Source organism: Cyrtonyx montezumae, unplaced genomic scaffold, assembly GCF_038088225.1.
Source record: "Cyrtonyx montezumae isolate F1298 unplaced genomic scaffold, pur_monq_1.0 scaffold_9, whole genome shotgun sequence".
Taxonomy (NCBI): domain Eukaryota; kingdom Metazoa; phylum Chordata; class Aves; order Galliformes; family Odontophoridae; genus Cyrtonyx; species Cyrtonyx montezumae.
This window is the reverse complement of record NW_027072100.1, coordinates 11,808,176-11,929,688: the sequence shown is the minus strand read 5'-3', so window position 1 is coordinate 11,929,688 and position 121,513 is coordinate 11,808,176. Positions and strand designations below refer to the sequence as shown.

The following is a 121,513-nucleotide window of genomic DNA, read 5'->3' as shown; positions in this document are numbered from 1 at the left end:
TTCTTCAGTCTCACTCAAACACTGCTATTTTGGGCACCTGCATGCCGGACGAGAGCTCCAGCCCTGCCAGCAATTCTGCACAGGCTTGAATGGAAAATAAATATACATATACATACATAGAGCCCTTCAGATGAGGGACTGCTGGCAGGAGTCAGGCTGCCCCAGCCCTGGGCACTGCCATCCTGTCCCACAAATGTGAAGGGGAGGTGTTGTAGCTCAACCCACCTCCATCCCTCATCCCTATGCCTGCTCTTCCCCCAGCCTCATCCTGCCCAGCCTGCCCAGCACCACCAGGATGAAGTACAGAAAGAAGTAATAAATCGAATCCAAATGTTTATACCATTGGCACTGTCTGGGGCATGTGCCTAATAAAGATGAAGAGTATTTTCTTGTAAGTGCCTGCTAAATTGCCAGAAATGGCTGCTGTGCAGAATGCAGAGAGAGGCTGGAGGGGATGGGGGTGCTGACCTGTTGGGACAGATGGACGGACAGACAGATGCTACGCGTCCTGGCTGCTGCGACAAGATGCCTGGGAAAAAAAAAAACAACATACCAACAAAGCGCAGCCTGAGCCATTGCAGCACAATGGCTGCAGCGAGGTGACCAGGCACTTACTCATTTCTTCAATGTCAGGCTGTGAACGGGGCCCCGGGGGCTGCGGGGCTGCCGGCCGATAAGGAGCAGCTCCCTAATCTCCAGCCCCAGCAGCCTGGCGGGCGAAGGTGATAACGCACATGCTCCCTGCATCCGGGGGTGCTGCGGGGTTTGTGGAGGTGCAGGGAGTGGATTGCAGCGTGCCCCCAGCCCAGCACCCTGCTGGCACCCCCACTGGGATGCTGCGTGGTCGGGGCACGGTGCACAGCTGTGGGTTGGGCACGGTCAGCCCAGCTTCTGATGGGGGTACAAAGCCAACGTCGCAGTGCTGGGTTAGCACTGCCAAAATAACTCGAACCAGTGGAATGGCAAAAACCAACTGTGGAGCTCACATGCCCGAGAAGAGGAGTTTCCCAGCAGTGCGAGGGGCACGGGGACCTGCAGACCTCCCTGGAGATCCACAGGAGCTGGGGATGCCCACCTGCTACTGGGACCGATCCCAGCACTGGGAGCACTGAGTGCTGCCAGCTCTGCACCGCCTCTCCCCAGCTCCTGGGACAGCTCCACAGCCCCCGCGTGCCAAACTGCAACACACGATAAGCTCTGCTCCAAAGCACATTTTTGTCAGAGGGCAGCAAGATAATATCTTAAAATAGCCCTGCGTGACATTTGACGGGGGCTGTGCCCTTTCCACAGGCCGCCTTCCCCAGCTCCGGGCAGGAGCATCCCGTGGGAAGACTCTGCTCCTGCAAAATGAAGCAGCCACGCGTTACTGCGGAGGCAGAGCTCTCTGCGTTGGGCACGGTGCTCTCCCCGTGGCACTGCAAGACAAAGCCCTGCCTCCACGCCCCGCCGTCCACGCAGTCCCCGTGCCAGCAGTCCCGCTCTGCCCGCGCTGCCTTGGCTCGGCCTGAATGGCGTTTGGCCAAAGCCCCGGCAAGGAAACAAAGCGGAGAGCCCCAGCAGAGCACGGGGGAGCTGGGGGAGGGCCCCGCTCCACGCACGGCCTGTCTCCAGCACCGAAAAACAACACTGCCTAAAAGTTTAATCTTCCCCACCGCTGCCGTCGCCTCCTTATCCCTCTCCCTCTGCTCCCAGCGCTGCTCGGGGAGGCCGGGTCGTGTTTGCCGGGGTGCGCTGGCAGCTGTGTGACACCATCGTGAAGAACGAGGGGATGATGCCAGCATCCTGCCTTGGGCAGGCCAGCTCCAGTGCTCGCTGTGCTGCAGGCACACGGCCTTAACCCCCGCGGTGCCACACATGGGCCCTGAGCAGCACCCACAAGAAACTGCTTTAAAGGAATTTATCTCCCCGCAGTGGATTTCAGGCACATGCTCCAAATCTCTCCTGATTTGCTTATGCTTCTGTGCTGCTGCTAGCATGTCATATTTAAAGGCAGAGTTTATGTTTCTGTCTAACCTTTCGTAATGGAAGGTTAGAAATGTCTTCAAAGAAAACAAACACTGCCGTGCCCACGCTAATTTTCTAAGTTTTTAAAAGGCCCATGAGAGCAGAGCGGCTGCTTCTCGCAGTTCTGAATTTCTGTGGACACTCCGCAGCACTGGCATTGCACTTAGGAAACAAAGCAGATCACATACACGGGAAAATGTGGCCCACATACTGCTGCACTGCAAACCCAGCTCCTCTCACAGAGGCCGAACTGCAGCCACCCTGCAGTACCCGGTGTTTGAGCGATGCTGGGAGTCCAGCTGAATGCTGCAAGGAGCTGTTGGGCTCCTATCCAGGGCACAGACACCTCACGTCCTCCCAGCCCCTTCTGTTGTGCTAGTATTACCCCCTAAATCCAGCCCTGTCTGCGAGTGCATCCCTGCAGCTGAGCGTGTGTCCCATGGGTGCCATGCGTGGCCTGAGAGCAGCCAGCAGCCACTTAAGCAACAGCACAGAGCTGTACGTGAACACAGCACTGTCTCAGCAGCCGTGAAACGTGCACCTGCTCCCACACTGTGCCATGGCAGGACAGCCTTGGCCTCTAAGACACACGTGAGTGGTTCCTTGAACTTCTGGGTTGTGTTTCATGCATCCAAGCCAGCCAACACAATCAGCCAGCTAAGCCAGCCACACACCAAACCAGCCCTAAAGCCAGCCATCCTACATGGCTCATGGCTCGGCCGCCTGGTGCTCTCCCTGCCGCAGGTGAGGTCGCCCAGGGACAGCCCTGTCCCCCTGTGGCATGCCTGCCCTTAGCACACTGGTGGAGATAAGGCTGGAGGATGCTTCATTTGTGCTGTCATCGAGACAAAATGAAGCCTGTCTGCCTCCAATGCATTTTTTTGTCTTAATTGTTCAATTTCCCCGTGCCTGTGTACGCCTGGCCATGCTGCTCTTGCCAGGAGAGCAGAACACTGATCATCCTCAGATGGTTCATGCAGAGGTTTCTGTTTTGTTTTGTTTTAACAAGGATCCAAGATGATAGGGGGAGGGAAAGAACTTTTGTCCTCTGCTTAAAATAATTCAAGAGCTTTCCACTGTCTATGCCAGGCCAGGCTGAGGCAGATATTTGCATAACAAACAAGCTTCTCCTCGCTCTTCAGCCTAAAGTGGCTCCTGAGGCTCCTGGGGACCGGGCTCCATCTCCACCTCCATTTCCACTTCTTCCCACTGCTGTCCCACAGCTCCATGCTGAAGGAAGCTCATGGTCTGTGCAAAGGGACCGAGTGCTTTCATGGAGAGAGCTGGAGAAAGTGGGTGGAAACAAATGCTACCAGAGCCTGAGCACCTCACCAGTGGTATCCCAACACTGCATTCTAAGGAAGAAAGGTGGGAGAGAACTATTTATTTGGAAATGAGTCTCTATAGAGATTTGATCCTTTTTTTTTTTTTTTTTTAATTGCATGACATTACGGCTACACAATTAAAAACAAGAATCCATAATCAGGCAGACACCCTCCTCCCTGCACAGACCTCTGGGCCTCTCAGCATCTTTGCAGCCCTCCTTTGGTCGCTCCCTCGTGGCTTTATGTCCTCACACTGCAGCTCCTGAACCCGCTCCGTGCCCGGGGTGCGGGGCAGCGAGCAGAGCAGAGCGGGACGACCCTCAGGCAGCTGCCAGTGCTGGGTCTGCAGCACCACGGCTTATGGACAGATGCTTTGGCACCAACACTCCAAACCCTCGGTACCAACCACCCCGATGGCACACACAGAGCCCCCAAGGCCTCGCTCTGGGCACAGCTTGGCTGCAGCAGCACAGAGTGAGGCATGGGGTCAGCACACAGCTCATGCTGCAGCTGCAGGCGAGTCACGGCTGGCTGCCCTGCAGCACTTCTTCATCCTCGTGGTGTGCCCCCAGCAGGGCAGGTCACAGGGAGCATTTGCTTCAGGGCAGAATGAGGATCTTCTTGGCCGTTTTCAAGGAGGTTTTGAGGCTAAATGGCCCTGCATGGCATGATCTACCCGGGGTTGTTCCTGTTGCTCACAGGCCGGTCCTGGTGTTGCCGTGCTCTGCTGAAGCTTTGTGCCTCCCCTGCCCTTTTCAGCACCCTTAGGACCTGGTGCCCATCAGCAATCTCACGTGGAGCAGCCGAGTCACACAGACAGACAAAACATTGGAAAAAATATGGATTCGTACAGCAGTGCCAGGGGAGATGCACATGGCATCCCCACACAGTTTTCGTCCCACAGGGCCTGGGGAGGGCTGGCCTGGAGCCCATGCCACCCCCTGCTCTCCATTGCTTCACTCCAGCCCCCAGCAGGACTGGGGGGGTTTGTTTTCAAGTCAGCCCCTGATGCTGTACAACTGCAGCTGGGCCAGGAGGCTCTGCCCTGGGATGGTGCTGCCCTGGGCCTTGGGTTTGATCTGATTCCTCCCACCTGCAGCTCGCTGCCTTGTCTGCTTCCTCCTCCTGCCCAGTGCCAGCTGGTCACAAGCCCTGCTGCATCACGGAGCCTGCTGCAATGGCACAGGCACTGGTGAGACCTTAAACTGGTCACCAGTTTGAAAAGGAAAAAAAAAACAAACCAACAACAAACAAAAAAACTGCGACAAAAGACCAACAAATAGTTGACTCAGTTCCCAGGCAAATAAAAAAGAACAGTTTGGGATCGTCACCAGTGTCCCTTTGTTTACAGAATGCAGCAACAGAATAGACAAGGAAAGAAAAACCCCTCCTGATAGCGACAGCTCAGCATGGGTGAAGCAGGCTGGGACATGCCCAAGGAAAGGAGGGTCAGGCGTGGTGCAGATCTGCTGGTGACGGGAAATAAATGTGCCCAAAAGCACTTAAAAGAAAATAAAAAGGACCAGACCTGATTGCAGCAGTTAGAAGTGATATATTCTTGGCATGGAAACAAAAAGCAAATTCATAGCAGGTTTGGAGCTGATCTTACTGGCTTACATGGGATTTTATACTTAGGTAATTCCATTGTTGGCTGGCGATACCTGATTTATGCCTGAATAAGGTCCTGATCCTGCAAACATTTACTTATGTATTTTAGTTTTACCTTTGCCCCAGACGCCCTATTAATTTCACTGCAGCAAGGATAGTGCTTGTTTGCAAAGCTGGCGCCTTTGCAAGAAGAAAATCTATGCCATAACGCCTGAAATGAGGAGGAAATTTCACAGTGAGAAGTGAACTCTCCCAGACCAGAGCCATCCCGTGGCCTCAGGGAGTGATGTCTGCAGGCACACGCAGCCCCTCCAGCCCAGGAGCCTCAGCAGGCAGCAGGGAGCTCTGTCAGCAGGAGCCTGCAGCTGCTCTCGGCTCTGGCAGCCTCAGCAACAAGTGGAGAATCAGGCAGCAGTGTGGCACCACGTTCAGTGTGACACCACCACTTCCCCTGGGCAGACCATCAAAATGAGCTTCTAAACAGAGCCCAAACCATATCTATTTGTTGTTTCACTTCAAGAAAGCAACATTTATCTTTAAAACCACTGGGTTTGCTCTATACCCATCCTGTTAGGCAAAGGAGCGTGCTAGAAGTCATCCACTAAATGTAATCCCTTAACAAGAGAACAACCAAATCTGCTTCGAGGGGACCACGAGAATAAAAACCTGACAGGGGAAGAGGAAATGCTGCGAAGATGTGGACGCATGGACAGAAGACAGCTCCACCAGCCCAGCGAGATGCCCCCGGCAGAGCCATTGCTCACGTGCCCATCACATGGGAACTCTGCCACTAAAACCAGCCAAAAGAGAGGAAAAAAAGGGCTGTGTATCTTGGAGCAGCTGCTTTCCTCACTGCTGCTGCCAAACCTTCCTGAGAGCAAGGCTACTCCACAGCACAGGGCAGAATGCATTTGCTCACAGTGGAGCTGCAGGGCCCTGCGGGCAGCCCAGCTGTGCACAGCCAGAGCTGGGCCCAGGGGCACTGGAGGCTGTGGGAGGGCCCGGAGCAAAACTCCTCGGTGCAGAATCCTGCTGCTCTCCTTTGGCCGAGATGCAACCGTTCTCAGCCCAAACCCAGCACTAGCTGCACAGCACAGCTTGGAAGCTGCATGTGTGATGTAGGGCACTTTGGCTCCATGTGAACGCTTCCTCCCTGGCACATCTGTCAAAAAAAAAAAAAAAAAAGACAGAAGCAGTGAGACTCAAGCTGCTACACTTTGATTTCAGCATCTCTACGAGCTAGTGACTTGCTGCCTGCAGGCTGGAGCTGCTGCTCCAGAGCCGGAGCACAGCACGTGTGGGTCCAGAGCTGGGTTCAGCCCAGGGGGACGCAGCCTGCAGCAAATCCAGGCAGTGCTGGGCCAGGGGCACAGCCACAGCACTGCTGCAGCACCCCGGCCCTGTGTGCCCTGCATGGCTGCAGGCTGCTCCCACAAGCTCTGCTACACTTCCAGAGCAACTCCTCTGAATTTGGCTCAGCTTACAATGCAGCAGCCTGGAGAAGTGAATATTGCCTCTCTACAGAGATGTAATTATATATAAAATTAGAAGGAGGAAATCTTAGTTAAAATTTCATACTTCTGGAAGACAGCCGGTTCGTTAGCATCACTTTAATGAGGCACTAACCTCACTGTAATGCTTTTATTAATGCTAGTCGCTTATTGAGTGCCAACAGCTTGGCTCCTCTCCGACAGGCCTGCTGGCCTGCAGAGTGAATGGTTTAGGGGTCCTTTGATGCAAAATGTGAGCGTGTTTCCACCACAGCCACAGGACAAACGACAGTTGGTGAGATGAGACACAGCAAACCCCACCAGATGGTGCCCAGAGCGGACGATGCAGTGAGAGAGTGAGACTGGGGCAGAACAAACGAAGGAAGAAGAGGTGATGCTGTCCCACCAACACCATTCCTATTGGCTGCAGTGGGGTCAGGATGGGGACGGGCCAGTGAGCAATGACAGTACATCAAAAATGCTTCTCAGAAAGGGTCTTCTTTGTCCCAAGCAGTCTCCAAGTACCCAGGTTCCTGCTTCTGGCCCTGCCCAGGAGTGGAGCCCACTGCTCGCAGGCAGTGCCAGGTGATCCAGGCACACCTTTCAGGCACAGACACAGACAGAAGGACAAAGATTACCCCAGCAACTGCCAGGGCAACAACCCCACACCTCCTGGGAGCTGAGGTGGCATATGCCATATGTTTCTCCTCCTGTTCCTCGAAACTCTCTGAATAGAGGGATTAGAAATTATCCATTGCAGCCTGAAACAACGGAGCCAAGGCACCAGTGTGGGTTGATATTCCAGCACAGAGCTTACCATGGCAGCAGAAAGCAGCTGGGTGCTGCGTGCACACCAAAAAGTGGGGCACGGGTTGGCTCTGCTTTCCCACCACCTTCCAGGAGAGGTAACAGGAGAGCCCTCAGCAAAGGATTCAGCTCCGTAGATATCATACTGAAACAGAGCACTCCAAGTCAACAACAAAAAGAGGGAAAAAGGATTATGCAGAGCAAGGGGGAGGGCTGCCTGGGCACAGCAGTGGGACGGGGCCAGCTGGATGAGAAACAGGGCAGAGGGTGGAAAAGCAGGGGGAACCCCCCCGTCCTCCACTGCATTCTACCAAAACTGCAGAACAACAGCAGCAAACCATGCAGTCACTGATCTGGAAAATTCTTGACATTTTTTTCTCCACCTAATCTGACAAAGATTCAAAGCCAAACATGGGCATTTCATGGGGTGCCGATGTGCTTCTTTCCCTGTGAAAGCTTCTCTGGGTTTCTGTGGAAACCAACCTGGTTCCTGAGAAGAAAAAAAAAATCACAGAAGAAAACAGAAAGAGGATATTTTCAAGTGAAAGTAGTGAGATGCAGCGATTTTCAAAGTGATGCTGTAGGTAACTAGGACGGGGGTAACACGAAGTTGTCTTGCCAAGTACATTTTTGCCAAAATGTGGGAGTTTTTTGGTAAAATGAAGAGCCTGCTCAGGCCCGGGTGTGGCTGCTGTGCAGGGCTGCTGTGCAGGCCAGCATGCAAACACAGCTCGCTTACTGCAGTGGTTTTAGCAGCAAAAAACTCCAATCTTGATATTTTAAATGGGATTTTATTCAGGGCATGGAGCACAAGCACATTGCCCTGGTCAGAAACAGGAAGACTTGTTAAGAGCTCGGTGCAGCTGTAAACAAGATGCACATTGTCAGGGTTCATCACCCCGGCGGGGGTGATTTCTTTCAAGTTTAATCAAGGTAGAGGGGGAAGTTTGGGAAGCACCACATCCGTGGCACACGTCCCTGCTTTGTCACATCGCTCCAAACACCCGATAAAAGCTCCCTTTGAAGGGGAGCCAAGTTCCTCCTTGCTCTACTGCAGTGCTATTGTGTTGGGTGTGCTGAGCCGGGTTCCCAGTTGTGCAAAGGGTTCGTAAGAGGCAGAGGAAGAGTGAGAGTGCATCGAGAGCGCTGTGGCTCAAAGGGGACAAGAGATAGAGCTGCAATTAATTATTGGGCTTTACTTCTTGTTTGTTTTTTTTTATTATTCTGGCAGTGGGACAAGCAGTGCTGCGTTGGCAGAATCAAAAGCACATCTCTGAGTTATGAGTGGGGTTGCCTTCTGTATACAGTCGGTTCCATATCGTTAGATATTCAAAAACCACACGCCGTGTCCCCAAACGCACAAGACTGGTAAGCAAATCTTGAGATTAAAAAAGCTAACAGTAACCAAGGGCCGTCTTTTGTCTCTTAGCTGAGCTGTTAGGCTGCCAACCTGGTTTCAATAGGGACTTGGGTAAAGGAAAATAAAAAAAGGGAAGGTGAGGCTTTCCCATGGTTTGCCAGGAGTTTGGTTTCCCAGAAAAGTGAATCTGTAATTCATCTGTAATGTAATGAGATCTTTTCCCTCTGATGAAGCCTAAGTTTATATTCAGGAAACTAATTAGAAAAAAAAAAAAGCCGGCATCTAAAAGCATATCAGCCTGCCAGAGGGTACTTGGGATGTGTGTATGCCCAAGCATGCTCTTTGCTTCACAGCTAAGGGACTGTGGCCTTGGTTTCCTTGGCAGCATTGACTCTGCAGTGGGTAGTAGTGGTGTGAAATAAAGATGCTGGTGATACGGAGTGCCTGCATCCTCCTGGGGCAGCTCGGGCACCTATGGCCCGGCTCCTTTTCCCCTGCTGGGTGTAGAGCTGTGGTAGGGATGGCCCTGAAGTTTCTCTTGAAAGCCTGTGACCCTTCCTCTGACTTGGGCTTATCGAGCATGAACTCAATCCCAATACATCAGCCTGCTCTTGGGAAGGAGCTCACCCGGCTGCTCCTTCTGTGAGGAGCTGGGGGCAAGCAGAGTGCTTTGGCATGGCATTAGCATGGGCTAATTAATGGCAGTCACAGCCCGGTGCTCCTGCCAGCAGCCGCACCCCGGAGCAGCGTGGCTGAGCCGTGCTGCCTTTGTCCAGCTCCCCGCAGGTGTTTGCTCTCAGCACAGCTCTGCTTCTTGGACAAGGTGACCACAACGGCTGAGCGTCGTTGCTATTTGTTCTCAGCCCTGGCTTGGCTTTGTTGCCATGACCAGGTGAGTAAGCAGGCGGTTGGTACTCCCACTTATTTGCTACTGGAAGGGGACTTCAAATATTTGCTTTCAGAAATATTTGCAGCAGTTCTTCTACGATTAACAGCATCAGCCAAAGTGCTCAGAAGGGGTGGGGGTGTGCTCCTGCAGCTTCACTCTCTCCCGATTTTTGCTGTGATGACCCAGAAACTCTTGGACTTGGTTGCTTTGTTTCTGAGTGCATCTGATGGGCAGCACATTAAAATATCAGCGGGACTTCTCATTGGCATCACCATTTTAGACCTTCCATTTCCTATTCCATACCAGACAGCTTTTCAGCTCTCAGGGAACAGCTTTCAGTAGAACTTGTACAAAAGCAGAAAGTCTCATTGACTCACCTTAGGCTGATAGCAGCACAGCAGAACAGAATCTAGCCCGTGCATTTCATGAGCTACAGAACTGCCTGAGGTTATGCACTAATTACTGATGTTCTGGTCGCTGTCGTGCTGACACCATACAACCAACCAACCTGATAAAGTGCTCCTTAATTCTGACAGGAGCTGCAGCTGAACACCCATACACAGCATGGATGCTGTGCTTGGGATCAGTTCAGGGAAGGGTTTCCTTTTACACAGCAAAGGCTGAGTTGAGACCTTCCCTGTGCGAGCCCCACAGCCTGCTGCATCACTGTCAGTGATTGCTGTCAGCCTGCTGTGACCTACTGTAGGGGACCTGCTTTAGCAGGGGGTTGGACTAGATGATCTCCAGAGGTCTCTTCCAACCCCTACAGTTCTGTCACTCTGTGATCACCAGAGGTCTCCAAAGGTGGTCTGAATCCCAGATGATTTTTCACCCCTCAGGTCACACGGGCTTCGTGGTTGTATTTTGAGAGCAGACTAAGAACTTTGGGGACAAACTCCATTGCTGAGATGTGCTCTGAGAGCTTCTCTTCGTTGCCAGGCTTTCCTCCAGGCACAAATCATTGCTCACTGCTGCAAAAAGGATCCACACACACAGCAACTCATCATGAGCTCTGCAAAAAGGGAAAAGAGACCCAAAGCAAGGGGTGCTTGGCACTGGGAGAGAGCTGCTGCAGAAATAACACTGCCTGCAGGGTGAGACACTGTGCAGGAGCATCAGGACAGCAGAGGAGGGGGCAATCCAAGCAGGAAACCCAAAGGTGGGCTCTGCTCGGGGGGTTTGGGCAGGATCAGTGTCTTCTCCAACTCTCACTTCATCGTCACCTCTCCCGGCTGACCAACCCAGTGTTATTGATCCATAATGTGGTCAGATCCACATACAGCACAGCTTGTGGGTTGTTGCTAAGTCTCTTTCATTCTCCATCCTGCCTGGGCAGAGAGCATGCTTTGGGCTCTATGTACGCTTTATGTTTCTCTCTTTTTGTTCTTTATTTTGTTCTTCTTCTTCTTTTTTTTTTTAATTTCCATCTCTTGTAAAGACTTTGCTATGTCAAAATCTGTCAAACAACTCCTCGTGCCATGTTTTTACAAGAATCCTACTTGCTGAACGGTGCCAAACACCCTTTTAAACAATACTCAGTGAAGTATTGCGTTGCTGTGCTCTGCTCTTGCATGCCATATTTAGACAAAAGTTAGGGAATTCCCTGGCCTAAACGAGGGCTTGAATGAACCCATTCTTTTCCCACCTCAACTAAAAATGTACGTGTTCACACCAGGCAGGCCTTCTTCTCAGCTTTATTATTCATTGATTCCGTGCTTTATCTGCCTAGAAATCAGAAAGGGGAAAAACAAAACCAACAACAGAGAAGGAAACAAATGAAGTGGATGTGTCTGCAGACACACGCTCGGTCCTTCTGGGTGCGTTCCCACCGAGACCAAACCTGGGGCAGCAGCAACACAAACACCACACCCCACACTGACCCCCAACCCAACCACACTCAGATCACAGCCTAAAAAGGCTTCTATTGCTTGGGCCCGGTGCAAACCAGCAACAAGGATACGGCCTAACACTGATAAAGGTTTTCGTGGGGGTTTTGGCAGTGCACCAGGACCCTGTTAACCACCCGAATTTTCTGGACAAGGGCTCCCAGCACGTGGGGCATGGCGTGTGCTGCCCCGTGAGCAGCAGCCCGTTGAGCTCTGCGGTCACCGCACACAATGCCCTGCACGTCTGACCATTCAGGCTGGCAAAAACCAGAGTGCAAGGGCTCCTACTGACGCTGCAAAAGTCAATGGGGCTGCAGATCTTTCTGGAGCTGCTATTGAAGCTCCACATTCCAGAGCGCTATGCTCATCGCTTTTAGCCAGCCCTCCAACATCACTGCAGTCAGTAATGTTTAAACTCTTTGCCATACTTTTGTCCACAGTGCGTGGGCCCCCCCAGATTTTATGACATGTGGCTCTCCCACTTGCTGCCAAGTCCTGTGGGATGTCAGCCCACAGGGCCCAAGCAGATGCTTTCCACGCATGAAATCTGTTGGAAAAGCGTCAGATAAAGGCCTGTCTTCCCATCTCCTCTGTTCCATAAAGCACAAAAATTGTCCATTATTCTGCCCTGAGAACCTGCTTAGAGGGAAACCTGAACCCTGAAACGGAGCACTGACCACCACAGTGTATGCAGCCTGAAACACGAGATGAAATACTCTGAGAACGAAAGCTTGATGTGTTTTGGTTACAAACATATATATTATATATAAAATTATACATTATATATAAACATTATAACATTATATATAAAATCCATTACAGTCATCTCAGTTGTATCTGAGCTGCTGATAGTGATGGTGGGGACCTTCCTGCAGGCAGGATGCAGACAGGAACCACCTTTAAGTGCTGTCATTTAATTCCTTCAGTGTGGCTTGAGACAACATAATAACTGAGACGTCACTCATGCCTTGAGCAGCCTGGTGCTCCTGGTGTTATTGCCACTATGGGAAGCACTCTGGGGACAGCAACAGAGGAAAGGAATGATACGGACAGAGCCATAGCACTACAAAATGCACCCTTAGGATCAGATGCTCACAAGCACTCAGTTCCCATTTAGGAACCGAAATGAAGCTGGCAGGATTTCAGAAGTGCTCAGCATCTATCAGCTCCTACTGAGAACATGCTGAGCTCTTCTTAAAATTGTTGGAGAAAAACAATTCAAAGATAAGAGCCAGCTTGTGGTTTACAATTAACATCATTGTATGGGTCTTCCCAGCAGTTTGGAAGGAGCAAGAATAGCTGTTTTCACAGGAGATATACTGTATGAATTCATGTCTGAAAGCACGCAGGCAGGTCTGTAAGCAGTCACACCACCGACTGCCTCCTGTGAGAGCTGCACATCCTAAGGAGAAATTTCCACTTTGTGTTAGAGTGATGCCTTGTATAGCACTTGGCACCTTTTGTTCTTGGTAAGCTCTGTTCCACGAATGCACAGGTGCCTTCTGGCAACAGTGACAGAGGCAGTGGTCTCATGCAGACCAAACAGGCCCTCAGATCTCCCCAGTGCAGGAATTCCCTACACGAGAGTGCTGATCCTCAGTCAGAGCTACTGGGTAACACCCAGTTCTGGGACAATGCATTTTGTTCTCTTGCAGTTAAGGAAAAGTTTTGTTTATTCTCAATAATGGGTCAAAATCACATTCGTTGAAGACAGGGACAGATGGATTCCTGAGGAATTGTGCTCCTTTTGAAGATGGATAAAACACTGCACAGCCAAGCATCACAAACCTTGCAAACTCAGGCCACCGATGTATCACAGCTCATTTTTTACAGCTGCAGTGGAAATGCTGTCCCGACCTGGAGCAATGATGGAGCACAGGTGGGAAGGCAAGGCCAAGCTGCAGCTCAGCTGCACGCAATGCACCTGAGTGACCAGAAGGGCTGGAGCCAGGATCCACCCCTTCCCAGCCCTCATTTAAGGGTTGGCAGTGGAGGTGAGGGTATTGCTCTCTGGAGGACCCTGCAAACCTAGCATCTTGTAAAGGTAAGCAGTTTTCCTTCCTTTGTTTTTGTGTTCGTGGCTGCTGTGTTTGGGGTTGTTCTCGTTTGCTGCAGCCTAGGCTTGTGCCATTTCACTGTTGCTGCTGTGCTTTCCATTACATTGCAGTGTTACAACAGATAATTAATTTTGTAGGCAAAAATTTTCCCAATGGGCACTGACCCTAGAGGGGAATGCTCTATTCCCAGGAAGAAGGTTGCATTCTCTGCCTCTTCAGAACAGATTACAGTAATAGGTTGCAGGAATGAGAAAACAATTGCTTGCCTTGCTTTGGCTGAGGAGTGATGCTGTCCTTTCTCTCCCGGATTTCCTCTTTATAGGACAGGACAGTCTGAGAGGACTGATTCAGACAAGAAGTGGAGAGACATCTATTCCAGTGAGCAATGCTGCTTGATTCAAGCCCTGTCCCTCAGGGAGCAGAGAAGACACTGAGCTGTGCCATCATTGCCACAGCACTGAGGGTCGAATACTCACGCTCTCACAGCTGAGCTGAGCAAACCCAGGCAAGAGATGACAAAGAGAGAGCAAACTAAGGCTTGGGGCAGGAAAGGGGAAGGGTGCCTGGTGTGGCTCTTGGGGCAGAGGGCTGTGGGTGCTCCTGCCCTGGGGAGCTGGTGGCTCTTGAATTACACACTTGGAGTTTGGATGAGGCCTTTCAGTCCTCCTCACGGTTCCTTTTATTCCCTGTTAGGTTTACACAACCTCTCAACTTCTTGTGTATATTTAGTCCAAAGAAAACCACCATTAAAATGCCAAGGAGGCTTTCAAGGCAATTGTTTTATTATATTAAACCAACTTCAATTCTAAACTCTGCTTCTGTGGAATCACTCGCTGGATGGGACACTTCAAACCTAAGCTGCCAACCAAGCACAGCTGTCACTGAAAAAAAGATCTCTGCTTTCACGGGTCAACCAGAGCAGGAAGGAAACTTAACAAGAGAGTGCCTGACCTCAGGGATCTGCCCACAGCCCCTTCTGCATCAGGCACTGTCCCGAAGACAGCCGTCCCTCACTGCAAAGGGCACCTTCCCCATCCTGGTGCTGTGATCCGAGTGCTGCTGCAGCTCTGCAGTGTGCAGTGCTCTGGCACACACTCACTCTGCTCCTGCAGATGCTTCAGAGGAGGATCTGTCTGAGCACCACAGCCCCTGTGTCACCCAGTGAAACCTAAGAGCTGTGTCCATTTTTAGCACATGGCTGCTCGCCTGCAGATATGTTGCATTATCTGACCAACACGTAAGGGAACAAAATGCAGCTCCCCCTGCCACTTATTTACCTTCTGTTTAAACTGTGCCTCTGCAGCATTGCTCTGCTCCATCCTGTGCACTCATTTACTCAGCACCTCTTGCAGGGCTGGCTGCTCTATATTTAAAGGCATGCTGCTGGCTTTTATCTTCAGCTGCCTTTTTTTTTTTTTGTATTTTTTAGCTCTTATACTCTCTAAACTTATTTAAAACATGTTGGCAGATAAAAGTAGTGAGGGTAGATATAGCAAATGCAACACAGTTGGCATGGGTAATTGAGAATTAAGGCAAGAGATAACTGCAGAGATTAAAAATGAACCTTTAAGCTCAACAGCAGTGGTCCTTGAGCTCAGCAGGTGAGCTGTGAACACTGCATGCCACCGGGTGTTGTGTGTACTTATACATCTCCACAAAACTCCTTCAAACTCTGGGCATCATTAGAGTGTGAGTCTGCTTTTCCTGGTGGCTTTTTTTTTTTTAATACAAATTTGGTGACTCTCTTTGCCAGGTTCATTTCTGTCCTGTTTTATCAAATTTTCAGTCACAGTACTTCGGTTGTATTTTGGTTTCTGTCCGTTTCACACTATCCATAACCTCTGTCTTTCTCTATGGATCACATCTGTACATGTTTGAGGACGCAGGCTCATGGTGGCTGTGCATGTTATGGCTTCCTCCAGTGCATCTGTATTTTGGGGAGTGCTCCCTCAGAGCGAGCAGGAGGAGTTGGGGTTTCATTTGCCTGATGCTCAGGTGCCAGGCTGTGCCCTGCAGAGCTGCACTGTGCTCCTGCAGCCGTGTCTGGTACACTGTGCACGTCCTGGGCTGAGCTCAGCTCCATTTCACATTCAGGACATCTCGGGGCTGGTTGGATCCAGGGCTCGCTGAAGCTCCCATCAGATGCTGATGGGCCTTTTTGTGTCAGGAAAGCGACAACAGCAAGAGTGCCTGGAAGCATCTCAAAGCCCGAGTGAAACGAGGGACTTTTGAGTGGCACTGAACAAAAGGAGCAGTGATTTAATCTCCACAGATGGGGAGGGGGAAGCAGCGTCGGGAAAAGCAGGAGGTTGAGATTAGCAAGGCAATAAAATGAAAATGGGCAAGAGGTGGAGCAAACTGTGCTGAGATAAGGCGAGGTGGATTTCAGCGGTGGCAGATGGAGGGGAAGCTGGCTGCCAAAGAGAGAACAAAAGAAAAGCCAAGGTAATAAATCCATAAAAATCTCAATCAACAACTTGAAATACCATTTCCAAACTGTTTTCTCCGGGGAGCTGTGATGTGCAGAGCCACGTGTTCCCCCTGGCTGCACTGAGGACCTCCAGCCAGGTGAGCAGGGCCTGAGCTCCTGCAGGCACCATGATCCTCATGGCACAGCACAGAGCACTCATTGAACACCAAACAGTGAAAGAAATCATTTCTCCCCTGGCTGACCATTTGACTCAGCCCGAGTCAGCAGCATGAAGGCAGTGTTTCCTCGAGCCCTGTTGCAGGGCACTGCACTGGGTATCTCAGTTCTGGGTGGTAAGACAGCTGTTAGCAAGAGACTCAGTAATGAGTAAAACTGGCAGTAGGTGATTGATAACAAGCATGTATCTGGCCACTGTTTTGGAATCATTAAAGCCACAGAGGTTTTAGAGGATAACCTCTAGAATATCTTCAGCTGTGTCATCTTGGAAAGGCCATGCTGTGACTTTGCAAACCCGAGCATACCCCACATCAGTCAGTTTCCACTGCTGCAGGTGGAGCTATGCCCACTGGTGATGTGTCTGTCCCAATTCTCCCTGCCTCTGTTTCATCTGTTGAATGAAAAATCTTTTTTTTTGGCACTATATTCCAGGAGAATGGAAAATGCCTGGGTACTGCAAGAACAAAAAGGGAAACAAACAGATGAAGGTAAAAGCACATGGTTGGCAATTTCTCACGAGAACGTAGGCATGGTTTCTGCTGCTGAGCTGGGTTCACTGAGCCCCACTTCCACACTGTCCCCTCCTTATCCCCACATGGATCCTTCTTCTTCCCTCTGCCCCCTCAGCCTACATAATATCTCTCTACTCCCCCCCAAAAAACACAATTGTACCATAAAGGGGTATAGGTCCTTGTAAAAAAGCTCTTTTTATTTATGTTTTAAAAACTTCTATTAGCTTTCCCTCTTGTTTGCTACAGGTAGGGATAAAAGGTGCTCGTGGACTTCATAGACCAGAAATGAAATCTCACAGCGTGCACGAGTGAAAGACCCAACGTAAAGGAAAGGGGGAAAAAAAAACCACGAGCCCTTCCCCAGCCCAGGGCCAGGAGAGCTTTGGGTGGGCAGCAGGGAGCCAGGGCTCTTTGTCCAGGAGCTTTCTTGGAAACCCACTTAACTCCTCACCGTTGGCGTGTCATTGGGAATAAGAAGCATTTCTACAGTGCTGAGATGACTGCGAGATCAGGGGCAGTCTGTCTGCGTTTTAAAAGAACATTTTTTTTCCCTTAGGGAAGCACTGCAGTCAGCCAGAAGTTCTTGGACAGACAGTGGGAGTTCAATGCATGAAATCCAACACTCCATGTCATATACCAGCGGGCAGGCAGAGGGTCCCAGGATCCAAAGCACAAATGCAGTATATATTCCCCTCTCCCCCCCAAAAAAACCCTCCCAAGCCTGCTTCTGGAAAACATGGAACAGAGACAGAATGAGAGGGGAGAACAAAGTTAGCCAAGTGGACACAAGCAGTGGGAGTTTACTCCCAACATCAGTGCCCATGGGTTGGCTCTGCTACAGCACTGAGCAGCAGAGCACAGCAGTGGCAGCCGGGGTGCGGGTCCTTGCCTGACCCCGCTGCCTTTCACATGCTGTTCTCCCTCCTCCGGGCTGAGCCAGCTCATCCCGCCCGAAACTCCGACTGAAAACATCATCTAAAAACAGCTCCTCTCGCTGGCGCCCAGAGGGGAGGAGCAGAACCCAGCGGGCACAAGTGGAGCTTCAATAAATAGCAGGACTGGGAGAGGATGGGAAGGATCTCACTCTGAGAGCACACGAGTGGAGGATGAAGGATGTGCAACCTGCACGTCTCAGCTCCCTCCCCATCCAGACTGGGAGCTGGTAACAACTGCTACAAGAGCTAACGTGGTTTTCTTATTAACAATTAAACAAGCTTTCCCGTGCTTTGCAAAGCAATAATTCATTTTTCTTAGAAGCTTTATATGTCATATAGACACAGAGGGAGAGTTGCACAGAATTAAGAAATAGCACAGGACATTTTAAAACGCTGCGATCGCTCTCTGGAGGAGCTCAGCTGTTCTCTGCTCGGATGCAAATAAGGCACATATTTCCACTCTAGGTATTTTTGGTCAGAATGAAAAGATAAATAGATAGTGCACTCCCACTGTCATGCTGCCAGCCTGCTCTAGCTAGCTTTGGTCAAGAAAACTTTGCACAGAACACTAGCACATTTCGAGCCTGGACTGTAATTCTCCTGGCAAGAATTTGTTGCCATTCAAACCTATCTGCAGCCTGGGAACTGAGAAGTGAGGGCTGAAACCAAGGCTGTCAGACCCATTTCACTTAATGGTTATGAAATGGGTAAGAACAGAGAGCCCAGAGTCACACGGAAACATGAGCACAGCGGTGACATGGCTTTTCATGCACAGCGTCAGCACTAAAAACAGTGATAGATGGTTTGGGAAGTTATAAACAGCGAGCTCATGATTCTATTCTGAGTTGGTCCTACGATCAAAAGTAAAAATAAATAAATAACAAAAAATAACAAAATCAAAACAGGAGCAACAAAAATCCATCGGAAAATAAGAGCCCAAAGCAATGGGTGGCACTGCTCGGGGTACGCCGTGCTGGCTGCAGGATGGGAGCTGAGTGACAGCAGCACAGCTGTGGGGTCTCCTGTCCCAGCAGATGCTGCTCTGTCACAGCTCCAGCACTGAAGTGCTTCCCTTCTTCCTATTCTTCGCTATCATGATTTTTTTTTAAGCTAAACAGCCCCTGCTGGGTTACTCACTCTGTGTGTCCCTGTTTAGCCTCCCCTGTCCAAAGGCTGGACAGATATTCAGAATGGCTCTTCCTAATCTTCAGCATGTCAAACTCTGATAGCTGATCTTAAGTCTACCTCCAGATGTCTCCCAAGCAAGGCATGGGGCTGCTCCTCCCCCAGCTGTCCCTGCGGGATGGGCCTGGGGCATCCTGTCCAGCTGGAGGGAGCACTGCAGCAGTGCAGCCCCAGCCTCCAGCCCTCCTCCACCCAACAGAGGTGCACAGCCACTGCTAATCACTAAGAAGCATTGACCAGCAAATCTGAGACTGAAAGTCCAGCAAGGAGTGGGTGGATGGCAAACCATTTAGGAGCCAAAACATTTTCATGAGATAATTTCCGGTGGAAAAAGATGGAGGAAATCCCCCTGTATCTTCAGAGCACAATATAAATCCTTATCATTGAGTGTTTTGATGCAGTTTGAACCTTTGACTGAAGTGCCACAATTCAAAAGACATCCGCTAACTGATGATTCTGCAGAGCCAGAAGTGCATCATATACATTCAAATCAGCTCAAAATAAAAAAAGCACAGGCACATCTGGTTTTGTGAATCAGATCAGAACGAAACCCATCCACTGTTGCTGCTGATGCGGGTTTTGCCAGCAGTGCAGATGGAGGTGAGAAAAAGGCAGAGCAGATCAGATCTGTGCTGGCCAGGGCGAGCACGACGCCCAGCATCACCTGCCTGCATCAGCACACTGAGCTACTCACACAAGATCAGACTGAGCCCTGAGTCCAGAGATGCTCCTTCAGCCCTGGGTATGTTGAGCACATGGGTCACACGAGAGCTGGAGCAGAGGAAGCCCTGGCTGTGTAAGTAAGGAGGATTTCTGCCAAGAGGAGCAGAGATGGTTTCTGTAGCTGGTCCTTGGAGAATGCTTCCTCTGACCAAAAAGAAAAAAAAAAATTAAATGTAAAAAATCCATCCCTTGCAAGCTTGTGAAAGCATGGCTATGTGCCACAGGCACTCGAATGGGCTTTCAAAGTCCGTGGCCAACATCCCCCACCTTTATGCAAATGAAAGAGACCGACTGCAAGAAGTCCTCGCTCCCTCTCCTTCTTTAAATTTAATTTGACTCTGTTTCTCTCAAGCAAAGCCATCAGATTGCCCAAGCAGCAGCCGTGCAAACTGCAGAACTGATCCCCAGAAGTTCTGCTCAGCTTTCCCCAGTCCCCCTTTCCCTGTCAGTAGAGATGCTGCCAGGACTGCTGCTGCAGAGCACCGCGACGCTGTGAGCAAACAGCGACAAACGCAGCCTCCCTCCTGCCGTGCACTCCACAGGGGAGATCTTTCTGCTCAGAAAATCACACCTCCCTCTCACAGGGCTGTTCCACCAACACCTCAGTGAATGCTGGGAACTCCCCATAGCCAACCTTGCCTGAGAGCAGCTGCTGGTTTCCAGGACCCATACTATCTGGAGCCCCTTTGCAGCCAGGCTGGCTCTGCTCCAGCAGCTGGAATGAGCTTCCGGAGCCATCCCATCTCTTATCACCCACTGCACCGATAATCAGCCTGAAACAAGCTCGACCTTCTGATTGATTTGAACTTTGGCCAACAGGAAAACACTTGTAGCAGCAGCACGGCCAGGCACCCAGCTGCCTGCTTTGTGCAACGGGGCAATGGTTTTAAATCAAGGCATGTTCCCCACTGTGAGCACAGAGGAAGAATCGAAACTCACCAGATGTTGTCATCAGGCTCAGCTGCAGGTCAGGCTTCCAGCTCCTGCCTTGGACTCGTGAAGCAGAACACAGCATAATCCAAACCCTTGAGAGAAAAAAAAAACACTTGTCACCTTCCTGCCCTCTGTTGTCCCCATGTGCCCTCCCAAAGCCATCCCCCCCCCACCCCCCGAGGACAGCTCCTGAGAAGGGTCACTGCCAAACTTGAACACTTCATTACTAACGATAACCAACAAAACCTTGGGACTATGGGAACATTTCCACAGCACTGAAAATAGAATTGGAAGGGAAAAGATTTTGTTGAAACAAATAAACACACTCCTCAAGCTGCCACAGGCCAGGATCTGCAACTTCATGCCATGTTACACATTCAGAAGGCAAAAAAAGCACCGCACCAAAACAGCAGAAAAGGGATAACAAATAGCAAGCGGGAAGATGCAAAAACCGAACACGCAGGAAAAACCACGCTGGAGTGGATCCAGATCTCCCCAGCATTATAAAGCTATTCCATGTTAACATGAAGGGGATGTTATTCAGTTTATTCTCCTCTTTGCTCAGCCTCACAGAGGTGCACCCACACGGGCCCTGCTCAGGACCAGGGTGCTGCAGAAGGGCCGGGAGCTGCTTGCGGAGCTCGCCCTGCTCGGACGTGGCCACGGCTGCCGTCTCTCCCCAGGACGGTGCGACGGATCAGTGGGGACGTGCACTCCCTCCTGGGGGTCTGCAGGTCCGTCCCTGGGCTCGGGGATGGAGGCAGCCCGGTGCCGCTCTGCTGCTCCCTGCGGGCTGCTCGCAGAACTGCCGCGACCATGGGGCGAGCCCCAGGAGCCTTGCTCATCCCGGGTTAGCTGATGCTGTCTTTTTAGAAGCGATCCACGGAGCCCCAGAGGCCTGCAGCCCCCATACAACACCCTTTCTTTGTTTCCATTAAAGTGGTGTTTCGTGCCTTCAGCAGAGATGTACCCCCACCAGAGGGGCGATGCTGCAGCACGGAGCTCTGCACGAGGAGCGCAGCACTCAGTGCTGACTCTTCACGTGCAAAGGAAAGGAAGGAAGGTCAGGGAGCAAGAGCTCTGCCCTCCACGTGTGGATGTTTGATGGGCTCTGAAAACCCCACCTGCAGGGCCCCCAACACCTGCCAGCAGAGAGAGAAGAGCACCTCTTGGTTTTTAAATGTAAGAACATAGCATTCTGTCATTTGGATCAAATCTCCATGTCCATTCAGGTTTGGAAAGTTAAATATAGCCAGCACCTTATAAAATATTAAGGAAGTGAGCGTTGCTCTGGGGCCCATGGATCGCTGTACACGTGTTCGATGCTTATAAGCACAGCTGTGGTGAGGAGTTGAGCTCAGCCTCTAGCTGTGGGGCACAAGGGCTGGTGGGTGATCCACCGCTGCTGGCTTTACCAGATCATAAACCCGAAACCTGCCATCTGGGCAGGGTCAGAACCCAGGTCACAGCACAAGGCTTACAAGCACCATTTGATGTTAATCCACAGCTCACATGTCAGCTGGAAGAGTTAACGTTACAAGCACAGCGTCTGGAACAGACCTTAGGAAGTGCCATTATTTTACCTGGTAGGCTTCTCCAGTTCATGTCTTTGTGAGGATGGTTGGGGCTGCAGCAGTGAGCTCAGTCCATTCCCCAGTGCTGAGCATCTGGCTCACACTGGGCACGGAGCTCCTCACACATCCAGCCCTCCTCACTGCTCTCAGCCACTGATTATCTCAGATCATCAGTGTTTTGGATGACCGAATAAACAGGATTATCCTCTCCCGGTGCCTGTTAAGTCAAGACTGTATGGTGATCCTATTAGTGGATCGCAATAGCGTGGGGATATCCAAGCAGGAGATTATCTTTTACTTGTTCTGTGAAGCTGAAAACAGTACTGGGAAACTTTTAATCTCCATGAAGGGGACAGGAGAGCTCACAGAAAGAAAACTGAATTCATGACTATCCTCTCATTCAGCTGCCTAGCTCAAAAAAAAAAAGCATCACGATCAACAAAGTCATACCCCTCCTCCATTGGTACAGTGATGGATTTGGGATGCCAATGAAAAACATCTTACACGTGTAGCCTCTTTCATCCGAACTGATCCCAGCGAGCCTTACAAGTGCTGCACGCCGATGGCACGTGGGATTAACAGCACTTACAGGAGCAGTTCTGCGCTCACGCTGAGGTTACGGAGCACAGCAGGGGCACTTGCTCTGAGTCAGAGTCAGACCAGGCTGGAAGGTGGCCAGGCTGCAGAGCTCGGCCCTCGTGCTGTGCTGGGAGGGGTTGGGTCTGCACCTCGTGCACAACAAGGAGCAGCAGGGCACAGAACATCACCCCGGTGATTCACTGTTATTTATTTTCTCAAGCACTCGAGGTTAAAAAATACTGCAAGAAACTTCAGAGGAGGAAATACCCATATCTCAATTAAAATCTTAAATAAGCGATCTGGGTTTTAACGCAGATTATCAGGGAAGCAAGCCAGCCAGCTCCCAACACTTGTTAATAAAGGCATGCAGAAATATAAATTCCTTCAAAAGAAGCTTTGAAGAGCATAATTAAGCATGAAAGTTACCATATATTAAATTATACATCTAGTAAAAAAAAAAAAAGAGTCATTAGCCCAGCAAATGGGCTGTTAATGATCTCAGGTTTGCCTCAGGCTGCAAGCTAACCAACCTGCCATGAAGCAGTGGCTGCACTGCTGAGCCTGGCAGCCTGCTGCTACAGACCTCCCCACCAACTCACCAAACCTACTGAAAATCACACCAAATCTGGGCCATAGAAACAACCAGAGTTTGGGGCAGGCGAAATGCCAGCTCTAAGGAGCTGGGAGTTTCTCCACATACCTGACCTGGGTATGCATCCAGCTGCACTGCCCCACTCCCATTGGGTCTCGTGGCCCTCTGCTCTCAGCCAGAGGGTTCCCAACCCCACGAGGTTCCCTCCTGGGCTGCCACCACCCCACGATCCTCACAGCAGAGCCTTGGCTGAAGCCTGCCTGCCTTCAGCACTGAGCTGGCCACCCACCCAGCAAGGGGAGATGTGGGGCACAGTGGCAGGGCATGATGGGGTGGGTTGGGTTCACGGAGGGATGCTCAGCAGACACCCCGAGGACTCAGCTGCTGCTCCCCTCCTCTCTCTGGGTAATTTCTCCTCTTCCTGTGGTGCAACCCAAAAGTGCAGCAACCCATTTCCTCACCAGACCCTGAGCTCTGCTGCTTGCCCCTGGAGAGCTGCTCATGGTCTGAGCTGACAAAACAGAATTTCTGCCCCTGAGCAGAAACGATGTAAACATGGCACTCTGTGGGATGGCCTCGCAGCAAAGTGAGAGCTCTGTTTGATTTAAGGAAGCTCTTCCATCGGTCTTTTGTAACAAGCAGTTCTGGTTAGTTCTGACTTTAAAAACAAAGAAGCATTTCCCTCCTTTACAGTTCACATGATCAAAGGCCCAAGATTTACATTTCCACATAACAACAAGAAATCAGATCGTGCCAGCAGACAATGGCACAGTCCCCCAGTCCCACCAGAACAAGGCCCACGTGCCAGCTGGGGTGGAAGCTTCTGTGGAAACAATGCTTCCCAATACTACCAAGATTTGAAGTTCTCTTTCCTTTCCACCCTCCCCATGGCAGCACTCAAGGCACAACCTCCCATGGCCTTTTGAGCCCCATCAAAAAAAAAAGCATCTACGCAATCCTATGTCAGATAAGTCACATGTATGGTGCCCGGACCTTCATCCAAACGCTGTTGTTTCTCATGGTTATTCCTACAAAAAGGACATGGCTCTATTTTGGCAGCAGTTGCACAGACTTCAGGGTAAATATAGCTGTCGTTGACTTTCCCTGAGCCTCAGATACTTCTGAAAATACACTTTTTGGCACCCACTGAGGAACATGCTGAACATCTCCTTTAGTTACGTGCCCCCAAATAAAAGGAACCCATGAAGTTCTTACCAGCAGCCTTAAGAACTCAATCCGATATCATATTTAACTCACCTTACAAACATTCAGGCGCAGCCCATCTCTCACTCCACTCACAGCAGTCAGAATACTTTCAGCATAACCAGTGGTGCCATCACAGAGTACAACTGGAAAATAAGATAAATATAAGAACTGGATGATTCCTTTTGAACAGACTCCCCTGTATGGGTCTGTGTGTACACCAGAGAATATTCCAAGGGCACCTGAGCTCCCACCATGCTGACCACAACCTCAGCTCACACAGCTCTGCCCTACGGTCTCAGGTCTTTGTATTTAAAATTCGTGTTCCAAATTTGTTTTGTTTGTATTACATTAAAACCCTTTCCCACTAAAGCAAGTAGATTTTCCAATGAGCCCCAGCACTTAACCCTGCAGCAATTTACTATTTCTAGATTAGTTTCACATTTTTTTCCTGGAGAAAAAAAAAATTATATGCATGAATTTATGATGCTGCTGTAGACAGCACAGGAGTCATCCTGGGACAGAAAACAATCCAAGCAACAATACTGGGCTCAAACTTTCCCAGAAGTCCAGCAGCCCACTCCTGCTAAGGCTGCATAGTTCTGTGCCCCCATGCATGGCTGTCAGAGCTGTCCATCAGAGCTGGGTGCTCTGTTACAGACAGCCTATATTCTACTCCCTCTGGTTCTCTGCTGTTCCAGGGATAATCTCCTGAAGGGGCCAACCCCAACATGTTTTGTTTCATGTCCTACCAGGCTGGCATAGCCTTGATGAGGCCTTCACTGCTCACAAGTGGCCACAACAGATCAGCACTGCTTCTTGCTGAAAGCATCCCGGTCTTCCTAGAGTGTCCCACGGGGGTTTTATCACTGCAGCTGACCACAAGATGAAAATCATTTTTCATAAAATGCCTTCTGATTAGGAATAATAATAATAATATTTCCCAAAAGAGCATTTTGGAGGAAACAAGGGATTTGCACCCTGTTAGCAACATGCTTGGGAGGCATCATTCATCCCATGCTCTTCCTCCGTGTGGGAGAAGTTGAGACAAACCTTCTGGAGGGGTGGGCGCTCCATCCCCTGCACAGCCCACCCTGCCTGGGCAGGGCAGGCAAAACCAGAGCCTTCCCATCAGCAGTTCTCCACTTTCCCAGTAGGACAGCTTCACTCAGATCCAATCCCAAAGGAAATCCCTCACCAGCCCCAGCTGAGATGCACCACACAGAAGCATGGTCCTCAACATGTGCCTGTGGTTTCATTCAGAAACATGAAGGATAAAGTAAACTCTTTCTTCATACCGTGTTTCATTTCAGAGCTAAAAAGCCCTCTGAGAATGGACTGCAGCTGCCCAGAGCTGTGCTGGGGGGGACTGTAGGACTTCAACACACTGTGCTGTACCCCAGAACCACTGCCTGGGATCAAACTGCTAAATGGCATTCATTTTTGTTGTCGCTGCTTTGCAAAGATGTGCAGACATTCACCATGGTTGCTGCCGGGCAGATCCAGAAGGGCACTTGGGAGGGGAGGGTGGCTGCCCTGCACCGGGAGCAGCTACTGCAACGAAAAGTGAAAGAATAGCTCCTTAATTATCTGATCAAGTTTTCCACGCTAAATCTAATTGAGACAGCAAGGAGGGGTCTGCATTTAAAGACAGACAAGGCATTTGCATCTGTTTTGCTGATTATAGTAGTTGCACATTTTACTTTAAACACCAGTGGGCTGCAACTGCTATTCAAATGATATGGAAATTGGTACTTTATACTGAAATCTCCCTTAAGCAACAAAGGAAAGGATTAGCACATGGCTCCAGTTCTCCTTTTCTCTTCTTCTTTTCATTTTACTCAAGCACTGTGGCAGTGGAAATCTCTGATGGCTCATAAACACCACCTGTATCTTCTAATTTGTATTACACCAAGCTGCAGAATATTTGAATCCTTTTGTGTAACCACTACAACACAATTTTTAATTAAAATAACAATCTATATCCTTAATGCTGAAATAATTTCATTTTTCACTGGGCCTATCTGTCACAAAAGTGCAGGTACACAATGACAGGTGACAGTGACCAGCTGGCTGCCTGCACAGAGCCTGCCTCACCTGCACCAGCACAAGGAGTGCTCCTCGTGGGGTCAGTGCCACCCAGGACTCAACCCCCACCCTCAGCCCCCTCCTATGCAGTCCCACAGACGGCAACTTCTGGAGAGATTTCATGGGAGCTTTTCATGAACTCACCCTCTCAGCACCGTAATCCAGAACCTGCTGAGGAAAACAAAGTATTTTAATGCAGCCCCGTGCAGAACCATTGATAGAATTAAACTGTACAAGAATTTGCATGGCTCACAGCGTGTCTGTGTCAAAACTTTGGTGCTCCAGGGAGCCGAGTCGGGGGAGATGGTCGGGTCCTCTCCAAGTCAGGCAGCCTGCTGTGCTGGGAATTGAAACACTGAAGCACCGAACACAACCACTGGGTTCTCACATTCCGTTCCAGAGAGACACCTTCAGATCTTCGTAGAAGAACTGAGACAGATTAAAGAAAGCAACTCCTTTCCCTCAATAAAAGGTTTTAGTATGTGACCCACAAAATAGAGCAGTGCCAGTCCAGAACCACGCACTTCACGCAGGGACCCAAATTCTGCTCGTACCCACAAACCTCTGCATCCCCACTGCCTTCACCAGATTGCTTTAACCACAGAAATAAAAGGGCAACATAACTTGAGAACATTTGCACTGCGTTCATCATCCCAAAGCCAGCACAACAGGGCAGGCTCTGATCACTGTGTTTGCACTTCTGGCTTTGTCAGCCACACATGAATATTAATGCACATTTCCACGATGCGTCCCTGGTTTGCATAGGGCACAGGTTGTCAGCAGCTGAAAGCCATTAGCATCTGACAGCTGCTGAAAGAGCTTGTTTGGAACAAATAGGTGTCCTGTCCTGCAGAGCAGGCAGGTGATCAGGGCATGGTTAGGGGCTGTGGCTCTGGCAGCTGGCAGGACAAGGAAGGCCCTCCCTGTGCTGCTCAGCTCGGCCTGGAGCAGGGAGATTTAATTATCACCACCACATAATGGCTGGCTTGTAGGAGGCTGAGACCTGACAGAAACAGATAGTGGGCAAACAGAGAGCAGATCGCAGCCCATGGAATAATTACAATCCAAATAAGAGCCCCAGAGCTGAGAGCAGCAGATGCTGCTGTCTGTCAGCATCTCCCCATAAAATCCCTGTTTGAATGGTACTTGAGGAAAAGGTAGCAGAACGTTATTTGCAGAGCTACGGGGTGCTGGTGGGGGATGCTCAGGGATAGGTGCTCATAGGGAAATCCTAGAGACCTCTTGGGAGCAGAGGTGAGGACAGCCAGCGATGGGGACTGAGAGGGCACAGGAGGGAGGGACATCTCCCCTCCCACTGCAGCTAGAGCACAGATGAGCTGAAGAACTATTGTCCTCTGTGGTAGGGAGAGAGATGAGCCCTGTGCAGCAGGCAGACAGGGCTGGGGGGTTCCCACCTCAGCCACAGGGAGGTGGACAAATCCCACAGAATCCTGCTGGGAAAGGCTGCATGTACAAAGTGCACCCACGGGTGCCAAGTGCTCCACGATATCCACCCAAGAAACCGTGCTTTCTCAAAACCAGAATAAAAGCATTTGGTGGGCAGAGACAAAAATCAAGGGGCCAAACAGAAGAGGCACATCACAAGGGAGCCCTTCTGAGGCACTGGAAACACGTGGCTTTGTCCCACACCACGAACACGGCAATCCCACTCAGCACTGTTCACATGTCACTCACAGCCCCTGGCATGCAGCTGCATCCAGGGAGAGGCCCGTGAGCACACGGGGCTGGGCCTTGATCTCATGTTCTGCATCAGTGGTTGCAATTGTAAGCACAGTCATGGTACAAACAACTGGCTACGAACAGTCTTCGCTTTGCTGGCATTCTTGATAACAGTGAGCATGGAAATGCCCCCACTTCTCCACAAGTATACGCACCATACAGCTCTAATTGACAAACCTTGAAGCTAACAAGAGCAGCAAACATTTGTGCTCAAAACCACTGGTGAGGAAGGAACCTCCATATCCCAGTCCCAGGGCTCACTAAGCATTTGCTGCCGCCTGCTTGCACTGAGTCTTTAAAACTCGGATTGTTTAAAATATACACAATTAATATTAACAAAGACCTGTAGTTCTCAGGGTGAGCTGCTGGAACAAGCGCTGCCTTCTGTCTGATGTGCAGTGACCTTTGGAAATATTTTTAGGCACTGTCCTATAAGCAATGCTTCTTGCACAGATCGCTTCTGCCCAGATATAACCCAGCAGTCACCATGAGAGCAGTGTGGGATGGATTTGTGTTCTCTAAAACTGAGGGGGAAAAGGCAATTACGGAATTTTGGAAGAGGATTTATAAGCTGCACAACTTTCTCACTTGTTTAATCCCAACACACACTGTGTGCCCTTGGTAAGGACACTGACAGTGCACTGAAGTGTTTTATGGTTCTCCTGTTTTGGAGTAAAGGGCAGAAAATAAGTAATAGCTCCTTGTAAGAAACAGTGGTTAGACCTAAATACAACCCAATACGTATTCAATTAATAGCTTCAGTATCTTTCTCCTTACTGGAAAGCACGTTTCATCAGGAACGACTTCGCCGACCACAGGATGCCTCAATGCGTGACAGGCTCATAGTCACACCTCAATGGAAACTCCAGGAAATGACAAGAGGGATTAGGAAACATTTGATGAAACCGTGTGTTTTTTTTTACCACCTTCCCTCCCTGCAGACAAAGCAAGTGGCAGCAGTTCCCCGGTGCCACGCTCCATCACACTGCAGCAAACAGAGAGCCAGCAGGAGGCTTCCCAATGGGTCACACCAAACCCGTGTCAGAATGAGAAGGGTAAGATGTTTTAACATACAGATAAAGGCACTCAGAGACCTACCAGCATCTGTCTTGGTCGTGGGGATCCAGTGATAGAGTGCAGCAGCTCTGCCTGACCTGCTCCTCCCCAGAGCTCCATGGTGTGAGCAATGGTCGACCCTGACGCCCCGTAGGGTGTGAAGGAGCAGAGCAGTCAGTCTCAAGGTATTGCTTCTGAACAGATCCTAGCAACATTACCCCTTTTCAAGTAAAAATGTCAATATTCAGTTGGATAAGTGCTTGTTCTTCCTTTCCTCATTGACTGGCTGAGCCATGCTGGCACATTCAGTCCAAGCTGTGCCACTGTGACATGCTTCCTAACATCTGGTGTTGGGAAGGATGGGCAACAAGCTGGAAAGTCCAACTGAGAGCAAGCTCAAGAGAAAAAAAATCCAAAAACACAAGTCCCCCATTAAATCAGATTGAAAGGTATGAACTGTGCCATGCTTTCTGCTTAAAACTTTGAGATAAAATTCCTCCAGTGTAATAGTGCCACCAGCAGATAATAGTCAGAACTGGTTTTAATCTCAAAAATGGCTGAGAATACAAATTTATCAGCGTGGGCTATTCAAGCTTCCAAAAATGTACCCTTTTATTTCTGAAAATAGTGTTTGGCTGGAACACGGAAGCCAAAAATCCATCCCACTGTTCAAAATATGACCTATCAACTCAGACTGATACTTTCCTGCACAACTCCCTTTCATGATTCTCACATCTTGGAAGGATGCATGTTCCACACTGTGCCCACACCTCTCACTGTCTGCCCACCTCACAGTGGTGTAACAGGAGAGAAACAAGTACAACCAAGTAACAGAGCAGCAAGTTCTTCGGGCTTCAGCAAACAAGAACCTGCTTGAATGCGATAGCAGTGGGCGCAGAAATAAGAAAAAGAAGTTGCTTTCTTTTTTTCTTTTACCTTCTAAAAACACCCACAAGACCCTCACATACACAGGGACCTCCAGAGAGCAATGCCCCCCCCTCCACTGCCAACCCTTACACGAGGGCTGGGAAGGAGTGGATCCTGGCTCCAGCCCTTCTGGTCACTCAGGTGCATTGCATGCAGCTGAGCTCCCTGGCTCAGCCCTACCATCCCCCAGGTGCTCCATCACTTCAGGACGCGATGTTGTATCTCCAACACAGACACAGAACAGAGCTCTGAGAGCCGTGATGGTTCTCGTGGCAAACCCTCATCCTCAAGGCCCCATCCCTGCTGTGTGCCTCTATGGTTTCTGCCAGGGGCAGTGGGAGCAGTGCTGGCTGCCTGGCACAGCGTGCCAAGAGGAGCGATGCTGAGGGGCTGCTTGCTGTCATTCCCTGCAATTAAAGACTATTTATTTTTAAAGCTTGCATTGCCAACCGCCCCATCTGACTGTCACACTTGCTGAATTTTATCTTTGGAACATTGTAATTTGTTGAAGATCACATCCAACTGGTTATTTGACTGTCTGGGTTTAAATACTGCCTTTGTAGCTAATCCCAGGGCTCTCCATCATGAAAACATTTTTATGAGTAAATACTGAATTTTATTCTTACATTGGAAAATAATCTCCTACGCTCTTTGGGTCAGTATTATCTCAGCTCAGACGAGGTCAGATACCAGCAAAAAAGTAAAAACCTTCACACAGCAAAAGCCCAAAGGCGTGAACACATCTTCCTGCACATTTTAGAACATTATACCCCCTTTCTTCCATTGATGACATCAATGGGAGTTGCACTGAGCAGCTCTGTCTGCCCCCAGCTCTGGCAAAGGGTCTGCTTTGTACTAGGTGGTGAGGAGCTCGCTGGACAAAATCCAAACAAACCAATCACTGTGAGAAAAACTCAATTCCTCAAATCGTTGGGAACGGTGTGTATTCACTGAGCCTCGCTGCTTCATGCTGTTTGTAACGCTGCTGTCTGCGCAGCGGGGTTTGACACCAAGGGGTGTTCTGCTTAAGGCACAACCACCTGCCTGTGTGAGGATGGGACAACCTCCTCGGCACCTCTGACAGGAGAAAACACGACTGACCTCAGCAAATTTGAGAGGGCTTTCTCCATTCGTATCTCACGAAGGAGTTCTATTGGTTTAAGGCAAAGGATGGAGCTCTCTGCCAAGTATTTATATACAAATAGAATCGCAGTCTCTGGCTTTGTGATGGGAGCTGCATCCTCAGGGTACAATTACACCAATTATCTGGATGGATCTTCTCATCAGTAACCTTTGACTCATCTCCTATGAACTGTCAGTCTTTATCATCAAACAGGGAAAGCAGTGTATTGTTTCTATTCACTCATCTGCCTCTGAGAAAGAGAAAACCCCACGATGAGGACAGCCTGCCTGCCCGTATCCGTGACCCCCTGCAGCTCACCCACATCTGCCAGGCGTGCAGCAGGGCCGGCAGCAGCTCGCTCCTGCACTGTGCTGCTGTCACACGAAGGCTGCAGACACCCTCTGAAACTTCAGCATTTCTCACAGGGATTTCAAGGCAAGCAGAAAACATCTTCTCGCATGCAAAGTACAGATGACCGCCCAGTTCTAAAAGGTGCAGAGTGCCTCATCCTCTGTGGGGCACGTCGGTCACCCGTTACTGCTGGAATGTGGACCCAGCAGGAGGAGAGCGGTGGCCCAGCTCCCGTCTAACTGCAATGCATTGCACCGAGCGGAAAGGGTCTGCTACTGACTGTGCAAAGAGGGAGCAGTCTCACATTAACACCACTGCCACACTGCTGGTAGCGAAGCAGAGCTCCTGAAGGAGCATTGCTGGAGGGCACGGCCTGGGGGATGCAGCCCATTTTAAATGGAGCAATTTTAATTCTAAGGGGGGGATGGCTTAATTCTCTAAGCATGCGGTTCCCAGGCTTAGTCACCTTTAGCTGCTACATACTCTCAAATACGGTGGTAACGAAAGCAAACAGCAGTGTCCCTCCTTTGCATACACCCCATTAGCTGTGAGTGCTGCTCTGCGAGCAGGACAGGGATACAACTCATATCAGACCAAAACTGGGAAAAAAACAATGCTAGAAATAAATTAAATCACAGTGGTGAGCTACCACAGGAGAAAGAAGCAAAACTCTTCATCACCAAGTGCCAATTCAAAATGAAAACGGAATGAAAACTGTCAGAAGATTATTTATGGCCTCATAACACTCACACACCTCCACAGAGCTCACACAGCCCAGTAACACCAGGCACAACCCAACTGGTTTGGCGACCGACTTCAAACAAGAGCTGGGCTGCCTAAAGCCCAACAGCACCAACGACGTTAGCCTGGAGGCATACTGTACAAATGTAAAACGCTTTCAAATGTACATTTGGTTTCTCAAGCAAAACAACAACAAAAAAAAGGATATTAAACAGCGCATGTGGACGTCACTGGAAGAGCACGCACCATTTAATGTCTCTGGAAGTGATTTACTGCACCAGCTTAATGTCATTAGGTCTTTGCTCATTTGCTCACTGCTTTCTAATGTAACTTAATCGCTCCATGCCACCACACCCCTCAGTTTCTATTCCTAGCTGAGTGAGATTACTTAAACAAGCAATAAGCAGCAGCATACCACCAGTGCAGCAGCAAACCATCAGTGGGTTTCGTTGCTTCTAAAAGCAAAAGAACTAAATCAGAGATTAATTTTCTTCTCTGTTTCAAATTCCTCCTCCATGCCATGGAGACAGCCATAGCTGCCAGGTTTTCACAGCAACAGCTACAGAGAATTGAGCTGGGGGAGCAGGGAGGAAAAGGAGGTGTGCTTACAGCTGTGGGCAGGCAGCTCTTGCTGCAGCTGTAGCAGCAGAGCAGTTTTGCTTCCACCAGCACTGCCCAGTCAGGGGAAGGAGCTGGGCACACCACCATGAGGATCATTTCAGCTTTGAGCTCTCAGGTCCCACGGCTGTCACTGGACTCTGCTTCTTTGACAGCACAAGACAGCGTGCACAGAGAATGGGAGAGCAAGCAAACGGCATCAGAGAAACTGCAGCTGTGCAGGTTTTCTAATTGCAGTATAGGTGTGAGATTGTTAAATGCAACAAATTAATTTTAACTAACAAAAGAAGTAATCACTGTGAAGGCCTGCAGCAGATGTCAGCGTGTTCTGCTAACCCAGAGGCTCCGGAATCAGTCAGATTTAAAAGGTGTTACTTTGGATTCGAAGGAGAGGGTATCAGCAATTTAATATGACTGTTAGTTTCTTGGAACAGGAGACAATTCAAAAGGAAACCTCACTGTTCTCTTCTCTTAGCAGCATGCTGCCTAGGCAGCAAGCAAAGATCACGGCGTGGTGAAATCCCACATTGAAGAGTGCTGAGGTGCCCTCAGCTGTGCACTGTGCCTACACCACGGCGTCAGAGCTTAACCCGAGGCAAAGCAGAAGCAGTGAGGAGCGGAGCAGCTCACCCTGCTCTGAAGGGCCAACCCCGCCATGGTCTGTGCACACACCTCATACCCCGTCCTCCTTCATGGCAGGGCAGCTGTGACTGGTAGTGACAATTAGAGCTTCATCAGCTAAGAAAAAACAGCTAAGAAGAGCTCTTGGTTTAGCCTTGAGCTGTGTAAGATGTTAGGCAAGACACTCGATTTCAAACTAAGGCAAAAGTCGATGAGTAAATTAATAAAACTTATAAACGAATCTGAGCATCTTTGCCATGCATCTTTTGCTGGCGCGCTGCAGGGGGAGATGTGAAGCGGTGCTGCCATCTGCAGGAAGCACCGCTGATCGCCTCCATCCCTCACAGCACCGACCACGGCAGCACAGCTCCGTTTCAGTCCCACTCAATAACAGCAGCTATCAAAGTTCCTCAGCAGACCCCAGGGTTGTTTTAAAGCAGTTCTTCCAAGTTTCAGCAGACAATCTGTTTGAGCAGACACCTAAAGAGTCGTTTTTCAACTTCATTAAGATCTTTTATTTGTTCACGTCCATTCCACCTTGCACAGTCTGATGCTCAGGCACAAGCACAGGGAAGCACTGAGCTTGGTTATTAACAAACCAAGCAAGCAATGGACTCAGAACACTGACCAAGTACCTTACACAAACTTCAAAGATGAATTTTAACACAGAAATCAGTTGCTCAGAATTTATAACAACAATGAGAACTTTTATGAAAACAGACAAAACAGTAATTAATAAACCTTATTAAATGCTGAAATAACCACTGTAATGCAAGGAGGACAGAACTAATGAGTAATTTTGATACAGGAAACAAACTGCCTTCTAGTGATTGCCAGAAACATCTGATACAGGAAAATACAGACTGAAGTTCACACAGCTCTCAGTTGTATGGAGTTACTAAAGAATACATTTTTCAGATCAGTGTGTGAATCTGGAATTCTGTATGTAAATCTGGAAGAGAAATGACATTCAAGTTGAAAGAAACCTATCTTTCATAACTTACTTCAAAATCAGCTCGCTTTCTTCATTCTGTTGTGTGAATGTAATAAAAGAAGCAAAGCTTCCCTACAATTTTCAGATGTCTCCAATTTTACTCAGGTTACAAAGTACAAGCTGCAAAAAGAACAAAAACAAGAGCAGGAGAAATTCAGCAGCTTTCCACAATGCCTGCCCAGGCCCCATAGCCAGGCAGTTACCTCAGACCGGTCAGCTACAAACTGTGCTGAGCCTTTGTGCTACCAGTCCATCTCAGCCAACTCACACACTGGTTCTGTCTTCTGCTTTCAAAGCTGTTGCCTCTATTCCTCCTAAAACAGGAACACTCTCACTGGTGCAATGTTCACTCTTCGCAGTAGAGACATCTGGGAACAATTCCAGGTCAGTTTTGCAGAAAAATAAGTATTGTGGTGATTAACCAGAGAGACCAGCAAATATTGCTATAGATTTCACTATGAGGCAATTTAGTGTAGTGGAGAAAATACCTTCAACATATAACTTTGTATCTTAACTTTCAATTTATTTAGAGAATGAAACTATTTTACATTGAATATTACACGATGAGCCAGGTAAGTAAGTAGTGCTCATTATGTTTTTAGAGGAGAACTAAGCATTAAGTGGAAATCTAATTTGCATGTTATAATATAATCAAACTGAAAATGTGTGTTCCAGCAAATCACTGATGGCACCAGCCACGAGTCACTGCTAATGAGAGCTCAGCTCTTATAATAACAGCCACTAATGAAGCCACACAGAGGATCCCACTGGCCCTGCATACTGTGCTGGAAGCAAACAGCAATGTATGCTCCCAAATGTCAACTATTTAGAAAGAAATCTGGGACTAGCACAGACATCCTAAAAGTTGTGCGTGTCAAATAACAGACTGAATGTCTGCATGAGCAATATCTAATGAGACATTATCTTAGCTGTAGAAATTGAAGCTTCCAGATGAAAGGATCTGAAAGATACCAAAAATATATTGTTTGCATGTACCAAAACATTAATAAACAGCTAAATCTAATTATTGCAAAAGCATACACACTGCAGCTGTAAACTTCTCTCTAACCATACCATTACAGCCTTACCAGTGAAAACAGAAATGTCAATGCTAATGTAAACTCAGCTGCTGATATACATTCATTAGATTCTGAAAGGCTTCCGCATTCCTTACTCTGTGTCAAGTTTTATCTCCATGTCATTGGCCACAAATCAGTGTAGGTATAACCTGCTATATCAAAATGCCTCATTTGAGGATACCTAGAACTTAAATGTAATCCTGTAATTGTCTCTTACTCCATAAAAAACACATGGATAATCACAGAAAGAAAACTACTATGGCTTTCAAACAGAGACTGCTAAGCAGAGAGGTAAAAAAATAACAGGATGCTCAGATCAGGCAGAAAACCATTTTTCTTGGCCCTGGAAGTGACCTCAAAAACCTCTGACCAACTCTCACCCTGAAACAGTGCAGGGATTCAGCATTACATCATATACATGGGAAAGTCAGAATGCATGAGGATAGCAGGATCCTGCCCATGGCCTTGCATAACTGAATACTGAATATTATGCTTTGCTTAACTCAACAGAAATGCACAAATAAAATAAGGAAACATCTCTGGATCAAATTTTGACTGTAAGGAAGGATTGCTGGAATATTACCATATATGTGATAACATGCTAAGGTTTAAGAGTACTGAAGTTAACTCTGTACCTTTTAAGAGCTGCAAAGAAGAGAAATGATTGTGCCAGGAATATGCTAGCAGACAGAAAAAGTGTTATTATTATTACTATGGAGATCTCTCTGACTGAGCTCAACCAGTGACTTAGCCTGGTCTTCCCAGATCTGAACTGATCTGCTTCCTAGGAACCTTACTCTAATGAGAAAAGATGAGGAAGCAGAAGAAAGAGAAGATATTAACTACAGACCATACTTTGTTCTATATCAAAGGAATAAATGCTCAGTGTTACTCAGCGTAGGTAGCTCTTTAGCACTAAGTAACTACAAGTGCCCTTCTGACTGTACACATGGGCAGAGCCAAGAGCTCTGTAAATGGACCTGGTCACCTCTGCAGCATGAGGGAAGGACGGCTCTAGCTGTTTAAACCACTAGTTTTTATTGTTGGATCATTATCTGATCCAAGTATGAGAGAAGAACAATTTCTTCATTAAGATGTGTATTGAGGTCAACATGCAATTTGAGTTTTGAAACTGAAAATGTTCCAATCTGGTCTCTATAAAGTAGTGCATTATCAAAAATGGGCTTGTAAGGAAACTCACTATGGCTCAACACAGTAATAACTGTTTCATTCACCTTTATAAAGGCAGAAGGAATTTGTAAAAGGGAAAAGAAAAAACACATTTATAAGCACTGCCGAGCAGAGGGTTTAGGAAGATATCTGCAGGAGTTGGCAACAGCAGTCCCAGAACAGGTACCTGAGCAGTGACCCAGTGCAGAAGACCAGAACTTCTGCTCCACATTTCAAGACTATTCTAAAGCATTCCTCCATTATTAGCACTTAAATTAGCTTCAGTGTGTAACAGTAATTAAGCAGCAGGGAAGATTCACCACCTTAGCCTTTTATTCTTTATTCTAATTTACATAAATAAATTCCAACTTATTCACTGATTACCTTCTTGCTTAGCATGCTTTAGATTCTCACTTTTTTTCCTTCTATCCTTGCTTCTTTTTCTGTGTGTAGCACATTTTCCCCTCACCAATCCACAGTTTTCAGGATGCTTGTGCACATTAACCTGTTAGCATAATGAAGCATAAATACATGAATCAGATATTGATGTATGTAAGCACTTTAACACTTCTGTTGAAAGGTTTTGCTGCAGCATGAGCAAGTGAAAGATTCAAGGCCACACTGGATGGACCTTTCTGCAACTCAATATACCAGGTCTGTATCCCTGATGATCTTTAGATTCTCTTCCAAGCTGAACCATTCTATTATGTAAGAGCTTTTTTTAATCATACTGTCGAGCACTTTTATGTCAATGTATTGGTATTCAATTTCACTGTACAAACCCAGGACAACAACAGCAAAAACAAAAAACGTGTTCACGCTACAGGCCTTGTGAATGGGCAGAAAGATTTTTTCAGATGACTGAGAAAGGAAGCAGAGGGAAAGTTATGGAATGAGGGCAGAATGAAGATATTTTTATGTGAGAATTTACTCTATCAAATAGTGCTATTGGGTTTTTTTTTTTGTTTGCTTTTTTAATCTCCTGTAGTTTCCATGGAAATAAGTGGCAGACATTACTTTTGGAGCAACCTACATATTTCTCCATCCTATCAGTTCAGCAAAAGATGCACACAATGCAATCAATGCTTTCATTCTGTATTTTACAGTGGTACAAAAAGTATTTGACAGAGACACATACAGACCAGTATACCTGTGGATCTTTAGTTTTAGTGCACAAACTAGCTGGACTAGAGATCTCCCTTCCCTCTTTTTTCCTCCCCATAAGTTAGAGAAAATATTTTTAAGTTTCTAAAGTGTTGACTGTGCTGCAACATAAATATGCTGCATGTCTACAGTATTGGTGTGCTGTACACTTAAACAACAGCAAAGTTAAGCAGTAGAGCAACCAGTGAGAAGTAGAATATACTGTCAAAATCTAATCTTTCCTTAGGACTGAAAAGCAACGTAATCCTGACAGTGTTTGTGTAGCATGCCTATGTTGTTCAGACTGATTTTATCCAGTGGCACTGCTGACAAACCACACAAAGCACAAACACTTGATTTTGTTCTCATGTCACTGAGATGGATCATTCTTACTTGTGAACAGTTCAAAAGCTGTAACAAGACAGCCTCACTTTCCTGCATTCCTGTTTTATTCATTTATGAACCATTTATCTTGCAAGTAAAATATAACTACTCCATATTAGTTAGACAAATCTTGTATAACAAATCTTATTCAAGTAAGTATACCCAAAGCAAACCCTACTTTGCCAAGTCAACTGCTTAACATGCAATATTTTTTCAGTGAGTTTAAATACCTGTTCGTATGCATAACTGCACTGATCACATTTAAGTCTTTTTTCATCTCTCTGAGACTTCTTGTGCTGAGTAAGAGCATGATGGCTGTGAAAAGCAGCTTCACAGGGACTGCCCTGAATCGCCTCTGCCGTGTGTGAATGCAGATTTTGCAAGTGGACACCTGAACATTTAACATTAAAGTAATTATTGTAATGATAAATTTTGGATCTTCACAAGTTTGAAGAAGGGTTAGGGCTGTGCATAGCCCTGAGCACCTGTGGTAGAGGAAAATGCAAAAAACAGATACTAAAGGCATCCTTGTATGCCTAAATATTTTTAATGCAGCCATTTCATAACTTCAAAAACTCTAAAACTGAAGCTAGATCTTCTTGGTATTGGTCAACTGTATCACTTAAAATACAGGAAACATGCTTTGTTTCTTAAGAAAGATTTCTCAGTAAAGCTCTTACCTGTACAAGAGTATTTTCTTCCTAGAATAGAATTGAATTTACACATGAAATAAAGCCATAGTGACTTTACAGGGATTTGAATCAAGCAGTCTTCCAAACAAGAGCAGTTTAAAAATGAAGTACATTAAATCCTCAGAGAATCCCAAGAGCTTGTATCTCAAGAACTATGTATGATAATCTTGGCTGTTATTTTCAGTATCAATCTGTATACTGACACTGTTTGATATTGATGACAATGGGGAAAAAAAATAAATCAATTTTCTGCATATAGAGTAAAAATGAATTATGCAATCCTCTATTTTTTATGTTCTGGGAGAAGATCCCAACCAGGGAACAGATATATTTCAGTTTATTGTATCACCTTCAATGTTACGTGATTGTTATACAGCCTGAAAATAATATTAGATATTGATATAAACAAACTCAGAATTCTACATGTACCCTGGAAGGGAAAAAAAGCTAAATATTTGATGCTTTGTATTTTAAACAATTTAAGGCATCAACCACAAGATGTCACCCCATCTCCTTGCAGGGACTTCCCTGTAAATCAGCAACGATCACATTTTCCATAGAATATTCCATAACGATGTAAAGTCACATAACATATTTGATGTGATTATAAGCAGCAATAATTAGAAACATTTCAGCCCATAATATCTCTATACTCCATTTTCCCCTGCTTTAAACTCACCCAAATCTCTTTTCTGTGCCACACATGTGCTACAGTGTGGGCACTGGTATTTTGGCACTTTTTCTGCATGCTTCTGTAGCCTATGTGCCTTCATGTCATCATCCTGAGCAAATTTGGTGTGGCAAACGTCACATTCATGTGGTTTTTCACCTGCAAAAATGTGAATGGAATTAGGAAGTCTTAGGAATTCTGCTAATTTGATACAGGTGCTAAATTCACACAGATCTGAACACCTATTTTTTAACAGTAACAGCCCCATTACCTGGTAATGCACAGAAGGCCACCAAGTTTATACAGCTGATTACTACACAAACTCTTAGTTTCCTGAATCTGCAAATCAAACTGATAAAGCATAAGACCATCAATTACAAGTTACTAATCAGGAATTATCTTTTATCTTCTATTCCATCTTGTAGATGGATATTCCATTTTGTGAACAAAAACGCAGTGGTACAATTGAGTGCTCAAGGTGAGAAAGTGAATGGCTGTGACACCATGATAAAAGTGATTCAATAATGGGGAAATATGGGTTTTTTCCCTTGACTTTCTCCCCCAGAAAGCCACATCAGTACTGAATGTCATCAAAAACCACACCAGCTCTGGCAATGAGCACAGCCTAAGAGCAGATAGAAACATCTAGCGTTGAGGTTTTGAGCCAAATCCAGTCTGTCCCTAAGGACCGTAGGATAAATAATCCCCAAGGATGGTACTCAAAAATAGCATGAAAGATGGTATATTTCTGTAGGTCTATATAGATGGCACACAAATAGTAAGCAAAAAGAAGGTAGCTCACCTTTAGGAAGATAAAGGCTCGCTGTGGACTCCACTTGGGAGGGATCTCCAAGAAGAGATCTTTCCCTGGTGGTGGTCAGCCCTTAAATGGGGTTTGGGAGAGGAAGAGCCAGGCTCCACCCCTTCCAATCACACAGGTATATCACCTCCACCTGTGCCCCCATGGCTGACTCACTTGTGCCCACCTCAGGTGACCAATCAGTGGTTCAGGCCGTGATTTGGCAGTTCCCATACAAGGACTGAGCCCCTGCCATGACTGAGTAACACTAGGCTCACTTTTAGACATTTCTGGCCAATTCCTTTAAAAAGAAGTTAGTCTGTTTGCACCAGACTACTCTGAAACGTAAACCAAAGTGTAAGTGGGCATATTTAGGAGATGTGAAACACACTCCCATTTGTACTAAAATGTTAATGAGGCGTACATTACATTGTGCTTGAGCTAAGTTGAAACCTGAATTATGAGACAGATACTAATTACATTCTCAGACAGCACGTACATTACAGAGTCATGATTTGTGTGCATCTCAGTAACTGTTAAAACAATATTTTTATTTACTGGTCAACCTGAGAGCACAACATTGTGGAAAAAGCAAAATGTTTTTCACATATAAGGTAGCTACACTTCTTACAGTTTTCCATATTTTCACTGTATAGATAGAGTGTCAACACCCAGATCCAAAACATCTACAGAGAACATGCGTTTCAGGCACGTTTTTACTCAAAATCATAAATGAAAACTTGTTGTGACTTACAATCTGAAATGAGGACACAAGAAAACCCAGGAATTTTGGAGGCCTACGACACAGGCATAGATCATTACACCGAGGAATCCTACCTGAATGAGTTGTCATGTGTCTTTTCAGTTTATATGCATCTTTGCTGGCATAACTGCAAAGGTAACAGGCATAAGGACGCTCTCCTGTATGCGAGCGGACGTGCCGCTTCAGTTTACTTGCCTAGTATAAAAATAAGAACATTTCTGCAGTAACATTTACATTTCTAGAAGCACAAACAAAATATGAGCAAATTTACAAAATACATCTACTGCAACTTTAAATATTGCATCAGTCACAGACTTAGTGCTGCCTGATCTGGCTTAAGGTGATGTTCTGTACTCCTTCCCCAGATGATCTTGTTTCCAAGTTTAGTACCAACATAAATAAGAGGAGAAACCTTGAAATGAGAATATAAAAAGTAGAATTTTAAAGTCAGCTAAAAAGAACACCAATCACCTTTGTGCTATTCAGCACAGCAAATTTAAAAAGCCCAAACTCATTAGCCAAAGCCTTTATTCATCTTCAAGTTCATATAAAGAACAGTCATTGCATAAGTTTAATGCGTTCTATTTTTTAATACTGTTCTTGTGATCTGTTCTACATAAATAACAGGTATGCAAGATAAAATTAGGAGTTACCTTCTGTTCAATTCTTCCATACGTAATGAGTTCACTTCTAGAGCCACTCAAATCTACAAAACTATCGACTTAAATAGAATTAAGCATGATTGTTTCCCCACTTTTGCAATTTGTGGTCCTGTTTCATAGGTCAAAGTATTACAGCAACATCAACTTTGGCCATTTAACCAGTGTGGAGTACATCCATCCATTTGCATTGCAGGCTAAGCACTACTACAGTAGCTTGACATCTGCAACTTAGTATCTGAAACCCTACCAACCCTCCCCAAAGGATTCAGCAGTGCTCTACTTACTTCTACACTAGAGTATTTACACATTGAACACTTGAAAGGTCTTTCAAAAGTATGTTTGTAACGTCTGTGCCGTGCTAGCTCACCACTGGTCACAAATGCCATATCACAGTCATTGCATTTATAGGGTCTGGTCCCTGTAGGAATATGCCATTTCTTAGAACCTTATTTAACAGCCATATGATTTGTCTGCATTAAATCAACATGCACCATTTTTATCACAACGTTCTTGTGATTCTGAATTTTTTAAAATAGACAATAAACTTCCCCCATATATTGATTATAAACACATGGTCTATCAATCTGCTTCACACTGTGAAATAGTCACCAAGAAAACATCAGACAGGTTTGTATCACGCACACAAAAATCTGACAAAACCAAAGCACATTTTCAGCTGATAACAATTTTTAGAATGGGAAAAGGTAACTGAGTACATTCACAGAATTACAAATGACAGATCACATCCTGTCACTGTGGAACTCAAATCAAAAACTTCTGAGGACAGAATGATCACACCTCTAAGACACTCACTCGCCTGTTGATTAAACATTGCAGGCAATATGTAACATGGAATATCTGCAGGCATGAGATACCTGTGTGTGCATTCACGTGGTTATGCAGGACAGCAGCTTTCTGAAAAGCCTTAAGGCAGATGTGACACACATGACGTTTTTCTTCAGAGTGGATTTTCCTGTGGCGGTTCAGACTTGATATTTTGAGTGAGGTGTACGTACACAAATCACAGCTGAAGACTGCTTTTTCTCCTGTGAGAACAAAGATACATTTAGATCATGAGATACAAAAGAATGACTTCACTCTTCAAAAATAGTACTGAATTCAATACAGTGCCTCTAGATTAGGGAAAACTACCTCACATTTATATATAAAAGTGCTTCAAAATACAATCATTTCTGCCTGACAGCTTGCATTTCAGTAATGTAACTATTTAAGACTTAAGCAATTCACCCCAAAATAGTGCCATGTATTAGTGATAAAGTTCAGAACCTAATTCCAGGAGACCTACCTCCTAGTTTAACTCCCACCTCCACGATAGGATGAAAGTTCCGCATTGCTAAGGTGTGGTTCATCAAAGCACTTCTAAACTATGCAACACGTTTCTTGTTGTCAACTGTATGATCGCTAGTAACAAATTTAAAGGTTTGGATATGGCAGGCTAAGCTACCCTCAGCTTTCACTAAAGTATATGCAAAATGTGTTATGAGGCAGAAGCCTCTACAAAATTATTAGTTGACTTTAAGGAAAGAAAGATCAACTCCTTGAAGAAGACAGAATGAAATTAGGCTTTTTGGATTATATAACATTTCCAAGTTCTTATCACAGCAGTACAAATTTCTGTGAGAGTAACAAGTTAAGAGGAAACATGCTGCACTTACAGTTTTGAAAAGGATTCAAAACTGCAAATGGCAAATAGATCATATGAGAAGAGCCTTTCCAGAACAGTTGTCTCAGCTCCCAAGTGCACTCTGAAATGATTTTCACGCTGAGACCAAAATGCATTTTGTACAGTGCTTCATACCACAGAGCGTGCAGCTAACAATTCAGTAACACAGACAAAACCACTTCATTGTCATTTATTCATCATGGATTCATCACACAGAACAGAACTTCCTTTGCGTTGTTAAACCTGCTTAAGTGTGCTCCCTTTAAACACAGCAGGGACACTTCTGATTGGTACAACATCCATATTTCAAACAAGCTCCACCAATATACCTTAATATCCAGATCCTATGATGGACACATTCACAGATTCTTCAATTCCATGATGTCATCCAACTATCAGAGTACAGACATACAGACACTAAGGAAACAGCCACTTTACATGCCCTTTAAGCTAGTCCTTAAGCTCTACAATACACTTCTACGTTCCTGAAATATCAAGACAGCTATATTCTGTTACTCTTATTTAGGTTTTGGGAGATAATCTTGCTGACAGACACTGGTATTTGCCTACCACTCTCAATCTGCAAGTTGAAACTGTTCTAAGCTCATCCATAAACCCCTGAGTATATGCATCTTGAAGCTGAAAGGACCAAGAAAGATTCAATAAATTATTAGGCTTATTCAAGACCATTTACACTCAATCTTAAGTCTGACACCTTTCTGGAGGTTTCAAAAACCACATCACGTACAAAGACCATTAATTTCTAAACTCCACACAGAATGGATCTCCTGAGCACAATACATATGACATCAACTCATATTTCATTGCTTAAGGCAAATGAGTATTCTCCCTCCTTTCAATTTCCCACAGAATATTAGCTTTAACTTAACCTAAGCAATTAACAGCATGAATATTTCATACAAAATTTCCACCTTGCTTCAGAATCTAACATAAAATATGTTATCTAAAAATTAACTACAGATGTTATGCAGTCAACTTTTTACCTTTCTTCTGTTGCGATGCACTCAGAGATTTTAAATACTTGGGATTTCTTCTAACTGATTGTACTGATGGAGATGCATGTTTGTGCTCTTCACCATGTGAGTCTGCCAAATCACCACTGGCTTTACAGCTCAGACCCTCTGCTTCCTTTCCTCCTTCCTCTTCAGACTGGGACAGTTGCTGGACCTTATTTTCAAATTCAGTGACATCATTATCTCTGGTAACCTACTTAAATAAGAAGTTTTTTTAAACTGCCTAAATCAAAAGTAGTTGCTAATGGCAAAACCACTGAACTTTGAACAAGAATCAATCCATTGAGGCATTTTCATCCTAAATACAATGGGCAAAGCATCAGTAAAATTTCACCACAGTGCTTTTGATGAATTGGATTGAAAGTTAGTCTGAGCTGTAGCAGCTCAGAGCTACTGATCTAGAAAGTCTACGCTTTTCCTTTGCTTTTTTCAATACAGCATGAAATTACAGAGAGCCATACAAAGGATTAGCGATTTCAGTCCAGCAAATCTCCACACTTAGGAGAAATGATTCTAAAGTCAGAACAGCGTAAGGTGAGAGTACAAGCTAACAACTATCACATTGCCACCTTCACCGTACCTCAATCAGCAGCATGTCCTGTGCTTCCTCCATCCACTTGTTCTCTGGACCCGCTGCCCTCCCTTCTTGCAGAATGCTGACCTGCACCAAGCCCATGTCATACAGCTCGCAGGTGTTGCCGTGCACACCCTGCCCATGCTGCACCACCACAGCCACTGTGGCCGGGACCACCAGCGTCAGCTCCTCCTGCGAGCAGGGAGTTGTGTGACAGATGCCCTCAGTGACATCTTCCTCTGCCCTGAAACACACTGTCTGTAGCGTCAGCAAGTGTTTTTCATCGTCTTCAGGAGACAGGGACCACTCCGTGGGGTCACTCATCCCCGTCATTGCCTCACTGACACCACTCCTTCTCTGGGATGATCCCATCCTCGTCTCCCTCTTCTGGTACACAGAAGCACCCTTGATTCAGGTGAAAGGCTCCAGCAGACCTAAGGCCACATCCACCAGTGAACAAACCTGTTTAGAAAGCAAGCTTTAAAACAAGAGCAAGCCACAGCCTCTCAGGCCAAGCTGCCCAGCCTTGTTCCTCAGCCCTGTGCCCACTTCCTCTCCCCATCTCCTCAGACCACCATCTTCCACGAGCCCTCTCTTTCCCCTCACACTCCTCTGTCATGGCCCTGACCCAAGCAGCCTCACCCCCCTATCCACACACTGCCCTCAGAGCCGGGCCTGTCCCTGAGGGAAGGGCACACCCAGGGCCCATGGCAGCGCCTCAGTCCCAACTGCGGGCCCTTAACCTTCTGTCCCCGCTCAGCTGCAGACCTCACGGCGGAGCTCAGTTGGTTTCCCCACTTTGAAAGTGTTTGAAGTGATTCCCACGCTTCAGCCTGGTGCCAGCTCCCCGAGTGCTGCTGAAGAGCTGGCTGACGGCGGCACTGCAGCATCTCTTACCTTCAGAGCTCAAGTATGTTGCGAAACTGACTGAAGAACATTCACAGAAGCAGTAGAGTGGTATATAAATATCATTATATTATACTTCAGGTTATTCAAGGAGAACAAGTTGTGGATTAAGTGTTCTCCAATGGTAGTGTAAAAACGTTTTTGAGGTAAACTTGTGAGATTTGAGCAACTAACGTTTAATCTTGTGTACCTTTCCAGACTAGCAATTTCCAACACTCAAACTTCTCCATTCATACTGCATTAGAAACCAGTGCAGAGGACGGCAGTGGATCCTTCCCTCTAAGTGGTAGGTACAGCATAGCACACTGCCGTGCCTCTATAGCCCAGCATGAGCCAGACCCCACTCAGCACTTCACTGAATTTAAAAAATATCCCTCGCCAATTTATGGTTTTCCTCACCTGTGTAAGTGACCCCTTGAAAGTGGCATTCGTGAAATATCCTTAGTTCAAAGTAGCAGCAATGCTGGTGGTTTGTTTAGCTGCACAGTTCCATGAGATAAGGGGGTGTTTTGTCCAACACCAATAATATACTGTGTTCTTCCGAATACAGTAAGCACTATGGGTGCCCAGGAGCCACATGAGCCCTTTTCCAAAGAATTTGGCAGGGGCTTCTTTATTTCCATGTTTTGAGTACCTAAGATAGCACGTGCTATCCAGCTCTGGATTTCTACAGAAGGTGCAGCCATGAGAATTACCTCAGTGGTAAGGCTGTAACAGTGGTAACAGCTGTAAGGATGACAAAATGAAGTCTTTATGAAATGAGCCTGATATTAATTAGGTCACTGACCTTATTGGACCTTATCCTCAGAAGCAGCAGATTCCTGCAATTGTCAAAAATGTCCTTGAGACAGCTACTCTTATCCATAAATCTGAAGATCAAGAACAATACACAATTTTTACACTTAACTGCAAATTAGTCATAACTATTATGTTACGAGGATTCAACACAAATCCAAAGAAATTATTTAAGGAAGAGTAGGTATTCCATCAATTTAGGGCTAATATTTCAGTGCAGATACCACATTATTCATAATCTACAGAATCTGTATGTACGCAGCTGACATTATAAAAGCTCCATTATGATGTAGCATAGAACATACGTACTTCAAAGTCTTCAGCTTCATTCTCTTCCCATGTTTCAGAAAATCATTTCAGATAGATGCAGAGGCCATGGAACTGGCCTTTCTAGTGTATATTTTACACCTCCATCTTCCTATCATAGGTCCTGAACCCTATAAAACGATAAATTTAAATGCATTTGGAATTAGGCCCAGAATAGATAACTAGTCAGGCAGCAATGGCATTTACATATTTCTGACCTGTCCACAAAACTCGGGGATGTTATTGTACACTGAAAAGAAAAAAAAAACAACAGACCAAAGCAAAAAAGCCTAACAGCTAAGCCCCAGTTTAACCTTACATGTTTATAATCATTCAATTTTATGTCTTTTCTTCTTGTAGTTAAAGACTCCATTCTCCTCTGGAACATGACTTCTGTTACCCTACTAGGAAACTCAGTCTTTGTTGTGACTTATTTTGACAGTTTTAATATCATTTTCCACCTGGCAACTGAAAAGTTTTCCATTTTCACTTTCCTCCGATGTCTCACTTTTGTTTCCAAGTGTATGTTGTATTCACACTGCACCTGTCACAGCGGAATCTATGTCCCTTAACATTGGTCTACAAACATATACGCTTTTACTTTTGCTCTTACACCAGGGACAACTGCCGCCTTCATCGCCTGTTTTGTAGTGTGATCCTGCTGCTCTGAATGATGATAGCAGTAAATAACTCTCACACTATCACCTGTTTCAGAGAAAGCCAATAGAATTTTAAGTACTCCTCATTCATGTGGCTCTTTTAAAATGTTGGTTTGTTATCGAGTTGTACTCACTACGTGGTGATATATTTTCACTTCATTTTCTGGTGCTGTTGTCAGCTTGTTCTTTTGGCGTTCCACTTTCACACTGATGAAGGGGGACTACCAAAAACCTGAATTAAAAAAGAAGAAAGTCACGTCAGCTAATGAGTGAGATAGATAAAATAATACATTATATACATTTTCAGATCCTGTTCCAGGCACAGAAACTAGCGGATTCAGAATAAATGCAATGCTTCAGCACTGGCCTAGAAGATTCTCATGAGAAATTATACATTCTGAATTTAAGAAAAGATACTGATCTCTTGGAAAGAAAACGATTATTAAAACATTTTAGCTTTTTCCTTTTTTTTTCAGACATCTGGCTCTGAGATGGAAGTTGCAGCTGTTTTCAGCAGGCATTTTTCAGCATTCAGATCTGACTTGAATTTCTTGTCAAACAGCACAGAACTACTGTCCTCATCATCATTTAAAATCCGGTCAGACCCCGGCCCAGAGGCTTACCTGCATACTTGTATATACAACAGCATCCCTACTTGTATATACAGTCCTACTTGTTACTGTACGTATTCACCAAAGCAAATGAAAGATGGGAGCACAGCAAAGCAAAGACAAAGAGAAGTCGTTCTGGGGTGTATCGGTTACCTAGTGTCTGGTGAGGTATAAATTACCACTTCTCTTTCTCAGTGCAAAGAGGAGGGTGAGAAGAGATACAGCTCTTTCTTAGAGGCAAAATGATGCTTGGACTGTGCCATTCATGCACAAGCCTCTTGATATGCACTGGGCCTAAGGCACAGAGAAAGTCTTGTGTTACTCTCTCCAGGGCTTCTCTTGGCCTTGAGAAGACAAATACCCTCTTTAAATATGGGTGGTTCTAATAAAAGCACCAAAACAACTTCTGTTAAGTTAAAGGTCTTAATACTTTTATGTCTTGCCTCTGCTTTTCAAATCCTGCTCCATACAGTTAACAATTATAATTATATAGCGTGACAAAAATACAGGGCATAAGAGCATGTAGATGTGGGATACATACAAGGGGAAGCATTTAGCATAAGCTTGTTGGAGTTGAAAGTACCAGGGGTGATTGCTCAGGCACAAGTCACAGGAGTGGTCTAAAAATATTAACCATAATTGCAATTTATGTCTTAACAGTTTAATCTAACGCCGTTGTATATTTAGAAACAATGGCTTGCTGCTTCTGGCAGACAGCAGATCTATGTGCGTGGGTTTGTTTGGAAGAAGTGTGTTTACTTCAGGAGCTTTTTCTTCCATTTCAGAGGACACGAACGTAGTTACAGTTAACTACACCCCAGTGACTCCCAGTGTTTTCACAGAATACACTTTAATCGAAGAAATAGCAAAGAAAGTTTTAAAGACAACTCCCCTTAGTTAGTAAGTAAAGCTTTTCGCTGCTGTTTGTGCAAAGGTCAAAGTAGTTAAGTTTAAAAGGCAGAAAGTTTTCCTCTTGTTTTGACTAAACTGGAGGAAACGTGCTAGGGCTGTGCAGAATTTGATTGCCAAACACGAAGTGAAGACACACAGTGAGAAAAGGTAGTAAAGGTTTAACCCAACTGATGTAAGAAACAAAATTCAAGGATGCCCATGTTTCCTTGCCTTTATCACACCGTTAATCTTTAATCAGGAAAACAGTTCTGAGAACAGCACTTTGTGGACAAATAAACAGGCATCAACGTTAACAGGATCAGCAGAGAACAAGACTATTAAATCATTGTCCTAATAAATCAATAAGTGAGATGTACAACCCAAAGGAGTTCAAATTCTGCTTCCACGTGGATATGCAGCAAGTGCACGTTAAACCTTGCAAAATCAGCAGAAAGGAGCAGGACTGTGGGTTCAGAAGAGCAGTGGCTTCCTGTGCAAGTTTTTTCCAGCTCAGATCACAAATCTGCGCAGGTACTGACATTTCTGAGGACCCTGAATTGAGCTCTTCAATTTAAAAATACAAAGAAACTGAGAATAGGCTGCAGAACTTAAGGACAAAATAAGTGCGACTGCAGTGCAAATTCCTGATCTGTGCAAGGATAACCTGTGGATCACTTGCTTTTACTTTACTTGCAGAATGTGTGTTGGTTGCTGGTCAATTGCACATATTAAAGCTCACGTACAAGAGGTTCTTCTTTAAGGAAAGATTATTCATATGCCAGTGAACCATCCCAAATTAGCAACCTTGAAGACAGGCATAGATGGTCTCTAAACACAATTGTGTACAGCAGTCAGAATTCTGTTTTCCTAGGAGGATGAGAAAAAAGTGTGATCTCCAGTGCTCTGTTGCATCCGTGACCTCTTTACTGAGTGTTGTTTATAGCAGTAGTCATGCCTGTGGCTCATGCCTGGTGGGAGCCACTTACACTGGCCAAAGCAGCATGTTTTTATATAAAAAAATCCTGTTGTGGTCTACCCAGCTTGCCCTCTTCCTGTTAGAAATGAGCTAGGTGTATAGGTACACTATGTAGGGTTTCACCTGACCTATTAACACATACACCAGGGTTTACCACTCAGCACAGGATCTTTTACACAGGCAATTGTTTTTTGTAATGTTGATTTTCCTGCAGCAGTCATGTTCAAGAACCCAAAGGTATGTAGTGCTTGACATAGGCACATCTGCCTTCTGACCTTTAGTTGTAGCCTGGCTTTTATTTCTGCACAATCAGCTTCTCTCTCCTGTTGTTGCCACTTCCAGTGTTACAAAGTGCTTGAAATATTCCTTAAAGCCATTTTCCTGATAAAAATACAGAACAAATCTTACCTGAAACAGAAGTTTAGCCCGAGTTAGTGCTTTTGTGCTTTGTACAGGTTCTAGTAATGTTTTTCACTTCAAATAAGGACATACTATTTGCATTACAGCAATCTGAAGAGTAGCCAGCAGAGACTGTCTGTGGCGCAGAACATAAATATGATAAAAAATATGATCTTGTCTTTTCTAGGTTTTAAACCCCTCAGATCAGGAACTATCAACCAAACCAGGAAGAATGCACAAGAAGAGAGAAGCTGGCACTAGCAAGTCCCAGCCCCTTCCCATGGAGAAGATAAAGGTCAGATTGCACATATTGAGGAATAAAAATGGCAAATGAGACCAAAGGTAAATGAGGGTCTTTCAGTGAGAAAAAGCCTGTTGCCAGTCAGATAAACAGAGGAGCACTGAAACAAGTGACAATGCAGTGCTGCTAGCAAGCAAAGGAACATGGAGAGGTACTGAGCAGCATGCAAAAGGGAGGAGCATCAGGAACCAGGATCAGCTCACCCCAGAAAATATAAACCAACTTACATTTTACAGGGTGCTGCTATTTCATCCCATAAATGAAGTGTCTCTTAAAGGGCACAGTCAGTAGCACCCCAGTAATCAGCAGGAAGACAGAAAACTGCGCTTGAACAAGAGGCTGAAACATTGCCTGCTGCTTTGAGGCTGTGGGTTTGGTACAAAGGTTTGTCATTTACCCTTCCACAGGTAGGAAGCAGGGAGCCCTTGACAGCTGCAAACTCATAGCACTGCAGTAAACAGGTTTCGCTCCAGCAAGGGTTACCATTTTTATTTGCAAAGCTAAATACTGGTGCCATCTGGGCTTTGTGTGACAGAGCAGAGCAGATGCTGCATAGGTGAAGGGAAACACACAACCTTATGCTGACTGTTTTCCACTCTGTTTAGTACAGTTTGTCCCCATCTCTCCTGGCTGTAGTCCTGCTGTGCATCCAGCCAAAAAATGCATTAACCATGCAAAAAATCAGACACGCTTTTATCAGCCTTGTGCTGGCTAAGGTAAATTCAGTCAAAGTCTTGGCGGGTCCAAACACTCCATATGCCTATTAGATCTCCTACAGAGCGCTCACTCTTGTGCCATACCTGGCTACTGGGCAGATACCAGTGGACAGAGCTATGCACAGTGTGGTTAAGACTACATGGCTCAATGCCATCTCCAGAACTAATGGGATGGTGAGAGAGAGGGGTAAATGGCAGACAGCATGCTGCTCAGAACCAGCAAGTGAGGAAACACCATTCATAGGGAACCCTTGCCTTGTTCTGCTTGTGGGGTGCTGTCTTGTGTGTCACAAAGGGAATTAAATCCTCAGAGTCATTTACAAGCAACATGCAGCCAAGCCACAGCATCTCCTCAGTCAGGACTCCAGTCTTTATTCTTTACAAGAGAAAATAGAAAAGAGAAACTCAGCACTACTGACTACAACAATATTTGAGAGGCTATCAGAGTGAACTTTAAGTAAAAAAAAAAAAAAAGGAGTAAATAATTTCTTTGCTGAAGCAGAAGAATAAAAAGCAAGAAACCAATCTGTCTGTAGTATAATGTTAGTCTTGAAGTGTACCCTGGCACAGCAAGGAGTTTCCTTAAAATACAGCTTAGAAATGGGAAGTGGAGCTGAAATTATGCATCAAAGATTCATTACTTCCATCAGAGAGCATAAGCATGCAGTAATGCATGTGTCCTGAGATTTACTTCCATTTGTTTTGAGAAAGTTTGGCATGCCTATTGTCGAGATGAAAAAGCTGGACATGCTAATGAAAGTTCACTAACCTGGGAGGAAATCTCCATGTTTATCATTCCTGTGCCATCAGAACATGTCACCTAACTTGGAATACGGGTAAAAAAGGTACACCACATTAGTGAGCCACAGACCTTGTGCCCTACGAGCTGCCCGTATCATGGCAGGCACCACTGAAAGTTGAAGAGGGAAATATGGAAGGGAAGCACTGTGCTCCCCACGTGCTACTACGCCGTCCCAAGTTTGCAGAGCACAAGAGGAGAGGAGCACAAAGCACGAGGAGCCTCCAAATCTCATGCAACTGCGTCAGAGCTGAAGAACTGCCTATAGCAAAAGTGGCTGTGAGGTGGAAATGTCACATCGAGCTGCCATGGGTCCGGAGTAAACACCTGGGCTCTAGCACAGACTCTTTTGCAACTGCGGGTAATTTGCACAGGTCAGGATTTGTTGTCCAAAAGTGAGCGAGTAGTCCCTGGTCTCTGCAGGCTGTACAGGTACAAGGGCTGCCCCTGGAGCACAGCTTGTGCTGCTGTCACTAGAACAGCCACTGCAGCATGCTCAGTGGCAGCTGGGTGTGGCTCTGCAGTAAAACCAACAATCAGAATCAGTGCTCTTCAGTCAGCAGACTAACTGGGAGAATCTATTAAAAAAGCCATCACCCTTCAGCAGAGCAACAAGAGACATAAAAACTCTTCTGCAGTGACAATATGTGGGATGATTAGTATGGGAAGGGGTAGAATTTCTCAGTATTATTATATGCCATTAACTTTCAAATCTCATTGAGAGTGCTTTGATACACTTCTGTTTGTAGCAATGAAGCCTGAAACTTTATGATGCCATCTCTGAGCATCCAAGAACCTTCACATTTACTGAATTGAGTTCCAGTGAGTTGGCAAGACTGGAAGTGCTCAAAGCCATTATTTTGAACAGCCTGAATGATGTCCATCAAAGCAAACATCCTGAAAGCACTCCTTTTGAGGCACTTGTTGAACACGATCATCTCAAAACGTCAGATTCCATCTCATTTACATAATTTGACAGCTTCCAAGAAGACACCTTGATGAGCATCACATTCAAGTGTCAAGATGTGCAGAGAAAAAGTGCCAAACAAAAGTTAAATCCGAGCAAGTCGTATCAGCTATTAGGTATTATAACACAGTCACAATCAGAGAAGATTCTTCACTTAAATGGAAAATAAAGTGTGCACCCCCGAGTCCAGCTCCCATGTTTCTTACCAGCAACATTCCCCCACTCACCAAACCCAGAAGGCAGGCACACGTACAGCACACGGCAGCATGTGTTGGTGTTGGGTGAACACCCCAAGACCACCGCAACCGAGCTCCTGGAGATGCCACTTCTGATTTCTCATGGCAGCCACTGGAAGTTAGGAGCCTTCAGTATCTTCAGATTACAACTTTGATGCCATATGTTGCGCATCTGAATCTCTAAATGCAAAGATCCTTTAAAAAATCTTGGCCTTGATTTGCATACGCTTCAGTTCTGTCATTACACCGCAGAACAAAATACTCTGCGTGCTTTATATAGGGGCTTGAGGCTTACTGTGTGTTTGTGGTATGCTTTGAGATCCTCTGATAGGAGGTGTTACCTAAATACGAGTAATTCAATGCGTAAGTGTCTAGAATTCCCAGTGGACATCTGCACTCGAGCCCTGCTGCCATCACAAACGGAAAACATTTGGAATCCTTAATGTGATTTTTAATGGACATATGTTCATAACACAGTGCCACCAATTTGGCATATTTAGTGTCTTCTCTAGAGAAGCCCACAGTTTGTATAGCAAGATTGTGGGAGGTTAGGATTGCAGTGTGAGAAAATTTGCACAACACCTGCCTGCCTATAATTTAATTGGCAGAATCTAATGCTCTGGGTTTGGAGATTTTTTTCTCTGCTCCAAACTGCAGAGGCACGAGGACTAATCCTTCACTGCTACAGTGTCAGCTTGAAGCTTTTATTCAGACTTCAGTTGTGCTGCAGTATGATCATTTCCCGGTCCTGTCTTTTTTCCCCCCTCCAATCTGAAGCATTGCTGTTTTACTCTCCGTTGATTATTTCTATGTATAACGACTCTTATGGGACCACCAGCAAAGTCTGTGATTATTGCTGCTGGAAAAAAAAATCTTCTCAGTTTTTCAGAAGGATGTGCCACGTTTTATTTCACTGAAGTACTTAATGACGTATTTTAACATGAAAACACTTGGGCAAAATATTTCTGCTCACAAACACCACTGGCATTATTATATTGGCTCTGATTGTACCTTAGCTTACAGCAGAGCCCCTTCTGAAGCAATCTCCAGCACCTCTTATCCTAACAGACTTTTGTTTTCCTTTTCAGGAATGCTTGGCCTTGCTGTGCAGCAAGGGCAGCCCCTCTTACTTCACTATTTTTTTTCCCCTTTGCATTTACAACACACAATAAAAGGCTTTGCAGGAGAGATAGAGGATATGGTCCCAGGGGAAGCACTCCCATGGCCGCTGAGCACCGTGCTCGTGATGTTCAGCCCCGCTGTGCCTGCAGCTCAGAGTGCAGCTCGGGGCTGCTCAGGCAGACCTGGTTCTTTGGGGCTTGCAGCTCTGCTGTCTGTGTCAGTGAGAACCTGGGGGGAAACACCTCACTGAACGCACGAATCTTGGATCCCTAAATTCACTGTTCTGTGAGCTATTATTGACAACAATAGAACTGATATAAAAAATGCCACAGTTTAGCATTGCTGGGACTCAGTGGAAGCAGAGTGCAATGAAATGGCAGTGGGGTTGTTTCTACATTTACCTTTCACTGAAATATGTCAGTCCTCACACAATGACACGAACATCAGCCTCTCTTGTGGGCATGATGGTTTAAAATGGAGCTGCAGATGGCAAGGAGCTGGCAGACAGGCAGAGCCAGGAGCAGTTAGAGGAGACCTGGCAGGGGCTGAGCTCACCCCCTCATCTCCAGAGTAACGGGCATAGTAATGGCCATTGGCATCATTCACTGCCACAACGGCTAAGGATTTGTACACATGTATTTATACCTAAATGTTGTGTAGCGCACTTCACCCTGACGTTGGTTTTGTGCCTTATCATTAGGTACTAATTTAAGCACAGGCTAACATCTTATTACACCCAAAGGACACCCAATAAAATAACAAATAAGTATTCTGGGGGGGGATAATTGCTGAGGCAGTGGGTGACCTGCCTCTTCTGCGAGTTGTAGAGACAGATAAAAACTCCTCAGCTTGCATTAATCTAAAGTGAGCCACAACCAAAAAGTCTCCAGCGCTGTAGGTAGCTGAGCATTTAGATTTACACCGTGTGCTTTTTCAGAATCACACAGATAAAAAAAAGACCTCCAGGCAGGCACATAACACAGTTCTTCAGGCCCATCAGAGCTCAGCACAGAACTTTATCCACAGGGCAGGCAAAGCAAACACACCTTGGCCGAGCTCCCTCTTCCCGGGCAGTGCAGTGCCAGCTGCTGGGTTGCGCCAGCTCCTTGTTCCAGGTTGTACCCAACCTTTTCCACACACCGAGACGCTGTGACGCTTTTGGTTTCAAAGCTAATCTGCATCAAAGTTTGGTTAAACTGCATCCAAGTTTTGTAACTGCTCCAAACCCAGGGACTCAGAACCACCGCTCTCAGCATTCATTAATCGGACCTGTTCAATGATTACCTCGCCAGGGCTGTTGACAACTCCGCACGATGACAATGTGTCAGTGGCAGTGCTCCAAAACACAACCAGTGGTGATGTAAAGGACAAGCCTCCCTCACCTCACCCAGTGGGATGGACACCACAGACAATACTTAAGGAAGGAGAACACCACCTCAGAAACCAACGAGCGCTCCAAAGCAAGCGAGACACCATCAGCCGAAAGGGAGGAAATCCTCACTGACTTCCATCCAACTCAACAGTAAGTACAATGTTTTCTTATGCATTTTTTCCAGTGTGAGATTAGCAGTGATTAAGATTCTTCGTGTTGATTTTTAGGCAGAACTATAAAATTAAGCCTACTACAAATTCTGGTCTTGCATTCGGCATCATTAATGGCAGAATATCATAGTATGCTAACAGACATGATATATTTGATTTTAGATTGTGACCAGGATTTCAAAGCCCTCAACAAGACTCAGTGCAGGCTGTAGTAATGCCCCCAGAGCTGAAAGCTGAGGTCAACGTCATGCCCAAGGTTATCCAGGGGGACTTGGAGAGCCTGCCTCCACAAGTGAGGGAGTTCATTGAAAGCAATGCCAAGCTGTGCCAGCCCGAGAGCATTCATATCTGTGATGGCTCAGAAGAAGAAAACAAAAAAATTCTGGACATCATGGTGGAGCAAGGCATGATCAAGAAGCTGAGCAAGTATGAGAACTGGTGAGTAGCAGAAAAGGGGGGAAAGGAGCATCTCAGAAAAGCAGTGTGTGTTTTCCGTTGTGTTTACATTTTAAACTGTTCATAACTCTTCAATGTTTGTTTTCCATGAACACTTTGGCACTGTAGTTTACGTAGTTAAAGTGCTTGAGGACAGCAAACTTTTCCTGTAAAAACTAACAAAACATAGGAACATCAATGGTGTATTGTCTCTATTTATTAGTTACTTAAATCAGGGAACTGAAATCATGTCATGAGACTTATGTAACTAATCATTAGGAATGGCTGAATGTTATTTAGCAAATACGTCTTTTGAAGAATTCTGCTATTTTAGTCAATTAGTTTATTCATCAAATACTTTTTTTGTGGCATTCAAATAGATCTGTGGGAGTTCAAATCGTATTCAGTAGAGGCATTATTCACATCATGCCGACGAGCTCTGACTGTAATGTATTCAGCAAATACTTTTTTCGAATATTTCACCGTCTCTCCCAACTAACCCAACATGAAAGGAGAATATTAACAACAAGTATATGCTAAGGAATCATGTGCCAACCAAGAAACCTTCGTGGAAGAAGTCTGCAAAGACTTTTGAATAACTAAGTGGAGGAATTTGGCAATCTGTTTGCAGACTATTTGGGAGAGAAAAGGGCAAGATTCACCAGATAAATTATTCATTGTTAATTATATGCTTAGCTGTAGTGATGATGGTTATGACAGCCCAGCTAGAACATTTTTATACTCGTGGAAAATTTCTATGCACAGAGGTGAAAATGTAAAACAATCCTTGCTATCGTAAATAAATGGCAAAAATTTTTAGAGGGGAAAAAAAGAATTCTGTTTAGTGAACTCCTTCACTGGTTATGACACAATTATAGTCAGTATTTCTTTTGTGATGCCTCCACCTTAAGAGGACACTGCCAATCCACAAGGCTGGATTCTCATCCTGCAGGCATTTTGACCAGCACGTAGTGTACTTGCTTGGCATCCACTCTGCTTGAGGCACCACTTTGTGGATCCCACACATAACAACTGTATACTGATGAGAAGGAGAACTAAACAAGATTCTTAACTTCCCTCTCAAAGTCAGCAACAGAAAATAAAGCCAAGATAAGAGGCAAAGGAATATTAACATGTAACCAGAATTTCCCAGGCCATATAATTTGTTATTCATACTGCAAAGCCTTGAAGCAATTTGTATGAGAGAATGCATCTAAGTTTTGATATTTGTCTCAGTTATACTGGCTCTGTCACTTTAGCTTCAGTCTTATAAAACACTTTATAAGTGTTTTATAAGACTGAAGCTTTTTTATAAACCTTTTTTGCTAAAGAGTTCCTAGCAGAAGGGTGAAAAAAGTGGGTGAAAAGTGTTGTATCGATCTTTTTTTTCCTGATAATTAATATTGATTTTCCTGATTTACATTGAAATGCAGCTGGTTGGCTCTCACTAACCCAAGAGATGTAGCAAGAATTGAGAGCAAAACTGTCATTATCACTCAGGAACAGAGAGATACCATTCCAATCCCTAAAAGTGGAACTAGCCAGCTGGGTCACTGGATGTCTGAAGAGGATTTTGAGAAAGCTTTCAATACCAGGTTCCCAGGCTGCATGCAAGGTGGGTGAGAAAGGAAGGATGACACTGTCTTTTTAGGATTACTGAAAGACTAATAATTATTAATCTGATACTTAATAAAAGAAATGTTAGCTGAAGGCTTAGGTGCTGACCCCAAGGGCAGTCCTCAGCCTCTCTCCAGGAGAGAATTCATTTTCTTCATGAAGAGGAGCACAGTATGGTAGGAAAATTCAGGTGCTTTCTTCAAGTCCCGCAGCACCTCAGCAGCCGATATAAAGTGAGGTGAGAAAAGAGAGGATCCCCAACCCCAGCATTCACTTCAGTTGCAGCAGTTTACACCATCAGAGAAGCCTGCACTCACCTCTCTTACTGGCTAGACATTTTGTCTGAATAGCTGCTTTCAGCATTTAAGATAAAACTTCTTGCTATGTGATCTGACTAACATAAAGTTAGATGTTTAAACATCAGAGACACCCACAAGACAAACAGCTTTTAGAGGAGTGAGAAACAACCTCCACATCAATAACAGCTTATTTCAAAAGTTCCCTGGCTTGCTCTTTGTCACGTAGCATCCTTGCTCCTGTCTCCATTCTACAGGACGCACGATGTACGTCATCCCCTTCAGCATGGGGCCCATCGGATCTCCTTTGTCCAAGATTGGGATTGAGCTGACAGATTCTCCATATGTGGTGGCTAGCATGAGGATCATGACACGGATGGGAACAGCTGTTCTGAAAGCCCTGAGTGATGGAGAGTTTGTGAAATGCCTTCACTCAGTTGGATGTCCTCTACCACTAAAAGGTAGGGAAGATTTAAACGTGTTGTCCCTGGAAGTACTTGGGCATGTTTTAGAGCTGGCTGCATATTTTCAGCACATAGCAAATGCTCATCATTGAAGACTGGGGTGGTTTGTGTAATAGCACCAGGTTCAAAAGTCAATTAAAGGAATCAAAGCTCAATGGGAGTTTCATGGAAAGGAGATTATTATCCCGAGTATTTACTAGGGGGTTTCCTTTGAAGCATCTGGTATGGGTTGCTGTCGATGTCTCGATGCTGATGAAGCATCACAGTCTGATCCAGAATGGAAATTACTGCATTCATGAGCACAACATTCTGTTCTGCAGAACCATTAATCAACAACTGGCCATGCAACCCAGAGTTAACACTGATTGCTCATCTCCCGGATCGCAGAGAGATCATTTCGTTTGGCAGTGGATACGGAGGGAACTCCTTACTGGGGAAAAAATGCTTTGCTCTCAGAATTGCCAGCAGAATTGCCAAGGAAGAGGGCTGGCTAGCAGAGCACATGCTGGTAAGAGCTGTTGAGTCGTGATCTGTGTTTGAGCAACCATCAAACCTGAAGTTAGATCAACGTAAAAACAATCACATCTTGGGATCAAGAAAGTGACAGACTCATGTGAATAGTCCTATCATCTTACGTATGCAAGTTTAAGTACCAAACATTTTGAAGCAATACCTATAAAATAGAGAACCACAAAGGATTAGCCACTTCAGATGGTGGTTACTTGTAGATCCATGCATACAGATCCATGCACTTGAGCAAAGCCTAAGTGTAATCACTAAGATTTCTGCAATGCTGTCATTTAAATATTCTACTACCATAAAATACCCCGATAAAAAGAATTTCAAAGTGCTTGATTGAAAGGAGAAATGTCAGCATACTGTGAGAAGTACAGAAGTGTCACACCTAAAGTGTGCTCACCCCATACCCATTTTACAGTAAAAAAAATATTGCCAGTTTTTCTTCTGTCTCAGCTGAGAAACACAGCTATATACAGTTTGCATATTTCTAATTGGGAAAATATATGATTCAAACATCTTTTCATATGTGACATTTCTAAAAATATGAGGTCTGCTTTCACATCATCTAAGGGCAAGAAGAGTGGATTCTTTGATGAATTAAATACTGCCTGTGTTATTTGCCAGCTACATAACATGCTGCTTCTTCTGTAGGAAGAATTTTGCATAATCAAATGTTTTACCATTAGCACTTGCAGGAAGACAATCTTGAAAATGAAAAATGCAAGAAGAACGAACCATATTTAACAATTGCTTTTGATTTTCAACAGATCCTGGGAATTACAAACCCAGAAGGTGAGAAGAAGTATTTTGCTGCAGCATTCCCGAGTGCATGCGGAAAAACTAACTTGGCCATGATGAACCCAAGCCTGCCAGGATGGAAGATTGAATGTGTGGGTGATGATATTGCCTGGATGAAATTTGATGAACAAGGTATGGAACTGAAATTAGTCCGGTGTGCTTTTGGAGTCAGCAAGACTTGCTAAAAGTTCTGGAGAGAATTAAAACACTTGCATTTACTTCTATTTTTTCATTTAACTTTCAGGCAACTTGAGGGCAATCAATCCAGAAAATGGCTTCTTTGGTGTTGCCCCTGGAACCTCAGTCAAAACAAACCCCAATGCTATTAAAACCATATTCAAGAACACCATCTTTACCAATGTAGCTGAAACCAGTGACGGGGGTGTCTACTGGGAAGGCATCGATGAGCCATTACCACCAGGAGTAACTCTGACTTCATGGAAGAATAAGGATTGGACCCCAGATAATGGTAACCTGGCCCTATGCCACATTTTGTCTTATCTTTCTCTACCAAATTCAAGTTCCATCTGTCACTGTGACCCTCTCATCATATTCTGTACAGGGGAACCTTGTGCTCATCCCAACTCACGGTTCTGCACTCCAGCCAGCCAGTGCCCCATCATGGACCCTGCGTGGGAATCACCCGAGGGTGTGCCCATTGAGGGGATAATATTTGGAGGCCGCAGACCTGCAGGTAAGAGAAGTAGAAGCCACACAGCAAGTCTGAAGTGCTCACCACAGAAGGGATGAAACAGAGCTGAGCACAGACACAAATTTTGCTATCGCAGTAGCAGAAGCAAGGAGATAACCACGTTAGTTTAACTTCTCCATGTTAGCCTTTCACACACACGAGTAAATTGTTAGATGTTAACTCAAAACAGTTACTGAAAAGAGAGGACTGGAGTGTGGAAAGAGATCAGGACACAGTACCTTGGGTAGAAGAGGCATAGCAAATTATTTATCTCAAATCACTTAGTCTAACTAGTTCAGGTAGGAAATGATTAGAAATTTAAACTGGTTGTAGACAGTTTACAGGCAAGGAAGTTAAATAAACTGTCTGTTAAAGACCACCTAAAGCTGAAAAACAAACAGAAGTTATGCTAGGCCTGAATGTAACATCACGATCACAACCATGGGACCAGAATCCATTTCCAGTAAAATCTGCTGTGAATTCAGATATCTCCCAGCTGATGTGTTCAGAAATCAGTAACTAGTTTTGAAAACATTCATATACATTGCTCTAAGAAGGCAGAGAATTACCCAAGTTAAAAATCAACAAGAAAAATTAGGATAAATTACATAGTAACTGGCATACAGCAATATCTCAGCAAAACCTGTCATAAAAATGTTTCTGGACTGCTAATTACTGAAGTGACTTTGTTCTTTACAGGTGTGCCTCTTGTATATGAGGCCTTTAACTGGCAGCACGGAGTATTTATAGGAGCAGTTATGAGATCTGAAGCAACAGCAGCTGCTGAGCACAAAGGTAAATCAAAATCTAGTCTGTCTATCTGTACTACAAGCAATCTCTGGAGAGCCTGCTCTGTCCCCCCCTCTGCTCTTTCACATTTAAATCCTGGCAGCTAATTTTGCAACCTGTGCATTTTTACATCAGAAAATATTTATACTGGAATTAACAGCCAGATTCTCCTTAAAAGACAAATTATGCAAAATAATCCCCTAGGTGGCAAGCATACAGAACAGAGTGCAATCATGGTGTTGCCAGAAGAGCTGATATGGAGTTCGCGTTACAGTCTGGGATAACGAAACTTAAATGTTCTGTTCTGCTAGTGCTCAGCAAAAATAAATGAGTAATGAAGGCCAGCTCTCAAGGACCTTAAACTGTCTGACCTGAGATTTAAGAAATTTACTTCCCAGCGATTGCAAAGATTAATTTAATTTGTACTTCAAGGCTCATGTTTGCACTGTTTCTCAAAGTTCTGTGGTTCACATGCAGAGCAGTGCCAGAGGGTCCTGGGTATTAAATATTGGGAGGAACTGAAACTTTGTGCTTCAGAATAAACGTTCTCCATTTGTGTTTTGAACAGGAAAAATTATTATGCACGATCCGTTTGCCATGAGACCTTTCTTTGGCTACAATTTTGGCAAATACTTAGCACACTGGCTTAGCATGGCACACCGCCCAGCAGCAAAACTACCAAGGATCTTTCATGTTAATTGGTTCCGGAAAGACAGCCAAGGGAAATTCCTGTGGCCTGGCTACGGAGAGAATTCCCGTGTGCTGGAGTGGATGTTCAACAGAATTCAAGGAAAAGCCTCTGCCAAGTCAACTGCCATAGGTTACATCCCTGCTGACACTGCTTTGAACTTGAAGGGTTTAGAAGACATCAACTTAACTGAACTGTTTAATATCTCCAAAGAGTTCTGGGAAAAGGAGGTGGAAGAAATCAAACAGTACTTCGAAGGGCAAGTTAGTGCTGACCTTCCCTACGAAATAGAAAGAGAAATGCTTGCCTTGGAGATGAGAATAAAACAGTTGTAGCTGATCAGAAACACAATCTACACATCCTGTAACAGGACAGAAGAATTTTAGCAAAGCACAGCAGCACACTGATGAGCCAGGGTTACAGTGAAAAGTAGGTCTCAGTTTATGGTTAGACTACAGATAAGGGCACCCTAGAATAACTCCAGACCTAGTGATTTATGACTACATCAGTTGTGCACTGTTGAGCAGCTGTGGGAATCTGTGAGCACGCTATCTTCAAAACTGTCACCTGTCACTCACATGCACAGTTCTGCACATTCCTGTGATGTACACTGCTTGCTGACAGCTCTGTAGATGCAATCCAACCTGCAAGGTGTAGCACATCACAACTGCACGCAAACCACGAGAGCCACAGATTAATTTTGTTCTTCAAATTTCAGCAGCATCACTTACAGGAGAGAATGAAAAATAGATGTTGTATATATGTATTATCTAAGCATGTTTCATGACTTAAATATTTTGTAGAAAAATAATGTTGTAACTTTTATCAGAGTGAAAGATGACTTTGTATTACTAACGCATATTTAAGATATTGCTATTATATACGGCTCACGTTCCTGTGATTTCCAGATGTTTTACATGGCTTATTCTTTAAACTATTGAAATAAAAGTTTATATAAAACGTGACCTAACTGCCAGTATTCTGTTTATAAAACTACGTGCCAAGAAATTGGGCCTCCTGACAATACCACGGCTCAGAGACAAGTTCACAAGTCAGATGTTGACTAGCACTGATCTGCTACTCTTAAGCAAAATAATTTAAACCACTGCTTTCCTTGCAGCCTTTGTTCAAGCCAAAGGAATGACACAAATTATGACAGCAGCTGAGAGCAGCCATCCAGCTAGATGTGTGCTCTCCATAACTGGGCATTATTAGCTGCTTCAGACCTCTGTAAAGTAAACTGCCCTCTAGGAAAGTCCCGTATTAGGATGCTGCTCATTTGCTGAGCTCCTCGGGTTTGCCTCTGTTCCACAGCACCTTGGCTTCTGCAAAAAGAACTCGCAGAACTGCTGAAGCAAAGACAGCCTGCGAAAAGCTTTCCAGATTAGGTGAGGTGTCTGAAGCCTTAAAGCTCGGGCTGAAAGGGCTCCAGATCAGTTTCCTTGCAGATCAAGACTCTAAAACCACCCCACGTTCTCCCACTTTAAGATATCCTTTACGTGCTTCTCACATCCCTGGCAGGTAACGTGCTTTTTCACTTTGAATGCTTGATCTCCCAAAATACATAGCAAATATTTGCTTAGCAAAAAGAAAATCATTTACATTGTGTAATAAGCCTTTTTATAGACCCTGCTTCCTCCCAGAACAAACAGTATCAGAGCTGGTCAACAGATGCCCTTCCAAGTTTGCTAGGAGAGGTCACACAGCCCAAAAAGCCACTGACTGCCTCCTGACTTCAACCATAGGAGTTAACTCAAACATTACCAACTCTGAATCGAGTAATACAGTATAAGTCGATAGCTAGGTCACACAAAACATAGACAACAGAAAGCTGTGAGGGAAGCAGAGGAGTGCTGTGATTGTCGGCCTGTCTGCTGCTCAGTAACACATCTTCATGGGTGTAAGGCTCCTGAATGCCACCTTTAACCTCTATGCTCCTGAATGGGCTCCAGGTTCAAATCAGTCACTCAGTCAAGGTGGAAGACTCAACGCAGCTAACAGTCACTCCTCTGTGACACAAGGCGTGCCATCATATGTATAAAACAGAGCCGTTCAGAATTCTGTCGTTGGTTGAATGGGTCCATTCTCAAACTGCTTTGGCTGTATGGGAGCTGCCATTTGGGTAAGACTGAGGGAGGAGATCTCAGAAAATCCATTGTGGTAATGTCAGAGAGAATGTCCTCAAACATTGCTCAGAGTGATGAGCATGTAAACCATTCCTGCAGCTACAGAAAACGGGGAATATCTGCTGTCCTCTTAAGGTTGAGAACAAGAAAATAACTTCTTATGTGAATCATTCAACAGCTCCTTTGTATGTAAATGTATCTGTAACCTATCAGCATCTATGGGGAGTACAATTTACATCTTGAATGATCACAGTGTTTAGTATTGGCAGAGAAAATGTTTAAAAAAGAGAAGGCGGAGGTTTAAAATTTAGAAACTCAGTCAACCGAGCCAGATTGTGATCTCAGCTTCTCTCCCTCCAACAAATACTATGCTCCGTAAAAACAAAATGAATTGGAATGAAATGCTTTTAAATTGAAATTTGGAATTTCCCCTGATTTTCTAAAGAAAGAGGGGAAGGCAACAAATGCAATAAACTTCAACAAATTAGTAGAGAAATATAAAACTTCCCCTATTAAATGAGATTCAGAGAAAGGAAACACAGAAAGACTAACACATGAAGAGTACAGAGCCATAACATTTGCAACAGCTGTGTTATGAAATGCACTTGGTATTCTGGGAAGCAAGAAACAAAATACTTTGTTAGAACACTTGTGGATGTACCAGTGGCTGACGAGAAGAGACACAAAGTCAGAATCACACTCTAACCACGAATACTTCTGGGGACATGGGCTGATACCTTACTTCTGTCATGATTTCCCAAAAGCAGATGGCACAGTGATGGACACGCCGTGCCCACAGAGGCCCTGCTCAGTGCTACCAAGTTCGTGCAGCCCCTTTAACTCCCAGGTCTTAGTGCCAAGTACTCACATTAGCACAGACAGATGTGCACAGCTCAGACCCAGGCCTTGGTCCAACCTCTGCACAGGTTGAGAAGTCCCTGAGTCCGGTGCCTTGCTTTGGACTCCTTTCGAAGCATTTACAAGGTCAGATTTTCAACTGCATTTTTGTCTCATTCCTTCAAAACCCTTTCTCAGGTTCCAATCCCTCTCATAATTAGTCCGAGTACATAATATATCAACACACCTCTGGCCTGTCAACATGAATGAACGCTACACCAAATAGAGAAGTAAAACTGGGAGGCAGCTTCCAGCTTGCTGCAGAGCTCTTCCTCAGAAAAAAGCAAAATCCCACTTCAAATCTCACAACTCTGTGCTGAGAGGGCTATTTTCAGGGAAGGAAGTAAAATTCAGAGAAAAGGCATTCATGCTGTAGGAAATACTGTTTTCCAAAAACCTTGGCTACCATAGTAACATGATTTATTCCATACTTGTGGCAGCATAGTCAATTAGCTCCCTCACTGAAGACACTTATTGTGACAACAGACATACCTGGCTGCAAGACTACTAAAAAGCTGCTCACGAATGGCAAAGCAGTGCACCCTAAATTCCAAGTTAGTGATCATTATTGGCGATCATGGAGGACATTCCTGGCAGTGCTTTAACCTCAGCAGTACAAAAGGGCACATTCATCAAACCAGTGCTGGCACACCTCAGTCAGCAAGACTCCAGAACGCATCCCACCACATCTGCGAATCTCCACGTGGAACAGCTAGGTGTGAAAAAAGGAGCGGGAGAAAATGAATTGCTATCGTACATCTTCTTGCTTTCTGAGGCCATCACAGATCTAAGTTTCACCTGAAGAGCTCTAATAGAGAAGGATACACCAATATGCAAAATGTAGGCTATTCTGATCATTGCAAACACGATTTCTTTGTTGTATAAGGACGTGCAGAATTGCCCCGTGCTGCCCCTGCACACACAGAAGGCTTTCCCTGCCCTTTGCCACCGCCAGTGGCACTGAGGCACTGCCTCTGCTCCTCATCACTGCCCTCCCCACCCTTGCCATGCCTTTACTCCAGTGTAAATGTGAGCAGCCAGATCACTGACATTACTTGACTACAGCTCTTGTTCAGTCAATAAGCTGCTAGCAGGACTGTTCCAAACACACACCCCAGAAATGCTTTTTGTATCTTCCTTGGAAATGTCAGATACTGACCACTGAGGGAAAAAAAAGAGAAGAAAACATCTGTTATAATCCTCCCAAAGGAACGTATAAAAGCTTTAGAGTCATTTTTGCACAGCCCAGCATTCATCTAAAATAACCTTTTGTAAAGCTGCAGTTTGTTGCTGATAGTTTAAGTACCAGTGGTTGTTCTTGTTCGTACAAAGCACCACAATGGCACTTCCCAAGTGGAGGTGCCCAAGGAAGGGCCTTTCCCAAAAATTAGATCCTAATAAACAACCTTGCTCCAGGCCAAACGAAGCTCACCTTCTACGAGGTGGACAGGACAGCCATCAGCCCCCACTAATGCTGCCAAAGCACTGTGATTCTGTACTTTTGCACCCAGAGCAGCCCAGCTCTCCCAGGAATGATTCCTACTGGCACAAGGGTGGGAAGACCTAAGCAAACCTTCCAGAGGTGACAGTACAGTGCCCTGACTCTGGTAGAGAATCTGACTCGTGGACTCTGACATACGTTAGTGCCTACTTTCCTTCTCCTACAGACCATTCAAGTATGATCTCATTAAAGCAAGCATGCCTGAACCATCCTTCCATCTCAGGCTGGATTACCTCAGTACTAAATAACAAGTTTGTGAAGGGCCATGGTGCCAGAGAAGGAGGAGGGCAGAGCCTCCAATGACCAGAAATCGGGGTTTGGTTTTGGACATTTGTTCTGTTTTGTCCTTGGAGCTGTAGAGCCTACCAACAGTTACTTGAAGCTCCAGGAGTAGCCAAAGGGAAAAAAAAAATGCTATAAATTTAAGTAGGATAGCAGCTTGGAAATAGAGGGGGAAGATGTTTGATAACTATGAGTCTTAGAGTACAAAAACAGTATCCCTCCGACACTGGTAAGTAGAAGCAGGCCTCAGACTTCATGGAGTTTTCTTGGACTTTATAGCAGCAAGACAGAAAGCTGGCCCCGTTTCATCATAGCTATCTGCACTCAGGCACCCCTCCACCCCTGAAGGAGATTAGTAGTGATAATGCATCTGGTACCTGCCCCAGCAATAACAGATCTATGTGGAGAAGATTACAAGAAATTGTTTGGACTCCTGCCCAGTCCTAGAAGTCCTACCAACCATTTCCACAAGTCCTGTCGGTTTTTATGGCTTGTCTCTCAAGCAGGCTGCTGAAACCTACATGAAGGAGAGACTTTAAAAAGATTTTTGCAGACATTTATTTCTGGCCAAATTATGATTGCTTGGAGGAAAAAAGAAGCCACCATACAAATCTTGTTAGAGACTTCAGCAGGAACTCACAAACCCATGCAGAACTGAGATAAGCTAAAAAAAGCAAGAGCATCCAGGAAGGGAAGACAGACCAGCCAGCCAAATGCAGCTCTAATTCCAACCCGTGACAGACCCCTGGGGCAGCTCCAAAGCCACTTAGCACAGGCGTGGAGCGGGGCCAGGAGGAGATGCTGGCACCAAAAGAGCAGCTCTAGCAAGTCTAGCGCACAGCTCTGCGAGGGGACAGGCTGAGATGGGCTCAGACCCCAGCACTGCACAGCCCCCACCTGCACAGTGCTCTGAGTGATGGCTCTGGGGTCAGCGTGGGCCTCACGCTCCCTGCACAGAAGGGCACGCACTGCGTGTGAGCCTAGGAAACCAGAGCAACAGCACATCTGTTAACGACACAAAAACATGCTGGCAGCGCTCAGCACCGCTTGGCAGGGAAACCTGTATCAACTGTCTGCAGGCCAAGGTCTAAAGGGCAATCTGCCTCTGGAGATGGCTGCAGCTCTGAGGTGCAGCGTCCTGAAACTGAGCGGGTGCCCCCACAGCACACGGCCCCAGGGATGCTGCTCTGTGCCCCAGGAGGAGAGCACATGGAGCATCCCATGGAGCTCTCTCCCATATTGCAGTAACCTTAGGAAGCAGAAGCTGGAAGCTCCTTCTCTTCCTGATGCTGGGAAACAGGTCCCCACCTCCTGGTCCAGGCAACGCGCTGCAGGTGCTGGGGATGCAGAGGGAGGCCGGGGAGGACAGCTGCTCCCCCGACATTTATGGTGGTAATGACTCATTCCAAACCTCAAATGTCACTGCTAGGCAGAAGGAGAGCCGTGAATCTTCAGAAAACTTCCCCAAGCCATAATTTTCAGGCAGAGAATGAACATACATTGGAAGAAACACTCCAGCCATTGAGTGCCTCAGCAAAGCAGTTAATGAAGGCAGAGTCTCACGGCCAATGCAGCCCACTCTGTCTCAGGGCTGCTGAGCCCTTCTCCTGTTCCTCTTTCTCTCTGTTGCTCTGCTTATTGTTTGCTTCATTGTTAATCCCACCTAATTTAAGAATAGGAAATTGATTTCTTATGTATCCATTACAAACCAAATCATTTCTTTATTACAGCAAGGATCGTATTTCATAAGCAAGTCATGGAAAATTAAAACCATGCCTGTTGCTTTGATGAAATAAAGGAGAGAAACGCTGGAGGGAAGGCACTGACAGCTGGGGGCTGTCATGCAACCAGCAGTGCAGGTTAACTCTTTGCAGTACCCACTGCTCCTGCAGCTGCATTTTCCTCCCACAAACCCCCAGCAGTAGTGCTAAGCGCTCTATTACTGCTAAAACTCCAAAGTCCCTAACAGAGGGAGAGCAGGCCCTCAGAACAAAGCAGGGCAACGGTTTTAGTGCTGCAGATGATTTTGCTAACAGGTTTGAAGCGTGCCCGTGTGCCCAAGCAGAAGTTTCCCACTGACGTTAGGTGTCTGACAGTGCTGCTGCAATGCACACAACGCAGGAGCACACTCACCAGCATCGCAGCACACGTCGTTCCAGCAGGCAGAGGGAGAACCACCTTTGCCTGGGGTCAGACCTCACACGGGTTATGTCAGGACAGCAGGGCAGACCCACAGCTCGTTAGCAGCGCACTGTGACTTGGCACAGATGGGGAATTAAAACAAAATCCGTTGTATGCATCACCAGGGATTTATGGACTGCTCTATGAACCTCCCTGTGAAGAGGACAGGACATTGGTGCTCTGAGAAGTAATCCAGATAAGCACTGGGGCTAGTGGAGCATTGCAACATCCAACCCAAAGTTCATCAGCTCTGTCATTACCGTGCTGATCCCCAGGAGCTGCAGCCAAAGAAACAAAGCCTCTAATTTCCCTATCAGAAAGGAAAAGATCAGTGATGTACCGTTGCGCAGTACATTTTCAGTAGCGCATTATATAGAGATGTGGCTGTATCAGTGCTCTGTGCCTGAGGACAAGGGATGAGCAGAGCTGTGAGAAAAACCACACGAGAGAAGGGGGGCAGCTGGGATCGTCCTGGAGCAGCAGCCCATCTCTGGGAGCACACCCTTCTGATTTTCCTTCACTTTGGAATAAAACCTCCATTTTGAAGCAAGCAAGCAACCAAGATTCTGACCCACAGGCTGCATCCTTACTGAACTGCTTCACAGCTCAGGGCTTTGCTGATCTTCCTGGAAGCTAAGGCTGGTGAGACTGTCATACCAAAGCAATCCTTACACCAACAGAGAGGGCTGGAAACATTTCCACCTCACCCAGCCCTTCCCTTCCCTGGGAGGAGGCCAGGGCAGCACTTGTGTCCTAACAGCAGGCAGCTGCACTTGCCGGTTTGTTACAAAGAGCTTCCGAAGCAGCCAGCCAAAAAAGTCCTTTTAAAACTCTTTATGGTCCTTTTGTGCCGATGGTTCTCAGAACTGGAAAACAAACTTCATACGCCGCTGGGAGTGGAGGAAACAGGAGCCTTATAGGAACACCCCACGCTCACCCTTCCGCCCCCTACCAAAGGTTTATCTCCAACCACAACCCCAAGAGAAGCACGCTTAGTGCTGCCTGCTTGTCTCCTGGCTGCTGTTACATGGAATGAGCTCATAAAGACACCAAGAAACAGTCTGTGCCATTACTGCCAGCTGCTGCCACGCAGCTCCAAGACCAGCAGGAACGGCCCCTGGAAGATTCTGCTGTGCAAAAGCGTTTCAGTTCTCTGTTACAGGATGGGTGCCCTGCTGCTTCCCAGCCCGTCCCATCACCTCTTCCTCCAGCTTTGCCACAAGCTGGCTCTTCCCTATGGTTCCTATCAGCACGCTAAATGATTATCAAATACATTTTACAAATCATCTTCCAGAAGTTTCTTCTTTGGAAAATATCCTCCAGGAGTTTTGGCAAATATTTATTTCCATGATGTATTTGATAAAATAGTCCCCCCCAAAAATACCAGAAACACATATTTACACTCACCCAACAGAGCAGCCTCACCCCACTAATATCTTAATGGAGCCACTGAATGTTTTCATTAGCTGTGTTTGACACTGTGACAGCAACAATAACTGCCAGACAGAAATTGAGACAAGACACAGTAATTAGGTCAACCTTCAGGATAGAGATGTCATCACACGACATAAATGTACATTCTTTCCCACTGTCAAAGCTCCATAAGCTGTCTTTTTGCCATGGGCTGTCTGAGCAGGATAAAGATGTGGAAGCAACAAGGGTCATTTTTCCTTTCGCTATCCTTCACAGTTATCCTGTGTTTAATTGATCTGGATTAATTATTTAAGGTAAATTCAGCTTCCCTGACCTAATGGCAACATGTAAACTGATTAAGTTTACAAAGCCAGCAAAATGATCTGTGCAGTGAGACCAGCTCCCAGCACGTGTTATTGAGGCCAAGGGATCCCATGTCACTGCCAAGGACACAGCAGTGAGCACTGAGGTGTGCAGGGGTCCCTCTGGGAAGGGCTGAGCTGCCCCCTCCTCTCACACCTCTGGAAGGGGGTGGGGGCTTTCAAGGAGATTCCACTTCGTTTTGGTGCTGAACCTGGAAGTGGAAAAGCAGTGCCCTATTTGGACTGGTAAGCAACGCAGTAGAATTGATCCCTGGAGCAATGAACGTGCATCAGAAGGAAAATATCTGTTTGGGTATCTGCAGCATCCTCCAACTCTTCTGGCCAATTGCTAGGGCAGGTACACAAATAAATGGGAAGAAAACACTCCTCAGTGTGCTGGCTGCAGGGAAGCAATAGATAAGGCAGATAAGGCAGCAAGTGAAACTCCCCTGGTTGCAAACACAGCCTGGGTAAAGGCTGCTCAGCAACAACAGAGCACCTGGGTGCTCTAACCCCAAACCCTTTGAGGAGCGAGAATTCCCATGCCATGCTGCTGCCAGAGGCTCTCAAACCATCTCCCCACTCTTTACATAGAGATTCATGGATCCTTCATGAGGACGTATCACAAAAACTGGTGGAGGCTTCCTGCCCAACTGCTAGACTTTCACATCCCAGCGATTCCTTCCCTGTACTTATTGCTGTTCTGTTTTCTACTTCTGGGACCTAAGCAAGTCATCAAGCTTGGATTAAAGATGCCACAGAAGAATTCAAGCATAGACACAGCCAAACTTTGGTTTCCTATGAAACAAAACAAAAGGCTGCAATGAAGTAAGCACCTCAGCAGCTCTACAGCCACATACATGTGTTGCCAGAGGAGATGAAGGGAGATAAGACCACATCACCACTTCGTAAGAAGCATCCAAATCCAAACTGATTTTTCAGCAGTGTCTTTCCCCCACTCCAACTCAAGCAGAAATAGTGGGTAAGCTTAATTTAAAAAGATGTCTTAAGAAAGGACAGAAAAATTCCCTGGCAGGCCAGCAGGAAAGCATTTCCTTCCTGGGCTTTGTCCCAAGCTGTTAGACACTGACAGCTCTCTGTCCATGCACAGGGGCTGCAGCCCTCAGGTCTGATCCAGTGAGAGCTCAGCAAACTCTGCATTTGGTTTGAGCCAAATGTATGTGTATCTTAGGAGAACAATCAGTGCTGTGACCCACAGAGCTGCCACACAGCCTCACAGGAGCTACCCCCAGGGATGCAGAGGTGAGGGGAGCAGGTCTAAATGGCCACCAAAGCTCTCTTCCAACTCACACGATTCTGTGAGCAGGGTGCAGCTCTCACACCCCCTCAAACTCAAAGGAAATCAGTGCAATGGGAAGCAGCTACGAGGTGGACCACAAAGACATGACCAGTAGGTGTAGGGGAGAGGCAACTCTACAATAACATTCATTTACATCTGTGTTAAAGATCACCAGAACTTACAAAGCCTGAGACCTCTGTTCTCCCGAAGGGATGGGGTCACTGTGCAGCTCCCTCGCCCCTGCTTGGGGCAAACACTGAGGAATGCAGCTCCAGCTCAGCACTGCTGTAACCTGTTTGCTCTGAGCACAGCCAGCCCCGTTGGCTGGACTTTGGCCTGAGAACATTTTACTGCATCTATTAACCCTGCGTCCATCAGAGCAAACATTTCATTTTCAGGGTTTGCAGGGGTAACAGGGCCGAGTGAGGAAGGCTGCAGCTCCATCGTGCTGTGAGCCCCACCCCAACACTGCAGACACTGTTGTTCTCCCAGGCAGAAGCACTGTCTGGAAAAACTGCTGCAGGGAAATCCAGCACTAATGGGGGCCCAGGATGCTGCAGGGGATGGCCCACAAGCTGGAGCCCTTCACTGCCATCAACGTTAAGTCCTGGTGACCTAAAGCAACCTCACAGCGGTGCCTTACATCTGGACAGCACTGCCAAGGGTTTAGGGGAACAAACATCACATGTGGTAGCAAGGTGAGGCTGGTGGGACTGTGCTGTGGCCAGGGACACACCTGTGGCTCATTCACACCTGAGACAAAGCATCCAGCCCCGCTGGGCTCTATGGCAGCAGCTTAGCACAAGTTTGGCTTGTCGATGTTATGCCATTTTCACGTGAAGAAGTCCCATAAGAACTAAGGAACATCACCTGCCTCTCCCTGCTCACCTCCCACCCTAAAAGCACAAAGCAGCCACAGGTTTCTGAGTGCTAAAAGTGAAGCAAATCCAGATATCCTGCACTGCCACGCTCACAGCTGTCCCAGTAGGTCTGCTGAAGGGCTGTTAGCTGCATGCACTTGAGATTACCAAATTCTCTTACCTGTCATAAGCACCATGAGGTCTTCCAGTACAGCAGCTGTTGCAATGCTGAAGGATCAGGGTCCCCCACACCCAACCAGTGGGGGCACTGGGGAGCTGCCTGGGCAGCTCTTACAAAGCCCACACATGTACTCATTGAGCACAACACCTCTTCTACTCCTAAAAACATCTTTCCCACCCACAGGGCAGAGCCCAGCACTCACCACTTATACCTTCTCTGGGGGGACAACATACCGTGCCCAGGAGGAGTTCCCCCCCCCAGGTGCAGCTCAGCACCGCTAATGGAGCTGCCCCTGCCCCCTCCCACCTGCCCCGGCGGTAAAGGGTGGAGAAAGGGGGGATGTCCCAGCACTGGCAGTGCAGGGAGGGGGGAGTGCCCTTCCCTCGGGGTCCGTCTGCGGGACCCGCCAACAGCACATCCTTCTCACGCCGGGACCGCTCCGAGCCGGGGTCTGCCCATTGTTTTCCGTTTCATCCCTCTCGTTTGGGACGAATGGCACAAAAGGAGCCCTCCTTCTCTCCACTCCCCCCCGTCTGGGAGGTCTGTGTTATTATTAAGACACTTGAGATTGCGGTTGTCTGAAAGCTGAAGAATGACAGCAGAGCACCAGATGCTGCACTCTGATGAATTACGGGGGCATTATGCAGAGGCAGCTGTGCCATAGAAACGTCGGGGTTTTACGTGGTGCCATGATTTTCCATGTGGCATCGTATGGTTTCAGCATCTGGGCGTCACCGTCAGTGCCTCCCGTATATTTTGCTGAGCACCGTCATTATGATAATGAAGAAATTGCAGCAGACGTTAATTGCAGTTCCCGCTGGCTATTGCACAGAGCGGGCTGTGGGGCCCCTCAGCTGGTGGGGGGCTCTCACTCCCCTCGTGGCTTTCTCAGCAGTGGAGCAGTGTGGCTGTGAAATGTGTGTCCCTCCTCGGTCTCCCTGTCCCTTCCTCTGTCCCCCCTTCCCCAGGTGGGCCCTTACTCTATTGGCAGGACAATGTACCTTCAGTTTCCCCGTTAGTTCTGAGTTTGGAAACAGCCAAATTATGGTACTCCTTGGACTTAAGTACCAGAGCTTGCTATGGGGTGGGGCCTCCAGGCCGTGTCCCCATGCCCCCAGCAAGGGCTGTACGGGGAGCAGGCGATCAGCCATCCCCTCCCCCCCAAGGGGGTCCGGGAGCTGCCCCCAGGCTGAGGGTGAGGAGCAGCCTGACGTCCCCAGGACTGCTCACACTGCCCGGGGTGCCTGCCCTGAGCACACTGCAGGTGGCACTGGCAGCACATGGGCGGTGAGTGCCGGGGGAGGGGGGGGGAAAGCACAGAGGGCTGTGCTGCAGAGCAGCATGCCACCGGCACAGAGGGCCGCCAGGCTTTAAAGCTGTAAGAGATGGACGGGGATGCAGGAGCAGCTGGGGTGCAGCTATCCTCATGCCCTGCAGTGCTCAGCATCCACCAGGGCACGGCTCTGCGGGCTGACCCCAGGCACTGCAGCACGGCCGACGGAGCAACGAGAGCGGTGCCCAAAGCTCGAGCTGCCTGGGGGACACAGAGATTTTCCTGGAGAAGTAGGGGGAAGAAAGGGAGAGGGAGGCTGCCCATCGCAGGGCATCGCTGCCTGGCACCTGTGTCCCGGGGCAGGCAGCCAAGAGCTGGGAGCAGGCGCGGTGCCACGCAGCAGATGGGCACGGAGCAGGCAGCCCTGAGCCCCGGGAGGGGACGGCTGCTGAGGGCAGATTTCCCAGCTGAGAATGTCCAAACAGCTGCCAGTCTGGAGTGTGTACACCTATAATTAAGGGGGTATGTGATTTCTAATCCAGCTCAAACGGAGCAGGATTAATTGGCAAACCTAAAAATAGCACCCGTGACCATGTATGGCAAGCTTTTGTGTGGGGTTTAAATTAGGAAAGCGGGCTCTGTTCAGAGTAAGCTGGGAGAGGTGGAGGCATCGCTGTGTGCTGGGACAGCCTGCAAGTGACAGGAGGAACCTATGACACATCCGTGATCCCACGGCCCCAGGAGCACGTGGGGCAGCGCCCATACCCTGGGAACTTCTGCTTATGGGGCAGCAGGTGCTCCCCCCAAAAGCCCCTCCCTGCATGCCCATCCCACAGACAGCTCAGGGCCCCTGCCCCACGCAGACCCCAGCAGCAGAGCAAACCCTGCTGACTGTGCTCCGCCACCGCTGCCTTCCTCGAGCGCCCCGCAGCCAGACTGCGAGGTTAAATTGCTTTTAATTTTTGTTTAATTATCTGCAGTGGCACAAATAACTAACAGTATCGATCCGAACTTGGCACACAAAGGCAGGTTTCAAACGGCAAAGCGTATTATGGGATCGAATTATTAAGTGTAGCTAATGAGCAAAATAACGATGTGGTGCCAAGCTGTAAGAGGTTGGACTTTAAAGTTGTCACAGTTCATAAGCAAGAAAGATTCAATCACATTCTTAATCAAATATTTATATGATACTGTGCCCTAATCAAAATAACAATTCATTTGGAGAGGAATACATTGCCTGCTTCCTGCTCTTGTGTTGCAGTGTTGCTGCAGTGGGCTCGTGGAGCTCAGGTTCCCCTGCAAGTTAATGGGACCCACTTATTGCATGGTGGGACCCATTTATTGCATGGTGGGACCCATTTATTTTGTGGTGGGACCCATTTATTGCGTGGTGGGGGCCCATGCAGTGCTGGAAGTCCATCAGAGCACTGTGACAGTGTCAGAGCTGTACCCACCCCTGCGGGCCCTTGGCACACACTGCCAGTTGGTTCTTTTCCTCCCCTGGGCTCAGGTCCCTGCTGTCTGTGTGTGCAGTTTTTCTGCCTCTTTCACACTTCATCAGAAAGCTGGAATTCTTTATGCACCAAGTTTGCTGTTCCTGTTGGAGATGAAAAGCTTTCAGCGAACCACCTCTGATTGGAATAACTTCTGCTGCCTTTGCTTTGGCCAGATGTTTCCTAATTACTTATCTGTCAAATCCTTTTTTAAACATACATTCCTCTAGATGAGAAATAGCACACTGTTCTTGTTCAGTGTCTTTGCCTGAGTGATATAAGCCAGGCCAAGTTCCACCAAGGCCACATCTCACTCTTGAACGTGCAACTCAACAGCAAAAGCTTGATCCTTTTCCTATTCAGCACTGCCCTTCTAGACCAGCCTTAGCAGGACATGGCACAGTAAGCTGGGATCTAGAACTGCTTTGAAGGATACGTCTGAGCCGTGCAGCTTTCTCCTGGGCTGAAGGTTTCATGCAGTAACTTGTGGACCTCTGCTGTAACTCACCTCAATAAAGCCTTTGTCAACAGATGGACTTCCTGAACCGGTGCTCTGCAGGGCTGGGGCTCATCATTCTCCCATCCAAAACCAGCACTCCCCACCCACCCCAGTGTCACCTCTCCCTCTGCAAAAGAAAGGGAACACCACCAGCACAGAAGAAAAGCTACAGCCATTCCCCACAGGTTCTGCAATCCGAGCACTGCTGCAGACAGTAGACCAATACACCAGAAGGGATTGAATCAACCAAAAATAAATTCGTAGAGCATTTTTTATTTTTTTCAATAGCTGTAGCTGTCTTCGAGGCCGAGCAGCACTCTTTGATGAAAGCAGTGAGGCTGGGCTGGTGAAGCTGTGTGAGTTTAAAGCTGTTTGATAGCTAGTTATTTGTCTTCAAAGGAGATGGAGTAAACCTCTGCCTCCAGCCGTGAGCTGAGGGCTCCAGCCCCCTCCTCCCCCCCCTGCAGTGCCCCAGCTAACAGGCTGCCACCTCGTTCACGGCCTCACCTTAATTAAGAAGTTGAATTAATAAGTAGCACAAGCTGCTTAATTAATAATTAATTAATCCGCGGTTAATAAGGGCATTGGGAATTAGTTCAGAAGGGAATCGTTTCAATAGGTGGGGGCGAAGTGAGGAGGTGAGGGCGGCAGAGCCCAAAGCTGTGACGCTGTGCACAGCCGTGTCCTGTGACACCGTGTGGGGAGGGGCTGTCCCCTCCTGGGAGCACTGCTCCTGCTGGAGGGGAGGGAGGGAGGAAAGGAGGGGGTGTCGTGATGGGCACTCTAATCCCATCCTTTCCCTGCAATCACAGTGTGGTTGGGTTGGAAGGGGATTGATGCCCCCCTGGGCCCCCCAAACCTAATTCCCCCCCCCAGCATGGGCTGCTCGGGGCTCATCCACGGCCTCGGGCACCCGCAGGGATGGGGCACCACAGCTCTGGGCAGCGCTGGCACCTCACTGCCCTCACATCTCACCTGAACCTCCCCTCTCCTACTTTAAAGCCATCCCCCCTTGTCCCATCACTGTCAGAAAGTCGCTCCCCCTCCTGCTGTAAGCTCCCCCCAAGCCCCAGAAGGTGATGTTGATGTTTTCTTCTCATTTTGATACGGTAAATGTCTTGTTTCTATATTAATATTGATCTCGAGGCGTGCATACATATGCATACACGCTGCATTAAAAACGCTCGTGCCATCACGTAGCATTTCAAACGCTGCTAAGTCGAAGCAGGTGATTTCTGTTCGAACTGCTCTTGAAGTCTCAAACAAAACAAGAAGTCAGAGCTGCCATTTCCCACACAACAGATGCAGTGGTGGAGGGAAAGGACGGCTCCGTTACTTTTGCGGGCGGTGCTTTTGTTCTCAGAAGGGTTCAGAGATAACTTTGGGCGTACCAACAAAAACAGCAACAAAAACCCTTCACAGAGTCTAAGTACTGTTAATTCTGTTCATTTTGTCTCTACTTGTCGCTCCTGTTGCCTGCACACATCCACATGGGGTTCTTCTTTCCACCACGCAGCACGTGCAGCACTTTGTGATGCCATCGGCCACGATCCCAACGGTCCTTTGGTGCACTGTGGCTGCACTCGGGCGGCCCCAAACCCGAGGGCAGTGCTCAGGATGAGCAGAAAGCCATCTCGTCGTCGGGGCAGCTTCACAGTTGTGCAGTGCTCAGCACAGAGTCCCCATTTCCCAGCGCTGCACTCTGTGCAGCCCACGGTGCCTTACAGTCAGAGGAGGGAGCGGTGCAGGGCCGAGCACGCAGCACTCCCACCCGCTCGAGCAGCTGGGAATTGCAAACATCATTACAAATTCCTGTCCAGTGAAAACTGCATTTACTCATCCTAAACAAATGCTCGGGCGTCACCGCAGTCGGGGGGGCTGGGTCCTATTTTGGGTCCCAGCTCAGGACACGTGCACTCGGGCTCCCGAGGGCAAGCAGCAGTGGAGGACTGCAGCTCGGGGCAGTTTTTATCCCCTTTTCTGTAAGGAGGAGTGGAGAGCTCAGTGCAGCTGCTCCCCACCCGCGCTGGCACACGGCACGCAGCTTTGCTAACCTGGCTGCACTAGCACATCTCCCCATCACCCCCTTCATCTCCCCTGGAAAGCACGAGCTGTGAAAGACGGTTCCTCGCAGGCTGCCCTTGTGTGGGGGGTAATTGAATCAGGAAGTAGGAAATACGAGGCAGGAGAGCTTAGCCGTCATCACACAGGAACAATTAAACGCGTGAAATGTATCTTAACGATATAATTAAGGCAAAATTCTAATCCTCCATTAGCAGGGGCATGAAGCATTGTGAGCGTGTTACAGTCAGCGTCGCTGCAGTGAGGGGACCCTTTGTCACACAGCTTTATTAAAAAGCGTCGAAACAAAAGTGGATTATCGGATCCTCACGAGAAGCTCTGATGCGAAACTCCTTTCGAACCAACCTTGAGATGACAACAAAGTTCAGCTCAACGAACAGGGTGAGGAAACACATCCCTCCAGCCCGGGCAGCCACGCAGCTCCTGGGTGGTAAATGCCTGAGGATGAGTGGGTGCCCCACGGGGTGCTGACACCCGAGGAAGGGGCACTGTCAGTGGCACGTGGACGGCTTAATCCACGTGCATCATCCACCCTGTGAGGAAAAGTCAATTAGCAAGAATCATTTGTTTCAGAATGCAGTGGTCGGAGGGAAGCATTAGTTCAGAAACATTAATTTCTGGACAAATGTTTATAATTAAAATGCAATTTGGATTCCACTCAAGTCCCATACTGCCACTGCCCAGCTCAGCCAGGGCTGGAGAGCAGATGGGCATCTCCAGGGGGTGCAGGAGCTGGGGGCACTGCGTGGGGCACCGCGTGGTTCTGCAGCTGAACTGTGCTGCAGAGGGAGCAGAACCGGTGGGGCAGCTCAGGCAGCTCTGAATTGCACACACTGGGGAACACAGAAACTTGTTTGAGTATTTATAGTAAAGTCTATCCCGGAAAAGGTGAATAGAAGTCCAGGTTCGTGCCACCCTTCCAACACTACTGTAAACAGGGTGATAGTATTTCTTCGTGCGTAGGAAGCCCAATGCAGGAGCTCTCCAATCTGCTGTTTGCAGAGCAGTAACCCAGAGCAGGGCTCAGAGATCAGAAGGGAAACACACAGCCCCCCTGCTCCTCCCTGTGCCCCTGTGTGCCCTCCCCAGCTTGTATTCAGCCCTGCCCTGCCCTGGGCACCACGGCCAGGGACACCGAGTGCTCCTACATTGTCTGGAATGAATGTGTGTCCATGGCATCATCCTGCATGATCACACCTCATACCACAAGGCAGGAATTATTCCTGCTTTTCTCCAGTCTGTCAGAACTGTCTTTCAAAGACCCAAGCTGAGAGTGAGAGCTCTGCCACGCAGAGGGGAATGGGTCGGTTGGGACATGCAGATAAAACACGCTGCTGTGAAGGTCCAAGTTTGGATACTTCGGAGTTTGCACCTTTGAGAGAGCAGAGCTGGAAATGCTGCCAAAAGGGCTCAGTGTTGGGAGCTCAGGGTGGAGCTGAATCTGATTCCTGAAGTCCTATTACATTTGCAGCACTGAAATCCGTTGAAAACCAAAGCCTTTGCCCCTTGCAGTTCCCGAACTCACAGAATTGTTTCTCCTGCGGAGCTGATGGCAACAACAACAAGAAGTTAAAAATACTCTTTTGCCCATCAGCCGTGCTGCAGTGTCCCTGGCTCACCCCATTAGTGCAGGAAGGTAGCTTAGGAACAGCACAGCTCTGCCCGTTCCCACGCGCTGCACTGGTTGGGTTTTGTGCTTTTTCATTTTTCATTTAAAAAACAAACAAAAAAGAAACCCTTTGGAAAATGTGGTTTTATCCGAGTTCCCATTTTTCTGTGAGAAAACATTGATTTCAGCCAAAAATGGGGAAAAAAAACCACAACAGTCATTTTGAAAGAGTGATTGAAAACCAAAGCTGACTCTCCCTGGGGAAAGACACGGGCGAGCCAGGCTCCAGGAGGGGCAGAAAGGGGTTCTGGGGTGGGATGAGGCTGTGGTGCTCCAGGAGAGCTCCAGCTTTTTGGCACAACGCTCAGAGCTATTTCAATTACTGCCTGTGTTCGCGGTGCTCAGCAAGGATAAAGCATTGCATGGATGGCAAGCACCTTAGGAAGTGCGCTGAGCTCCAACACTCCTGTAAGTTGCTCAGTTGCTAAATGGAGGGAGCAAGTTTCTGCTCGTTTAAAGCAGGATTTAGAGGAAAAAAGGCTGACAGCTGATGTGGGGTACAGGGACTGAACACTGGCACATGGGGCACCACTGAGCACTATACACAGCTCTCTGTGGTGCCTCCAGAACCCCACTCTCACCATCAGATCGTCCTAACGACCCCATCCCTGCACCCCGGCTGCTGGAGATTGCCTTCCTACAGCTCCAAACCAACAGGAGAGAACCTCAGTTCTGCTCAGACATCACCTGCTCAGCTCCTCAGAGCCTACAGGCAACCCCAATGCCACGTCGTCTTCTTGAGGGGAACCCACGCTCTGCCCAGGGTGGAATATGCACAGCAAACCCCTCGCAGGCAGTGATGCTCCCCATCGTTTTAATGTGATCATTGCCACACGGCCGCTGTCTCAGGGAGAAAGGAACTCACACACGCGGTCGGTGCTCAGGGCTGGAGTCCATCTGTGTTGTTCCCATCATCTGGTGGTTACTCAGTCCCAGAAGTGCGGCTGCTCTGCGTGCAGTGCCCACAGGAGTGCTTCTCCTGGGAGAAAAGGAGCAGTGCTGGAGCTCAAAGCAAACGGAACTGAGGTGCACAGCACCGGCCAGGCATGAGGGATGCTGTGCAGAGGGGGAGCCCAAAAATGCCCACACCTGAGAACATTCCTTTTCCAGTGCTCAAAAGGAAAATGGGAAGAGCTCCTCAAGTGACACTGGGTTGGCAAACTCTGGTTTTAGGGTAACAAAGCGAAAAGTGAAGGCAGAATGTCCAAAGTATTGTAAAATTTATTGTATAAGTATTGCAGCTTTTAGAATGACATATAATTGCCACTATTGGGTACTGTTACACAATAAGCGTTTACAACAGAATTTTGTAAATTGGCATCCGAGTACATATTCATACGAAACCAGCAGAATATAGGTAAGTACTGCATTGCATGTGCAGTCAATAGTTTACATAAGTTTAAACTGAACAGAACTCGGGATACAGGGCTGCCCGTAACAAACCCCAAAGCCAAAGCAGTGCAACGGGAAGGTCAAGAAAATATTAATAGAGCAAAATGTGTTGGTAAGGCAGGCAAACCAGGACTGGAACACTGTCCCCTATGGGCTTCTGTAGCACAGCAACCATGTGAAGTGATGCTTCTGGAAAACCTTTTTGTTTTAATGTCGTGGTGCTGTACACAGAAAATCTCTGAGCGAAATGGGGAAAGAGATTTTGAATTTGTTCTGTCCGCAGCCAGTGCTGCTGGTGCTGCACGCCTGGAGGCAGTCCTTTTCCCCTCCTTGGTGAAAACACGGGGCTGTTGTCTAACACTGCAGTTAGTGCAATGTTGTACACACATGCAGAAGGTGAGTGCTCCAGAAATCAGATGGATTTCCTTCTGCCCCCACTTAAGATACCTCGGTGAGGCTGAGTCTCAAAGCAGCATGCTGTGGAAGCCCCAATGAAATGCACTGCTCCTTGCCATCCTCACTGAGAAAACCCCGTTTGCTCTGGTGGTGTTTGCCATGCTGTACCCTAAGGAAATCCCTCAGATTAACCACCCCTTTTCAAAGCCAACACGACTCCTTCAGCTTCGAGCACGAAGGCTGAGCTGTGACAGGAGGCTGCTGAGCGCTGGGAATGTCTTATTTCTCCTGCTTTGGTTGCAGTAAGTCATTGGGACAGGGCCTGAAGATCCCTCTGCTGCAGCTGTGGGATGTGAGAGCAGCACAGAGGTGGAAGGGAGACAGAGTGCGTAACCCGTGGTGGGGCTGGGGGGTGGGGCACGTGGACCCCGAGGCAAAAATAACATTAAATAGCAATAATAAGAACAACAATAATAAAGGATCGCAATCATCATTTAAGAGCATTATTTCTAAACATCCGTTCAGAACTTGGAGTTGATGTGGCCCCCAGATCTGGTTCCTGCATTGGAAACGCAGGGTGTGCAGGGCACGTGGGAAGGAGCCGGGCACACCGGGACAGCTCGGCTGTGCTGGGCTGAGCCGGGACGCGCTGGGGAAGGGGCTGAGGCCGGGCCCCCTCGTGGGGGTGCACGGGAGGGCCGATGTGCCGTCCCGCTGTCAGCTCCTTCCACACCCCGCACCAGGGGAAAAGGCAAAGGAAAGCGGAGGCAGCGACTCAGCAAAGGGACGGAGGAACTGCAGGATGCTCGGGGCGAGGTCCGCGAAATTAAAGCTCACAGCGGGAGAGGGGTGGGAGGGAAGGAAAGGGAACGAGTCGGAATGCCGAGGGAACCTCCGCACCGCGATGCGCGTCCCACCCCGCACCCGCTGAGGTCACCGTGTGGTCGTTTCTGCAGCGAACAAACGAGCGAAGCTCACGGAACAGAGCGCTGCCCCGACGCAAAACCCACACAACACCATGCACGCGTTTTGGCTCCAGAGGGCAGCAGATATTACAGACGGCTTTGGGTCGGTACCTCCCGTCCAACGGCGGCCGCGGTTCCTGCCCCGAACCGCGGTGTCCCGGGCAGGGCCATATAGCCCACGGGGGACGGCGGCCCCACGGCGCGGGACGTGGAGCAGAGCAGCACCGCGAGCCCCGGGATTTCCTTCTCCCCTTTTGATGAAGGGAGCGACGCCGCTTCCCCCGTAAGGCACTGAATAGACGTTACATAAGGACACGGACGGCTCCGCCACGTCGCACCTCCCCGACGTGCTCGGCTTCCTCTCCTTCGCATCTCTGTTTCGTTTCGTTTCGGTTTTTTTTTGTTTTCTGTGGCTTTTTTTTTTTTTTCAAGGTCATCAGAACGTAGGTTTTGCGCGGCTGTAAAGCTGGGAGGACCCCGAGGGCCGAAGGGCTGAGAGGGTACGGGGCTGACTTCAAAAAAACGAAAACAAAAAAAAAAAAGGGAAAAAAGCGATCAGCCTTGATTCAAGTTCAGCTATTCCCCTTCTTCTCTGAAATACATATAAATACCGTTCGGTCAGAACTCCGAAACTGTTCTCGTGTTCTGCTTCTTTTTCAAGTAACAGGAAAGTTGCTTAACAACAAGTTATTGCCTTTATGTCTCCGCTGAGCGCCGGGCGGTGCCGCTCCCAGTGCCGCTGCCCTTCCCAGGACGCACAGGGATTTTGCTCCCAAGCGCTGAGCGCATTCGGTTCACTCTGAGCGGGAGCATCCCAGGAGCAGGCTCGTTCCCAGCACCTTACACCTGCCCGGTGGGGGAAGAAAGCAAAAAGCAGCACGGAGCGGAGGCAGCACAGCCCCAGTGCTGGGAGAGGAGCGTGGCTCCGGGGGGGTTGGGCGGCACACGGACACGCTGCTGCTTCCACACCTGTACACAGGGCCCTCCAGGCCGACATTGAAAGAAATAAACCGAAAAACACTTTGTTCCTTCAGACACAGAAGTTTATTCTCATCCCCACCGCCACCCCCCTCCGAAAAGTTAGAGGTTGTCCAAAAAAAAAAAAAAAAAATCAAGTAATTTCTGCCTGCTCTGCTCCGCTCTGTTCTGCTCTGCCCCCCCCCCCCCCCCCCCAGCAGCAGCCGGGCCCCCCCCACAGCTCAGCCACGCAGCGCCCGCAGCCCCACGGCCCCCACTGCCCCACGGCCCCACTGCCCCACGGACGCACGTCCCTGAGCGGCCGCGTGGCAGACACGACAGAGGCTGTGACCAACACAAGCACTGACGTATTTATATTAAAAAATAGTGCAAAATTTCAACATTTATATAAATAACTCTAAACCCCTGCTTCTGATTTTTGTTGTTGTTGTTTTGTTCTTCTGTTTTTTCTCCTCTCTGCTGTTGATGCTGCACACACTGAGGTGGCACTCAGGAAATCACCCTTTTTTCTTCTACTTCAGAAAACAACTTTTTTTTTATGGGTTTTTTTTTTTTTTTTTGAATAGGCCTCTTCTAATACAAAAATACTCCTGGCTCCTTACACATAACGCTTCTCTCTTATTCTTAATATATATTTATATATTTATATTGCAGATCTTTAAACAAAACGTTGTTGGTTTTTTTTTTTCGTTTCTTTTTTTTTTTTTTTGTGCAAATATTTTGTCTTTAAAGTTAAGTGAAATAACCGAACGGAAACGAAAAAAGCATTCACGCACAGCTCAACTAGGAACGAAACGAACAAAAGGAAAGGCTACGCTTGTTCTCTTTTTCCTTTTTAAACGTCTAGACACAGCTCAGTAAAGAAATGTTTCTGCAAGCTTTGTGGGCTTGTGCATTCAGACCAGACATAACACGTAAATATTTATACACTTGGGAGATGGGGAAGGGCTCTGTTTTTCTCCTTTGCTCATCTTCCTCGACTCCCGCTCTCTCTCTCCTTTTTTCCTTCCACCAGAAGTGCAGAGTGTTTCGTTGACTTTGCTTTTTTCTCCTTTTTTCCTTGGTTTTTTTTTTTTTCCCCCTCTCCTTTTCTTTCTCTTAAAAGGGGTGCCCTTTCTGTTTCTCTTTCTCTTTGTTCCACGCCGTTGTGCTCTCAAGGCCATTGATTTGTGAGGGATGGAGTCTGCTGCCCTCCAGCAGCGAGGGCACCCCGCTGTTGTTCTGCTGGTGCTGGTAGAACGTGGCCCCGGGGTAGTGCCCGATCACCTCGCTGTAGGTGGGCGGCGGTCCCTCCATCCTGCCACTGCTCCCGTAGCAGGTCGCGCTGATGCCAGAGTTACTGCTGGGGGGGCACGGCCCCCCGTACACCGAGTTATCTATCAAGTCACTGTCGAAGATGGTTCTGTTGGGGGGCGCGCGCACCGATTCCCTGTTGAGCTCCATCTGCTGCTCGGGGTCGCGCAGCTGCAGCGTGCAGGGTCCCTGGTACGGGGGGGGCTCCTCGCCGTCCGACAGCGAGATGGTGGGGGGCAGGTCGATCTCGTGCTGCAGGTAGGGGTAGGTGGGCTGGAACCTGTTGAAGCGGTCGCGCTGCAGGAAGGACGGCACCGCCAGCCGCTCGCTGGGCCGCGGGGTGTAGATCTGCTGCTGGAGGGGAGAGAAAGAGACAAGAAGGGGCGCTGGGGTGTGAGGCGCGGCCCCGGCGCGTGGGGACCGGCGGCACCCGTGCTGTCCTCACCTCGGCCATCCCGCTCCCTGACACAGTGCTTTCCGACGGCCACAGGCTGCCCTCCTGCATCGGGAAGGAGAAGAGAGGTCGGCGTCAGCACGGCCGAGAAGGGCTCCCCCCACACCCGCTTCCCCCCACCCCAGGGTGGAATGGGCACGCCGCCCCGGGCTCCAAGCAAGGCTTCCCTCCCGTCCCACGGAGATCTGATAAATCAGAAAGAGCGATGAGTGACGGCAGCAAACAGCTCTCCTGGCTGCAGTCCTCCTCCTCCCGGCCGTGCCCACCCGGCCCGAGCACACCACAGCAGCGTTTTTCAGTATGTGATTCATGAGCCATGAGTGATTCACAAGATATCAGCAAATGCTCCATGAAATAATGGCAAGATTGAGAAAAACAAAAAGCCTCACACCCACGTTCTGATGCAAGCCATCAAGAAAACCACGGGAAAATAAAGACAGCTAAGCGAATACTTAAGCTTAATCTTGACTTGGCTATAAAAAATACACCTCTAGCAACAGGATCATTTCACAGTATTTTTACCCCAGGGGGATCAAGGGCCCTTGGTTAAAAAGGTGAAGGAGCAGAGGCTCTGCTCATCCAGGCACCAGCCCTGGTGCTGCAACCTGTGCCTGGGGGCCACAGCCCCTCGAGGAACACCCACAGCCCCCAAACTGCCCGACAGTCCACGACCAAAGCAAGCAAACAAACACAGCCCCTTTCCATTGAATACTGATACTGCATACAATTCACTGCTACACATCTGCCCGGGGAGCTGAGGTATGTGCATACTGCTAATAGTCATATATATTGCAACACTGCTCCGGGAGAGAGTGCTGGAGGAAAACAAGCCTGGAGGGCTCATAAATCCACCTCTGCTGGCACCTCCAGGTGTGCAGTGAACCTCCGGCTCTGGCACAGGCACGCTCCTTTACCACCTTTGTGCTAAGTCCCCTTTGTATTTCCCTTTTCAGATTAAGTGTCCCATCCAAAGGTCACTGCCTCTTCCCAGGGATGCCAGGGGATTTCAGCTGTCTGACAGCAGCCTGCCCCCTGCCCTGCTCTTTGGAGCCAGCCCTGCACTGCACTGCCCCCATTTGGGACCTGAACTCATCCCAGGATGGCTGCATCCCCAAAGCTTGCACTTCTCAGAATGGAAGTTGTGCCTGATGGGCAGCGTGGCTGTGACAGCCCCTGCAAGTATCCCAGGACTCACTTCGGGACCTCAGGCTTCTTTCTGATTTCATTTTACAGCTCCACCTTTGACTTCACAGAACCTCTTGCCTCAGTTATGCCAGAGCACTTCCCCTGCAGAGCAGGGTGACACAGATCAGGTTTCTGAGCAGTATCTTCCATTTTGTCTTAGGAGGGGTCTCACTGCTCCCAGGGTGCAGGGACAAGGCCATTCTTATTGGGAATAAATTAAAAACTGTCTATTTTTAGTTGTACTTCTTAAAGAAAAATAAAGGCACCTGTTAAAGGAAACAAGAAGCAGAACAGATAGAACTGCAATGCACAAACAGGTGCAGCAAAGCAGGAATTCCTTGCTAGCACGAACCACATGAAAAAAACCCCACCTTTGGGGAAACGAATTTCTCCTTCAGTCGTAATTTCTGAGTGGGTATGAAGAAGGAAAAAAGACAACTGCTGCACATCCAGCAGCACTGTGACCATGGGATGAACCGCTTTAATATTTTAAAAGATGAAAAGCGTTGTTTGTAGCTCCAGTGCCTGCCTGGTCACGACAGCAAAATGAAGTTGGTAAAAAGCCCAACAGCAGTTCAGTGCAAGTTTAATGGCTCACACAAGGCGGTCCGGACCGCGGGCACACAGTCAGCATGCAGCAGCTCTCCCCAGGAAGGCGTGCTGTGCTCAGTCTCAAATGAGCCACCCTGAAGGTCATTATCACAGCTGATGCCACTGTGAGGGCTCTGGGGACATGCAGAGCTCAGCCCCTGGCATTAGGGCAGGGAAGGGGTGGGAGAAGAGGGAGAACAATAAATGCCCCAAATTGGGGTTGGAGGAAGGTTCTGAAGGCTCCGTGTCCGCACAGAGGTCTGGCAGCTCCCTGCTGAAAAGCCCTTTATTTGCTCCCAAAGGCTGAATGCATAACGGAGCTGTGAAGGAGCAGGGACTGGGCCAAAATGCACCTGGTGAGAGGAAATAAAGGAATTTTTTCTTTAGTTGTCAAGATATTTTGTTTTAACCTGAGATTTTTGTTCCATGTGATTGTCTCTTTCCACGTTAGCCTTCTTTCTTCCTCTTCACGAAAATAACAACAGGCAACCTGAAAAAGGCTTGTCCTGACATACAGCCTGCTGACGTGATGCAGAGTGGTTTGGTTGAGCTTGGGGCTCTCCTTCCCAACAGGAATCCTCCTCCACCAGGAGAGCAGAACGGCGCAGGGGCAGCAGTGCTTATTAAAACTGATGGTAGAGCTCTGCTCTCTTAAAATGAAATAAAAAATAAAACTCCACAGTATTTGATCATTTTCCTGGTTTTGTCGGAAGGGAACTCAGCCCTGCAGTGCCCAGCACAGCACAGCACTGCCTGCTCAGCCTGCCCTGCACATCTGGGGATGGGAGCCTGGAGCAGTGACCTGGAGGAATCCCTATTGTTTTAAAGAGCTTCAAGATCCTTCAGGGTGAATGAAGCACAAATGCAGCAGCACAAGGTATCCCTGCACGGGGTTATGAAGACAGCACTGAGCATGTTCACCCTCCAGTAAGCTGCTGTGTCTTTTCTCTTTGAATTCCTGTAACTGAGCTGCTGCATCTGATGAAATCTTCAGCTCTGCATAGAGCAGCAGCTGCCACAGAGCCCCCCTGAGCTGCAGGTGCAATTCCTACATTTCTCCTTGGGCTTTTATGAACCACAGAGCCTGAGCTGTGCTGGGAATCTCCTAAGCATCCTGTTGGTGAGGTTTCTGCTCACGTGTCTGATGGGCACTTTCTGACACCTCCACCAAAGCAATGACAGTGCTGCTTCACCCCTGGCCAAATCTGGAAATCCTTCAGGATTTCCCATCCACTTGAGGGCAAGAAACAGATTAAAACACTCATTCAGGACTCTCCAACTGACCAGAGTCAACAGTTTGGAGCTGTAAATGTCAAGGCATGTGCACCCCCAACAGCTGGCAGTGTAAGGTTGTGTCAGGAAGAGGGCACACCAGGACCAGCCTCATGTGGTCACTTTTCTCATGGAAAGTCCAAGCTGCAAAGCGTAGAGTTGCTGGTATATTACAGCACACAGCACCCTGAAAAGTCAAAGGCATCCCCTGCAAGGCCCCTGCATCCCTGGGCAGGTGAAGCCAAGAGCCAGCCTGGTCATCTCTCCAGGCAGCAGAGCTGCACACAGGCAAACTCAACTGAGACGAACACCTTTGGCTCTCACAATCCCCAAATTTCACATCGCTTGGCAAACAGCACGGTGAGACACAGATGGGAAGAGCTGCGTGTGACTTACTGATGACAGATTCTCATCTCTCCGCCTCCCTTGGCTGTGTCGGCTGATGAAGGATCGCGCAGAGAGTTTGTAGTGGTTCAGCAGGCAGGTGATCACCACCACCATCACCATCATCACCACCACGATGATGATTATCTGTACAAACTCCAACTCCGCTGCAAGAGAGAGAGACATACTGTGAGCCACCTGAAAAAGCAGCACTTAATGGAGTGTGAGAAGGAGGAATTTGGCCAAGCAGGCGGTGACACAGCGCAGCTGCATCCTTCCCCCACAACACTCCCAGACACACACACGCATGTGGGCTCTGTGTGCTTTGAGCCAGGCTATTTCATAAGAAAAAAACACATTAATTCACATCTTCGCTGCCCCACAGCAGTCTCTAGGAGGGACCCTTAGGCAGGACCCACAAAGCACAGATCTGCAAACTACAATCCGGATAAGACTTGATATAATGTCCCCACCCCTCCCTGGTGCTCTGCTGCCTGCAGGCTGCACAGTGCCTGGGCCCATGGGTGCTGATGGGGCCTTCCCCTCCTTGCACGGCCGCTGTGGAGCACTGCAGTGCTCACCCAGCTGACACAAGAGCTGCCAAAAACCCTCCAAACCAGCAGGAACAAGCACACACACTACGTGCCTAACTCCAGAGACACCTGGCATACAAAGGAAAAAAGAGGAAGAAATCCTCCCCAAAACCACAATCAACAGTTCTGGGCAATTCTGCTTTGCATCTCAGATGGGGATGCACTTTGGGAAGGCCGTGCCTCACACTGCCACGGCTGCAGCTGGCTGTGCTTTGTGCACACACACACACACACACACACACACACTGCCCCACGGGCTCGAGGTGCCCAAGGGCAGCATCACACTGCTCGTGGTGCCCGCGACGCCTTCTGCTGAGTCAGGCAGATTTCCTTTTATTTTATGGGAAGTTTTCTCCTGGCAGGTGGCATTTAAGTGCCAGTAAAAGCAAATAAATGTCAAGAAAACAGTCCAGGTGGTAAGTGCTGCTGGTTACTTTGGAGTTCATTCTGCTAGCAGCATCTATTTCTGCAGCCAGACAGGCACGCTGCCCATCGTCCCCAGATCCCAGAACGTTTAACCTGCTCCATCCACCACCTGCACAACGCAGTTACGCCCTGAAAGCAGCAGCCTGTCCTGACATGCGGTGCTAAGGAGCCCTAGGTGTACAGGAGCTGACAGCTCTGGCACTGGTGGAGCTGCTACTGGAGCAGTGTCACCACGGGTCCCCAGGCAGGGAGGGGATGGTGGCAAGGCTCTCACTGGGGGATGGAGGCAGGGGCTGTCCTGCTCTGTAGCTGCACTTATAGCCATCCATCAGCAGGAGAAGTGGCTCTGGGAGCAACTGGGGAGCAGCTCTGCAGGCTGACTGCAATCTGCCTGCTGCCCACAGCCACCAAGGGCACAATGGGTTGGTGCACCTGGAGCCCCAGGGCAGACAGGAGCCCACAGGCAGGGAACAGCCCTGGGCTGCATGCGTGCTGCCTTCCTACAGAGAGCACTGCAGGAAAGCAAAGACAAGAAACGACAACCCAAGGGTTCAGGAAGAGGAGTCCATTCAGCCTCGGAACGAAACCCGAGCTCTGGCCATAGTAAGAAGGTACAAGAACGAGTAAATGAGGCCAGCGATGGAGAGCTTCCTTTTCAGTAGGAAAAAAAGGAAAAAAAAAGTAGCATTTCTGAAGAAGAGCAAGAGGAACTAAGCAAACCAAACCCAGCAACATTGGCCACTGCAGTGTGGTGACACAGGGAACACTTTGGCCAGCGGCTGCAGCGGGGGAGGAGGACCACCAGTGATGGGCGACGCACCGCTCGCCTGTCAAACCCCAAACCAGGGCACTGTGACGTGGAAGTGAGTCCAATGTTATGGCAATCACATCGGCAGTATAAATAGAAAAGGGATTTTAATATCTTGCTTTGTGGGAGGGGGGAGGTCAATTAAGCTGCAAATGTTCTGTGAACTGCCATGCCAGCAGCCGTACTCTCCTCCATTTTCCTCAGCATGGGGAAGCAAATGCCTCAACTGCTACAGAGGAGCACATCTGAGCTCGTCCCGCAGCACAGAGCAGGAGCTGAATCGTCCAGGAGATGCACGGGGCACCCTGTGCCCACAGCCCAACTGCAGCCATACACAGCACAGCCTGCGGGAGCTGCAATCCACCCAGCAGCAACACACTGCTGCCCAAAGTGGCAACGACACGCAGTCCCAAAGAGCCCTGCACACAACCGGTGCTTTTCAAGCTGCAAGAGACTCACAGCCACTCGAGGTGTGGAAGCTGCTGCCAGCCCTCCCTCTGTTTTAACTTGTCTTCGTGGGCTCCATATTCAGAGGGGAAACAAGGAACCAAGGTGCAGCACACTGAAAGCTGCATATACTTGGGGAGACTTTATCCAAGCAGCTCAAACTAATAAAGAAAGACCATTAAAAAAAAAGCAACCAACGAACTCTGAGTTAATACGTTTTTATACAAGTGCAATTCAGCTGCTATGCTAATAACAAACCTTTGGGGAATGAAAAACAAGACAAACTGCAGAGCACGTAATTTATAATTCTACTGGTATTCTTAAAAAACACACACACAACAAAACGAGAAAAAAAATACTCAACACATTTTGTGTTTGGCTTCCTAATCATCGTCACTTTTCAATTAGAAGAGACCTCATTCCATTTCTCTCCGTAATTTTCCCCAAGGGAAGTGTTATAAATGCACCAGGCTTTACAAGATGGGCAAACTCAGCCTCCCAATGCAAAGTAAGGTCACACTAATTTAATTCTGCATAATTTTCACTCCAGAATCCTTTTCACACTAACAGGTTCAGACATCGTGTTGAAGTGACACAACCTGCTTCGCTGTACTTTCCGTGCCCATCCGTGGTGATGGAAGCCCAGGTTGGGTTTCCATCACCAAGAGGACTGCTCGTGTCCCGTTGCCTGCTCGGTTCCTTGTGGCTTTCAGCACAGGTGGGAAGGAGCACTGCAGCTGAGCACGACGCACCTGCAGCGCTGGGATGCACGAGCTGCTGCAGCCCTGTGCTCCAACGTGTCACCTCTGCATGCACCGAGCGGAGCAGCTCAGAGCTGAGGTCACCATGTACTCTGCAGGCACTGCCTTGCTATTTACAACTGCTCCACGGGCCACGAAGTGCTTACTGTCAACACGAGAACTCTCCCCTCCACACAACTGTGTCACTGCTGAGGACAAAGCTCCAAGCACGGCGGGTAGAAAGAGGAACAAAACACACATGTCCTTTTGGCTGTCGGTCAGGTGTCACACATCTGTGGGCCGAAACTATTACCTGCATGTCTCAGTGATGGCTCCTCCATATACAGGAATTGGAACTGCTCAGGAAATAATGGCTAAGCTGAACAAATGGATCTACATTAGCGACAGCTCCTACATGAAACACGACGGCGCTGCAGCAAACTGTGCTCAGGGCAGCTCTGCCAACACAAAATAAAACAAACCAGAGGATTCCCGGCAGAACACTTTGCTTCTCCCATGCTCGCTTTCACTTCCTGTGGGTATTTTTATCTTTCAAAATCCCCCACTCTGACACGAAGCAGATTGCTGGGCAGTGCAGAGGGACGGGTCTGCTCTTGGGTTGCAACAGAAAACATCATTACATGGGTGAGGAGGAAGAGCTGCTGCTGCTGCCAGCAGGCGGCCCTCTGCCTGGCAAGGACACAAGCAGGGCAGCACCAGGGCTGGCAAACCTTGCTGCTGCAAGGCCAGCAACCTTTGTGTTACCTGGGAAGGATGGCACGTGCCCCTGTGCTCCTGGATGCTCTGCCCAAAACAGGCAGGAGGAGCGTGGCTTTCACACTTGCTGAAATACGGCAGGCGTAGCGTGCTGGGCTCAGCACAGCCTCCCTGCTCTCTTGAAACAGCAAAGCCATATGCTAAGGGTTGTGTGCATTCACCTTAAGGGAAATGATGGAATTAAGGTTGTGCTGGAGGAGCCTGAACCCAGCATGGAACAGAGAGCACCTCGGGGCACAGGGCTGCCCGGGGCACTGTGCCTGGCAGAGCTGGAAGTGCCACGGGACTCACCCTGCGCTGCTCCCCGAGGCAGCACTGAGCTGAGGAGATGCATCCTGCGGCTGCAGCCCGTGCTCCACACACACAGCAGCACTTCCTCACTGTGCACTCCTGGCAGAGCACGGCGCGGGGCACAGCACCTGCCCTTATTTATGGAGCCTGGCTGGGGCAGTGACTCAGCGCCGTGATTCAACAGATCCTCATCCAGCACACACGGCGACACAGCAGGGCACGGCGGGACGGCCTGCAGCGCCCGGCTGGGCTCCAGCACTCACCCCGCAGCCACGGGCAGCGGGGGCCCATGCAGTTCACAAGTGAACAGCTGCAGACCTCCAGCTAGAAACAGGGCGCTGCAATGCCACACTGCACGTCCCAGCTTCCTCCAGGATCCCTGGGAATGCAGGGTGAGCTCCTTCCTCCCAGCACAGCCCCATTCATGGCCCAGGAAGGAAGGTCCCCATGCACGCACACATTGGACTGGATGAATTAATAAAGAGTGTTTGCAGCTCCGCAGTAAGTGCTTCCATAATGCACTGCTTCTCCAGGTTTCCATTAACACCTCTGACAGCATGGTGCTGCCCTGGCAGGGTGACTCCCTCATCCCGGGTTTTCGAGTTTTTCATCTATCTCCACCTTTGGGTACCTTTAACAAACCATAAAAAATAAGGTAACGGCAGTTTTTGGTTCAGCAGTCTGCCAACACCCGAAGTCTGAGCTGCCACATTAGCGTCCTACTGCAAGCATCCTTTGCTGGTCCGGAGGTTCCTGCTCCCCTACCTATGCACCAGCTTTGAGGCACAGCAAGCATCCAGCACAGCATCTCCCCTTGCAAACCAGTGCAGTCATCTTCACAGGGATGCTGCTGTATGGCAGATGGGAAGGGTCTGAAGGGTCTGACTTCCAGCTGCCCCAGCACGTACATCTGGCTGAAGGCAGTGCCTCAACAAACTACCCTACTCCTTCCCACTCCCACTGACATTTCTGAGCACTAGAGCTTCAGCTGTGGCCATGCCCCAAGGCACTGGCAGCAGCAAGGAGACGCACAAGGACAGACCTTGCCACAGAGCATGGGAGGCCTACTGCTGCCTTGCATGCCCCAGTAATCAGGGCACGAAGCAAGTCTCAGTTGCTTTCAGAGAACAGTGAACCAGAAAGGCACTGCACAACTGCCTTGCTGCAGACCCAGACCAAGGGGTGCTCCAGATTTGGCCCAAGGACCCTATCCTGTGAACACATCCCTGGAGAGCAGGGCCTTGCATCACAGCACAGCTCAGGCACACTGTGGACCAACCTGTGGCTCCCTGGTATGATCTGAGAGTTAAAAAAGCTCAACAGAACTAAGCCCAGCTGAAGTGTCACGGCTCTGCCAGATGCTCATCAAAGCCTCTCTAAAAGGATGTGGGCTAAGCAATGTAGCCGAACTGTGGACTTCGTTTTTTCTACTCAAAGCATGTGAATTTGAGAAGAGCCATGTGAACGCAGGCACCCTTCTGAGCTTTGTTTTTTCCCAGGGAACAGCCTCACAACCCTTCAGCAAGCAGCTGTCGGGGATGCAGACTCTGCTGCATCCTGCAGGACAGCACCAGGACCACATCTGACTGCCGCCCCCTGCCAGCACCCCACTAACACACACTGCATGGAAAACACCCTGGCATGGCAGCACCCCGTGCCAGCAGCTCCATCCCATCCTTCCCAGCCCGATCTGGAGAGGGTCTGTGCCCACTGAGCCGAACATCACATCTCAACTTCTCTCATTTCAGCAAGAACCAACACAGCTCCAGGCAGCAGCTGCAATCCAAGGGCTGCCAAGGAGGGTGCAGCACCAAGAGCTGCTCCTGCTTCACCGGTGCAGCTTCACCCTCCAGATGCCAGGCTCCACTTGTGAGAGTCTGATGCACAGGAAGACGAGATGAAAGAACAAAGAACTGGAGATGGCAGATTACCCGGCCGTGTGTCTGCTAGGTCATCTGAGAAACAATCAGAGCAGCAAAGTCTGACTGCAATATTTGTGTTTGTGTTTATCTGTTACGTTTATCTTCTAAGTAATACCTCCATAAAACCACATACGAAGGGCCCATCAGATTGTCAACAACCGTACTTGTTTACAAGACAGCATGGGAAGTACTATCTGCCTTCAGATAGATACAGAGCGCGATACTGCCACTGATGGCACAGATCAGCAGCATCTTGAAGCTGCAGCAGCAATGTGGAGGCACAACAGAGCAGGATCAGGCCCATGGCAAAGAGCTGGAATGCATCATCAGCACAGCTAGCAGCTCAATTACATTTCCAGACTCAGCCTGCTGGTTATGATGCACAAAGCAGAAGTAACGCCACGTGAGGCAGTGCTGCCTGCAGCAGGATGGCTGGCAGCACCTCTGGCACTGGGAGTCACAGAAAGGGCTGGTCCGAGGGAAATCACTGCTGCACAATGGGCGATGGAGGCCCAAGAAGTCATTCGAATCGTGCCAGCCCAAGGAGCATAACTGCGCCTTCAATAAGAGTTTATTTTCGTCATCTGTCACCCCAGGCAATCAGGCATCACATCCTCTGAGCCACTGATGAGCGACGGCCTCATCCTGCACCCCCACTCCCCTTTTCTGTTTGCTTTAAAGGAAACGGTCCCATTTCATGCTCCCAGCTGTGCAGCCATCAGGCGGGTCAGGCCTTAGGAAACATAGTCCCTAGGACACAGCAGCTGCCCCGGTCACAGCACTGTCCTGATCCAAAGGGTGGGCACAGCAGGAGGTGGGGATGTGGCTGCGGCCATAGGGGCCCAGAGGGAGCAGTGAGCAGAGCTGAAGGGGAACGATCAGCGTGGCCACATGCAGCTCTGACATGGAAACTGCAGGCATTCCAGGGTCAGCAGCTTTCAGCCACAACACCTTCTGGCAGCCAACAAAGACGTGACAAGTGGTAACTTGTATGGAGAAAGCTGGAGGCATCAGCCAGCACCATCCCCCAGCACTATGGCACTCAGGAGGTGCTTTAGGACATTTGCACTCTGGAAATACTAGCCCATACCAGCCCCCTTCCTTCCTTTCTGTGCCCATTTTTCTCTCCCTCATCTTCAGCTATTTTCAGACAACGTACTTCATGCGCAGTAAATGTGATCCCAGCCTACTGAGATAGAGCAAGGAGCACGATGCTTTCGAAGTTTCTCCCAGGGACAGTTAAAATGAACAGAAGAATAACATAATTTTGGTTTTGCACTCCAGAGAGAAATACGTTTGCCTGCTCGCTCACTACAAAGCCGTGAGCCCTCCAAGCTGCCCTCATCTAGAGGCTCCACATGGCTCCACGTCACCCCCCTGACCCACTGAGCCTGCTGGCGTCCCCAAAAACCTCCTCACTGCCCTGAACACATGCAGAGGAAGGGACAGGACCCAGAGGGACAGGCCTCGATTGCAGCCCCGCACAGCACAGACCAGACTGACTGTACCACAAATGATGGAAAAGACACACCATATCCGGACCGAACCATGCCAACTGACCCTGGGAGATCAAAGTGGTTTCTTCAGGGGTATTTCTTCAGGTAGTAAAAATAAACACATGAATAAGTAAGTATTTTCGCATGCCCTGGAGATGCTCATGATCAATACGAGGCTTGCTGCCATGGAGGTTTTCTTCCTTCCAACCAGCAGAAGCCCACGACAAAGGAAAGCACATCTCATTTATGAACTTAGCTATAAATATTTCTGCTAACTGCCATTTAGGAATTTCATTTCCTGCTTGAGCAAGTCCTGTTGAAAGAGGCAATTACCAAATTTGTTTCTAGTTATAGAAATAGATGTTTGTTGCTGCCCACATCTGTTTCGGCAGACGAACTGCCAGTCGCGGACGCCCCGTGGAGAGCAAACCCAGCACCCATGGGAGGCTCTGCCACCTCTGCAGAAGACTCCACATCCCCTGGCAGCTCTTCCAGCACGGCCGGCCCAGTGCCAGCACCCAGCAGTCGGGGACCCTGCAGTGGCACGGCCCCGTGGCACCCACGTGGCCAGGGGCAGACGGGTGTTGAAATGCGGATTGAGCAAGCTGGCCAGAGCCACACCAAGCTGCATGGAAACCAGTTTCCTCAGCTCTGTCAGCAGGGCACCTCTCCTTTCTGTACCTCTTTTGAAGCGCCGTTATCTTCCACAGCATTTCACAAGGGCAGCTACTTCCAAGGAGCAAACAGAGTTTTACGTTACAGACATGCACTGCATAGGAAATGCCAAACGTGGGCAAAGGCTCACACATACACACTGTGTTTGGTCACTGCCACACCTGATTCGATTCTTGATCTGGTCTGAACACCACTAGATGGGAGGGAACGTACGTGTGCACACCCATGCAGGTATGTGGAAAAAATAAGCATATTTATGTATACATACGCATGTCAGAGCAAATGGGGGAGGTGAGTAAAACCACCCCAGGTCTGGTTAAATTAAAAGGTATCAAACCTCAGCCTTGAATGCAGCAACAGCCCTAGAACGATTTTAAGTAACTCCTGCAGCAGATACACTGGAAGGGACATCTGCTGCTGCGGTGGTTTGTGAGACACAAAAAAGCATCCTTTCTGCTCAGTAAACCCAGCAGTGTGTGCTGAACGGGGCTGGCTCCCGAAGCCTGGGCTGGCATTCCTCTCCTCCAGCTGGGCAGGATGAGGTGCTCCATCCTACCCATCCCAACCCATCTCCCCTCATCCCAAACCATCCCATCCCATCCCATCCCATCCCATCCCATCCCACCCATCCGTGCCCCTCCTTTGTCCCACAGCCAGACCTTTCCCATGCGGTGCAGCCACCAGAAGGCAGATTGATGACACGGGGCCACGGCAGAACACTGACGGCCGCACGGTGAGGGCAGCGCCCACCATGGGCTCTGGGGGGGCTGCCGGGATGTGGCCATGGCGGTGAGGACCCCTCGGCTCCCCGTGCCCCCACGGAGGGACATTGCACTCAGCTTTTAGTGGCTGCCACGGACGAATGCCACCTGCCCACGGGATGGGGACAGCAGCTGCCTTCACGCTGGGGCGGAGGAAGACTTCGGAGGATGGGGAAGAAGAGCACAGAGGGGAGGATTATCCAACAACACAGCTTGTCCCCTTTTCATTGCACTTAACAATAAAGCAGTAGCTATAGCAACGGGGTTAATTAATGCGCCCTATTTGCATAACTAAAACTCTGGCCCATTCAAACCTCCCCGATATTTTCATTCTTAAACCTGGCCCCAGAGGCTGAGCCCTTATCGCAGGGAGCACAAACAAAACCATCTCCATATGCGTCGATAAATCCACCGGTATCTGCACTCACGCTGCTCCGCTGCTCATGCAACCTGCGGTGGGGCTGCGGGGGATGTGCTCCACATACCTTTATCCCTCCAAAAAGCATTAACATTTGCAAATAAACATCCTGCAAAGAACAACGAAATGGGAACCGAAGTGTCCTTCCAGAAATAAAATGGGGGGAAAAGCGTTTTTTTCAGGGATGGAGGGAGGAAGGCACATTCCAAGACAGAGGGGTAAGGAGACAGGCGATGCAAAGGGCTCAGACTATCGTATAACCAGAGGGGGAAATGTCTTCTCACCACAAACATGCATCTGCATGATGTCTAGACAGTCATAAAAAGGGCAATTAGAGTACTGCAGGCTGCAGTAAGCTCATGTCTCCTCTCTCAGTCTAAACAGTTGAAACATACTGCACTAACTTTGAAAAAAAATATATATGGGGGAGAGAGAGAAAGAAGTGTTTGTAAAGAAAAACGTTGTGAAATTCGGTTTTAAATAAGCTGGTAAATGAATTCAACCTTGTCAAATCTTTGCCTTATAACATATCAAATATTCCGCCTGCGTCCTGTCTAGACTGCGATAACAAAGGGCATTTAAAGCCCTGCAAGATGCGCTGACAGAGTGCCCATTTAAAGACGCAGTATTGCTTTCTCCATCTAAAGCGATTTGTCAGATGGAGTTCAAATGAAAGCGATAAGCAATCACCCCGGCTCGCGACCATTTAAAAAGAAAAAAAATAGAAATAACATATAAAAATGCCCACAGCCTGTAGATATAAATCCCACAGAAGTCATCCCAGTGCACCACCCCAGCAGGATTTGTCTGGCAGCTGCTTATTTTTTATTCCACTACTCTGAGACACCGCTACCTCTGCGTATCACTCATCTCTCAATTCCAAGTGGGTTAAGTTTTGAAACAACTCTGGAGTGTTGATGGCAATCAAGCAGTGCTTTGTGGACTGACACTGTGAAAACTGGAGGGGATGACCATGAAAAGGATTTTTTTTTTGCCACGTCACCATCGTGGACAGCACTCAGCCCAGGTGCTCCTGGGTTGGAGCAGCACAGAAGGACGAGTTGGAGCAAGCCATGGGCATGCACAGTGCTCTTCCTTCTTACTGACAAACAGCAGTATTCTGGGAAAAGCAGAAGCAGATACAGCCCTGCCTAATCCCGAAGCACTCCTCCCTTCCTGAGCTTCATCAGCCGCTGGAGAACCAAATAACAAATAAATGCAAAGTAGTGCTCAGCAGACTGATCATAAAACCATAACAACGATGCAGCTTCGGGCTCTGGCAGGGAAGCCGGGGGCAGCCCCATGCAGGCAGTGCAGCACAGACCTCCGGGCTTTGCTGCAGGGCCGAGAGCTGAGCTGGAGCACGGGGAGGGCACGCCGGGGCACAGCCACCCTACAGCACAGCCACCCTACAGCACAGCCACCCCTGTGGCACAGCACCACGGCACTGCCCGGGGCAGGCGGGAGTGCAGTGAGTTCAGTGCCCGGGTCATGGCAGCTCCTCGCCCTCCAGCATCCCACCAGCACCTCGTCTGCACCTCCCTCTGCCTCCCCACCCTTGTTTCTTAATTATTATTTTAATAAGAGCGTTTCCAACTTCACTTGCTCGTTCCGCAATAGCCCGAGGGCTACAACTGTTCATTAGGCGGAATTTCTGTTTTAATTGCACCGACACAGATGTGTAGGTTATCTGGAAGAAATTACTAAAATGAGCAGTGAAGAATGGGGCTGGATGCTTTCCTCCTGTACGGGGAGATTAATTTAGCACGTTCCCCACACGAAACGCATCGCTCGGCCCTTCGCAGGTGCCACATGCACATCCCCATAAGCCACGCTCAGCAGCACCCACACACTCCTTCCATCCCCTTGCTCCCTGTTTGGTCTCCAGGCTCACGTGGGACCCTGCCTGCCCCCTGCACAGTGCTGTGCCACCACGCATGGCTGGGCTCCACGAAACCCCACGGCCCAGCGGTGCTGTGGCTGCAGCTGTCAGACCGGCTGCAGGCTGCGCAGGAGCTGCTCTGCAATCTGTGCTGGCAAGAGCCAGACACATCTCAGCCCTGGACTCACCGAGAAGTGCCTGCCCGCGTTAGTCCTATTTAAAACCTTTGTTTGAGTTCCATACGCTCACCCTCTGCACACAAACATGAGGTGCAGGAGCGCGCCAGATCCAGCAGCGTGTCGCTCCACCAGAAGTACAGCCTAATAAGGGTTTTGGCTCTCTGTAAGTACTTAATAGATTTTAATTCAACAATAAGAAGTACAAACTTGCCAATTTTTTGTTACGTCCTCTTGCCAGGAACAAAAAGGAACAGCAAGAACCTTGCTACCAGTTCTGCTGCGCACGTCCCCTCTGCTGTCCCTCCTGCTCCACAGGGCACCACGAGCACCAAGCTGCAGCAGCAGGGAGGGACAGGAGCACCCCGAGGGCTCGAGCCCCACCTCTGAGCAAGGCTAAGAGCCACATTCTCCTTCAGCAAAACTCAGCTTTGATTTTGAGCTGGGGGAGTGCCAGGGGGGGAATCACAAATGCTTCCTGTCAGGAAGGACGGATTAAGGAATACAACCTTTCCTCTGCTGTGGGGGACCTGCTTTGCTTTGTGTCTGCTGAAAACCTTTAACGTTCTACTATTCTATTTTAATAAAACCCTGAGATTGAAGCATCTCATGTGCTAAAATTCAAGAGACAGAAGTGCATCAGTACCATCCGCTATTTGTAAGTGCTGTGCTCAGGCCCGACTTGGTTTTGTGTCTTGGTCCTAGATGCTTTTTGGCAGTTTGCACTAGACTTCCTGGCAGGGGCTAAAAGGTTTTTATTCAGCTGGTGTCAGCTGAGCATCTGTGCCTGGGAGAAGTGGAGTGGGGGCGATCCCGACTGCTTTTCAGAATCACATTTCCTTCTGGGCGCTGTCTGGGTAATGTTGAAGCCCTGCACATTTGGGTTGCAGGGTATCCTCACCCCACGTCAACATCCCTGCCCTGCGGTGCCGGGGAGTCAGCAGGGCATCCTCACCTCAGCCTCTTCCCAAAAGAAGGCAATGGGAGTGCCCAACGCCCAGCCTCAACCCCAAGGCACCTGGCTGGAGAAGGGATGCTCACAGCATCGCACACAGACCGTGTGGGGCCGCGCAGTGGGGCCGGGACTGCAGCATTCACAGTGCTGTGCCCTGCACAGCCCCAGCCGGGCAGCAGCCGGCCCTGCGGCCTCAGCCCCATCCGACACCGCACGGGAATTATTTTTGGTACCGTGCGCGGGAAGATTGGCAGATCCTACAGCGAGGTTTTATCAGCAGTTTGCAGCTATGGAAACAAACCAATTTAGACTAATGTAACAAAATACCCAAACTGACAACAATGAAATAAAGGGCGAAGCCTATGGGCGTTCTCACAGGGGAGTGTGGCAGCGAACGCAGCGTGACCCAACTGCTGGGAACCAGGCGAGGGCCGCGCGGCAGCTGGGACAGACTGCCCCCAGCCTCCAGCAGGAGATGCATTCTCACCAAGTTACAGTTCTTGCACTGTGAACCTCCTTTTATGTATACCCTCTGCCCTCTTCCACAATCAGCTCTCTGCTGGGGCACCTCTGTACCCCACACACCGCTCCCCAAGGCCAATGCCCGAGGGAAGCCCGGCAGGGATGGCTGCTGCCCCTCTTGTTGCCCACTGCGGGGTCCCTCAGCAGGGCTGGAGCACCACAGGTCTGCCCCCATGTCAACCAACAAAGGAGATACACAGTCACTGGGTCTGGGCACAAGCTGACCCATTGGAGGCCATGCACCATGTTCCAGGACCCACCCATCTCTGCCTCTCTCCCCGAAACACATACATGGGATGGGAGATCAGGGGAGCAGGAAAAGCTGCAGTCAGAACAAACTCCTGCACAGGTTTCCCCAAATTACAGGGCAAGACAACTGGCACAAGCTGTACAACCACCAGGCAACAAACAGCACCTCCTGTGAGGGTAACAGCACGAGGGCACAGCTCGGAGCAGCGTGCCACCAGGTCTCCAACTGCACACCCCACACATCAGCATCACCCTGCAGGGACCCATCCTCCACAGCACCTGCACCACCACGTTCCTCGTGCCACGGTCATGTTTTGCAGCCTTCCTGCATAAGTAGATGATATTTTGCTGTACGACTGAATTGTTCCAACAGGCTCAAAAGAAAGCAACTGAAATAATAATATTTTTGTTTGACGTTTGGTTATGACTTACACTAATAAGTGCTCGATAAAAGCCCAGTGAATGACTTGTAGGCATTATGAGCATGTTAAAGATCTGCATGTGGTTATAAGCAAAGGTCATAAGCCCTATTGACTCTGCGGGCTCTGTAACAATTGATTAGCTGTTTATTAAAAGCTTTTTTCATCACTTGTAAGTACTTTATCTAGTTGGTTCTTCTCTAGCCATTTTGGATACCACGCTTGAGCAAAGACACCTTACTTACGAAGCATTCGCATAAACTGAGATCTAAACTGAGAGAGACCCACAGATATTATGATGTTTCCTTGAAACTGCAAAGGCAGTTTTGCATTACTGGTTCAGCACGGCTTCTGAGGCCCCATTCTGTCCGCCCTGGAGGTCTCAAGGTCCCACTTCATCAGCCCCTTATACACTCAACCTCCACAATTAGATCTCAGTAACTCCTGAAACTCACTTCCCCAGTGTACCTGGGAAGGGGTGACTAAATGTCTGGTGCATGGGGACCCCTGAAAGTGAACAGGAAGTCCCCGCCTTGAGGACTGGCTCTTGGAAAGTGCCCTGCAGCCAACTGTGGACAGCAGCACCCACATCTGCAGCACCACGGTCATCCCCAGCACATCCACCAGTGCCAAATCGCCCATCGTGGTGCCAGGGAGGAACCCGTGCTGTGCTGACCCCACCGCCAACACCCAGAGACAAGCCCAGGTACAACACAGGGCCGACACCCCGAGCGAGACGGACAGGCCCTGGGGTGAAGTGTCACAGCCAACTCCTGCACAAAGCTCCACCCTGCAGAGGCATTTTTAAGTCTGGCACAATGCAGGAAAATGCTGAGCAGAAAAAACAACCCCGTGCTTCCCTCGGCTGTAAGCTGGCAGCGCAGCGGTGCTCGCGGACGTGGTGTGACCACAGATACCAGTCCCTCTGGACTACCAAGAAAAGCTGAACAGGCAACACGGCATCCCACAGGGGATCCAAGGACACCTGCATACACAGCATCCTTCATGAAGCCCACAGGGACTGTCTGTCACTGATAAGGGTTAATCAGTACTAATTAGTACCTGCCACAGTCTGATTCCAAGGAGTCCATGCGGCCGCCTTCAGCCCCACATCACAGCCAAGGCTGCCGGAGCCGCAGGTCACCGGCACACCCACCGTGGCTTCCAGCCCCACGCAGCCCTCCTCCACCAGGCTGGGAGAAGTCACTTTCCACACACCCAAGCCTGCTGAGATCAGCAACTTTTTCACCCCGATGAAGGGTCGGAGAGCGGCTGTAAATTACCGCAGCAGCTAACTAGCTCAGGCTCCGCAGGCTTCGTCAGCTCACTGATTTTAAGTCACGCTGATTTAGAGGAACGACTCCAGATGTATGGCAGATCGATCCTCCAGGCGCAGGAGGCACCGAGGAGCTGCAGAGCTGCACTGACACGGGGACTGCAGGCAGCCCTGCTGTGCGGGTGCAGAGAGACCAGCGTGACTCTGGGCAGTGCCTGGCCAAGACACGCTCAGCAGAGGGACCGATGGTGGACGATTTGCCTTGGAATAAAAACATCAGCCTCACTTCTCACAGCCGATGCACTGAAAGGCACTAAACGTTAAACAGAGGCAAAAAGCGTACACCAGCAACATCTGGAACTGATCCTTCCCTGCCTCTGCAAGAAAAAAATAAATCACACCCTATTCTTTGTGAGAAAGAAAACTGATTATGTGGAATTATAATGCTGCGAGGAGAGAAAAGCAGAGATTTTCTTTGAAACTCTTTTTAGTCAATTAAAAAGGGATCATTTCAAAGAAGAAACAAATCGTATCTCAGACTCTCCCACCCTGTCTCAGTGCCAGCTCTCCTCCCAAGTGTTGGCTGAGACAAACCGAGTTTTCATTCCTGCGAGACCTTTCACAAGCTGGAAGGATAACCTGCTCTCACCCTAACTGGTTGGAGACACACCAAACAGAAAAGCCAATTCCTTCAATTCGTGGCAGGAAGATGCAGAGAAGCCCTGTTTCCCGTGGAGAAACACCACCTGGGGACCAGCTGTCCCAGAGAGGAAGGGTCAGTTGTTAGCCAGGACTGCCAATGCTCTGTATCTCCCAATAGAAGAACGGAAAGGCTTTAAATATAGAAACAGGAAAGCTTGTCTGGATTACTGTAAGGATGTAGGGTCAAAACATGACAGCCTTCACTTCCTCAGGCCCCTGGTTTCAGTGTGGCCGGGTGACATCCTGCCCTGAGCCCAGGGCCCATAGAGCATCCTCTGAGCCCACGAAGTGCCTACAGCCCTTGAATTACCGACTTAACCGCATCGATCGGGCTGGAAAACAAAGCGGTGGCTCGTGGCACACGTGCTGCCCGGGTGGCACAGCTGCAGGAGCTGCATGTTTCTCACCTGCTGGCAGTTACAGCCCCAATAAATCCGCCCTGTGACCCCGCAGCACAATGGCAGGCAGCTCAGTGCTGCAGGGTGAGCTGGCGGGCACACACAGGCAAGGTGCAGCCCCTCCAACAGCACAGAGCCGAAGGAACTGATGGCTGTGCAAATGGGACCAAGGCTGCTCACTGCACCAGTCCCATCCCTTGGGCTCCTCAGCCCTCTGTGTCCCCATCTCCTCAGCAACGAGTGGACTGGTTGCAGGATTTCATCGGGACACGGACCTCAGAAGCCGTAAAATCACTGTGCAAAATTACACCTATTTTTGTAACAGCCAATTAAAGCTCGTAGTAAGGTCCCCTTGCATAGCCCTGCATTACATAAAGCGATTCTTCCACTCGAAATGGAGATTTTTAAAGGTCGTTCCGCTTAATTTAATAAACCCTTAATGTGGGTCTGCAAATCTGTGGAAGGATAACCAAGGAGGGCACACGGCTGCAGAGAGCAGGAACTGGGGGGATGAAAAGCATCTCCCGAGCCACAAACCTGCTGAGCCTGGAGTGCACTTATGGTCTGGAGAGCAGCAAAACCCCATGGTCGTGACAAAAGAGAAATTCCTGAACATCTGCACGGGGCTGTGAACCCACTTGAGAGCAGCCGAGGCACTGTGCTGCACAGCAGGATGCAGCCTGAGCCCACCCCACCACACTTCCCTCGCCTGGGAAGGCCTCTTTCTGCACGTAAATAAACGCTTCCATCTTTACATGTACACGCCCATATATATACATCAAATATATAAACACAAATACATGTGCAGGTATGAACACACACATATGAACGCATTTAAAGCTGCGCTAATAAAAGCGTATAGTGAATTATTAAATGGAGGCTGCCCATTATGTTCATGGTTGCTTACAGTTCAGGCTTGGACGGCAAGTCAAGGGATGATAGTAAGTATTTATCAAGAAAAGACACAGAAAAATGAGGATTAAGAGCCATCAGCAGACTGAGCAGCGTGTACCCCTCAGGATGCCCTGCACATGGGCCACGCTGCAGCCCCGGCCTTGCACCAGCCCTTCCACATGGCAGCCTCCACTGCTGAAGAAAAGAGCCTGAAAGTGAGATTTCTCTGCGTTACATATAAAACTCAGAATTCAGTATCATTTTACTCTAAATCGTGTGAAGCCAGGTGTCCATGAACCACGTTCTTTAAGTGCTCCAAAGTGAGCACCGAACAGTACTTCCAGAGCTCAGTACTGAGGAGCCTAACCTACGCATGAGAACGAGCCATTGAAGCCAGAAGACCTCACTCCTGAAGGGGTGGGAAGAAGGCAGGCACACAGACAGGGCAGGAGCTGCTCCTCCAGGACGGCACTGAGACATCCCACTGCAGGAATGCCCAGGACACCTGGGGACACTGACGGCACCAAACCCAGCCCAGCACCTGGTCATCACCAGCTCTAACCCTAACAATCCCAGCACCGCCCAGGGACACTACAGGGAGGCTCTCCCAGCCCTGTCCGCACAGAGCAGAGCCTGGGACTTGTCCTCAGCATGCCCAGAGGTGGACAGAAATGGGAGCAGCTTTGGGACGGGGCCTGGAAGCACTCATCCCAACGCTCAGACGTCTTTCAGGAACTCACCCCAACACCACTCCCTCCCCACCTGCCCTGAAGGTAAATCCAGCACGCGGCTTGTGCAACGTGTTGACTTAAACAAAGCAAGGGCAGAAGAAGAAAGCTGTGCAGACAGCACGAGAGGTTTCCAGCAGTCTGGGTCACTTCCTTCTGAAGCACCACACGCGTCGGGCCAGGCTGGCTCCCTCAGTGGGAGTGCAGCAGGAGAGTCATGGCCTTCAAGGCTTCGGCCAAAGGACAACAAAGACACATTGCCAAATGTGCACTCCTGGCCGGGCTGCTTTCTGCAGCTATAAACCCCAACTGCCTCCTGCTCACACCTGAGCATGTTCCACGGCACCCGGCCTGCCACCAGCAAGCCCAGCACGAGCAAAGTGCTCAACCCACCAAAACCCAAACAGCGTGATCCTGAAGCGAACACAGCCAGAACTGCTTCAGGTATCAGTAACCAAGGGAAAAACTGAGCCTCACAAAGAGTGAAATGGGCAGAAGTCTTTTTGTCTCCCCGCCCCACAGGTTTTAGAGCACTTCTTCACACGCAGTTGGCAGGAAAACCAACTCACCTGAGCACCACCATCTCTGCTAAGATGCTGCATGGCCATTTCGTGCAAATAAGAAATGCTATCACTCATTAACAGCAAGTTAATTACATATTAAGCCAAATTCTGCATGTAAAAGATACAATGACTGACGTCTGCCATAGCAAGGCCAGGACTTGCCTACTACAAACACACAAAGTGCGTGTTCACATCTGCATCTCAAGGAAGGTTACAGAGAATACCAAAGCAGTTATGAAGGGGAGTTCCTTAGGAGACAAGCTAGATAATTCATTTCTTGTATCAGACTTATGTCAGCATTTAAACAAAACCCACTGTAGTGATCTTCAGCAATGCGCAGATGTGGTTTTTGAGTAATGGTTAGTGTTACTTAACTGGTTATACTCACTAATGTAATTGACACCTATTCCATCATCCTTAATACACCCACTTCTTTCTCCGATACCATAAATAGATTAGAAAAGTTTCTGCAGATGGCCATGACCCCATTTGTTTGTGCACTTAGCCATGTATGAATCACTCTTGGCTTGTAGCAGCACTCTGGAATTACTGAAAGATAACTAGTCGGCACAGACACCAATAAATGAATCATGCTTTCCACAAGACCAAACCTTTGGGCTTTTACAGACTCCAATTACAAAGCAAGAAGAAAAGAACAAAGAAATTACTCAGTCTATTTGCACAAAGTCATGCAGAGTTGATTCATAGTTTTACAGAATTATTACTGACAATCCCTTGTAGGGGGTTCCAGTAACAAACCAGCTACTTAACATACTGGGCAGAATGAAGGGAGGGAAAAAAAAATCCCCAACTGATGTCCTGCATGTAATTCTTGAAAAGTCGTATTGATTCCTGTGCGAGGGCCTCTTTTCACTGCCACTAAGTTCTGAGCCTGGGGGTTAAGCAGCTCTCCCTCTCCAAAGCTAAGCTGCGTTTTGTCAGGTTGCTTGGCCAAGTTGGCAAATGTGGGAAATCCTGTTGCACCTGCTGAGGTGCCCACGCCTTGTGCCAGCAAAGCACTGCATGCACAGCTCCTCATCCCCGTGTGCATGAGCAGGAGCTCAGGAATGGATCACAAAGCTGACACGTGCAAAAACACTGGCATTTCTAAATGCACGTTCTTGGGTATATACTGCAAGTCAGCCAGTCAGAGGTACTTTATTGAAGATATGTGCGAGACTGAATACACTGAACACAAATGTGTGAACCACTTGGAAGGACTGTGGACGTCCACCAACACTGACAACTTGTGAGGCGAGTTTCAGAAGATGTGCAAGATCTCTTTATGTAACGCACCGCCTGCGACAACACCAACACGCAACGCCGACAGAACGCTGCACGGAGCATCAGCCCAGCCTGGCACCAGCTGGAATCTGAAGTCAGCTTCCTTGCTGGAAGCAGGTGACACTCTGTCGATTATAACCTCAGCAGTGTTATCCTCCTTGACACACTCCACGAGCTGTGTTAAGTTATAAGGATCCATATGTGGTGGGGGACACGGTGCCTGCCTGATCACACAGTGATCTGAGTGCCACACCTGCATGGCCACACTGCCCTGCATCCAGGGCATCTGCACCCTGCCCCAGAAAGGGATGCAGAATGACCAAGATGACACCCACCGTAGGGTTGCTGACATTTGTCTCAGCCCTGGTGGGCTGACTGCTTGCAGGTGAGTGGTACAGCCTTTCTGCAAGCCAGCTGAGCTGGGTCTGCAGGCTGCTGCCAGCATCGTGCCCCTTGCAGTCACAGCTCAGGAGAGGCCAAAGTCAGCACCTCAACAGTGACTACAAAGCTCTGCATCCACTGGGGAACACTTGTCCATTTGTCCTCCATCTGTACGGCCACTGATTCCTCAACAGAAGGAAACCCTACCCAAACTGGCTGCAAGAAGGAAAGATGACACACAAGATTCAAACAAAAACCTTAATAAATGTTCTCAATTCTACCCCCGTTACTCCATCCCTACCCCAGAAATTAAGTTCATAAGTTCATAAGTTCATAAGGTTGGAAAGGACCTATAAGATCATCTAGTCCAACCATCCTCCTATCACTATCTCTACCCAACTACTAAATTAAGTCCTTTAGCACCTCATCTAAACGCTTCTTGAACAGCGCTAGGGATGGTGCCTCAACCACCTCCCTAGGCAGGCCATTCCAGTGCCTGACCACTCTTTCAGAAAAGAAATGCTTCCTGAGGTCTAATCTAAATCTTCCCTGGCGCAACTTGTGGCCATTCCCAACACAACAAGCCCTCTCACATTAGGACAAACAGTTTATCTGAGAATGTACTGTAAATGAAAGGGGAAAAAGTAAGTTCCCACCAGCACCACTAGAGCAGCAGGCTGTCTTCAGAAAGCTTCTGGCTCGCAACCTGATGCAACAGAAGGTTGCAAGGCTGTGTTTGCCACATGGGAACATCACCCTTCAGATGTCAAAAAAGGCAAGTCAGGAACCTGCAGTGCTGGGTGGGTGCTTTGCTCAATGCTGCACACCATACTGCAGCAGAAATGCTAATGCAAGTTTAGTTTTCACACTGGAGATATTTCAGAAGATTCCCAAAGCTTTGATAATATTTAACATCTCTACTAATTTCCTTTCTGGCACAATCATAAATGTACCATAGTAGCCAACAGATCTGGGATGAAGCACAAGTTCTAGCTGGCTGCAAAGCAGACAGGAATCATGTGTGCTCGTACTGTTTTCTCCCACAACATACCTCTGCAAAACTGACTTAAAATGAGAAAAGAAATTGTGAAACTGTCATTACAAAGAAGCATTTAAAATGCAGATCAAAGTGCTGCCTTGGAAGCTGTACTCCTCGCCAAATCATCAAAGCTCTCTTTACTCTCAATAGTTCCCCAAATCCTCTGATTTGGACAATGAAATGCAGCTGAAATTTATCTGCCTTAAAAAAAATGCCCCAAAAGTCCCAATTCCTTTCTCTGGATACCAACCACGTCTCTCCCAAGTCCATTTTATGTGACTTTCTTGTATTACTCAACCTACTAACTTTCACAAACGGGTTCACACACAGAGATGCTGCCCCAATGCCGGAGCCCATCTCCAGTGCATCCTCCCCAGATAATCACAGAGTGATCCCATAGCAGTTCAGCCACGCAGATGGGACAAGCACAGCATCCCCAGTGACGTTAATGGCTCCTTTGCTTTACGGCTGCCTGGGAGTGTGCTGATGGCACCAACAAGGTTTCTGCCCAACTGCAGCCCCGTGCATCCCTCCTGCGGGCCGACACACACCGCCAGCACGTGCCCCAGGTCAGCACCAAGGGCTGCAGCAGTTGAGCAGCACAGATCTCCCTGCAGGGAGTGAGCGAGGTGAGATCCAGTTTGTCAACAAAAAGCCATTGCGCATAAACGACCTTTTTTAGCTCATAAGGGTTACCAAATTCTTCCAGATGCTGTTACCTGAAACAAGACCAGCAGGGACGACAGCACAGTGAGTTACTCAGGAAAGCAGCTGGGCTGTAATTATGCCTATTAGTGACACCACGTATTTTGGTACTTCCCTTGGACAGTTCTCCTCGTGTCTACCCCTTTATAATTGAGGTTTACAAATTCATTCTCAGGCTGGATTTAACATGCCACCGATTCTCAGTGCTGGAAAGCTAAAAATGTTAGTACATTGGGTGAGCAACAGCAAATAGAAACGAATAAAAGAGACAGCATCTCTCTGTAGGCACTCCTCTCCATCTGCAAGCAAGCAGCTCATTCATACCACGAGCATCTCGAGGGGTGCCAGACCCCCTGGAACTCCTGGCTCTAAGAGATACAGCATGGGTGCTGTGCGTCACACGCTTCAGTGCCAGTGCTGTCGCAGTCAGCATCTGCAAAGGGCACCAGGTGAAATGAGGGCAGGGCTGGGGCAATGCACTGCCCCCATGCCCTGCTCTGCACCTCCTGCTGGGGCAGCCCCAGCCATGCACGTGTCCCTGCACTGTGCGTGGTCCCGGGCACCTCTGCTGTGTGTGTGTGCAGCGGGGTCCTGCTGCAATGCGATCCAGGTGTTCACCCAGAAGAAAAAGGATAAAGCCGGATCTTTTTCCTCCCATTTCCTCCACTACGTCTTTTCATTCTCCCATTCAGCACTGATTATAAAACAGCAGGATTACATCACTGCTCAAGGGCACCACACCAAGTCTGGCTTTATGACCCCAGTGCTGCAGGACTGGAGCACGGCCAGCCCCCAGGCAGTGCCCGCCCATGCCCTGCTCCTCCCGGGCACTCCCGGGGATGCCGACCTGCACACGGAGCAGCGCTGCCTGCAGGGACACATGGCAGTCTCCTGGATTTGGCTGCAGCCAAAACGAGAACCAAACTGGAGAACACAGGCACTGGTGGCAGCTCTGCCTTCCCACTGCCTACTGCAGGAAACCTCGCAGATGAGGGAGGAAAAAAAAAGCATTATACACCCCACCCTGAGCGAGGCTGTAGCTGCTGCTGACACGGTGTCAGGACAGAGACGCCGCTGCCAAAACGCAGACTGAGTGGTAAGGAGACGTGATCCTTGGTGGAGCCATCAGCACTCCGTTTGTTACTATGCCCAGGAATGTGAAAACCTCGAAGCTCTCGGCCAGGACAGAGCTCCCGCCGGCTCTGCCCAGCCCAGTGCAGCACCAGCACAAACCCAGCAGACCCATGCCCAGGGCTGCCCTGTCCCTGCACCAGACACCTCCTGGGCACCCCATCTCCTTCAGCAGCTGAACCCCTTTGGGAACATCCCCCAGGGTCTGACGCAGCCCTGGCACAGGTGAGGTCCCCATGCAGAGTGCAATGGCAGGATGCTGCAACAACCCCCCCGGTGGCAGTGACGAGCTCCTGGGCACACAGCTCTGTCTGTCACTCACCACACCTTTACGCACTCTTCTGACACCAAGCTCAGCCCTGACCTCTGTCACCCTGCAGAGGCGACTTATTACTGCTGCTGCACTCAGTGCTGCCCAGTGCTGCCAGGTGGGCTCAGCCTCCCCCCCCAAACCCCTCACTGAGGAGCTGTGCAGAGTGCAGCTGCTGCCCACTGCTTGGGGAGAACTGGCAATTGGGGGCTCAGATACGGGGTTAACCTATTGAGAGCTAAATTAGGTTACAGTTCTGCCACTATCTCAAAGCACTCCTGCCTTCTGGCTGGGAACTGAGATGGCATCTGGTGGGAGCTGCCCAGAGGTCCCCTCAGAGCCACATTAGAAGAATAAATATAAACAAGCGATTGGAGGAGGAAAAAGCGGTAACATGACTTTTTGAGGGGTGGGGGGGAGTGAGCTCAGCTCTTCCCTCCCCTCCAGAGCCGGACTATCAGCTAATAACCCCCACAGGGCCACCAGAGCACACCGGTGCCACCGTGGTGAGCAGCAGCACTGAGATAAATGACACTGGTGACAAAGAGGAAGGCCGGGGAGGAGGGACAGGTGAGCTGCCCCACAGCCTGGCCCCACACCCCCAGCCCAGCTGCTCTGAGGGCTGAGCACAGCGCGGGCAGCACTGTGGGGACAGCCCTCGGGACTGTGTGCACTGCATCCCACCGAGCCAGTGTCAGAAAATGCAGAAACAAAACCCAAGATGCTATCTCTAAAAAGTATGAAATTCAAAGCCGCTGTGGTTGCAGCAAAACCTCACGGCAACAGACTGGGAGAGAGAGAGGAGCTCTGAACTCCAGCAGTCACTGCCCTTGTGAGCTCCCAGTGCTGCCAGCAGCCCAGCCCGGCTCGGGCACTGAGCGCAGCCCCGGAGTGCTGCTGCTGCTGGCACCCAAGGAACGGTCCTCATTACTTATCCACCGCTATTGGTATGCACATCCCGCCCGGCCGCTGGAGTCAGGGGAGAAGAATGGTCTATTCAGTACCGGCAGTGTTAATAAAATCAAGCAAATCCAGCTTAGTTTTGTCTGAACACGAACGAGATTAAATCAAGATTAAACGCACGCGGTACAAAGGGAATGGTTTATGCTAAAATTCAGAGTGAATCCATTTTAGCACCCGGTCTACAACCGCCCCCAGCTCTCCCGCAGGACGCGGACACCTGAACCAAACAGCGGCGGAACCGGAGACGGCGGAGGTGCACAGCGGCGGCCACAGCCCACGGGGCTCCACGGCGGACCCACTGCGGGTAACGGCACGAGCGGCGTGCCCGGAGCCATCGCCCCACAGCCACCACTGAGAGCCCCCGCGCCCCACTGGGAGCACACGCACAGCCCAGGCTCTTCCCGAGGTTTTGGGCCATTTGGCATCAGCCTCGGCGGGTTTGAGCTCCGCAGCGCCGTGCTGACAGCACACCTGGCCCCAAGGTGTTTCCCCGTCCGGAAAACCCCGTCGGTTTTCAGTCCCGGAGCGGCCGCTGCGTCTCTGTCCTCGGCAGTACCATCCTGCGCTCCATCTCCAAAAGGCGAAGAGCAACGGGACAGCCGGCGGTGCCGGGTCAGCCGCTGTCCTTCCCTACCCCGCACGGGCTCAAAAACATTCATTACAAAAAGCGAACAGCCCCCCCACCCCCCAAAAAAAACCAACAAAAAACGACGGGAAACAAAAAACCCCCAAACCAACCACGCCGACATCGAGACACGGGGGCGGAGGGGCTCCAATCCGCGGCTCCCCACGCCGACACCGAGGGAGGGCCCCGCGGGACCGGGGCAGCCCCAGGAGAGGGGGTCGGGGCTGCGCGGAATGGGGCGCACCCGCAGTCCCCGGCCCCGCGGTGCCACCGCCGCGCGTGGGGAGCGGCACCGGCACCGCAGCTGCGCCGAGAGGGGGGGGAGTGGGAACAGGGGGTGGGGAGCAGCGCGGCCGCAGCCCCGGGAACTTCCGCGGGTCCGACCCCACCGCCCGCTGCCGTGCGCACGCAGCGCTGCCCCGCAGGGCCGCAGGACGGTACTTACTGATCTCCATGCTCTGGAACAAAGACCTTTTGCAGTTGCATGTGCAGGACACATTGGGCTGAATAGCGACGGCCGTGCTGTTCAGACCCATTAAGTTATACATTTAAAAATAAAAATTAAAAAAAAAAAAAAGGGGGAAAAAAAAAGAAAAAAAAAAAAAAAAAAAGAAGGCGACGGCGACACAAAGCACTTCAGGGCCGCCGAGCGCTCCCCGGGCAGCAGCACATAAAGCCGGGGCTCCTCCTCGGCGCGGGGGGGCGGGGGGAGGGAAATGCAGCTGCGATTAAAAATTGGAAATCACAACCGCGGCGCAGCGCCCCCCGCAGCGGCTCTGCCCGGCTCCGCGCGGCTCTGCCCGGCTCCGCGCCCCCTCCGGCCCGGCCGGTGCTGTGCTGGGCCCGGCCGCGGCAGCCCCTCACTTTTGTGGGGCGCGGCGGAGCGGCGCGGCGCGGCGGGAGCGCGGCCCGCCCGCTCCCCGCTCCCCGCTCCCCGCTCCCCGCTCCGCTCCCGCCCCCCGCGCTCATTCACGGCCACGGGGACGCGGCCGCGCGCCGCCGCCAGCCGCGGGCGGGCCCCGTGACGTCAGCGCCAGACGGGGACTGCCCCGTGTCCTCGCGCCGCCGCCGCCGCCGCGGGGGGGGGGGGGGGAGGTGTTGGGGGAGGGGGGGGGAAGCGCGGCCCGCGGTGCGGAGCGGGGCCGGGGGGGGCGGTGGAGGTGGGGCCATTCTCTCCTGCGGGTCTCTGCAAATAGTTGATTCTCATTGAATTCTTTTTGCTTCCGAGCGACCGCTTTAAAATGGAGGACCCTCCCCCACACACCCCTTTCCCCCCCTCCCCCCCCTCGTCCGCTTTTAAAAAGGCGAAAGGAGAATACTCCTTCCCCCCCCCCCGGGGGCTCGGGGTCAGCCCCGGCGGTCTTATCCCGCACAGGGCCCCGCTGCAGGGCCACACTGCGGCGCTGCGGAGGGGACAGCACGCCTCTGGGACCCCCCCCCCCCGCAACCCCGAGACCCGCAGTCCGACGTGCGCGCACCGCAGAGGTCACGCTGAGATGCTCCACCCGGCATCCCCTCCCCGAAATAGGATCGATTTGGCCGTAGTGGTTTACAACCCCCCGGTAACGACTGCGGAGCTGCGTGCGGACACAGCCGGGGCTGCCGGGCCGAGCACGCCCCGCCGTGCCACCCAGCACTCGCCGTCGTGGGGAGCACGGTACACCGTGCCCGGTGCGAGCTGCACGGCCCCGGCTCAGCTCCCAGCGCGTGCGGGCCCACTGCTGCCCCACTGCTGCCCCACTGCTGCCACCGCTCCGCCGGAGACGCGGCTTTGGGTGTTCAAAGCCTTTGGGCAGCTGAATGTTACAGACCTAATGGGCCTCACCTGGTGACCCCAAAAGGTGGCTGTGAGCTCAGCCCCTGCCCACAGCCGTGCTCAGGGCATGGTGGCAGTGCAGTGCCAGCACCCTGCCCGGGGACACAGGCCGTGCAGCCCCGCAGCTTGCACAGTCTGCAGGGCTGTGCAGGAGGAAGGCTCCGGTTGCAGACACAGGCTGCTGCAAGTCCGCACATCGCCCTCACCTCCCAGAAGCCAAAGCAGAACGGCCTGCAAGTCGACGCTGGCCTACAAGTGCCCCAGCTCCCGCTATCCTGACTGCATCTGAACCACTCATGCGGCTTCACGGCAATCAGCATTTTTCCACCGTGATCTGAGAACAAATAATTAAAGTCATCCCAGATGGGCTGGTGAAATCAGCGTACCTCCGCTAACTCTGAACACTCCTGCAGTAACACCATCCCCTCCCACCCCATTCTCCGCTGTGCTCAGGGCAGCACCACACAGTGCCCGAGCGCTGCAGTGCTTCTCCTGTGCATCTCTGCGTTCTGGCACCTGTACTCCACCTGGGCTGAGCTCGAGGTCCTCGGACAAACTGCACAGCACACAGCGATGCGCTGCGGTACGTGGGGCTGTGGCACAGTGGCACTCTCTCCGGGCCCGCAGTCACTCACTGTTCACACAGTCATGCTTCAATCCTTGCTTTCATTCGTCAAGATTGCAGTGACCCTGCGTAATTGTCCCACTGCTACACCACGGACAAACTGATAACCGTAATTGGGAAGAGCGGGCCCTAGTCGGCATAAGGAACCGAAAGAGCCAAACCGTCTCCGCAGAGTGGTTGAGAAGAGCTGAAGAAACACAGAGCAAAAGCAGCTCCCCAAAGCTTTGTTACCCAAACAGCTGTCCATTGAGGAGACGGAATATCTCAGCATTGCTCCTCGGGTTGATGTTGAATAGGTACGCACCAACGCAGTAGGGCAAGTTACCATGGTGAATAACTCTATATTTATGTTCAAGCATGCCTTATTTCTAACAATCCCAGACATGGTTTCTACGTTCTGGTGACTAAGCTCTTCATTTGTTTTTCTCAGTTGTTTGGGATGAGGCACTCCTGGCAGTGATAGCGAGGTCTGTGCCTCTGCAGAGGAGCACAGAGCTGTGCAGGGACAGTGCCCGCCAGCCCTCGCTTCCCTCTGGCAGTTTGTGCAGGTGACTCTCAGGTATGATTTAATGCCCAGCACTGCTCAGAATTCATTCTGCAGCAGATGAGCCCTCGTGGTTGTCTGGAGTATCAGACACGTTCTCCTCCTCAGAGTTCATACCGTGCAATAAGTGCTGAGTGCCACCGCAGTCAGCATTCCACATGCAGTGGTCCGCAGTGCCCACCTGTGTCTCTCCTAATGAACTGTGGCTCTGCTGCTCTGGTCCTGAGCCCCATGGAGTCCAACTGCAGGCTTCCACACAGCACCACCCATAACCCAAACCCAAACCCTATTCCTGGGAGTGCTGTCCCAGCACTCTGTGAGCTCTGGCAGCTCAGGGCTGTGCCCACAGCCCTGGGGAACTGTGCCACGTGCATTGCCCTCCCGGCAGAACCTTTCCCCGACCCCCCCGGGCCCTCCCCGCAGCTCTGTGCCGTTCCCTCAGGCCCTGTCACTGTCACCATGGAGCAGAGCTCAGCGCAGAGCAGTGCAGGACTCTTCCACCCCAGCAGTGCACAGCCCTGGCCCAGCCCAGGTCACCCTCACCGCTCCCCAGGTGAACACTCCCCAGATGAATACCCTTTTATTTTCTTGCCCTGAAAACCAAAACCAGGAAAAACAGGCGGGGAATTTTGGGTGGTCCTGCGTGGGGCCGGGACCCCCGATCCCTGCCGGACCCTTCTGACCCGGGGGATTCCCGCATTGTGCACGTAAAACCAAGCAGCGCCAGCGAACGTGTTGCAAACCGCCAGGACGTGCCACAACCCCGCGCTCCCCCCGGGAACACCGCAGCCCCGGGGAGGAGGGGTCACCCCATCCAGGCAGCGGCGGTGCGGCGGTCCCTTTAAGGTCCCCAGACGTCGCGGGGGCGGCCCCAGACGGCGCCCGATGTCACGGACGAGCGTTCCCCCGCCCTCCGCATGTATACGACGCTCAGCCAATCACAAGTGAGAAACCCGGCCGCCGGGCTCCGGACAGCCAATGGGAGAAAGGGGGCGGGGCACGCAGGGCCATGTGGGCTTTCCGTCCACATGGGGAGGGGCCGTGACCGCGCGGTGACCCGGTGCCGTGACAAAGGCGCAGATCGCCGCCGCATGGAGGGGCCCGTGCCGGCGGGGGGGCCGTGCCGAGCCGAGCCGTGCTGCGGCGTGGGCACCCTGCGCTGAGAGCACGGCGCGTGCCCGTGGCCCCCCACGCGCGCCGTGGGTCCGTCGCGCGGCAGCCGCCGGCACGTCCCGCCCGGAGCGCTCAGTGCGGCCCCGCGGCCGCGTTCGTTTGGGGTTCGGCACCAGAGCGACGGGAACACAAACAAACGGGCGGACGGGGGGGAGAGGGCGGATCCTGGAACGCGAACGCCGCCATAAATGCCTTTTCCGTACCTCTATTGACTCAGCTGCCGCAGTGACTGCAGCCCCGCGCCGAGACCGCCGTCCCCTGCGTGACAGCGCGAGCCCTCCGCGTGGCTTTACCCGCGGGCTGCGCTTCCCCCTTCGGTGGGCGGTGGGCAGAGTTATCGCCCCGGCTCGGGGCAGTCACCCCCCCGCGGCCCCGGGCACTCCTGCGGTCCCTCTCGGCCCGGCCGCCTCCGGCACCGCGGGGCCGTGGGGGGGATCTCATTTTTAGTTAGATAATCTGAGTTAAAACCGAAACTCTCCGCTTGTGCAAATCTTTTCCTGCTAGATTGATGCAGCTAATACATCGCCAGCGTTTCCAAGGAAACCAGTATGCCCTGTTCTCACCGAACCAAATCTCACTATTAAAACAATTAAAAACTTAATCTGGGTTCCCTCCCTCGCTCTCCCCTCTCCTTTCGGTATTATCATACGGGTTTTAATTAAAAACACGATGGCGATATGTATTTTACATGTATGTAGGCTATGCCGTGAGTCTCCTAAAGGAAACTTGACTCTAGAGCATAGTAACCGGGGATCAAATCTACTTCCACAACTGGGAACGGGGTGATGAGCCGGTGACAGCCACTGGTCCCGAGCCCCAGGGACCAGCGGCAGGCAGCTGAAAGCCTTGAAGCACACGCGGAGCTGGGGCTCTTTGTGCTCAACGCATTTTGCCGGTTTGATGTGAAGAGGCAGCCGGATCCAGGCACGGGGCTGCGGGGCTGCTCAGGAGAGGGATCTGCGGGTCAAGAGGCTCCTGAGGAAAGGAAGCCGGCTCCGAGCAGAAGTGAATGCCACCAGGAAGGCAGCAAACACAGCCCCGCTCTTTGTTTCCCTGCACTGTGCCCTGCCTGCCGCTGCTCGGTTCCCGTGTGCGCAGCTCCACTCCCGTGATGGGGGGCTGAGCACGAAGGAAGGAGCAGTCGGCACGGAGACGTTTCATCTGCATCCAGGAGCTAAATCCGTCCTCAGCTTGTGCCCTGCCCCGGTTCTCCGAGGAGCAGAAGGGAAACGCGGCCCGAGCGGCTTCCTCTGCCATTGTCTGAGCGGTGGCAGAGGGCAGGGGACAGCGTGTCTGGGGACAGGGTGTCTGGGGCACTTCCAGCTCACCCCGTGCCCGGCAGGGCTGGCCTTGCAAACCTCCCTCCGGAGGGACTCAGGGAGATGAGCGTTGCTCGCTGCTCTGTGCACATCCCTGAGGGCAGTGCGTGTTGCTGTGCACTCCTCACAAATGCAGTTTTCTGAGAAAAGCCCCCAGCTCTGCAAGCATCCCATCCCACCTAACGGGATACACTGCCATCCATGCACACTTCCCACCACTCTGACATGCAGAGTTGTACAACTGGACAAAGCGTCTGGCACCTCAGCACTCAGAAATACCCATTCCTGCAGTGGGTCGGGGTGACTTGGGGTGATCTGGGAGAGTTTTTCCCCCCTTGTTCCAGAAGAGTTTGGAAAATTACTTTCCACCATCTGCCCTGCCAGAGCCGGGAAATATTTGGAATACATTCCATTCTCCTAATGAACACGCAGCAGCAGGGGTGCAGCAAATAAGAGAGAAAATCTTTCTAATGAACAACAAATGAACTAGAAATCAGATCTACATAGCTTCAGCTTTTGTTGCCTATAGCTTTGGGGTGATTCGTGGAGACAAAAATCAATGAACGTGCTGTAGACCCAGGCCAGGCATGGCATGCAGAAGTCTTGCCGTGACCCAAGCCATGTTTGTTTTGGATACAAACACTGACTCTTGCTAGCTTCCTTCTCATTTAATTGAACAGAAGTGGGGGAAGAATTCCTGAAGTATGGTTCCTACAAGTCTTGTTAACGCTCTTCAGAACGTGTTGAATTTATAGGATACTGTCAAATGCGTATTAGTATTCATGACAAATCACATTGCTTCCAACTGGTATATATAGAGCTGTATCGTGCTCTTTTGTTTGAAAAATAAAATAAAATAATATGCTCAAAGTGAAGAAATTAGGGAGCTCTTCTCAGAGGAAGGACCAAAAATTCCTCTTGATCCACACTGAGCATGGCCAGAGGTGAATTTTTGGATCCTCCACAGCAGAAATAAAGGGTTTCTCTCAAGTACTGTGTGTGCCATTATGAATATGCAATGAGCTGTTCTTCTTCTAAGAGCTCTGCCTGCTGCAAACCATCTAGACATAAGCAAGCTTCCACCCCATGTTTCTGGTGCCAGCCCCAGTCTCAGATGCTGTGTGAAGCAGTGACCCATCACAGCTGGCCCCAGTGCAGAAGTGTGGGGTGCAAAGCATTTCTGGAGCTGTTACCCGCCCTCATCAGCAAAACCTTTAGTTGGATCCTGGGACTTTTCCTCACACTTCTGATGGTATTTTTTTTTTTTTTTGCACCAGTCCACAAGCTCAAGCCCAAAATACTCAAAAAGTGACAAGTGCCACCAAAGAGCTCAAATCACATCTCCTGCAGCAGCGGCATCTCATCTGGTCCCTGAGAGGAAAGGCTGTGAGAGCACAGCAGCCGCTGCTAGCACACCTTGAATGTCAGCCCACCGGCCACAGCAGGACAAGAGCAGCACTCCCCAACCTGGCTTTGGGTGCCAGCACAGAGATGTTAGTTCAGCAGTCATTCCCTTAGGAGATGCTCTGGTCACTGTCTACACTGCCCTGACATCCTACATGGACACTGCACACTCCCAGCTCCAAGAGCACCGAGTTCCTCGTGGGAAACATCACCATCAGCTGAGACAGAAAACTATTGCACCAAGGAAACCACCTCACCCTGCCCTTACAGGTGTCTGAACGAGCCCTGGAGATACACATAGA

At 49.0% G+C, this 121,513-nt stretch overlaps 3 protein-coding genes across 4 annotated transcripts; 1 reads left to right on the top strand and 2 right to left on the bottom strand.

The window, feature by feature from the left end:
- Nucleotides 1-22,150: 22,150 nt before the first annotated feature.
- Nucleotides 22,151-45,748, bottom strand: CTCFL (CCCTC-binding factor like). Its single transcript, XM_065754496.1, has 10 exons — nt 45,229-45,748; nt 44,619-44,802; nt 42,806-42,976; nt 42,215-42,348; nt 41,343-41,463; nt 39,716-39,865; nt 38,575-38,735; nt 37,202-37,322; nt 24,364-24,455; nt 22,151-22,246 (listed from the first exon to the last, which is right to left on the bottom strand). The coding sequence occupies exons 1-10, from the start codon at nt 45,592-45,594 to the stop codon at nt 22,223-22,225; spliced, it is 1,524 nt and encodes a 507-aa protein (XP_065610568.1). The 5' UTR covers nt 45,595-45,748; the 3' UTR covers nt 22,151-22,222.
- Nucleotides 45,749-56,301: 10,553 nt separating this feature from the next.
- Nucleotides 56,302-63,183, top strand: PCK1 (phosphoenolpyruvate carboxykinase 1). Its single transcript, XM_065754133.1, has 10 exons — nt 56,302-56,428; nt 56,611-56,886; nt 58,317-58,498; nt 59,054-59,257; nt 59,581-59,768; nt 60,547-60,709; nt 60,822-61,046; nt 61,140-61,271; nt 61,968-62,063; nt 62,626-63,183. The coding sequence occupies exons 2-10, from the start codon at nt 56,663-56,665 to the stop codon at nt 63,078-63,080; spliced, it is 1,869 nt and encodes a 622-aa protein (XP_065610205.1). The 5' UTR covers nt 56,302-56,428; nt 56,611-56,662; the 3' UTR covers nt 63,081-63,183.
- A 21,694-nt stretch (nt 63,184-84,877) lies between these two features.
- PMEPA1 (prostate transmembrane protein, androgen induced 1) lies at nt 84,878-115,133 on the bottom strand. 2 transcript variants are annotated; one of them, XM_065754058.1, is made up of 4 exons: nt 114,776-115,133; nt 89,787-89,941; nt 86,334-86,387; nt 84,878-86,242 (listed from the first exon to the last, which is right to left on the bottom strand). In XM_065754058.1, exons 1-4 carry the CDS (start codon nt 114,876-114,878, stop codon nt 85,694-85,696), a joined length of 861 nt encoding a protein of 286 aa, XP_065610130.1. In that variant the 5' UTR covers nt 114,879-115,133; the 3' UTR covers nt 84,878-85,693. The 2 variants fall into 2 exon arrangements, with proteins under 2 accessions (XP_065610130.1, XP_065610131.1); XM_065754059.1 differs by having other exon boundaries at nt 84,878-86,239.
- Nucleotides 115,134-121,513: the final 6,380 nt, after the last annotated feature.

What these genes read in the sequence shown, in the direction of transcription:
- CTCFL (XM_065754496.1), bottom strand. Translation starts at nt 45,594, where the DNA reads ATGGGATCATCCCAGAGAAGGAGTGGTGTCAGTGAGGCAATGACGGGG. An exon ending in ACACATGACAACTCATTCAG is followed by an intron (nt 39,866 to 41,342) that starts GTAGGATTCCTC and finishes ACATTTTTGCAG; the next exon opens with GTGAAAAACCACATGAATGT. An exon ending in TGCGCCTGAATGTTTGTAAG is followed by an intron (nt 22,247 to 24,363) that starts GTGAGTTAAATA and finishes TACTGTTTTCAG; the next exon opens with CTTCACAGAACAAGTAAAAG.
- PCK1 (XM_065754133.1), top strand. Translation starts at nt 56,663, where the DNA reads ATGCCCCCAGAGCTGAAAGCTGAGGTCAACGTCATGCCCAAGGTTATC. An exon ending in ATGTCCTCTACCACTAAAAG is followed by an intron (nt 59,258 to 59,580) that starts GTAGGGAAGATT and finishes TCTGTTCTGCAG; the next exon opens with AACCATTAATCAACAACTGG. An exon ending in AGCAGCTGCTGAGCACAAAG is followed by an intron (nt 62,064 to 62,625) that starts GTAAATCAAAAT and finishes TGTTTTGAACAG; the next exon opens with GAAAAATTATTATGCACGAT.
- PMEPA1 (XM_065754058.1), bottom strand. Translation starts at nt 114,878, where the DNA reads ATGTATAACTTAATGGGTCTGAACAGCACGGCCGTCGCTATTCAGCCC. An exon ending in GTTCCAGAGCATGGAGATCA is followed by an intron (nt 89,942 to 114,775) that starts GTAAGTACCGTC and finishes TCTCTCTTGCAG; the next exon opens with CGGAGTTGGAGTTTGTACAG. An exon ending in CAGGGAGCGGGATGGCCGAG is followed by an intron (nt 86,243 to 86,333) that starts GTGAGGACAGCA and finishes TCTCCCCTCCAG; the next exon opens with CAGCAGATCTACACCCCGCG.